The sequence below is a fragment of the Notolabrus celidotus genome, chromosome 2 (assembly GCF_009762535.1).
Source record: "Notolabrus celidotus isolate fNotCel1 chromosome 2, fNotCel1.pri, whole genome shotgun sequence".
NCBI lineage: Eukaryota > Metazoa > Chordata > Actinopteri > Labriformes > Labridae > Notolabrus > Notolabrus celidotus.
This window is the reverse complement of record NC_048273.1, coordinates 37,062,792-37,206,970: the sequence shown is the minus strand read 5'-3', so window position 1 is coordinate 37,206,970 and position 144,179 is coordinate 37,062,792. Positions and strand designations below refer to the sequence as shown.

At 40.6% G+C, this 144,179-nt stretch overlaps 3 protein-coding genes and 1 long non-coding RNA gene across 6 annotated transcripts; 2 read left to right on the top strand and 2 right to left on the bottom strand.

The window, feature by feature from the left end:
• The first annotated feature begins 16,074 nt into the window (after positions 1-16,074).
• On the top strand, positions 16,075-21,212 carry dpt (dermatopontin). Its single transcript, XM_034673260.1, has 4 exons — positions 16,075-16,473; positions 19,636-19,761; positions 20,108-20,215; positions 20,426-21,212. The coding sequence occupies exons 1-4, from the start codon at positions 16,202-16,204 to the stop codon at positions 20,490-20,492; spliced, it is 573 nt and encodes a 190-aa protein (XP_034529151.1). The 5' UTR covers positions 16,075-16,201; the 3' UTR covers positions 20,493-21,212.
• A 1,549-nt stretch (positions 21,213-22,761) lies between these two features.
• On the bottom strand, positions 22,762-26,746 carry LOC117804888. Its single transcript, XR_004629286.1, has 3 exons — positions 26,660-26,746; positions 25,804-25,889; positions 22,762-23,097 (listed from the first exon to the last, which is right to left on the bottom strand). It is a non-coding gene; the product is annotated as an uncharacterized LOC117804888 (long non-coding RNA).
• Positions 26,747-47,129: 20,383 nt separating this feature from the next.
• On the top strand, positions 47,130-68,505 carry zbtb11 (zinc finger and BTB domain containing 11). Its single transcript, XM_034704754.1, has 10 exons — positions 47,130-47,754; positions 50,879-51,120; positions 55,680-55,911; positions 55,993-57,008; positions 59,518-59,835; positions 59,918-60,320; positions 61,580-61,697; positions 61,784-61,942; positions 64,757-64,932; positions 67,744-68,505. Exons 1-10 carry the CDS (start codon positions 47,445-47,447, stop codon positions 68,280-68,282), a joined length of 3,513 nt encoding a protein of 1,170 aa, XP_034560645.1. The 5' UTR covers positions 47,130-47,444; the 3' UTR covers positions 68,283-68,505.
• A 3,741-nt stretch (positions 68,506-72,246) lies between these two features.
• On the bottom strand, positions 72,247-111,645 carry tp63 (tumor protein p63). Of its 3 annotated transcripts, none has more exons than XM_034700914.1 (14): positions 111,593-111,645; positions 105,969-106,103; positions 105,735-105,864; positions 90,680-90,937; positions 81,670-81,856; positions 81,456-81,571; positions 80,783-80,892; positions 80,552-80,688; positions 80,249-80,331; positions 78,571-78,695; positions 74,890-75,035; positions 74,373-74,538; positions 73,768-73,861; positions 72,247-73,668 (listed from the first exon to the last, which is right to left on the bottom strand). In XM_034700914.1, exons 1-14 carry the CDS (start codon positions 111,643-111,645, stop codon positions 73,372-73,374), a joined length of 2,037 nt encoding a protein of 678 aa, XP_034556805.1. In that variant the 3' UTR covers positions 72,247-73,371. The 3 variants fall into 3 exon arrangements, with proteins under 3 accessions (XP_034556805.1, XP_034556813.1, XP_034556820.1); XM_034700922.1 differs by having other exon boundaries at positions 74,373-74,520; positions 80,564-80,688; XM_034700929.1 differs by lacking the exons at positions 105,735-105,864; positions 105,969-106,103; positions 111,593-111,645 and adding an exon at positions 96,472-96,577 and having other exon boundaries at positions 74,373-74,520; positions 80,564-80,688.
• Positions 111,646-144,179: the final 32,534 nt, after the last annotated feature.

Genomic DNA, 144,179 nt, shown 5'->3' with positions numbered 1-144,179 from the left:
CAGTGAGGCTTATCTCTGCCCGCCCGCCTCAGACACATCCTCAGAGTAACCACTGTGCATTGTTCTAATGAGGTTAGAGCCTGAAACAGAGTGATTTGTTTTGTAGACGTTATTCTGGTGGCCTTTTGGCTGGCCCCTTAATTTCATCAGTGAAGCACTATTAAACAGCAAAGGTCTTATAGGAAACTGGAGCATGCTGAGGGACCTTTTGACATCCTTGCGGTCACAGTTGCGTAACCCTGCATACCACAGATACTGGTGTTTTCAGAAGTTAAGTATCATCCCATCCAATCACAATTAGAACTAAAGATGTTGGATGAATAAGTAAAGTTGATTTACTTTGATAAAAAAGATCGCTCCTCAGTCACATCTTATAAAGAATTGTCTTTTCTACGTTTGCGATGAAACCTAAATATTCCGTGTGTTTAAACCAAGCGGCAACCTCCGGTCTAAAAATATGAGTCCAATGCAGAAGTGCTAAAAAGTGCAGTTCATGGAGGATCCGCTTGAGGCTGGCTCCGGAAGTACTGGAAGTCACATACACATGAATGGGAAAAAGCTGATCTTTACAGCAGAAATAAACATGTTTACAGCCTGGTACAAAAGATGAGTGTAGTCTGGATAGCTCATTTCTTTATCAACACACACTGTGCACCGCAGCTGTGTTGGCTAGGAGGCTCAAACTCCACCTCTTTACGTCACACTGGCTCCACAGCAGCAATAGGGCTGCCTCCGCCAATTGGTCTCAAAACAGCTCTTCAGAAACATATGAGTAACGTCACGGATACACGTCCATATTTTATACAGTATATGGTTAAAACCTGTTAATTGACATGCAGTAAGCATTTTAAACAACTCTAATCATTAAGAAATATTGCAATTGACGGCCAATCTTCAAATTGTTTGAAATGTTTAAAGCATGTGTTGTGAAACAAGGATTTTAGTGAACATCAAAAGGATGTTTAAGAAATTTGTACTTCTTTAAATCAAGTTATGACAGTTGCATGTTTATTATTAGTCTAATATTCAGTTAGACTAATCCAGTTACCATTTAATTAAATGTAACAGATTGAAAGGATTAGTATAGCTAATACTTGTATCAGTTTATGGTAATTCCATAGATATGAAGCAATTTAATTTTATTATGAAAACCCTGTTTCAATCAAAATTAAGGTTGAGGTAAATCGAAACAGAACCAGATCATTTGCAAAACATTAAATTCCATTTCAAATGTTTCAAACATGCAATTTTGATTTTTTTGTTCAATTGTTTGCTTATTTTGAATCTGATGCCAGCAACAGAGCTGAAGAAGTTGGAAGAGAGGAAACAAATGATTTGAAAAGTTGTGAAAATTTAACATAAAATAATGGATGAATAAATACAGAAATAAATTAAGAAATAAAGAATAACTGAATAAATGAATACATTAAAAATATAAATAAATAAACAAATAATTACATAGATAAAAATAAAAATAAAGTAAAAATAAAATAAAAAAATCATAAATAAACTCCTAGTGGAATATCTTGCATTGAATTAGGTTGACTGTTAGTTACATGACAGGGTATAAAAAGAGAAACCAACAGTGGCTGAATCTTCCTGAAGCAATGATTGGGAGAAGACTGTACTGAATAATGTACTTCAAACGTAAAATTTCAAATAACCCTACAGTATATCATTTAAATATTTAGAGTATCTGTTGAAATCTCTGTACAAAAGGGACCCTGCCAAAAAACATACCTGGCCCTCAGGTGGCACTGCATTAAAAAAAAAGACATGACCCTGCGGTGGAATCCACTGCATGGGCTCAAAACCACTTCCAAACACCATCGTCTGTGAACACAGTTTGTTGCTGCATCCACAAATGCAGGTTTAAACTGAACAATGCAAAGACGAGACCATGTATACACATGATCCAGACACAATGGAGACTTCTCTGGGCCCGATCCAGTTTCCAGTGGGTTTCAAATTTGGTGTATCGTAACGCAACATATGGTAGCGTATAATACAAACACAAAATAAAAAGTGGTTCCTGATCTGACTCTCGTATGGTTTCATGTTGGTTAAGTTAGATCAGAAGCATGAGTCTATTAAGAGGAAACATGTTGTTAAGAATGTGATTAATCAGCAGTCTTGTGTGTTAAAACAGAGCTGTCTCGTCAACCTCCACCATTCGCCATCTTCCTCTTTGTGGCTCTGAAATGACATCATCAGACTTCCCTCTTTTTCTGCAAACAGACAGAAGTAATCGCTCCCTCAGCAGCTAGAGGGCTACTCTACTTTAAAGGTGACACATCATGCAAAATTGACTTTTTAATGGTTCTCTACCTGAAATATGTGTCCCTGGCATGTCGAATGGAAAAAATCCATTCTGCCCCTGTTCTGATTTCTCCACCTTTCTGTAAATGTGTGTGAAACCAGCCGTTTCAGACTTCCGTGTTTTTGTTATGTAACAACAATATCCGGTCTGTCACGGAGTCAGAGCTCAGAGCTTGTTCAGCCCATAGACTGTATAAAATAATACTGAATCCCTCCTCCGTTTTTCATTACCTGCACAAATGTGTGCTAACAAGGAGCTTAGGAGGGAGGCATGCTAGTTGTAGGCTGTCTTAATAAACACAAAGGTCGGTTTTACTCCCCACGTCTGCAGATTTGAGTGGATGATTTTTATTTATCATGGATAAGTGCTAGCGCTAGTAAGCATAGCTACATAGCTACATGTCGTAGCTGTAGCTGTGTACCAAGAAACACGTCAACATACTGACAAATAAAACAACAAGAAACACTAAATCTGTGACCAATTCTTCAGAAAAGGTCCTGCTGCCTTTCTGGTAGAGGTCGGTTTTACTCCCCACGTCTGCAGATTTGAAGATCTAGTGGATGTTTTTTATTTGTCATGGTTAAGTGCTAGCGCTAATTTGCATAGCCACATAACTACATGTTCATAGCTGTAGCTGTAGCTGTGTACCAAGACACACGTCGACATACTGATAAATAAAACAACAAGAAACACTAAATCTGTGACCAATCCTTCAGAAAGGTCCTTCTACAGGCGCCTCTCCGTCAGGACCAGATTCTGGATCAGATTCAGAGGGTTGAAGTAACGTGATCTCTGAGCAGCCGTGTATATTCAGCCAACATGTAAACATTAGATCAACATGCTGGAGAGCCGAGGCACGTCCACTTCCTGAGGGGGCGTGGTCAGAGAGAAAACAGAGTGTTCTGAGCAGGGCTGAAGAAGAGGGTTTTTCAGGCATGCCAAAATCTGATTTCAAAGTGTTTTTTGAGCATAAACTTTATTATATGTCACCTTTAAAGCAAACTTTCACAAACTGAGGCCAGCCTGATGGTGTCATCAAAAGAGGCCCCATGAAGAAGTATCCCATCAGGCCTCACCACAGCATACCAAGTGAACCTGACATTACCAACATTAAAAAAACATACCTGATGATAGAGCTTTAAAGCTGGTGCAACTGCTGTGATATTATACTCATCCGTCGTTTTGGGAGGCAGTACGTGACACTGAAAGCATGTTGCTGAAATGTTTACCATGATGGTGGACGAAGCAACAGAGCCGCTATGATGACAGTTTCTGCATTCATATAAATGCTACATGTAGACGGATTTGCAGACATCTTGCTGTTCTCCGTCCTCCACCTCTGATGGTTTTATTCCACACTGTTTTACGTTTTGCATGATGCCACCTTCCACTCACATTTAATATCCCCAGCCATATTCTCACCCCAACCTCTTCTGGAAATGTTATGAGGGGTCTATAGGAAAAATTCTGCAAGAAATCAGGGTGGAAATTTAAGCTGTTTGCATTAACAAGGGTAAGTCACTCCAAAACACTCAGGAAGTGTTCAGGAGTTTTGTCCATGTGGGAATGCAGCTTTACAAATCCTTAGTCCCATCTCCTTAAGAGGCAAGAAAAATAAAAGAGAAGCAGAGTGTTCACACCTGTGCTGTCATTTCAAATGGATGTGAGTTGATTATTGTGGCACAGCTGCATCATGTGCTCATTGTTTTTGTTATAGCTTCACACCTGTGCATCCTCGCTCCTTCACAGGCCTCCTCTCTCTTCAAGATGAATTTTAGGAGCTGAGTCACCCTTCAAGGAGGCGCAGTGAGATTTATTTCCACGTCTCAGGCCGGAGGATGGAGCAGGAGGAGGTAAGGAGGCACAGTGTACGAGAACTGGTGTCAACAGATTGATCACGAAGGACTGAGACAAACACAGAGTCCTTTTACCGTGACTGTGATATTAAACAGGGTCTCAAACATGTGTGAACAGCAGTGTTGAACAAGAGGAACAGGGTCATATATGCACCTTAATCTCTCATAAGCTTTATTCACACACGCACAAAACTCCTAAAAACTGCTTAGTCAATAATCAAGAGATCTCAGTGTCTTCTCTCATCCATCAACTAAAGCAGAACACCTCTAGCTACACCTTCATATCACACGTACTGAAGTGCAGGCTGAGTTTGTCTGACAGGTGTTTATGACCTGATTTAAACAGGAAATGTGTGATTTTTTTTAATGAAAGTCTCTCACATTTAAAACCGTTACAGATAAATATTACATCATAAAAAAGAGACCTGTATGAGGTGATAATTAGAAAAAGATTAAAACTCCACACTTGATAATGAACAAGTGAAAGTTAGAACAAGAGTCAGGGATAATTGGAATGTTTTTAATACTGTGTTGTTTCTTTTATTTGGTGCATCGAGTTCATCCAAATAAGAGAAATAATCAAACACAAAACTGAAACCTCAGGTTGTTCTGCTCCTCCTCTGGAAGTCTTTGTAAAAACATTTCTGAATGGGAAACAATATCGACTTAATATCTGCTTATGCCTCCTTATTTTAATTTCACGCCTTAACGCGTCCACTGGGACGATGACAGAGAGCCTCGGAGCTCAGAGAGTAGAGCTGTGTGTATGTGCTGTGTAATAATCAGCATACGTTGATTGAGCTGTTGTATTCCCCAAGATAATGAATATGTTTTTACATTTCAACGCTGCAACGGCCTGAACAACTTCCATTAGAAGAAATGCAAATTGAGGAATGATACTGATTAATGCAGAAGTCTGAAACAACAAGAACAAGAACAAGAACAAGAACAAGAACAAGAACAAGAACAACAACAACAACAACAACAACAACAACAACTGCTCTGTTCACCCCCATCGTTTTCATCACTTCTCCTCTGCTTTTCCATGTTAAACACATACTCTGTATTATAAATGGACGTAGTCTCTGTGACATCATCCATCTGTTTCTGAAGCGTTGTTTTGAAGCCAATTGTCAGCGGCCATATTGGAAATGCTGAACTCAACCAAACTTCTGTCAAGCTAGTGTGAGGTAAAGACCTTTAGCCTTTTTGCTAACAGCTACAGGGTGCCCGCCTGTCAATCAAGTCGGCCATGTGCTTATTTGGGCAAAACTCATAAGTTTAATATTTCCAGAAATCACAAGTTATAAAATTTAATCACCCCCCAGTGTGTGCTGAGAGAGAAATGAGTGATTCAGATTTAAACGTAATTTGAGCCAGGCTATAAACATGTTTGTTTCTGCTGCTAAGATCATCTTTTTCCTAACCTCCTCTTTTTAAGCAAAATTTTAGAGAAAATTGTTTTTATAGACTTTTAGTTCATTTAATCAATAATAACGTTTTAGAGAAATTCCAGTCAGGCTTCAGATCAAACCACACCTCAGAGACTGCCCTCCTTAAAGTCACAAATGACATCAGATTGATTTTAGATGAAAACAATGTGGCAGTACTCATTCTTTTAGACCTCAGTGCCTCGTTTGATACTGTCGACCACCACATTTTAATCAAAAGACTTGAGAAGTGGGCTGGTCTCTCCGAAAATGTTTTACCCTGGTTTATCTCTTATCTTTTTAACAGACAGTTTTTACCAGCCTCTGTGTTTGTGTGTCTCAGACACACGATTTTAACTATGGAATTCCTCAGGGAAGCATTCTTGGGCCTATTTTATTCTCCTTAAACATTTCACCACTCGGACACATTATCTCCAGCCATCATATCAATTAACATTTCTACGCAGACGACACCCAACTGTATATATCTATCTCACCCCATGACCCAAACAATCTTCACTCCCTCACCGCTTGCCTTTCTGACATCAATGTATGCATGAGCAAAAACGTTTTAAAATTAAACGAAGGCAAAACTGAAATTCTTTTAATAGGACCCAAAGCAGCCAGAGAACAACTCCAGACTACTCTGAGAGATTTTAACAGGCAAATTAAAGCTAGGGTTGGTAGTCACGAAAAACTAGCATGAATTTAAATATAGCATTTTTTCAAGACTCCGCCCACTCAGCGGTAAGAAAACACCAACACATTCTCATAGTGAAAGTTAAAAACACAAACAAACATGAAATGTACGCTTTGCAGGAGGCGGGCAGAACGGCAGGACGGGATTTGATTGGTTTCATCATTTGTCTCCTGATGGCAGGGATTGGTTGGTGTTTTCCCAGGTTTACTCCGGCTGTAGATAGCAGCTTTTTTTTACCTCTTTTTTAAGAACACATTATGTATTGATTACCATCAGGACATAAAGATCATTTTAACCAGTATAACAAAAAGTGGATCTAAATCTGACTACCAACCTCAGCTTTAAATCAAAGGTCACAAACCTGGGAGTGGTTTTAGATTCAGATTTTAATTAACTTACAAGGTCGTAAGTACTTTACTTTATCATCTTGGAAACATAAAGTCAGACCTGTTTTATCCCAGAAAGATGCCAACATTTTAACACATGCTTTTATCACAAGCTGCATCGACTACTGCAACTCCCTTTTTACAGGTTTGCCCAAAAAATCTCTAAAGAAACTGCAGCTTGTTCAAAATGCTGCAGCCAGAGTTTTTACAAGGAAAAATAAATCAGATCACATAAAAACTTAAAAACTGCACTGGCTCCCTTTTTCTTTTAGAATTGATTTTAAAGTCCTTTTACTTGTTTTTAAAGCTCTTAACAGCCTTGCTCCTCCATACATCACTGATCTCCTGTCATTTTATGTTCCAGCTCGATCACTGAGGTCCTCGAATGCTTCCCTTTTAAATGTTCCTTGCGTGTCTCACACAAAGAGAGAGAGAGCTTTCTGTTTTTACACCCTTAAACTCTGAACTCTGCCTCTGGACATCAAGACAGTGAGCTCTCTGAGTGTTTTAAGTAAACTTAAGACTTAACTTTTGAATCTAGCTTTTAATTTGGGGTAATTTTTAGACTTGGACTGCATTATTATTTTAATCATTGCTTTAACATTTATTCATCTTATTTATTTATTTTGATTTATATATTTATTTCTTGTATTTATCTGATCTTTTTAAAGCTACCTTATTTTTAACTTTTCTTTCCACTTTTACTTATTTTATTAATTTTACTGTGTTGATTTAATTTAATTTAATTTTTAAGTATTTTATTTATAATCATGCCTTTTTTAATTTTTCCATTGCTGTTGTTTTCTGTCTCTCTGTTATTCTGTGAAGCACTTTGGGCTGCTTATGTTTATATGTATGAAAGGTGCTATATAGATAAAGTTGAGTTGAGTTGAGTTTTTTGAATGGGTGTGTATGTGGTTACAGTGTTTCTGCAGCCAGCTTCAAGTGGAAACTTGATAAACTGCAATTTTTAGCACTTTTGTATGGGCTTCATATTTTAAGACCAGAGGTTGCCGCTTGGTTGAACTGACTGAATTTACTGGACTTCTCTCTGTGGATTAACGTGACCATATATCAGTTCTCCAGTCTGTATATAGAGAAAAATCAGACCTCAGAACTTTCCCAATCAGAAGCATCATTAACTTCCTGTTGTTGTGGTTTTCTTCTGTATCCTCTGCATTTAAAAGAAGCTACACAGCTGACTGGTTAAACATACTGGACTGGATTGGTTGCATCATTTTATAACTTACAAGCTGTTTCACAACAGCACACAGACAAAGCTGTATTCATACATGCACAAAGCTCAAAGCTGAGAATGCAAACAGACGAAATTCACCTCAACTTTCCTCTAGAGCTTTGCCTGCCAGCCCCTGAGGGACATTTCTGCAGGAAGTCAGGGTAAGCTGATGTGAGATCGCAGCATGTATATACATGGTGTGTACCATGCAACTTCTTCAAACGAGAGACACGCCACAGGATGTATGAAATTGTCTGTGGTTAAAGAATCATTCCATGACAAGAAGAGCAAAGACGCCTGCAAATGTAGAGCAAATGTAACTGTCATCATAGCGTGGATCACTGATGCTTCACCTGTCATCATGTTGTAAATATTTCACTGTGACTCTCTGGTCCTGCCTCCTGAGACTCCAGCCCACCATCCCCTCCTCAAAGTAAGACTTGTGTGTCACGTGTGAAGATATAACTTTGGACAATTTGGAGGCATAGCTCCTGAAAATCTCTAGAAATGTTCATACGTGCATTTCTGTGATAGAGGCCAAAGTCTACATCAGTCTTGGCCTTTGAAAGAACCTCGTGTTGTCCTGTAAGTGTTGCCTCCAGGCAGGACTGTGTGAAAGCTGGTGTTTGATTCAATGAAAAGCACATGTGCACTGAAGCTCCCAAATATTTACCCAAGAGAAGACTGGCGTTCACTTGTGCACATCTGACCCAAAGATGTTGTTTATGTGTCATTTTTAGACACTTATTCATCTCAGGGGTGCGTTCAAGACACTTCAGTCTGCAGTCATGTTTTTCTTTCTGTGAGTGATCAATATATTTCTCTTTTAATGCCTACAGCATCTTGTTGTTGTTGGTGTGGAGGTTCCTGTCTTGGTTATGTTGGTATGTACAGAGGTATTATGAGTACAGTCTTCCAGTCGGAGGCCTCTCTGTGGGATCTCTGTCTCTCAGTGTCACAGTCGATCCAAGTGTTGTGAATGAGGCCCTACATTCTCTGAGAGCCAACAGCTCTGCTCTAAATAGAGATTTTTAAATAGACAACAGTGTCTATAAATACCCTCCAGTTCTGCTCCATTTTGACTTTTGTGGAACTCCTCATGCAGAAACTCGCTCACTGTTCCTGAATGCTGTCTGTTATTTATTTTTAGAAGCTTTGAGGGTGATCTTTCACATGGGATCACATTCTCAGGCAAACAGCGATCAGACTGAGTTTAGTCCTCACGTATCAAAGCAAACAAAAGTTTCTAATAAGTTTTCTCAATGGCCACAAAACTTTTTTGAAAGAATGCTTTCATCTCAGTCAGCTGAATATTTAGCATCAGGTTCTATTAATGTAATGTAAAATACTGTAAAGGTGTTCACTGAAACTTTTAAGATGCATTCATGAGCAGGGCGACTGTTTCCCGTTTATTTTAGCACATTTCTGCCTTTATTTAGAGATTCGACAGTGGAAAGAGCAGCAAACTGTGAGAGAGAGGGAGGAATGACATGCAGTAAAAGGGTTGCAGGTTGGAATCCAGCCCTAGCCAAATGCTTCAAGGACTATAGCCTCTGTACATAGGGCATGCAAGTCAACCAGCCCCAATTCTGAGAAATATTAAGGAGATACTGTGTAAAGTTTAAAGAGGTCCCTGAGAAACTTTATCAAAGTTCTTCAAATCAATCAGACAATCGATCTTTGTTTATATAGCGCCGAATCACAACAAACGTTATCTGAAGACTCTTTCAAACAGAGCAGGTCTAGACCATACTGTGTGTTCTATTATTAACAAAGACCCAACATCAAGACAGGATCAGATCCAGTCCCATCTAACAGACAGGACTCAGTGTGATCTCATCTTAATCCACCATGAGCAGAGCACTTTGCAGCATTTAGCAAGTTACAGTGGCAAGGACAAACTTCCTTTAACAGGCAGAAACCTCCAGCAGGACCAGACTCATGTTAGACACACATCTGCCTGGAGGAGTTGGGGTTGGAAAGAAAGATAGAGTAGATGAAGAGAGAGAGAGACAATTCATACCCCTACATCATGTTTAAGAACATTTCGGCAACACAAAAACAATCCTTCCTTTAACAGGCAGAAACCTCGAGCAGAACCAGACTCATGTTCGACACACATCTGCTGAGACCGAGTTGGGTCTGGAAAGAGGAATAGAGGAGAATAAGAGAGAGGGGGAGCGGTGATAGTGATGAGACGAGTAGTAGTAGCTGTTGCCGCTGAGTCCAGCACGGGTGTATCAGCTGGAGTGAAGAACGTCCACAGCAGGAGGACGTATACGGCAGCTCAGAGGAACCTACGAGACAAGGGAGCTCAGGGACTCCAGAAAGGTCTATGGTTAGTAAAGGTTCAAGACCTCACTAAAATAATTCCAGGTCTCCCAGAAACTTTTTGAGACCTCTGGGAATCTTTCAAGACGCAAAGAAACTCTTTTTTGGTAACCAGCAGAACATTTTTCAAGATAGAGAAACTTGTTTGATATCTTTGAGGAACATTTTAGACTTTAAGTTGTAAAAACATATTCATATGACAATAGATTATAATTGCCTGAAAATTGAGACAGTTGACATTTTATTTGCACTAAAACTACACAGCCTAACATAACACAAGGTAATGCAATGCTATAATCCCAACTGTGATCAAGTGTCTTAAGTCACATTACACTACAGCTGTTGTTATCTGTCTTTATGAAAACTAATGGAGTCTTTCTTGTGAAATTTCAAATATATTCTGCTTCAGAATATTTGGCATTACAGTTATTTTATTTTAGTGTTGATATAAACTGTATATTTATGTAAATAACATTTATATAGACGCTCTAAAACAGGGGTGTCCAAAGTACGGCCCGGGGGCCAATTGCGGCCCAAGGTCCATTTATTTATGGCCCCAAGCTTCCATCGTAAAGTGTGTTATTTATAGCATTAATTAATAGCATTAGAAATTAATCACATTCTAAATCATTTGTACATTTGAACTGTTAAAGTTGACAGGTCTTCAAATTAATGATTTTATCATGATGTGAAAATGTTCTTGATGAACACTAAAAGTTCAGAAGACACAAAAGAAGACACAAGACAAAATCAAAATTATGAAATTGTGCAGAAAAGGCAAAATTTGGTGCATAAAAATTGTTCAGAATGCAGGAAAATAATGATTTAGTTCTTAAAATGTTGTCTGCTGGTCAGACAAGTCTTAAAAACACCATGAAAAAGAAGTGTGATGAAATCCAGATCGTGATCCTGCCATAGAAAAATAATGAGACAATATTTTTCCCACACTGTCCGACCATTTTCCTCCAGAAGAAGATAAAGTTTGCTAATGTTTACGTGGCTTGTGGAGAACTGAGGACTACCTAGTTACTGTTTTATTGAGAAAAAAATGTAAAATAATTGTTATTTAATAGAGATTTCATCTATAACTTTTATAATTCCTAAGTCTCGGTAGGAGCCACTGGCTCTAAGGTATTCTGACAAGATCAAATGTGGCCCTCTTTGAAAAAAGTTTGGACACCACTGCTCTAAAAGAACACATTTATGACATTTTATAACTATATGACATTTAAAAATGGCATTTTAGGGCGTTGGTGGCCTACAGCGCCCCACATACAGAGGCTACAGTCCTCAACTCCCAGCTGTATGTATTCCCCCCTCTCTGCTCCCCACATTTCCTGTCTCCCTTTAGCTATCCTATCAATTAAAGGCAATAAGCCCCAAAAAACCCTGACATTTTACATTTTTGTGTATTGAGAATTGCACAGAGCTTGATGTTTGGCTTCTAATGTAATTAAAATAATAAAAAAAAAAAAAATTTGTCAAAGCCCTCTCAGGCTAATTGATCATGATTTTAGGAAACATGAGTGCATTTTTTACTTAAAGGGGACATATCACGTTTTTTTCATCAATATATATTGGTCTAAGAGGTCCCCAAAACATGTCTTTAAAGTTTATGCTCAAAAAAACACTTTGAAATCAGATTTTGGTCTGCCTGAAAAGCCCTCTTCTTCATTCCTCCTCAGAACACTCTGTTTTCTCTCTGACCACGCCCCCTCAGGAAGTGGATGTGCCTCGGCTCTCCAGCACGTTGATCTAATGTTTACATGTTGGCAGAATATACACGGCTGCTCAGAGATCACGTTACTTCAACCCTCTGAATCTGATCCTGACGGAGAGGCGCCTGTAGCAGGACCTTTCTGAAGGATTGGTCACAGATTTAGTGTTTCTTGTTGTTTTATTTATCAGTATGTAGACGTGTGTCTTGGTACACAGCTACGAACATGTAGCTATGTGGCTATGCTAACTAGCGCTAGCACTTATCCATGATAAATAGAAATCATCCACTAGATCTTCAAATCTGCAGACGTGGGGAGTAAAACCGACCTCTACCAGAAAGGCAGCAGGACCTTTTATGAAGGATTGGTCACAGATTTAGTGTTTCTTGTTGTTTTATTTGTCAGTATGTCGACGTGTGTCTTGGTACACAGCTACAGCTACAGCTACAGCTACAGCTACAGCTACAGCTACAGCTACAGCTACAGCTACAGCTACAGCTACAGCTATGAACATATAGCTATGTGGCTATGCTAATTAGCGCTAGCACTTATCCATGACAAATAAAAATCATCCACTATATCTTCAAATCTGCAGACGTGGGGAGTAAAACCGACCTTTGTGTTTAATAAGACAGCCTACAACTAGCATGCCTCCCTCCTAAGCTCCTTGTTAGCACACATTTGTGCAGGTAATGAAAAACGGAGGAGGGATTCAGTATTATTTTATACAGTCTATGGGCTGAACAAGCTCCGAGCTCTGACTCCGTGACAGACCGGATATTGTTGTTACGTAACAAAAACACTGAAAACTGAAACGGCTCGTTTCGCACACATTTACAGAAAGGTGGAGAAATCAGAACAGGGGCAGAATGGATTTTTTTCATTCTTGGGGGGTTTGTAGACATGCCAGGGAAACATATTTCAGGTAAAGAACCATTAAAAAGTCAATTTTGCATGATATGTCACCTTTAAATGTAACTTGCTTTTGAAGTGTTTCTTGTTTTACATTGGTCATAAGCTTTTGGTCAGGAGTGCATTTCCCTCCACATGCTTTATACCAGGAGACAGATTGAACATTTGAATTAGGAACTGTATCAAAGCAAAATATCGATCATTACAAAATCCATAACATTTCAAATCTGCATCGACCACAAAGCTTTCACAGAATGCAAAAATGGACATGTCGTTATCATAGCTAATTCACTACTGTGTGTCACGGAGTGCTGCGGAACACACTAATGAACAAATTACAAATCTAAATCTCATTATTATTCTCCACTGACCCTCTCTGACATCCTCTAAATCTTTCACAAGGACATAAATATGCAAGCATCACCGGAAGCCTCACTTTCACAAACTCCTCAAACACACCACACCCCATAAATAACGTGAACTCATTCTCCAACACAGACTAATCTGTGTACCAAAGATCTTTGTAAAGAGCGTCGCTTCACAGGAACAGGAGAGGCTGTGGAAAAACTAATGGCTCTGTAATCTTGTGATGCAGAGAAGAAAACGCATCAGAGATTCTGAGCTCATCCATTTGTGAGGTTTCTGCAGAATGTAAGGATCATGTTCGCACTTATCAAAATCTGAGCAGGGTGGTTTATGTGTTTGTGTATTATGGTTTGGAAAGGATGGCCCTCGGCTGCTTGAGGTAGAAGCAAAGCAGGATGACAGCTCTTACCTTTTTGTCCAATCAACTTAATGTATGGTTGGGTAATGTATTGATACAATGCGGATGATGATGGAGGACGAGCTATGATAAGGTTGATTAATAACATTCAAATCATGGCTCTGACAGCGTATCCCAAAAAGGCAGGACGACTCTGGGAGAGATGACAGGAGTGCATCAGGCACAGGAAACTAAAACCTCTTTCACACATGAACTCCTGACAACTTTCAGCCATTTTCAGGACAATTAGGCCAGCATTTCCAGTCTTTGGGCTTCATAACACCTCTTCAGAAAGCAATGGATGATGTCATTGAGACTGCTTCCATGTTTTATTCAGCCGGTGTCTTCGATGAGGTCATTAATGCCCCTTGAGGCCTTAAAAGGTAAAGAAAAAAGTACTTAACAAGTGGCATCCACCAATGATGAAAGTAAGGCCAAAGCAGAAGCACAAACAAACTGCAGTTCCTCGAATGCCCACTTGAGGTTGGCAACAAAAGACAGAGAAACGACATTCAGAGGCCAGTTTTACAGGAGAATTAAACATGCTTACAGCCTGGTACAATAAACCATCTTGGTCAGAATCAGAATCAGAATCAGAATCAGCTTTATTGGCCAGGTATGCTTGAACACACAAGGAATTTGACTTAAGTAAACTGTGCTCTCTTTGTACAAGGCATGAGAATGGTCTCTGTGCCTCTCAAATAACAACCACATGGGGTCCATTTTTTTAACTTATCCATTTTGATCATATAAAGGCTAACAGTAGTAGGTATTTAGTTATTTTTTTTAGGTATTTGACTAATGGTGGGCACGTTTAAGCCGTTTGCCCCTCTCTATACCCTTAACTCTACATCTTGCTGGTTTCTAGATGAGCTGGAAGTAAGGTTGCTAGCATTTCCAATATAGCAACCACCATTTTCAGGCTTCATTTGCCTGTGAAAAAGAAACAATAGGTGACGTCCCGGAGTCAATCCATGTTCTATACAGATTTTGTGATATGTTAAGTCATTAGGAGCTCATTACTGCCCCTTGAGGCCATCTAAAGGAAAAAGAACAGTGCTCATTGGTCAGTGGGGACCAAAGTTGTATTGGGTGTATTCTCCTCAAACAGCCACAAGAGGCAACAATGAGCTGATTTCCAGTTAGAAACACACGAGAACAAGTACATTAAACTTAAGATTTTCCTTTGGGCTTTTCCCCTTATTTGATCAGACAGCTTAAAGCTGCTGTTGGTAGTCGTGATATAAACATAAGTTCGGAAAGAGATTTCAAATGTCAACACTACCCAACCCCACCAGATTTCCTCTCACTCACTCACCTCCCCCTCCCCTCTCTGCTCCCATAATCCCGCCCACCAAAGATCGTTCTGCTCGTTCTATGAGGAAGAAGTGGCTTCCCAGCCAATCAGGACAGAGGGTCGGGGGGTAGCTCTGATTGGTCGGTGATAACGGGAACGAGGGGAATAATAACATTGCTTGATACAAAGGCATTGGAAAAAAGAGATTTCGCCATGATCTCACATTACTTCACTTGCAGATGAGTACCGATGGGTATTATGACCTTTTCTCCAAACCCAGTAGAAAAAAAGTAAAGTTTTTACATCATTCCTACCACCAGTAGCTTTAAGAGAGACAGGAAATGTCAGGAGAGTGGGTGTGGAAATACATGCTTTAAAATCTAGCCAAGACCTGTGTCGAGGACTGTAGCCTCTGTACATGGGGCGCCTGCTCTACTAACCGAGCTGAGTTTAAGTTTGATGCATCCTTAAGTGCATCAAACTGTTAAAAAAGCAGAGTTTGGACAAAACTCAACTTCTGGTCCTCTAATGTAAATTCTGGAAATAGCAGGGTATCGTCAGCATAACAATTGAAGTGACCCTGTTTACTGAATATACTTTCATAAATGCCTAGATGTTCTTGTTGTGGTTTTTTATCTCATTTCTGTTTAATAGATTTTGATTCTATTAAAAATGGTCATGGTGGCTTCATATTTCTGTTCTACATAATAACACAGTGTTGAATATTCAAGTCTTGCTCAATAAAACTACAAGATCCAAATTCGTCAAATCGTTCAATCTTTCAAAGAACGTCTCAAAACTGTCAAACATGTCTTTTCTCTGTCTGTTCAGTAAAATGTAATGTAATGCTCCTGATAACATTAAACTGATGTTTTACGATACAATAAACTGTGTTATAGTCCTGAACAGCAAATGATTTTCTCACTGCAAAGTTTACAGCCAGAGAAATTGCATGGTTAACACGTGCGCACATTCTCCAGAGTCAAATAAAGAGTCACATAAATTTTCGAATTGCATATAATTTGAAAGAGCTGTCTTTTAAGGTGACCCCATGTCTGTGGTGAGACTCGGTCGATTCTTTGTCTCCGAGTCCACCTTAAAATGTCAACTGAGGTCCACTTTGGACCTGTCCCATAAGCACCAAATTACACATCACTCCTGGAAACAAAACATCTGGACAACAAAAGGCTCGGAGGAGCTTAAATTGAGGCAGCTGAGAGGAAACACGGCAGACAGACAGATCTCTTCAACATGAATCCTGCTTTGGTGCTGTTTGCGTCTCTGCTGGCTGCAGCTGGGGCTCAGTCTCACGACCACCAAGACATGGGCTGGGTCAATGGATACCGGCAGAGCTTCAACTTCCAGTGTCCCCACGGAGAGGTCCTCGTGGCTGCCAGGAGCTACTACAGCGAGGCGGATGGCATGGACCGTCTGTGGACGTTTGAGTGCCAGCCCACACCTGAGGGTCTTGGGGAGCCGAGTGACTGCTGGTGGGACGACATCAACCGAGCTGGGTTGGAGTGGTGGGTCCTAATTTTCCTGCTGACCTCCTGATTTCTCTGAGTTTTACAGTTTTGAGCAGAGGCAGGCTGTGGGACAATCACATCTGTTCAGGGTTTGAGGTAAAATCAATAAAGTGGATGTTTGCATTCTCTGGAATAAGAGAAGATTTAATTTATGAATTCCACTTACGCTGCACTGATTTGATTTTTGGAGTCAAACTAGTTAAAATTCACCTGTTTTCTTGGTATGCTGTTGCAAAGAGATGCACAGAGTTCATTCTGATGAACTGTATGTTTTTCTTCTGCTAACAATCTCTCTGCACACATCATTATTCAGACCGGCTCAGTCAACAGGGATTTATACGTATAAATAATGCAGAATGCTCTATGACTGCATAACTTAGAAATGCAATGAAAGGAGATGAGTGAATCAATCATTAAGGAACGTCTGAGTTGGATTACATGTGTTTAGTAAATGCTGCAGTAAACCATCTTTTGTAAGTTTCTGCAGCGTCTCTGTTTCTCAGCGTAGCAGCTGCAAACATCTGGGTTGCTTGATTCTGTTAATTTCTTCATCCAGGCCCTGATTACCATCGAGAAGGACATTCATTACACATGTGAAAGCTGTGTAGCTGGCATATCTTATTGTTCCAATCAACAGGAAGAACAGATCAAAGATAAAAGCAGCATAATTATTGGTGTCCCTCCACTTTAGGATGTAATGTGACCAACAACACAGGCTGTGAAATGTCACTATTAGCAGACAACAAAGGCCCATACAAGGCCTGAGTGAAAACTGTTGTATGAACAAAACCACTTTGTTGTTGCTGGGTGTGTGACTTACACTCAAATGGAAAACCTCCAAACCTCACTTAGAGCATTGATAAAGATGCAGCTGCACTCAGAGGATGTCACTGGTCATGCTGTAGCTCTGTGCATGTTCAGATTCAGACTGTTTCTAATATACGCTTCTGACAGTTGTAAATTAACTATGATTAAAACAGCTTGTGCCAGACAAACTGTGCATCTGTGGAAATTAATTGACATCATATAACTCTAGAGTCTCACTGCAGCATAGTTATTGGGCATACACAGTGTGATTTAGAGCAGATTCTGCCCCATGTCTTGAGTCCCACTGGTTTTGAAATGTGGCTGATTTCAGCTTGATCACACATTATTATTATTATTATTATTGTTATTATTGTTATTATTTTTGTTTTGCTGTGCTGTGTACATGGGGGCACGAGGGCCGATCACAGCTGCCTTTGACTAGTTGCATGAAGTTCCGTCATGGTAGAAATTTTTGTCGGCTGCTAGAAGAAAATGTGGGGCTTATTTCCTGATTGTACCAGTGTAAAATTGTAGATAGTAGTAGTGCACCATGATGGCATGCTGCGTAAAATGGAAACCATGCAGCTGCAACATTATGACCACCTGAGCAATCTAAGGAAATACTACACCTTTACCCCAAATTCTACTCTTCAGAGGCCTTTAGATTTTCAGTTATTGTTCACTCACCACAAAGTTGTTGAATGGACTTTTTATGTATTGTTAATGTTGTATTCTGACCACAACTCCCATCTGTGGGAGGTTACATCACATAACTCTCAAGTAACTCCAACATAGCTAACGGAACCAAGCTAGCTAAAGTAACCAAAGTAGCAGCCAGCAGCTTCTTTTTGTAAAGAAAGTTTAAAACATGGAATATCATCAGAATGCACTTCACAATTTGTGTAAGATACCTCAAATTAAGAAATGCTAATGAAACTAGCATGATCAGCTGTGTCCTCTCTCTACCATAAGGACGCCAGCTCCTGTCCCCGTAAACATTCTTTCAGTGTGATGTGAGTTTATAAATGTTAAGAAAGTTAGCAGTTTTTGATTTACTGTGATGTTACCTCAATGTTTTACAAAAGCTGAGTTCCTATAATAACATTTTTAGATAAATGACATTCAAACATTCGTAGGATGAAAAAACACGGCAAGAATGGCAAATGAGATATGACTACGATCCCTAATTCAAACATGACTTCAGACTTTATAACTTCTGCAAGTGTTTCAAAGGTGCAACCCATAGCCTGAAAAACACAACCACTCCTTTCTGCTACAACACAAAATAGTGCAAAACAAGGGGGAAAAAACTCAGATTTTCCACATATGATTCTTTTTTTTTCTTTTCTCACTTTCATATAAACTGATTCGCTGTTCGATGGTTTTCCCATCCCTAGGAAATAAGCCTGTTCTCCTGGGTCTGCATGAATCACCCACTCACTGCAGAGCAGCCATACTTGTGTCCAACTGCCAGATCTTTGGAGCATGACAATCTCTAAAGAAATTCAACAAGATTCATCCAACAACCTGGGTCAATGGCTCCTTAGAGAGATCATATTTTCCTCAGCTATTGCATTGTGTATCTCAATAGCTGGATTTTAAATCAAATATGATGTAACTGTATCTGAATGTCTGTCTGTTCTGCAGGTTTTTGTGAAGGCATCTCGTAAACATGTTTGACTAACGCTCAACATCCTGGAAAGTTTGTTCTGATTAAAGATCTGGAGTTAAACCTTCCTGGAGGGAGAATTGTAGCCAGACGTCTGAGCTGGAATCACACTGATCTCTGACTCAGTTGAATCTGCTTCAGATTACTTTTTCCAAGTTACAGACGTTTGTGCTCTCCAGATATATTTCGTGTTGGGCTCTACTAAACCTTGCTCAAAGACAAACTCTGTTGGCGCTCCATCACGGCCACGCCTGCCTCTTTAACACAGCTGTCTGCTTGAATTTACTGCTGAGGACATTACCCTGCAGGGAAGCTACCCCCATTGGCTAAATGGCTGACGGCTGGGCCCATGTTGCCATGACAAGCGTCCACACATTGTGCAGCTCCTGCTGCTTGGACCTGGTATTCTGGAATCTGTTGTGGCGACAGTGAAGTCTGAGGGCCATAAACAAACTGCACTGTCAACAAACTTGTGCTTACTCAAACAATATAGATGCATTTTTCTTGGTCTTAAAGGTTTTTATTTTACCTCTGCAGACATACCCTCAAACCTTATGTTTTGATGGACAGAGGAGACTGACGTGGAGGAACAAGCACAGTGGCTCCAGGGTCTCTCGAGTTGTTTACTGTTATAATTCATTTACATAGTTTTATAACTGAATGGTTTTTGTGTTTCTTTGCAGGACATCGACATGCACTCGAAACGGGCTGGTGGCAGGAGTACAGAGCAAGTACTTTGAATCTGTTCTGGACCGGGAATGGCAGTTCTACTGCTGCTTCTACAAAAAACGCTGTCCCTACTCCTGCATGTACGTTCTCACAAACTATCAATATGTTCAAGGACTTAATGGGAAAAATACTTATTCCATCTCTTGTTGAAAGATAACCACTGTCATGTCTGTTCAGAGCTGAAGCTTAAGCTAGCAGATTGTACATTTAGTTTAGCATAATGACTGGAAAAAGAGGGAAACAAGAAGCCTGGAACTGTTTAATGACTACTGCCAGATCACTACAACGCTCTACTACCTGGATGTAAACAATCACAGATGACAGATCACATCTTGTAGCATGGCGGTATATTGATCTAGAAAGTAGAGATAAGTTGCATGACTCACCAAACCTTCACAGCTGACATGTTGTTGATGCTTTTTACAGGAAGACCAACGACATTCCTGAATACCACAGAGAGGAGGGGGAGATGGTGGTTCCTAGTTATGGCTACTTCGTCCGGGGTGCCCAGACCACTTTCAGTGGAGTGCTGAGGTTTGTCAACAACATCTGTTTTATTTCTTTATAACTGCATCACATGATGCATCCGTTTTCTTCCAGAAATATTTAAGATCCTCTTCGGGATAAGCTGGAAGAACATTTCTTTGCAGTTTGGCTGACGGGAACTGAATTTATTGCTGGAAAGGATAAATGTGTAATTTACGATTGTTGAACTGACAGGATTTTGTGTTTTGTGTGTTTCAGAGATCGGCAGTGGAAGTACATCCTGTGCAGGTGGACAGACTTTGACTGTGAATTTGAGAATCTATAGATTGTATGCAGCATTTTTTTTAATCCATACATACTTTAAACCTTAACAAAATGTATTTACTCCAACATGTAAACAGAAACTGACGTCATATATGGCTCTAATACTCCATATTTTCATTAATGTACAGTGTATAATGGATCAATAGGTGTGTGTTTAATGCTTGTATAATCAGTTTTTCAGTCTAGCATGGAACAAAATGCTCATATGAATAAAGGTGTAAACATGAACACTCAGGGTCTGCTGGGATTCTGGACGGCTAAAGTGTTTTCAATTAGTTGCGGGAGAAACTGGAAGTCTTTTGGCAGCATGTGAAAGTCTCTTTCCAAAACAAACAATTATTTGATGCTGTGTTCATGCTGGTGGAAAAGGCTGCGTCAGGCTCTGCTCCAAAGTCTTTCATTCGGAGTCACGTGAGGGCGCTGGCTGTGCAGAATGGTCTCACCATTTTCACGGTCATAAAAGCATTCAGTGTTGTGAGGTGTGACTGATGGGGATATTGTCTTGGAGGCAACACTTGGAACAATCGTGTATTTGTTGGAAGTGATGAGAAGCTCTTTAAGAATCACAGACAACACGAGCTATGCATGAATTGAAAAAAAGACTGCACCTGCTTTCAGTTGATTTCACACCCTGCTTTATTAACATGCCTCATTCAGTTATACAGTGTAATGTACTGGAACACATGTAACTACACCATGGGATTAAAAGCCTCATCCCTGATTGACCTCTGTGAGATTATTGATTCAAAGAAATGGCGTCATTCATTCAATGTGATTAAAACAATCTGTTTGCTTGTGTAAGAAAATAACACAAATGATGATATGGGGATTAAAATCAAAGGTCTTAATCTTACAAACCTGAAAAAAAACTAACACTGTCAAGGTAAAAGGTAACACATTAATCTAGCTATGTGAGAGTGTAATGCTTCTAAATGCTACAAAGGATGAACTCAGCTGTGACAATGTCAGCAGCTCCTTTGGGATTAAGTTGGCTGAAGTTAAACTCAATGAAGCTTAATGTTGCCACAACATGCTGCTGGAAGGGTCTGACATCAGGGATTACTATTTCAACAGCTCATCAGTTCTTTTCATTCATGCAACTGAAGGTATAAGAAACACTTTAACCATGTATTTAATGCAACTAATACAAGTTATTCACAATAGTAAATAAATACTTTGAATGTTATAAAAACACATATTCTGAGAGTTAATGAGACACTGTAATGCCACTGCCTTTTTGGTTTAACTCTTCAAAAAGCAGCACTGAAATTTAGGCGGGAATAAAACTTGATCAGTCTGAAAGAAACAAAGTCAGAGCCGCTCTAAAGTGACCAAATAAACATGTTTATCTTCTCTTTTAAATACCAACAAAGCCTTGTATTCTAATGAAAAATGTGGTCTTACATGGGATTATTTGACAGACTCTGTCATGATACGTCTCTCTGAGCGGCAAGCTCTGGTCTTGAGAAGTGCTAAAAACTGCAGTTCCTCAAGTGCCCACTTGAGGCTGGCTACAAAGCCCCGGAAGCTGCCTACACATCCATGTTTAAAACATTTCTTTGAACCATATTTTGACTTTTCAGTTTTGCCCATGTCCCATCTGTTAACACAGAGGAGGCGGGATTTGAAAAAAAAATTCTTCTGTCTATCAGTAGGGTGAGCTCAAAGGTTTTTGGCTCTGTTTTGGGGGGCTTACATGTCACCCATCTTCTGTAGAGTCTATGGTTTCACTATTGGAAAAAGCTAAGCTATCTATTTGGTGTAAGTGTCCATGTGCCTGACAGCAAGACCATGGTGTTAATCACAGTTTGTGAAGTCACCCTACAGCTTAACACAAGCACAACACTCTGAGCAACATCTCATTCAAGCACTATCTTCTTAACTTTACTTTTTAGCTAATTAAGACATTCCTAAAAGTGCTCTGGATGGACTCATAACTCATACTCAGCTTTACAGCCGTTGTTCTTTCTTTACTAAGACATAACTCTCCCTTTTCACCTGGGTTATATGATTGAAACTTTAATAGAAGCTGTAACGTTAGGTCAAATGTGTTTACTTCTATTCTGCTTTCCTACCATTTACTCACATAAATGGTTTATCCTAAGAAGGTGGGAGCTTGTGTAACTAAATGCTCTCCAACTTTGCCACTTCATCACCAGATTTAATGTTCCTGTGAACTTTCCAAAAACCAAATGTGTTTTATTTCCTCCTGAAACGAACAGCATGAGAGCTCACGGTAACCAGTAACAGAGGAAATAAGGGAAAACAAATTGGCAGCCACTTTGTCCTCATTCCTTTTTATTCCGCTTGTTTTGAACAGATCGGACCACATTTCTTTACCGGATCAACTCTCCAAAGTGTTGTTAAAATCTGTTCCAACTTAATGGACCAAGCTGGGCAAAGGTCGGCCATCTTGAATAGAGCTGGGGACTGGGCCAGTAGCTTTCAGTGCTGTTTGTTTATGGCAGCTGCTGCTCCAGGGCACAGGGCCAAGCAGTGCAGCGCGACACAGCTGTCCCCTGAACCAAAGCACGGTGGCGAGCCACACGCCTGCCGGGGCCTCTTGGCCTCAGAGACCTACCGTCCCTGTGGAGGGAGCCTCCTCCCTGAGCAGGAAAAGACAGGGGGTAAATGAAACCTGCTTTATCGTCTCCTCACTCCAACAGGTTTCATTACAGCTGGATGAAACACAATCCTTTCAAAACAGTATTCACACCAGCTGTAATTAGGAGTTTCACAGAGAACCCAAAACGTGATTAAGTCTCCCCACTGCAATCACTTTTTCGGATGTGAAGGTAGCCACCTTATAATCTAGAGCTAAGTATATATTTATGACAACAAAGCCTCAGAGAAGGAAGGGGTTCAACTTTAGATAAAAACATGCTACGGTTGGGTGCAGACTGCATATGATATATACCTGCAACAACAGCATTTTAAAAGCTCATAATGCTGGATCATTTTATGAAAACAAACTGTAAGATCCAGGAGGATTTTATAAACATATACAAAACCTGATGTCTGCATCTGGCCCCACAAATAGTCAAAGACTCATCCCATTCTGCAACCACCTTTTCATTCTGCCACTCCCTGATAGGCTTTACAGGTCCATCGAAATGATCACTCCAACACTTCAGAACCGTTCTTCACCTGGCTGCTGTTAAAGAGTTTAATTCTGATGACTCAACAGCAGATCCAGGGGGTGACCAGGGGTGTGGGCCCCCTTTGAAATCTTACTGGCTCTCTCCTGTGCCACTCCAAAGTCCTATACTGGGATTAACGTTTTGCCTTGTCTGAGGTGGGACTTTTGTAAAAATGAATTATTTAGTCTACAAGTAGCTTTTCATTCCAATGTTGCACAACTTCTTTAAAAACATATTTCTCAGTCCGTACAAAATTAAGATGAGAATATTTCTATCTTGCTACTCTGTTGTGTAACTTCTTTAAAGTTAAAATGTATACACAGGAATATAACATCTTTATGATACCTAAATGAAAAAAATTAAATAGATAAGATTAGTAGAGACAGAGTAAATAGGGGCTTTTCATTCAGTGTGTGTACATGCATTCTTAATGTCACCTCTCCATATGTCAGTGACTCCACTGGGCCACTCAGTCAATGAAGTCTGGCTCTCCCCCCACTAACACAGCAGTAGTAAATAATCTCTTGTTGTATCCCTGTGCAAAAACATCCTTGCAATGCAAATTACAGAAGTAGTGTATATGGAAGTAGAATCAATGTATATGTATCTATTACAGTAGAAGTATTGACAAACTATTCATCTACCTTTTATGTTGTAAGATATAATCTAATACTAATGCTATCTCTGTTTTTATTGATTTGATCATTCATGTTGGAGCATTTTGAGGTTTTTTTTGTTCTATGACAAATTAAATATTTTTTATGAACCAGAAGGCAGCATTGTATTCTATTCAGCTCCACTCTACTTACTCCAATCCATTCCATTAAAGCTGGGGTTGGTAATCAGATTTAGATACACTTTTTGTCATACTGGTTAAAATGATCTTTATGTCCTGATGGCAATCAATACATGATGTGTTCCTAAAAAAGAGGTAAAAAAAACTGCTATCTACAGCCGGAGTAAACCTGGGAAAACACTAACCAATCACAGTTTTTTGGCTCCCCAAATTTTAAACCAATCAAATCCCGTCCAGCTGTTCTGCCCTCCTCCTGTGCGTACATTTCCCCGGCGTGCACTCCTCCGAGTCCCCGTCTCCTGCCTCTGCTTCCCCTGACTCTATTTACTGTCCATCTCGCTCGACCTCGGGCCTGTCCCCTCTGACCTGATGAGGTGTTTTGCTCAGGACTGTAGTCCGGATCAGAGTCTAAAAAGCTCTCACCAACAAGCAGAATAATTAATGACGTTCAGTAAGTCATACAGAAAATATATATTTATTGTAGCGTCCGTCCGGACGCTGTAGTGATGACGAGCCGGTTCGTGATCACGTTGAGTTTTAATAACCAGTCACTGTCAGCCGTGATCACGCCAACCAACAAAACAACAATCAATGTTTGAATGAATGAAGAACTTCTCCTCTTGTCTCTCCTCTCTCCCGCTCACACACTCTACACCTCTCCTGATGCCTTCACTGACTGTCAACACTGTAGGAATTAAGAACATCTACACTGAACACGTTTAACAAACAGTAGAGCTGTTACAGTATTATATATGTGTTATAACTTTTCTCCTGATATCGTGTCACCAGTACAACTGGATAATGCTAGAATGACAGTTGTGAGTACTAACAGCAGCCATGTTTGTTTGTGTTTTTAACTTTCACTATGATAATGTTTTGGTGAGGACCGGTTTTGAATCGGTCACGATCATATGGTCGAGAATCAGCGGCGCTCGTGCATGTGAGCGGGGGGGGCATCGTTTTGGAGGAGCTCCGAGGGAGGAGGGGAGGGGTTAAGACGGAGTCCTGAGGAAGTGCTACATTCAAATTCATGCTGGTTTTCCGAGACTACCAACCCTAGCTTTAAAGTGTAATCTATGCTTTTTCTTCTCTGTTCGGTTCCATTCTATGTCATTCCATTCACCCCATAGCATTCTATTCAACTATATTCCATCCTATTCCATTCCATTCCATTCCGTTCCATTCAAGTCCAATCCATTCTATTCTATTCTTTATGTTCTGTATTAAAAATACAAAATGAATTGTATGGTACAGCCCAAATTATTTCCATTACAGGAAATGCAAATTCAAAACACGTGCAAAAGTAAAAAACAGCTACATTTACAGCAAAAGCACTGCAGTGACATGATGCAATGCAAGGACAAAAACAGACAAACCTGAGCAAGACAAAACACTGCAAATCCACACACCACACGGGAAGTGCTCCAGGCCAAAAGGGGGCGCTCAATGAAACAGCTTATCCCTGAAAGGAGAGAGAGGGAGATGAGGCAATACAAGGAAACGAGTCTGTTTTAAAGGAACGTATTCTCTGTTTGCTGTAAGTTATGGAAAATGACAAAAATGCATCTGGTTTAACATTTTTAAGATGTCAGAGCACTAAGAGAAAAAACAGCCCAAAACAAAGTCGTAATAAACTTTGAAATTCAGTTTGTGATTTGACCTACCAACACCAAAAATGTGTCCTTGTGTGTATTTAATCTAGCAGCTCAAATAAATGCCAGTGCACATTCCTGAAGGGATTCAATGACACAAGCTCCCAAGTTGAGCCTGGTTTAACTTTGGATGACCCTGCCAGGTTTTGGCCCAGTGCCCTGTGCTGGCATCCCCAACCGTTTGACTCCATTCAGATTCATGAGGGGCCAGAGATTTTTACCCCCTTATATAACAGTCAACAAGTACTGTAGTGGCTTCCTCTTTATAAAAGGCACCACTTCAACTTGAAGGTAAGATCAGGTCAGTATCAGACTCCAGGCAGCGTGTCGGGCTTTGAAGTAAATTTTACATAATATACAAATCAGCTGATGATTCTTTTTGGTGCATCTAGTTCTCAGTTTGAAACCTGAGGCTGCTGTGAGAGACTCTGATTTTGTGTCAGTATCGGTGACCTCTCTTGGCAAAATGAATGTCTTATCTCTTTGCTGATCCTGTCAAGTATTTCTGAAACAAACAAAAATCCTCCTTCATTCTTCAAACAGTCGAAACTATCGTGTCTCTCTGTTTCAGTTTAATCACCTGTTCATCGTCTCTTCTGAAAGTAACATTCATTGCAGATTTATTTTTTCATATTGTGGTACCTCAATAGATTAAAGATCATCTTCTGTAAGTGAGAGATAAAAAACACATGAATTATGAAATAATCAGCAGCAAGAACACACTCCATAATTCCTCCATAATGAAGCATTAATCACCTCTGAAACAAACAGAACATGTGATGTTTTTGTGCTCATAGCCAAACCTTGATCCTCCTCTACACTTGGAGCTCCAGAAAGAAAAGTTTATTATCTGGGATCCTCTAAGCCCTCTGAGGAGCCAGGGCTAACAAAGAGACCAATGTCATCTTCTCATATTAAGTGGCTTCTGCTATAACACTAAAAGCCCTGAAGTAAATTAAAGTTAGTTCTCTAAATCAAGCCTGTTTGCCGCTCTGAGAGCATGACTGGGCAAATACATATCAAATCCAGCTCCTTATTTGCTCACTATGCAAGTACACCACTGTTTCTGGACAAATGCATTATATGATTGCCCTAAAAAAAATAAATTGAACAACGTTTAAGTTCATGCAAGTCACAAAGTCAAGCTCGACTCGCAGTACATCAGCTGATTCCACGCATTGAATGGCAAATTGCAAAATGTACTTTCTATTTAAATTCTGCAAACCGCTTTAAAACCCTCCTCCACCCCAGCTCCTCCTTTCTGCTGTGTCTGATTTTACCAGTGTCACAAGTATTGTCACTGATGCTCGCTCTATTCTGTACCCCAGGAATCTTTGCTGCTGCTCTCCCTGCCTTGGCTTTTCATGTATTGCGCATGAAAGAGGGGAGGTGTGTTCTCCCCAGCACAGGCTTTGGTATTCTACGTATGCACATGGAAGTGCAGGGAGCTCGCAGCACAGAGCCATGCCACAAAATATAACTTATGCATGCATAAAGACACAAGACTACTACTATCTGTCTCACCACAATCATCTATCTCTCTCTCTCTCTTCATCTCCCTCTATCTCTCTCTCCAACTCGGTCTCAGCAGATGTGTGTCTAACATGAGTCTGGTCCTGCTGGAGGTTTCTGCCTGTTAAAGGAAGTTTGTCCTTGCCACTGTAACTTGCTAAATGCTGCAAAGTGCTCTGCTCCTGGTGGATTAAGATGAGATCAGACTGAGTCCTGTCTGTAAGATGGGACTGGATCTGATCCTGTCTTGATGTTGGGACTTTGTTAATAAGATAACAGATTTGTATAACTTCATCTGTCTCTGTCAAAAAGCAAACATATGCTGGTTAAAAAACAAACAAGCTAGAAAGCTAGCTCATGTGACCTCACTGGCTGATCTTTATGTCTCAAGGGTCCAGTGTTTTTTGACAGTACAGTATTGGTAAGGGTCCAGTTTGCACTAGAACATTGAGATGTACGTTCAATAAAGTTTGAAGGGCTGATCCAGAGAAACATACGCTGAACTTTTGACCAGGAAAATAAGGAAGTTGCTGAATACATCAAACCTTTCAAAGTTCCTCTTGGTGTGTCTATTCAAGTTGGGCTGGGCAACTTTCGAGATATCATGAGTAATCTAGATCTTGAGAAAAACACTCCCCTTACGCTAATGAACCATCACCCAGGATGCAATGTGGAGGACGCAACCTCGAGTGGTCGTGTGGTCATCATGAACCTTATCGAATTCACCCATCTGCTACAGGATTTTGTTCTCTCATGGTCAGGGCAATTCATTTATTGGCAGCTGTCAACATGTAACGGTAATTTCAACCTTTATAACAAAGTTCCGTCCATCCATCCATCCATCCATCCATCCATCCATCCATCCATCCATCCATGTTCCACTTATCTGGGGTGGGGTCGCGGTGGCAGCAGGCCAAGCAACCCAACCCAGACATTCCTCTCCCCAGCGACGTGTTTATAGCTCCTCCTCTGGGATTCCACGGCGTTCCCAGGCCAATCATGATATATAATCCCTCCAGTGAGCTCTGGGTCAACCCCAGGGTCTCCTTGCAGATGGATCCTCCCAGAAAATCTCTGAAGGGAGACGTCCTAATCAATGTCCAAACCACCCATATGGGCTCCTTTTGATGCAAAGGAAAAAAAGCTCTTGGCTGAGCTTCCTCTGGATGTCCAAGACCTGATCCCCTTTGTTGGAAATGCATTTCAGCTGCTTGTTCCCTCATTCTGTTGATCACTACACAAAACTCATGACCATAGGTGAAGGTATGAACGTTGATCGACTGGTGAATCAAAAGCTTGGCCTTCTGGCTCTGCTCTCTCTTCACCATCATAGTCCAGCACAAATTTGAGGTTCAATTTTTGATTCTAGGTTGATTAACAATCCTATTATTCCAAAGCTACTAGTGCTTGCATCAGTGTTTTGTGCTAATTAGAGCTCTAATGTTGTAGTCAAGGCATCTGTATGATGTTAAAAGGCACTGGGTGGTGTTATTGTACTTTAATTTATAAGAGAATAGAAGCAGTAACAAGACCTAGATATACCAGAGCCAGTGAGGTGCAGAGCGGGGCACTATAGGATGGTGGCAAACCTCATGTGCATTGCACTGTTTTATAAAAACATGACAGGTGGGTGTGCTTCTATAATCCTGGTGCAAATGACTTTGGTGTGCATCCAGCATGCAACCATGGTACACTTAAAATTCTCCAAAATCCTTCTCTGGAAATATGATCGCCCCCTTTGAAGCACTCTGCTCCCAAAAAATCATAACGAGAAGCTGTCATAACTACAGGGTTGTTACAAAGTCATTGAGAAGGATTGCACCAGTCAAAACAGTTAAACACTACCTCAACACCAACATTGGTTTTCTTAGTTTTTCTAATTAATCTGACTCGTTGCATCAAGTTCAGAGATGGAGTTTACAAACTTTTTGTGCTTCTTTTTTACATACATAACATTTTATCTGAAGGAAAAGAAGTCTCTGTTCTGAGCCGGTGAAAGATGTCAGTCGAGGTGTTTGGATGTGGGCAGGGAGACTCTGAGTGAGCAGCACCACACAGTGTGACCCTGACCTGCCCTGCGGCTACACAGAGAGCTTGTTTATTTTAGGGAGCCTCTGCCCGCTCTCACTGCTCTCACTTGAGGACAAAAACAGCTGCCTCGTTTCATGTCAGACAACAAGAGGCTCCGAGCGGGGAAGACCCTCCACAACTCAGTGTGACCACGTTTGTACTGTAGAACTGTACCTCTTTTCTTAGAAAGCTTGATCAGAAATACTTTGAATTAGTTACACAATGGAGAGGACACAACAAAAGGCTTTTTATAAAACGACATTAGATTCAGAGGGTTTTAATGGATTCTAGTGATTGATTGGAGACATGAACCCCCTCCCCCCAAAGAAGTATGTTAGGGTGATAGCAGTGCCAGAGATAGGATAACATTCCCTCCATTAGGGCACAGTTCTGTGTGAAATCTTTAACTGTCTCCTGGTTAGGAAAAGTCTGAGTACTTTGATTTTACTTTTATGCAAGAACAATCCAAATGTTTAGCTGTAGACTCCAAATAATGAGTCAACTGAATTAAGCATCATTATTTCTTCTTCTAAGTTTACATGGGGTCACTTTAACTGAATCCTTAAGGTTGGTTCTAACTATGGATGTAAATTTAGAGTATTTTCTGTGATCGAACTCTGGAAATTTTAACAAAAATGTTAAACACGCTGAATATCAACGTGTGGAGCAGGCGTACAGTCATAAAATTGAAGGCTCAGACTTCAACAAGGGAATTGAACAGAATCATATTTCAGACTCACAGTGTCCAGTTTTCTGTCTACTCGTTCTTATTGAGAAAAGTAAGCATGTGAACGTGGTCAGGTGTCAGCCGGGAGCACAACCGGGTCAGAATCAGTCCGGCGGCGGAGAAAAAAAGCGCTCATGGAGACCTGTCACTCAGCCACACTCAGTTGATACTCGATTAATTGTTGACATCCCTAGTTCTAACCAAGCAGAAACTTTCACCCTCGAGAAATGAAGCCTGTAGGGAAGTGCAAAAAAACGGCAGTTCCTCAAGTGTCCACTAGATGCTGGCTCCAGAGACATCCCATTCACACCCATTCAAAAAAGCAGATCTTTACAGCAAGAATAAACATGTTTACAGCCTGGCTCAGAAAACAATTTGGGTCTGAATAGCTCATTTCTCTAACCGCACACTGTACAAGGGTGCATTTTGGTATTACTCATAATTTACAGAAGATGATAGGCTTCAAACTCTGCTTAAGAAACCAAAAGGTGACATCTGTGAGGCTTTGTCAATGCATCATATATTGTTCTGTACTATATTATGGTTCTGACCAAGCAGCAACCTCTAGTGTTGAGAAATGAAGCAAAGCTGAAGTGCAAAAAAAAAATGCAGTTCCTCAAGCATCAACTTGAGGCAGGCTCAAAAAGCTGAGGAATCCCCATTGACGCCCATGTTACAATGCCCATTTTTAATGCAGAAATAAACTTGCTCACAGCTTCTCTATTCGTACACACAATATAGCAGTTGGATTTTTGTAAATAATTCATCCCTTTTGAAGATATTGAGTCTAGAGTTTTGCATAACTAGGGGCATGGCTAATTTGACTGATAGGTTGGCGTGTTGTAGCTGTTTGCCTGGAGGCTTAAGGCCCACCTCAACTCCACCTCTTGGCCTGTTTCTTGGCTTCATGAAAACACAGGTTGAGTGATCAATTCTTGTATTATAACAGCCATCTTTTTGCTTCATAACGCCTCATCAGAATTCAATGGGTGATGACATTATAACTATGTGTTATACTGTCTATAGTTCTGATCAAACAAGAAGCACATTTTCAACTTAATTCCCCTGATTTTAAACACTGCCACAGCTTTTTGGAAGAGAGAATAACAATTTGTCCCTGACTTTGAATCTGAATGCTGAGAGGCTTTTGCACCACAGGATCCCTTCATTTACATGAAGGTGAAAGTGTGTTGCCCTGCTTCAATGAGTGTATGAAATCAGCTCAGCAGTTAAACAAAACACACCTTAAGGATGACCAGTAACGTGGGATTTCATTACAAATGTCCCTGCGTCACAAAGCCGACAGCTTACCTCAGTTTGACTTGGCTCGCATGTGGCGGCACGTCGGTACACTCTGTACGTTACTCTGCGGTTGACATCGACAAATACAAAAACACAAAAAGAAAAACATGTGTCAACCCGCGGCTTGTTGGGCAGGGCACAGGTTAATAACGTGGGATGTGCCCTCTGCTGTTTTCACTCAGTTCTCCCACATGGAGTCCTATTTAGTCAGAAATGAGGACATGATGTTATGAGTGTTTGTCTGAGGCCCTTCATTAGGTGATGATACTTGACAGAAGAGTCTCAGATAATCAGTTCTCATCCCTCTCTCTAAAGACTCTTCTGCTGATGTACTGTGAATAAACACACTGATTACCCCACCAAAGAGGGGGGTTGTGATTCATGTATAATTCTCACCACCTGTGTGCCCAAATCTGTAGTGGGAGAAATTTGGACAGCAGATGAACAACATGGACCAGGTGACTTCATGTAACTGGTCTTCTATTCATTGCGGTCCAGAGAAATCTCTCTGTGGAGAAGCCAAAAATAATCTTAACTCCTGCACAAGGGAATCAAAAATTTAACGTGCAATAAGTAATACACAAGCTAAGCAGCCAGGGATGCTGAGTGCAGTGTTGACCACCTGCAGTCACGTGTCTACTGTGCAACACTCACTGCAGTGGGCAGTGGAAGTGGGGGTGTTGACATTAGATAAGTATGCATACGTGTTACAGAGGATATTCAATGCAAGATCATTTTTAAGCCATGATTTTGTGTTAAATTATTGATTTCTTAGGTTTTGGTCCATGCAACAACTGCCAACCATACATCACCCCTCACTTAATCTGCTGTAGAACTGTATATTTCAATGTGGCGCCCATTGGGGTTTCTTTGGGTTTTGGAGACAACCTCAAGTGGACGCTCGTGGAACTGCAGTTTTTTGCGTCCCTCTTTAACACCAGAGCTTGCTTCTTGCACTGGATGTCCTGAAATTGTCAGAACTCATGTGTGAAAGGAGCCATGATTTTGTGTTAAATCATTGATTTCTTTGGTTTTGGTCCATGCAACAACTGCCAACCATACATCACCCCTCACTTAATCTGCTGTAGAACTGTATATTTCAATGTGGCACCCATTGGGGTTTCTTTGGGTTTTGGAGACAGCCTCAAGTGGACGCTTGTGGAACTGCAGTTTTTGCATCCCTCTTTAACACCAGAGCTTGCTTCTTGCTCTGGATGTCCTGAAATTGTCAGAACTCATGTGTGAAAGGAGCTCAGATGTTACAGTTCCCAGCCGCTGGCTCTGGGGAGAGATTCTTTGCATCGAGGACTCTGTAGGGAGCTCTGCACTTGTGTTTACACAGTGGACTCGTGTTCGAGCTCATGATGGTGTCAGATAATAGAAGCTGGTTGAGATTTAAAGTCAAGAACAACAGCTTACTTACTCACTTTTTCCCCTCTGGGTCTGTGGAGCAAAAAAAAAGTTTGGGATGTAATGTTGGCAGGAGGCCAAAGCATTGTGGGAACGAGAAGGTGTAAGGCGAGCCCAGTGACCTACTGGTTCCCAGCCTTTCCTTTGGTTTTCTCACTTTCTCTGCTTGCCTTGCACCTTCAGACAAAAGCATCATTATTGCTCCGGGGTTCTTCTCTGGTGAAGCCTCGGTAGAATAAATTAGACGTTTTATGGCCTGTGATGGAGAGAGCTGAATGGATCCATGACGAGGAGGCCTGCATTGAATGTTTCCAACCATTCAGACTCTTAGTGGGAAATCTTACACCACACTATTTCCAATGTCGGTTTTGTGCCTCTCATTAGCTGCGATTAGCTTGTGGCTGCATTTCCTGGAAGGCTGAGAAGTGATGCCACAAAACGTGCCACAGAGAGCACAGTGTTTCTGAAAGGTATGAGGCCTTTTCCTGTGACTCTATTTAATGTCCCTGCAGGTGAAAGGTCAAGGCTGTGAGTGTAAAAGATGTACTGAGGCTTGTCAGTGTGTTAATCCCACCACTGGCAAGAGGCCCAGGCTGAGAGAAGAACGGGGCTCCAACAATATTGTGTTCCAGTAAACAGGCTCTTCTCACACCATCAAGCACGTGTCTCTGTTGAGTTAAGCCCAACGGTGACTCAGAGTTAAGGTTCGCTCCTGGAGCTTCTCAGGGTATAGAAAATATATCACAAGATAGAGAACGGTGCTCAGTGGGTAGAAGCGTGTAAATGTAGACTGAAGGAGTAAAATCTGGCATACACTGCGCTGCATACCGTCGTGGTGCTTTCAGACGATGTCTACCATTTTGCAGGCGCCATCAGGGGAAAAGACAAAGCCCTGAAGTTTGTAGGATCAACTCGTGGTCGTGCTTTCACTGCGCTAAAGTTCGCCGTCTGAGGACCAAAATTTCGAACATGCCAGAAGTTCATCCGACCTGTTGGGAGCAGCTGATCAGGCCTTGATCCGCCCTTGTACCCCCCTGTCCACTGCAGAACAAACAACACACAGTGGAGCTGAAAGTCAGCCCAACTTAAAAATCAGTCACGCAGCTAACGTCAGGATCAGACTTGGCTTCGGTTCACACAGTGTGTCATGGCTGGGGTCATGAAGTTTGAATGACCTGGGGGATAGCATAGCACTAAAGGTTAAATAAATCATGTTTACATCTCAGGGTAATCAACGAATCAAATACTCCCACTAAGAATGACAGAGATGTGGCAGTCAGAGGCATGTTAGAAGTTTGATATCTTAATGAATGAAATGTCTGGCTGGCTTACCTGCCTTTCTAGTCAACTAACTGCCTACCTGTGTGCACTCTGCCTGTGTTTGAGCATAATCTTCAAGAAGCTAAAACTAACAAGGTAGAAATGTGAGTTTAGCTCAAGCGACAACCTCCAGTGCTGAAAAATTAAACCAATGTGGAAGTGGAAAAAACTGCGGTTCCTTGAGTGTCCACTTGAGGGTGTCTCCAAAAGCGATGGAAACCCCTTTAGAGCCCATATTAAAGCACCAATTCTTACAGCCAGTTACAAGAAAACGATTGATCCAGTATAGCTCATTTGCAATGCATGGAGGGGCCAAATTTTGTTATAACTCATCCGCTTTGAAGATATTAAACCTGATAATTCGCATAATTGGGGGCGTGGCTAAGCTGACTGACAGGTGGATGTATTCTGACTGTTTGCCAGCACCTCAACCTTAGCTCTTTGACACTTTCTGGATTGTTAAAGTTAACTGGGGTCAGGATTTCCAAGATGGCGGACGCAATCATTGGGCCTCATAACACCTCAATATAACAGCCTATGCTTTTGGGTTCCTACTTCACCCTGTCTGGGATAGTCTCCCAGGGTTGTGATGTTTCCTGCTCATATTACTATTAATGGGACATCTTTTAAAAGTGCCTGTAAATCTACCATAGCTGATTTGTTTGATAAGCATGTGGCCTATAAAATGAGATTGAATTATGTTAGTTTTAAACATACAAAACTTAAACTTCTGGGCTTAACTGATGTCTCTTTTTGCATCTCAATGATTTGTTTTGCTCCCACAGCTCCCAAACAGGAAATCAAGATTGAAGGAACAGACTCGCTGGCTGTATTAAAATCAGTTTGCTCTAAATACCTGTAAATGTGGGTCACTCTCTTCCTGCCAGACAAAGAACTGAACTGAAGGATAAGCAAAAGTGGTGACCAGAGCAGAGCCGTGAATGAGAGCTCTTACATCACCAACATCCTCCTGTTCAGCCCCGGTGCTGCAATAAAGCTAGTTTCAGTGACAAACACTGCAGACTGGTGAGGACCCCATTCAGGGAAATAATCCAGAGAATCAAGCTCCAGTTATTTTCTAAAGAATCAAGCTGCAGAACGTTTCTCTTGCTGTGTTTGTGGAGACAGCAGTAGAAATGTTCACGTACAGGTGCACCCACATGTTCCCTGCCTGTCTCCAGCTGGCACAGAGACTCTCCTCGGGCAGTGTGTGTAATGGAAAAGTACTCCAGCAGCAGAAGAGACACAAAACGCTCTCTCTTACTATGTCTGGCCTTGGACACAAAGAGAGCAAGACAATGAGAGATATGGCTGTCTCCACTTGCTCTCTCCTCCCGCTGTCTTTGTCCTCAGACAGTCAGACACCTTTATCTCTCACAGGAGTCAGGGTCAGACACCAGATCTTCTCTGGCTGTTTTAAAGCTCTGGTTCAGAGCCATTAGTGAAACATTACAGATAATTGATTACAAATTTAGACCTCAAAGACCAAGATTACAAATCTAATGTAGATGTCAGAAACATAATAGCCTCTTCCTCACATTCTAAAGACACAGTGCACATCATGTCTTAAAGGGATGGGTTTTAAGATACTGTCCAAAGTAATACTAAACCGTGTTGTTTAAGTATAATATTTCTTCTTGTCAGCTTATGTTTGCCTTCTATCTTTTCTGTGCTCAGACTGAGACATAAAAGATGTTTGTGTGAACCCTTTCTTGCAACAAATCATCAAAGTTTTCTTTAATTCAGAGGGATGATGAGTTTTCTCTAAAGCCTCACAGTTGTCAGCTTTGCATCGTGAGTCGCCATCAAAACAGACAAAATTACAACTTTGCAACCAACCTGTGGCACCTATAAATCTGAATGATTTGAAAAGAAGGATTTAAAGTAAATGCTTTGTTGTTTTTCCCGGAAAAAAGGATGTTTAGGAGAGAGTTTGGATTCATCATGTGTGATAAATTTGCATGTTGTCAGGAGAGAATCAAGGCTTGAAGGCTTTTACACACAGCTTTTATACAATTCTTGCTTGATTTTAAAAGTCCAAATATTTGCCAATAAAAAAAATCTCATAAACAATTTGAGAACTTTTTCTTTCTTTTTCACACCATAGATCACAGACCAATTGAATAAGGAAGAAGACAAGTGATGAATGTACAGATTAGTTATGTTTACCTTGTAGCCTTTCCATTTCATGCCAGAGCAACTTTAGGGACTTTATTTTTTCTGTTTAATCACAGCTGTTTGCAAAATAGACTAGCGCTCACATAGTGTTGATATTTATGGCTATACTTGGTCAAAACCTGGCTACCAGAACAGTGAAACATACTTAACTTTGCCTTATTTTGGGGTTACATTTTTTTCCTCACAGTTATTTTGCATGCAGAAATTGTTGCATTTGTTCAGAGGTGCAAGGAGAAGATGTAGGATAAAAGAAATCCTCTGTTTTTCTGAGTTAATGTGATTAGCTATCTCAGAATTACAAGAAAAAGTTTTTATGAAAAACAAAAAATTCTGATTAGTCTGCTGAAACACAGCGCCCCTGTTGCACTCCATGGATATCCAGTATTTTCTGCAATTGCTTGCTTGTCTCTTAAGTCACAATGTAGCCTGAACCATTTCAGATGCATCATCTTATACCAAAGACATTACCATATCGGCTCAACTGATCCTGAGAATTATTTATGTCTGAAAAACTGCAAAGCCCTACTGCACCTATGCAAAATGAACAAAGTAATAACTACACCATCCATGTCCCTTAAAGACACGAGTTTCTCCTGAAGCCTCAAACCCAAACCTCAACAAAGTCTGAGTGTGTTTGCTTCCTCAAGAGACCTAAATAAGAGCTCCCATTGGGATTTTGACGTACTGATATCTCAGAGTTGTTGTTTTTTTAGTGAATGCACAACACCTCTGTACATGTGTGCATGCAGATACTCTTATCCACTGACAGGGATTGAGAGTAACTTCATAAAACACCAATCTGCATGCTGTTGGTTTCATTTGCTCCTTGCAGCATCAGTTTAAAACTGAGACTGTTTCTTTACAGGAACACAGAAATCCTATTGTTGCTTTAAATACTCATTTAAGGAGTCTAAATTACAAATAGAGGTTTTGTTCCTCTTGAACACGCACTGCCTCTGAGATGATCAGCGTCAAACTGGCTTTATCATGAACAGATAAGAATTATATTTTATTCTTGGAAAATTTAGTGTATACAGTCAATACTGACCTGCTTCAAAAGAGAGTTGAAACGATTCAACAGCAAATATACGACCAAACGCAGAATGACCAACCATGCGGGTAATAGGGGCGCTGATCAGTTCTATTTCTCTGCCCTTCAGTGCTGCAGGCTGTGTCTACTCGGGCTCATTTCAAGGTTAAAGACCGAGGAGAATAGTGTCAACTACTTTGTGGGGCCTACGTTAGTGCATCGTGTGCAGTATATTTATAACAGATGTCTGAAACAATGTTTACGACAGTAGCTGTGGTTGTTTATCTGATGATGAGAAACCTGCAGGAAGTTAAAAGCATTGTGACCTTTATAATCTGAGAGAGCATCTTCTCCGTCGTTCACTACAAAAAGGATGCAGGCGGTGATCAGTGTGCATAAAAGTGGATAATGTATTTAGAAAAATGGCTGCCCATAAAAGCATACAAGGATTACGTAGCAGGAATGAATACAAATGCATCCAGAAGGGGAAATCAAACACGATCAAATGAAAAAGAACATCCATCTTGTCAAAGGAAAGCTCTCAGACAAAACGCTGACTGAAAGCTAATTCCAGTCGTATCGCTGCAGACGCCTGTCAGCAAACCTGAGAAAGATAGTGCAACACAAACCGCAGATAAAAAGCAGAAACAAGATGAATACAGGACAGGAGAACGGGATGTGTGAGCTGCATACAAAGACAACTAATTCTGGTCAAGATTCGCCACACACTGTTAGAGGTAAATGTAATAAACATAAAGACGTGTGATGCCGTCATGAGCTGTGATCTGATCTGCAGAGTGGGCCAGCACAGACTACTAAATCAAAGTAAAGGCCCATCAAAAACTGTGGGTCTCCTGTGGCAGCCACAGGTGTCGGCTATATTAACAGGATTAGCTTAACGTACTGAGAAATAAATGTACCCGCTTACTTTGCAAATGTTTTAAATCTGATATGATAAATATGCAACAACAGCATGGCGGGGAAATAAACAAAAGACGAAACGAAAAACAACAACAACAAAAACAAACAAACAAAAAAACCACTGAACTTAAAGGGAACAGAGGGACTTTGATATTATTGATATTATTACCATTATAATTATCATTACTATAATGATTTAGTATTTAATTATAATGTTTTTTATTTATCTGTTGATCTATTTTTATTTTTTATTAAGTTGAACTGATTACTATTATTATCATTATTACTATTAAGATTATTATTATTATTGGTAGTAGTAGTAGTAGTTGTAGTATTATAGCTCTTTATTCATATTAACTCAATTTCTTACTTGCCCACTGAACTGGTTTCCCCTTGTTTTATTTTATTATTATTATTATTATTATTATTATTATTATTATTATTATTATTATTATTATTATTATTGTTATTGTTAATAAGTATTTCATTTGTATGTGATGGTAGTAATAATTCCTGATGATTGTTGTCATTATTATTATTATTCTAATTAATGGAAGAACTAGCCCTGTGATAGGTTGGCGACCTGTCCAGGGTGTACCCTGCCTTCCGCCCGAAGCCAGCTGGGATAGGCTCCAGCCCCCCGTGACCCCTAACAGGATAAGCGGTCAAGATAATGGATGGATGGATGGATGGATGGAAGAACGATTTATATATCTTTCTTTTTCTATTTTTCTTTCTTTTTTATGTATATATCTATTATTATAATTATTTAATGTTTGCTATCTCTATTAATTTAGCCCCTCCCCCAGAATGGTTTTCACTACCTTCTCCCACCCAATTTATCTCAAACTACTGTCCTATTTGCTGCAATTAAACATACAAAGAGACACCCCCCACCACACACACACACACACACACACACACACACAAACACACACGTGAACACATTATTATTATTATCTGGTCTTTCACTGTGTTTTGTATATTGTGTATGGTATTGTCATGTCTCTCACCTGTCTTGTATCATTAAGCAACACTTTAATCAAATAAAAACAACAACAAAAACCCAGCATGGCTAGCTTAGCTTAGCTTAGCATACTAACTAGATACAAGGAGAGATAGTTAAAGGCAGAGTGAGGATATTTGATGTCGTCTTGAATCTGGTGACTCCTTTGGATTGAAGCAGCAGTGTTATTTTGAGATGAAGACTGCATTTCCCATGAGCACCATCACCCAGTGTGGTAAAGATGTGACCTTTTCTAATTTGTTGTGGAAGCAACAAATCAAGCTAACATTTGCAGTATCACAGAATGTTCATTACTGGTTAGTTTTAAACTTTGCTTTTGCAGTTTCAAGTAGATATAAAGCGATTATTTCTTATGGACATTTTCAACCTTTATGCTTAGTTAGTTAGCTTGCTAGCTAGTTAAATAAGATGGCAAATTAAGCCCATTTTCTATCTGATAGTTAGAATGACAAGCAAGCTTAGCAAAATCTCTTAAATCTCTTTAAATCTTTGGATCCTGGACCCTAATCAGGAAGGTTTTTTATTACAAAATACACCTCTGAACACCATGGACACTCTCAGTGCTGTTTTTATCTTACCAGGTATTTCAGTAAGAGTCCTCAAGCCCTTTGAAATAGACAACTGTTAGCATGTTGACCTGTTCAGTCAGAAAGAGCCTGGCTAGGACATAGTTGCAGCTGCAGCCTTGACAGCAACATACTGATTGATTGACACTCGCACATAAGTGGTGAATGTTGACAACTGAGACATTTCGGGATAACAATTTTTTTGGGAGACTCTGAGCTTGAATTCTTGTCGCTGTAAGTTTCCAGTCTTTTTGCTCAACTAATTGAAATCAATGGGTTTAACTAGTGACCATAAAAAGACAGCTCCAGCTCCACTTGTTGTTGGAAAGTGCGGCCAAAATTAACTCAAGTGCTGACAACTTGCTCTAGTGATGTCATTTGAAGCCGTGGTATTGACGTCCCAACCCTTCTGCAAACCAAAACACACATTTAACTCACCAATGAAAGAGCAAAGATCCTTCAAGGTGGTATAGACGAGTATAAGTTGCAGTTCCTATCAATGATCCTCCTGTATTCTGGTAAGAAGGTGCACAAAGCACTGCAGAATATGCAGACAGATGCCAATCATGACACTACACCCATTTTTATAGCATCAAATAACGAATTAAAACCAAACCTCTCAATAAACACACACTGATACACCTATCAGTATGACAAAATTTAACTTTAATGTCAGACACCATGTTTGAGAAAAATGTATTCAATGTTTGTTTTTATTATTGACCCACACTGCAAAAACTCAAAATCTTACCAAGTGAAATTGTCTCATTTTTAGTCAAAATGTCTTCTCCCACTTGATTTAAGATACATTTACTTAACAAGTAACATTTGAGCAAGATAGAGGGACTTGTTTTAAGACATCTTAAATATCTTGTTAAGTCAAACAATCTTGAAATTATCTTGTTTTGAGTTGTAATTTAGAGGAAACAAGGTTTATTTTACATTTCAGACATTTTTCAAGCTGAGATCTTATTTGTAGAAGACGGATAATCTTGATTCAAGACAAACCCTTTACTTGATTTAAGTAAATGCATTTTATTGGAGAATCTATCAGAAAACAGCTCCATTGATAAAAGAAAGAAAGAAAGAAAGAAAGAAAGAAAGAAAGAAAGAAAGAAAGAAAGAAAGAAAGAAAGAAAGAAAAGTTGTGTTTTTTAAGGGTGGGTTTCAGTTTTCAGGCACTGTTTCTTCTAAATCAGATCAAAATATCCATCCTCAAACTACATGCACACAATGAAACACCTACTTTAGAGCATAGCTGGTTTATCCTAGAAAACAACATGACTGAATATTAGTATATCCAGATCACTATGAGAAGACATTATATCTCAAAATGTTCAAATTAAACTTTGTCATCTTATTTCATGTACAAGATGGTCTTAAACCTAGAGAAGTGCAGCAACAATACAACTCAAATTAAGGTGAATATATCTCAAATGAAGAAGTTGACATGAAATGTATTAGTGCAAAAATCTTTTTTTGAGTGAAAAAATACTAATTGTTATCATTCCTGTCTTATTCTGAGACACTAAGCTTTAAAATACTGGTAAAATATTACTTAAAATAAGTTTTCCCCGCTAATTTTAAGATCACAGTTTTCTAAATATTACATCTTATTTTAAGAAATCTTACCAAGCTAATTTTCACTTGTTCTATTGGCAGATTTTTTTTGCTTATTTCAACGGTAAAGTTTTTTTTCTTGCTTTTGGAGGGGCATTTTTTCCAGTGCATGTCCCATCTGTTAACATGAGGAGGCTGATTATTCTTATTATTATGGGTTTTTTTTTTTCTCTTTTTTTCTTCAATTACTTGAGACACACAGCACTTTGTTAATATTGTCACTTATTATACATTTCTTTGCTTTTGACTCTGGTTCTCAATCTTGATCTGTCACTCAGTCTCGGTCTCAGCAGATGTCTGTCTAACATGAGTCTGGTTCTGCTCGAGGTTTCTGCCTGTTAAAGGAAGTTTTTCCTCTCTGCTGTAACTAGCTAAATACTGTGAGGTGCAATGCTCATGGTGGATTAAGGTGGGGTCAGACTGAGTCTTATCCTGTCTTGGTGTTGGGTCTCTGTTCATAATTTAACATAGAGTGGTCTAGACCTGCTCTGTTTGTAAAAGCATCCTGAGATAACGTTTGTTGTGATTTGGCGCTACACTAATAAAGATTGATTGACTGTACATTTGCCATATTTCTCAATAAAAATATTAATTAAAAAACGAAAACAAAACATGAGACTGGCTTTATAACCATTGTTGCAGTTAGCCAGTGGGGGGAGCTCTGAATGTTTTGCCATCATGTTTGGGAAGCTGCCATGTCATCCATCTTTGCCAACAGTCTATTGTTTTAACATCATACTTGTAAGCTATCTTTTAAACTCAGCAAGATTGAGATACATGTTCCCTAAAATGTCAAACTACTCTTCTCATCCTTTCACTTTTATTGCAGCAGGACTGTGATGGCCTTGAATGTCCCTCCTCTCTGTGTACACCTGAAAGCTTTGAGTCATAAGAGCCTGTTTTAATGCTGAGTGTTGTTACTTTAACCCCTGAAACAAAGGCCTAAATAAACCATCGTGTTCTGAGTCATCAAGGCTTTTTCTCTGCACCAGAACGCTTGCATTAGAGCACATGCTCTGTGCAGATTGGAGGAAATGACTAAATGGTGGGTACCTACCTACCTTTAGGAAATGTGACAGAATGTGCAGAGCAGAGACAGCAGAAGAAGAGATAAAATAAAGGCGTCATATATTAAAGATGGGGAGCAAACAAAAGTCCTGTGACACAGAAACACACTGACAAGCTGCAAATAAACTCTTTCCCACCGTTCATAAAACACTAAACGCCACGTGTTGATGTTCCTGCCAACTGCAACTGAGGGTAAACATATTAAATCCCCTCCTCATAGCGGGGGAACCGAATGGATTAAAATGAGCTCTGTATGGGAAGTTAAACAAGGCGGGGATGACAAAGAGCTGACATCTAATAGTCCAAAATTTGTTCTGTTTTTCTCTCCCTACGTGCGCTGAATAGACTCAGGTGTTTATGCAGCTGAGAGAGAAAATTGGGCCTCTGTAGCATCCAGCAAGTTGTTTATGAAGATTAGTTTGGGTCACAAAGACAAAGACAGAAATGAAGAGATGAACCATAAAAGTATTGTATCCAGAGTTGAATTACCACCACCCAAAAGGCAACAAAAATCCTGCAAAGTTATGATAGTGTAATGTTTCTCTGTGTGTGTAGGTCGCTCTCAGTCCAGTCTGTGTGACTCTGCATGCAGGAGTGCAGAGTGAAAACACATTTCTGACCAGCGTTTGATGTCAGGTTTGGTCTGTGACACATGGATGAGCAACAAATGATGTGTTGCCCCCTCCCCCCAGGGTCAGGGGAGTAATTCAGAAAAAACAGAGGAGTACTATTATCTTTCTCTTAAAGACAGTTACACAAAGCAGCGCCACGCGGAGGCCGGTCGGTGCAGTTCAGAGGATGGAGGAAGAAAAGAGGATAACATGCTGTGTGTTTTACTCTCTGTCTGAGACATCTGTGTGTGACTGATGATGATTAAACTTAATGTGAGGGACTGGAAATGTAACCTCAAACTAACAGGGGACATTTTAATCTGCCTGAACAATCTCTTTTCATAAAGCTTTCATTAAGACAGGAAGGTCCTTTTATCTAAACAGCTCAATGTGCTGCAACAAAAAAACAAAGGAAATACAAAGAGGGGAGAAAACTACACAAATTCTAGAAAAATGATAATTAAATGTTTCTATGATGGCTGTTTTCATGGCCTTATACGGGGAAATCCCCGGCACCCACACAGGTATCACTCTCTATCAGTCTGTGCTCTCTGACATTTAGTGGATTACAGACAGAAAGTTTCCTGTTTCAGTATCATAATCTGTGTGTTGGACTCTCTGTGTGAATGTTTTTGTCAACCACTCTTGTATCTCCCATCTTACATATCTCACATAGCTGCTCAGTAGGAATGTTTTTATCTAACGACACAAGTTGATAAGTGACACTTGTCCAATAACTAAAGCTGATGTGACATGTGTTGTGTACAGTAAACACAGATATCGACACTTCTGTCAAGCTGGTGATAAAAAACAAGGACCTAATCTTCTTGATGTTGTGCAATAAAGAGCATATAACGGTACATGCGTGATATAACATTAGCTGCAGGTCTGTCATGTTGTGCTTCTTCCTGTGGAGTGTGTGGAGTGGTTTCATTGAATCTACTTTCAGATGGTATCACAAAAAAGTACTTTCATTTTGAAAGAATATCAAAACCTCCTCTCACTTTTCTCAGAAGAGCGCTTGAAAAATCAGAGAAATGATCACGCTCATAAAATAAAGCAAACTTCATTTGGTGATGCTCGTTGTGAAACAGCAAATTCTTGTGTGGACTAAAAAGTTAATTTAAAAAGAAGTGAGGGGAAAACCAGGCAGGGTGAGATGAAATGTTCCACAGCTGGGGGGCATTAACGGAAAAGGTTTTCTCATCCTTGGATTTGGATTTGAAATTGGACGATGAAGAGGAGATTGTGAGTGAAGGATTTGAGGATGCAGGTGGTGGATTGAGAGCTGAGGGGGTCAGAAATAAAACCTACTGCCTTAAAGCTTTAAACAACTGCCATGGTCTTACGGTCAACGCATAATATTTGGCTAAAAACTGACTCACAGAAACACTGAGAAATATGTGTGTTAAACTCTTACCCTTAAAATCCAAGGCTCCTTCGAGAGGGGGTTATGTCGAAAGATAGTCTCTTTAGTAAACTAATCTGCATCCATTCGTGGTATTGGTATTCAATCAAATTATTAAATGTACTGCTCAAATGTTCAACCAACTGTTGGACAAATTGGTGCTTAAAATGCCTCCAATTGAATCACCATTTAACTACTACAACACCCATCGATATAAAATCCATCTAACAATTGTTCCATACTGACTTCTTTAGTATTGTTCAACTATGAAAGGCAAATTGGCTCCACACTATCACATCAGGTCATTGCAGTTTCCAGTGGTGGACTGTAACAAAGTAAATTTACTTGAGTACTGTACTTAAGGACAGTTTATGAGTATCTGTACTTTACTTGAGTATTCTTTTTTGAGGTACTTTTTACTTTTACTCCATTTAAAGACAAATATCATCCTTTTGACTCCTCTACATTTCTATCAGTGCTCTAGTTACTCACTACTTGATCTTTGAAGTCAGCTGATGAGTTTTATTTTCTGAAATCAGATCCCAAAGACCGTAAACTGTTGGTGTCCTTGTGTTTGGTTTGTCTCAGTGGTGTAGGCGTACCTGGGTTTAGCGGAGATGAAACATTCAGTGCGTTCATTTAGTCGTGGTGATGATGGCTATGACTGAGAAGGATGATGATTCTCTACCTGAGCACCTCGGCCATATTTTAAACCCACCTTTGAGGTTTTTGAAATAAAGAATGATTGTTTGTATTGTTGTAAATCTCTGATCTGTTTACCACACAAACTTCATCACAGCCTCCAAAACATCAGCATCTAACCTGAGAAAGCATGTGGAGGTCTGGAGCTAACACACTGCTTTGATTCTAGATGAACATTGTAAACTTGTCTGTGCTTGTAGTGACTTAGTTTAGATTTCATGGTAGACTTTGTAGATATGAAATCATGTTTTCTAGATAAACAGAACGGAATGTTCACCCATGCATTCTTGACTGCACTCAACCTTTGTGAAAATACATTTAGAGATATTTTAAAAAGTACTTTGAATACTTCAGTATTTTTAAAAGCAAGTACTCCAGGACTTTAACTCAAGCAAGGATTTGATGGAACAACTTTCACTTGTATTGGAGTAATGTTTGACCAAGAGGATCTATACTTTGACTGAAGTAATGAAGACGTGGACTTTGTCCACCACTGGCAGTTTCTGAGAACACAATAACCTGTCCTGCTCAGTAAAGGCTCAAACATCACCTGTAAAGAAACTTGGGCCATTTGCACTTACTTGTTGTGGTTTTATGAGCTTATGTTGAACATATTTACCTAGGGTAACCACCTTGGATTTGTGAAATGAAAGGGGCACTCAACTAATTGTTTGGGGCGGAGGGCCTCGGCCACTATTACCAATTCAAACTGACTAAATGAACATAAAATGCAATGGCTGCCTGTTTTTGTTTGTTTGATTCTACAGCTTGATGCTTTTTTGTTTTTCCGTGGTTTCCAATGCATTTTAACTTTCATATTTTATGGAGGTTTTAGGCGGACACAAAACGCATTCAAACTCTGACAGTGTCGCCCAGTCAGGATTGTAACTAGTATATTGTTTTTTTCGTGCTGGTGGCTTGCATGTCTGTGTGATATACGCATAGATGGGAAGAAAACGCAGCAGAAGCACGGGGGACCTTTCTAAACTACAGAACGGAGGAAATCAAATGAGGGTTTTGCATTTCCCCCCAAAAACGGGACAAATTGTATCCTGGGAGAGATTTTTATTTTCCCGGGACAGCTGGTGAAAAAAACAGAACAATTCTGGGGAAAACGGGTGGCAACTCTATATTTACTGTCTCATCAGTGATAGATTTAGTCAGAGCCTTTATATTGTATTTTTCCTGTAGATACTTTTAGGACATTTGTGTTAAGTGTTGTTACATTTAATTCAAATTAATGTATTTCATCTAAAGTTTGTAGACGTGTTGAAAGAATGTGAACATGGGTAAAGTGTTAATAATTCTGAGAATAAGGTCAGAATTCTGACTTCAATTTCAGAATTCTGACTTTATTCTCAGAATTCTGACTTTAATCTCAGAATTCATACTTCTGAGAAAAAAGTCAGAATTTTGAGATTAATGTCAGAGTTTTTACTTTAATCTCAGAATAATAACTAAAAAAAAAAATTGACCTATTTTTTTTTTTTTCAGTGGCCCCTATCCTCTTCCGTACAAAGATAACATCATAAGTTAAATGTTTTTCTTTAAATGGTTGACATGTTTAAAAACCGTTGGGCTCGTTGGATTAAACCGTTTGAACATGGCGCCCTCTCGTGGTGCAGGATATTCACGAACCGTGTCCGCCATTAGTGACGCAAGTTCCGGTTGTGTAGCAGCCATTTTGTCTGTTCGGGCAAGTCTATCCTGACGGTTACGAACTGCAGTTCCACCTTGGAAAACAATTTAAAATGTTTTATTAGCAGACATATTTCCTGTTAACTAAAAACAGGTCGCTTTATAAAATCTGTACCACAAGTTTAAAGGTGGATGAGGGCCCTCCTCTTCGAGAATAACCCTCCATCCGGCTGTAAAACCTGGTAGAGCTGAGACATGTCGTGTGAGGAGAGCTACTTGGCCATCATACGGTATCTGACTAACGAACGGGAGCCCTACGCGCCGGAGACTCCCAGCAACACCAAGAGGAAGATCCGCAAAGCGGCGACCTGCTACGTGGTGAGGACCGGCACCTTGTTCTACCAGCGCCGACTGAAGGGCCAGGATGAGTTCACCGAGCTGGAGGTGGTGCTGCAGGACGGCCGGAGGAAGGAACTGATCAGCGCGGTGCACATCACCGAGGAGGGGGAACACCTGAACCAGCAGGTCACCTGGGAGAGCATCTCACAGAAGTACTGGTGGAGAGGTATGATGACAAAGCTTTGACTGCAGAGGTGTGTGCACACGTTCACTGTAAGGTGAAACACTCAGCCGGTGCGGATAGAAAGCCTGCAACATATATACAGACTGACTCTCTGGCGCCACCTAGTGGTCATTCACTGCTCTGTAGCTGCACCATGCTGTCTGCTGTTTGAAACCTTCTTTCTAATCTTTGTTTTCTGTGTTGTTAACAGAGCTGATATGGTGCAAACACATGACTCCTTCTGATTAAATCACATCAATCATTTCACAATAATATAACAAATACATGCGTTTGGTAGTCAATATTGAAGCATGATATTGTTTTTGCAGACATCACATGATTTCAACTCAACTCATCTTTATTTATACAGCACCTTTCATACATAAACATGTAGTCCAAAGTGCTTCACAGAATAACAGGGAGACAGAAAACAACAGCAATGGTAAAATTAGAAATGGCATTATTATAAATAAAATACTTTAAAATAAAATAAAATTAATACAGTAAAATTAATAAAATAAGTAAGAGTGGAAAGAAAAGTTAAAAATAAGATATATTTAACAAGATCAGATGAATACAAGAAACGCTTGGATAAATAAATAAATGTTAAAGGCCCTGTGAGGAGTTTTGAACTGGCTGAGAAACAGACTGAAAATGATACTGATGCTTCTTTATGACCTTCAATAGCAAACAAGACCATCAGCAGCAACACTGACACTTTCTCTGTTGTAATTTGTAATGCCTGAAACCGCCCTGAGGGGGTAGGTGTCAGACCAGACGATGGACATCTCACTTCAGAAACAGACTTTATTTGACTGTTTTCATGGAAAATAATCACATTGCCTGATAAAGTTGACTGTTAAAAGACAACAGGCTGAGTTTTTTGTTGAAAACACTACTTTTGCATGTATAGGACAAGAGATAAGAGGTATCACTTTGTCCACAGGGGGCGCCAGAATCAATACAAAAAAAAGTTCCTCACAGCAGCTTTAAAGCAATTATAATAATAATAATAATAATAATAATAATAATAATAATAATAATAATGCACTCCAGGGCTAAAAATAAATTACTTCAAATGAAAAGCTAGATTAAAAAGGTAAGTCTTCAGTTTACTTTTAAACTCACTCAGAGAGCTCACTGTCTTGATATCCAGAGGCAGAGTTCAGAGTTTAAGGGTTTAAAAACAGAAAGCTCTCTCTCTCTTTGTGTGAGACACACAAGGAACATTTAAAAGGGAAGCATTCGAGGACCTCAGTGATCAAGCTGGAACATAAAATGACAGGAGATCAGTGATGTATGGAGGAGCAAGGCTGTTAAGAGCTTTAAAAACAAGTAAAATGACTTTAAAATCAATTCTAAAAGAAATGGGTTACCAGTGCAGTTTTTAAGAGAGGGGTTCTGTTATCAGTTTTATTTTTCCTTGTTAAAACTCTGGCTGCAGCATTTTGGACAAGCTGCAGTTTCTTTAGAGATTTTTTGGGCAAGCCATTAAAAAGGGAGTTGCAGTAATCGATGCAGCTTGTGATAAAAGCATGAATTAAAATTTCAGCATCTTTCTGGGATAAAAAGAAAGATGCTGAAAGATGCTTTCTAACTTCATTAAGCTGATGGCACAGATTTGTTTTTCCTGATATTTAGAAGCTATTAAGTCTTTGTATCTAATCTCATTCAGATATTAAAACAAGGAGGTTTCAAAATCTACATATTCATTGGATAAAATAAAAAACATCACTTAAACTTACTTTAAACATACAATATCTATATTTAGAGAATATTCAAAGTTCATTCCACTACTTTCTAAATAGAGCACCCTTTACAGAGGTACTTCAATCAACCATGTCTCCTAAATGCTGCAGCAGAGATATTAAAAAAATCTTAAAAATGAGATGATCTAATTCTGATTCAGGCCTCCTGCTTCAGCTCCACTTTCATATGTGCATACATTTTAAGATTTAAAAATGTTAAAGTCAACCCTCAAAGCTTTAAAGCTCCTGTGAGGAGTTTGAACAGGTCAGGAAACACAGAGGGGATTGATAGTGATGAGTCTATATGACCTACTAAAGTAAATGACACCATGAGCATAAAGTTTGACTTGGTGTGAAACCTCAACTGAAGCAGAAGAGGTCAGACGTGTTTGTTAAAACTGCACCCTGCAGAAACAGTCTTTATCTAGGGTACAGATTCCTGATTAGTGACACGCTGTTCAATGGGGAAAAAAACTATAGAGGGAAACATAAGCTGAGAGAGAGAAGAGGGATCGCTTTGTTCAAGTGGGACAGCTCATTGCATCAACATCCAAATCCATCTCACGTCCCTGCGTCCCATGCAGACCAACACGGAGCCTCGATCAGCTCCTTTAAACTTTAAGAAGATTTAATGATCATAACAAACGACTCAGACTCAGAGTGAAGAGACAGAGAGCTGTGATCGATAACATACCTGCTGATTGCATCCTTTCCTTGAATCTTCACTCGTCAGTGCTCGTTTCACATCAGAAGAATGAGATACTGTCCCTTGAGAAGTATAGACGTATTCTTTGACCCGCCCTCTGAAGTATATAATCTATGTCTTCATATAATGGACAGCAGAGCAATATTAAATCCTTGATGTATAAGAAGAGAGTGCTCTGTTCCTCCATAGATGCATTCATACCTGCACTCAAAGCTGATTCTCTCATTTCCTTTAAATGTTGTCTTAAGACTTGTTTTGCAAATAAGATCATGTCTCTGTGTGGCCTGAGTTTTAATAGTTATTTTTTAAAACTTAAATGAAGCATGCCATCATTTTTTCTTGCAGGGCAGCACTATTTAAATACATTTTATTCTACATCCTGATTAATCAACTGCAAACGCATCATGACAGCATCGTTATCAGCCGTCCAGATCAGCAAACTGTTCATTTGAAGTGTTTTCTATTTTTAATTTTAGAGCATTTATCGGCCAGTACTCATTGAGTTGTTGTCTTCCTGCATTCCTCATCCTCAATTGAGTATTTTCTCAGTCTGGATTATCACCCAGACGGTACGAGCCATGTGCTCCAGGGTAGATTTTTGATTGTATTTATTTGCTAAGATGAAGCTGTTGTCTCTCTGAGTGACTCATCCTTTTGTTTTGAACCCCCTCAGGTATCCTGAAGAACGTGAAAGACCACATCCGAGAGTGTACCCACTGTCAGATCAGACGAGGACTCGATGACGGCTCGGGAGCTCGTCTGTTCTCCCGGCCGGGGAGACGCAAAGCAAACGCTAATGAAGAAGAGGAGGAAGAGGAGGAGGAAGAAGAGGGAGATGATGGATTGTTTTTCACAGACTCGTCCGGTCAGCTGAGATCCAAGCTGGCCAAAGCGTCCAAGCACGAGCTGGTGTTTGTAGGTTTCCCTATCTTCCTGTTTCAGTCTCTTTAATCACAGAGAGGATGGCCATCTCCTCGCATGTTTGTGTTTTAATCATTCATAGAATGACTTTAATGTGCAACAAGAACTACTCATGTAGAGTTCCTCAAGCTGCAAGCTACAAAACAGACATACAGGCATACACTGTGTGATAAGGAGTGGATGCTGATTCATTAGTTGGGTTGTGCGGCTGATTTTGAAACTCAGTGTCATGTGGTTTGTCGAGTAGGGAGGCAGGATTGCAGCCCGATCAGCTGCTCCTGATCACTCAGGTGAATTGGTGCTGTGTTAGACATTTTGGCTGGCAGACAGCTTGTACAGAGGAAACAGGGCAATGAGTGAGCCCGCACCTTGGTTCTGAGGCCGTCTGGGTCAGTCATGTCTTGTTGTTTGAGGTTGTCTCTGCTGTCGAGTGCTTAAGTTGTTCAGATTGTTTCATTACTTTGTAAAGTCGTATTTTTAAAGCTGGGGTTGGTAGTCTCGGAAAACTAGCATGAATTTGAACGTAGCATGTCCTCAGGACTCGGTCTAACCCCTCCCCTCCTCCCTCGGAGCTCCTCCAAAACGACGCCCCCCCCCCCGCTCACATGCACAAGCGCTGCTGACTTGCGACCATATGATGGTGACTGATTCAAAACCGGTCCTCACCAAAACATTCTCATAGTGAAAGTTAAAAACACAAACAAACATGGCTGCTGTTAGTACTCACAACTGTCATTCTAGCATTATCCAGTTGTACTGGTGACACGATATCAGGAGAAAAGTTATAACACATATATAATACTGTAACAGCTCTACTGTTTGTTAAACGTGTTCAGTGTAGATGTTCTTAATTCCTACAGTGTTGACAGTCAGTGAAGGCATCAGGAGAGGTGTAGAGTGTGCGAGCTGGAGAGAGGAGAGACAAGAGGAGAAGTTCTTCATTCATTCAAACTTTGATTGTTGCTTTGTTGGTTGGCGTGATCACGGCCGACAGTGACCGGTTATTAAAGATCAACGTGTTCACGAACCGGCTCGTCATCCCTACAGCGTCCAGACGGACGCTACAGTACATCTACATTTTCTGTAGGACTTATTGAATGTCATTAATTCTTCTGCTTGTCAGAGCCCCCGTGGTGAGAGCTTTTTAGACTCTGATCCGGACTACAGTCCTGAGTAAAGCACCTCATCAGGTCAGAGGGGACAGGCCCGAGGTCGAGCGAGAGGGGCAGTGAGTACAGTCAGGGGAAGCAGAGGCAGGAGACGGGGAGTGAACGCCGGGGAAATGTATGCACAGGAGGCGGGCAGAACAGCAGGACGGGATTTGAATGGTTTAAAATTTTGGGACCCAAAAAACTTTTTTTTACCTCTTTTTTAGGAACACATTATGTATTGATTACCATCAGGACATAAAGATCATTTTAACCAGTATAACAAAAAGTGGATCTAAATCTGACTACCAACCCCAGCTTTAATGATGCTAGACAGGGCCGTCACAGGGGGGTGCGAGGCCCTGTGCGAATTTGAAATGCGAGGCCCTGCTCTTTGACATGGATGCGCAATTAAGCATGAATAACAGTCACACGGACACAGCTTCTAGGTTCTACTGCACACATTATCCCACTGCATTACGTTTTTATCAATAGAATCACACAGCATTAACATACACATAGTCTCAGCTATGACTTTGTGCTATTTATTTCAAAGGGGAAAAAACCAACTGTGCAACGAGTGGCTTTACATCAAGTCAGCTCAGTTTTAACAGACATTTTAAACAAGTATAATAAACGTCCATCTTCATTACAACTATACACCACTCATTATTTACTGCACTGTAACTCTAACAAGTGAGATGGACTTACCATGCGTAAATTGTGCAGAAATTGATCATGTCAGAGTCACTTTCCTTGCCTTCTTGGATGCAAACTCTGCAATAAGATCTTCATAATCCAATCCAATTGAAAGCAGGGCAAGCCCGCACAGTCTGTCGTGTGGCATGGGGGTGTGCAAATAGTTTTTTATTAGTTTCAACTTTGAAAAGCTTTGCTCGCCCGATGCCACCGTTACTGGAAAAGTCCATAGGATCCTGAGCGCAATCTCACAGTTAGTGAAAGTTCCTTCAGTTTCTTTGAGGTAACAACGTGTTTGAAGTGCTGTAGTTGTTCCCTTTGGGATTATCTCTCCAAGTATCCTCAACTCCTCAAAGAGGTCTGGTGCATTTTTATCCTGAGATTCGGACGTGCTCAGAGCATCACTCAGTCTTGTGCTCTGTCTTTGCAGGTCAGTCTCCTGCATTTCACGCAGTTTGGTCAGATCAAAAAGAAATCCAAACATTTTGCCAAACTCCTGCATTTGTTTAAAACGGGTATGGAGAGCAGTGAGGGCCTGGTCCGCTGGCATATTAAAATAGTCAGTTATATCCGCCTGCTCTGGGTCTGGAGTACATCCGTTTTCTTTTTCATCACGTTAGCTTTTATTTCACGTTCATCACTGTGTTGCCTTTATTACAGGCTCAGTGTCCATATCAGAAGCAATCTCTGTTGTAGTAGCCTTTGCAGACACACATCGTGTCTCTGACTCAGACAAAATCATATATAACTAATGTATTTATTTAAAAACAAAATAAAATAATAATAATGATAATAATGAAAACAGCAGGATTGCAGACGTGAGGCTCTGTGTGGGTGCACAGTTCACACAGCCCATGCAACAGCTCTGATGCTAGATATGAAAAACAAACCCTGGACAGTGTCTGAAAGCATGATGTCGACATCAAAAACACACAGATATAAAACGATCATCCGTGACAGTATGACCAACCGTGCAGGCTGATGTAACATGACACAACAGCTCCACCACAAGCTATACTTAGACAGAGCATCTTCACTTTGTTGACACTACTGTGCATATTGACAATGCTCCTTCTCAATTTCAGAATCAGAATCAGAAATACTTTATTCATCCCAGGGGGAAATTCAGTTGCTCTATACACAATAAGTAAGAATATCAAATAATATTAATAGAAGAAAGTAATTAATAAGATATAAATACAATACAATGAAACTAATGATAATAAAAGTATGTACAGAAGACAGAATAAGCTATGTAGAAAATAAATACATGGTCTGTCTGGAGATCAGGAATTGGGCACTCTGGTGGTCTGTCTGGAGATCAAGAAGAGGGCACTCTGGTGGTCTGTCAGGAAGAGGGCACTCTGATGGTCTGTCTGGAGATCAGGAAGAGGGCACTCTGGTGGTCTGTCTAGAGATCAGGAAGAGGGCACTCTGGTGGTCTGTCCAGAGATCAGGAAGAGGGCACTCTGGTGGTCTGTCTGGAGATCAGGAAGAGGGCACTCTGGTGGTCTGTCTGGAGATCAGGAAGAGGGCACTCTGGTGGTCTGTCTGGAGATCAGGAAGAGGGCACTCTGGTGGTCTGTCTGGAGATCAGGAAGAGGGCACTCTGGTGGTCTGTCTGGAGATCAGGAAGAGGGCACTCTGATGGTCTGTCTAGAGATCAGGAAGAGGGCACTCTGATGGTCTGTCTGGAGATCAGGAAGAGGGCACTCTGGTGGTCTGTCTGGAGATCAGGAAGAGGGCACTCTGGTGGTCTGTCTGGAGTCTGGCTATGGCAGTGTTGAGAACGTTGGACGCCGTAGTCGGGTTGGCAGAGGGGGGATGTAAACAGCTACCAGTATGACATGTCAGATCTCCCTGTGCAGATAATGTGGTCGGTGCTGTCCCGGTCTGCCCGGTCAGTCTGGAAGCCATCAATGGAGACGCTGTGGTCAGGAATATCCTGATGCAGCCATGTTTCCATGAAGCACACCATGCTACATTCCTGAAACCCCTTCTGACTCCTGGCTAGTCCTGTTATTGACACATCTATAATCTCTGGTGCATATCGACAATTGTCAGTGCTCTGTCTTGATTGAACTCATGCTGCGTGAGCGCGTAACTCATGAACGTTTGGTTGAGCGTCGTAAATGATTCATTGGTGCGATGTCTGTTAACATTACTCCATCATGTGATTGGAGCCAGGTTGGACTCACTGGAGGCTGTGGTGGAGAGATGCACACAGAAGAAGCTAGAGGTCATTCTAAATGACACAGATCATCCACTTCAGAACTTCTTTGTGGACCAGAGAAACAGCAGCAGTGGACGGCTCATCTCTCTGCACTGCAGGACTGAGAGATACAGAAAATTATTCATCCCTGCAGACATTAGGCTTCATAATCCTCTAGCCAATGGGAGATGAGCTGACAGACTGCTGAATTACTTGTTTTATGTGATTTTTATAATTTTATCTGTACATTCTATTCTATTCTGTAACGGAAGCCTGGGGCAGAGCAGCGACTTGTGCATCCTGCAGGTTTCAGCTTCTGTTTTCCAGAGAGGGAGGTGCTTTTTCTTTCTGCAACAATCCCAGACGCTTAAAAGATACAAAATACAAGAAAGAAGCACATATAATGGGCATGCCACAAACTTCTAGTATAATTTTGTATGATAAAAGGTAGCACAACAAGCCTTTAACCAGTCTTCCTTGTGTGCTCTTTGCAGGTGGACAGTAAAGGTGAGGTGAATCAGTTCCTGCCCAAACACAGCCAGACCATGTTGGACAAACTGAACCAGCAGCGTCTCAATAATCAGTTCTGTGACATCACTCTGCTGATCGAGGGCGAGGAGTACAGAGCTCACAAAGCCGTGCTGGCGGCGTGCAGCGAGTACTTCAACGAGCTCTTCTTCGAGAAGGGTGCCGCCTCCACGCACGAAGCCGTGGTCGACCTCTCCGGTGAGACTCTGAAGTTGTTTTCTGTTTGGACTTTGTTGGCTCAGTTGCTCAGTTTTAACCTTCCTGCTCCTCCCTCTTCAGGTTTCACCAAAGTCAGCTTCCTCCCTCTGCTGGACTTTGCATACACCTCCATGCTCACCTTTAATTTCTGCATAATGGCGGAAATCGCGAACCTAGCGCGTCACCTGCTCATGACGGAGGTGCTGCAGATCTGTGAGTCTGTTCATAAGCAGGTGGAGGCGCAGAAGTTGACGGTGTATCAAAAAGGAGACGTGCACACGGTGGTGTCGAGCCAACCAGCTCCTCCGGACGAGTCGAAGGACGAGTCTGGATCCTACACGCTCACCATCCAGAGCGACGGCCAGGCGGTGGTCACACAGGCGGGGGTGGCTGTGACAGGAGAGCCTTTAGCCTTTGTGGCAGCTCCTGAGGAGGCCTACATCCAGCAGCCGATAGCCATAGTGACAGAAGCTGTGGATGGAGACTCGGTGCAGCAGGTTGAGGCTGGACAGAGTGAAACAGTGACTCTGATCACTCAAGGCAGAGAGGCCGAGCCAGGAGAGACGGTCACTCTCATCTCCTGCAGAGGGGAGGGAGCCGAGGGGGAGACCATGACCGTGGTCACCCACAGCGGACAGGCTGGAGCCAGTGAGTCCCTCGCTGTGGTGTCGGCCTGCCTCGCCATGGAGCAGCCACAGGTCCCTGAAACAGGAGCCGTAGTTATAAACGTAGACCAAGACAAAGTGATCCCCTCGGAGGCCGTCACACAACCATCTGAAGCAGCGACGCCGTCTCAAGAGAAAGAAGAAGAAGAAGAAGCAGCAGCAGCACCGCCGCCCCAGAAACGCAAGAGAGGGCGTCCAGCCAAGGTGAAGAAAGAGGTGGAGGTAGAGGAGTATGTGCCTCTGGAGGAGGAGGATCCCTCTGCTGATGAAGGCCACGGAGACAAACTGGACTCAGCGTCAGATGAACCAAACAGACGGCAGCTCAGGCAGCGCTCCATGGCTGAAGGCGGGTACGCTCGTTTACACATGGGGCTGGACGAGGACAAGGAGGGGAAGAAAGCATCCACGCCTGTACGGGCTGCAACACCAAAGGTACAGCGTCACATTCAGAGAAGAGACTGATCGTAGCCTTATTATCATTCACCTGACTGCTACAACAATAAAACTCCTGAGGGTTAAACGTATGTAAAGCACAACAAGTAATACAATAATAAAGACTTAAGACCACTTTACAAGGTGATGTTTAAAAGAGAAGCAGAAGTATACGGCACATACAAGGCATATTATTGTTACACATAACTCACAGGTTTAAGAGTCAAAGCAGAGGTAGACCAGAAACTCTAAAAAGGTTCACTAGATCTGACACTGAATATCATAATAAGACTGTTATGGTTACTAGACCAGTGTGTTTCTCTTTTTTACCTCGACATGTTTCAGCTACAAACTTCCTGCAATAATGCATTTGATTTGTTACTCACTTTACATTCTAGTTAAAGGTGACATATCATGCAAAATCGACTTTTTAATGGTTCTCTACCTGAAATATGTTTCCCAGGCATGTCTTCAAACCCCCTGAAAATGAAAAAAATCCATTATGCCCCTGTTCTGATTTCTCCACCTTTCTGTAAATGTGTGCTGAAACCAGCCGTTTCAGTTTTCAGTGTTTTTCATACGTCACAACAATATCCGGTCTGTAACGGAAGTCAGAGCTCGGAGCTTGTTCAGCCCATATACTGTCTACAATACAACTCAACCCCTCCTCCGTTTTTCATTCCCTGCACACGTGTGCTAACAAGGAGCTTAGGAGGGAGGCATGCTAGTTGTAGGCTGTCTTAATAAACACAAAGGTCGGTTTTACTCCCCACGTCTGCAGATTTGAAAATCTAGTGGATGATTTTTATTTATCATGGATAAGTGCCAGCGCTAGTTAGCATAGCCACATAGCTACATGTTGGTAGCTGTGTACCAAGACACACGTCTACATACTGACAAATAAAACAACAAGAAACACTAAATCTGTGACCAATCCTTCAGAAAGGTCCTGCTGCAGGCGCCTCTCCGTCAGGATCAGATTCTGGATCAAATTTAGAGGGTTGAAGTAACGCGGGTCTGTGAGCAGCCAACATGTAAACATTAGATCAATGTGCTGGAGAGCCGAGGGCACATCCACTTCCTGAGGGGGCGTGGTCAGAGAGAAAACAGCCTGTTCTGAGCAGGGCTGAAGAAGAGGGTTTTTCAGGCATGCCAAAATCTGATTTCAAAGTGTTTTTTTGAGCATAAACTTTAAAGACATGTTTTGGGGACCTCTTAGACCAATATATATTGATGAAAAAAGCGTGATATGTCACCTTTAAATTAAACAGATAAAAGCAGCAGGGGAGGTCAGATAAAAATGAGGGAAATGCCCTCCGAAAGAGAGAGGATCCCAGTGTGTCAGTTCCCCCCGGCAGTCTAAGCCTATAGCAACATAACTAAGAGCTGGTCAAAGTCTGAGCCAGCTCTAACTATAAGCTTCCTTGAATTATGGTTCAAATAAAAGTCTTGTGAGTTAGAGGAGAGTTAGTAAAACTTTTTGGGGCCAGATAAAAAGCATCTTATTATAACACAGAAAGGTTTCTCCTTGTAGGATCCTGCACAGCACCATCAGACACTTTGAGCCTCGAGAAGCAGAAATAAGTTAAGGTGTATGCTAGGGATGTACACATTTAATCTATTATCCATTAATTGATTGTTAAGAAATTACTCGAAACATGCATTTTTGTTTTCAATTTTCTATCACATCGAACAAACATCATGTGGTCTCATATTACATGAAGCTATCAGGGAGGTGTTTTCTGTTTAAAGCATGTTTGGATGTGAATCAGCTGACTGAAGGTGTTGCACACATGCAGCAAAGACGCTCAGCTGGCGGCTGTGCGTCTGGTCTCCACTTTTTAAAGAGGATCAATACGCAACTGCTGCCAACAACGACACAGACATGAAGGTTGACAACTTTAAACAGGACATTTTAACCTTTAGATAAAAAGCCGACAGACTGGTGAGAATTGCTAGTGCGCTATGTTTGCAGAGCAGCAACATCAGAGCCGTCTGGGCTTTTCTGCAGCTGGACTGAGTCTGACCCGGTTGCGCTCCCGGCTGACACCTGACCGAATACACGTTTATTTTTCTCAATAAGAACGAGTAGACAGAAAACTGGACTTTGTGAGTCTGAAGTACTTTACTGTTAGTATTATGAGCCTTCACTTTATAAGACTATGTCCATGGAGAATATTTTTATGAGCCTGATCGTTGATAATCAGTGTTAAACATGTACCTGTATTCAATACCGTCAGTTCTATGCATTTTATTGCTGTAGAAAATATTATTTAGGGGGAAAACGTATTTGGCTTTGTTTTTAACATGAGAATAATGTTTTTTTTTATTGATTAGTCGATAATTGATCGTTAACATTTCCAAAAATCAATCATTGAAATTACTTTAAATGTACATCCCTACTGTATGCAGATTTGAAAGGTGTTAATATTTGAAAGGCAACTAGAATTTCATGTTCTTATAAAAAGATAAAGTTGTAGATGGTGAATAATTGTGATCATGTTTTTAGGTTCCACTCAGGACAGGCAAGAGGGGACGACCACCGAAGCAGCCAGTGGAGACGCAAAGTGAAGGACAGTCTGTGTCGGAGTCGGGAGCAGATCCAGAGGCTGACGCTGCAGAGAGTCTGGACACAGTAGAGCTCTGCACAGACGAGACACGGATGGAGGTAGAAGACTTACAGACTGAAGGAAAGGAGGACAAAACTCCAGAGGAGATCACGGACGGAGAACACGCCTGCTCGGAGTGCGGCATGACCTTCCCTCGACGCTACTCGCTCATCATGCACTCGCTGAAACACGAGAAGGCTCGAGGATACAAGTGCACTGTGAGTATGAGTGCTGGCTGCACGTCTCATTGAACTGTTGATGTCATGGATGTTGTGATGACTGTGTTTACTGTTTCTTCAGCTGTGCAGTAAAGAGTTCCAGTACGCCGCCTCCCTGCGTGCTCACCTGGCCCGACACAAGCAGCAGAGCAGCCAGCGCTCCTCCGCCCTCAAATCCGCTGCGGAGGGGAATGCCGAGGGCGATCTGGAAGACAAGACTTTATCTCCTCACACCAAGAGAGAGTTTGTGTGCGACATCTGCGGGAAGACGCTACCGAAGCTGTACTCTCTGAGGATCCACATGTTGAACCACACCGGTGTGCGGCCTCACTCCTGTAAGGTCTGCGGCAAGACGTTCGCCCACAAACACAGCCTGAAGATGCACCGAGCGCTGCACGACGTCACCAAACAGTTCCAGTGTCAGTACTGCAAGAAGTCGTTCGTGAGTAAGCGGAGCATGGAGGAGCACACCAGTGTCCACACAGGTCAGCACAGACTACAAACAAACATGTCTTTATTTTTGGTGGTTCTGCTTTAGTTCATCCAGGTTTTAAAGATGACATATCATGCAAAATCGACTTTTTAATGGTTCTTTACCTGAAATATGTTTCCCTGGCATGTCTACAAACCCCCCGAAAATGAAAAAAAATCCATTCTGCCCCTGTTCTGATTTCTCCACCTTTCTGTAAATGTGTGTGAAACGAGCCGTTTCAGACTTCCGTGTTTTTGTTACGTCACAACAATATCCGGTCTGTCACGGAGTCAGAGCTCGGAGCTTGTTCAGCCCATAGACTGTATAAAATAATACTGAATCCCCTCCTCTGTTTTTCATTCCCTGCACATGTGTGCTAACAAGGAGCTTAGGAGGGAGGCATGCTAGTTGTAGGCTGTCTTAATAAACACAAAGGTCGGTTTGACTCCCCACGTCTGCAGATTTGAAGATCTAGTGGATGATTTTTATTTTTCATGGAAAAGTGCTAATGCTAGTTAGCATAGCCACATAGCTACTTGTTTGTAGCTGTAGCTGTGTACCAAGACACACGTCGACATACTGACAAATAAAACAACAAGAAACACTAAATCTGTGACCAATCCTTCAGAAAGGTCCTGCTGCCTTTCTGGCAGAGGTCAGTTTTACTCTCCACGTCTGCAGATTTGAAGATCTAGTGGATGATTTTTATTTTTCATGGATAAGTGCTAGCGCTAGTTAGCATAGCCACATAGCTACATGTTAGTAGCTGTGTACCAAGACACACGTCGACATGCTGACAAATAAAACAACAAGAAACACTAAATCTGTGACCAATCCTTCAGAAAGGTCCTGCTGCAGGCACCTCTCCGTCAGGATCAGATTCTGGATCAGATTCAGAGGGTTGAAGTAATGGCGTCTGTAAGCAGTCGTGTATATTCAGCCAACATGTAACCATTAGATCAACGTGCTGGTGAACCGAGGCCACATCCACTTCCTGAGGGGGCGTGGTCAGAGAGAAAACAGACCGTTCCGAACAGGGCTGAAGAAGAGTGTTTTTCAGGCATGCCAAAATCTGATTTCACAGTGTTTTTTTGAGCATAAACTTTAAAGACATCATTTGGAGACCTCCTTAGACCAATATATATTGATGAAAAAAGCGTGATATGTCATCTTTAAGACCTGTGTTTTCTCTCCTGCTCAGCTGACCTTTCTTTAAATGTAACTTTACGTTCTCACTTTTTTTCACCATCAAATTATAAATTTCTGCAACAGGTGAATCAAAGTATCTCTGCAACACATGTGGAACAACTTTCCATCGAGCCTCCGCTCTCAGCAAACACCTGAAGAAGCACCTCCCCAGACCTGACGTGCGTCCGTTCGCCTGCGCTCAGTGAGTCTCTCTTCTTCTCTCGTCAGTGATTCCACGCTCTAAGCTTCATTCCTTATTAAAATGTGTTGAACTCGTGTTTCCTGCAGCTGTGATAAGCGGTTCTTTGAAGCCAAAGACCTCCAGCAGCACATGAACAAACACATGGGTCTGAAGCCATTCCAGTGTCAGGTGTGTGGAAAGTGCTACAGCTGGAAGAAAGACTGGTACTCCCACGTCAAGTCCCACAGCGTGGCAGAGCCCTTCAAGTAAGTCCGACAGAGCGGAGGCCTGTACTGTCCTTCTCTTAGTTTCTTTAAGTTTGATGACTCCCAGGACGTCACTCTTTCTGAATTGTAATTTATTTATTATAGGATAGCCCCTTATGATGCAGCATCTCATTTCAAAGGGGTCCCAACAAAATACAAAGCAAATTAATACAACTAAACAGTAAATCAAAACAAACCCAAATACACAAACACAGACAGCTCTCCCTAACCCTTACTCACTCCTGGACCCACCCAGAACCCCGCCATTACACAAAATCATGACAATAGACAGCATCAGCAAACAAAAAGGTATAAATAAAGCACATTAACACACATCACAAACAGGAGCAGCTTGTTTTTAAATGCTAAAACAGATTTGATTTAAAGCAGTGGATGGAGGTGATGGATTTAAGAGAAGGGGGTAGATTTTTCCAATCGGATGGGGCTTTGTATCTGAATGACCTGTGACCAATTTCTTTATGGATTCTGGGGAAAATGAAGAAAGGATGCTGCGTATGTCTGAGGGAATATGAGGATGAATAATGAACCAGGGACTCTTTTAGATAAGGCGGACAGTTAATATGAATACATTTAAAAACAAACTGAAGCCAGTGAAATTGTCTTCTTGTTTTAGGCTGAAGCCAATTAAGTGCTTCAAACATGAGGCAATGGTGTGTTCGGTATAGACACCGTAAAACAAAGCGACAGAGAATTAAAAACAGTGTTGAGACTGAAGGTGCGTGTCTGACGTGCACTGATAGACAACATCAGCATAGTCCAAGATGGGTTATATTATTTGAGATATAATTATTTTCCTTACCTGAAATGAAAAACAGATAACCGAGCTATACAGGGTGCCAAGACAGCCATACACTCTTTTAGTAATATAATTGATATGTGGCTTAAAGGAGAGCTCGGAGTCAAACCAGAGACCTAAATATTTAAACATATTTACTTGCCTAAGAGGAGATCCGTCATCAAAATAAATTAACACAACAGGTGAGCGGGAGAGACGATGTCTTGTGCCAAATAACATGAAACATGATTTAAAATAAGCCTATTACTGGGAAACCAGTTTTGTACCAAATTAAAATTGTACTGTAAAGAAAACTGAATTTGTGATATATGACAGCCAGATAGATGACAGTGTCGTCGGCATATAGATGAATGTGACAGTCTGAACATATTTGAGGTAAATCATTTATAAAAATGGAAAAAATAAATGGGCCTAATGTGGAGCCTTGCGGGACACCGGACTCAACAATAGTACAATTTGAATATGAGCCATTAAATACAGTAAACTGACGTCTGTTGTGAAGGTAGGCATTGCACCAAAGAACAGCATTTTGATTTAAGCCAATGAAATGTAGTTTGTCCAGAAGAAGGTAGTGATCAACCATGTCAAAGACTCTGGTGAGATCTATAAAAATGGCACCAGTAAGCTTGCCTAAATCAACTGCTGAGGCCTTGCAATTTTATACAATCACCGCAACTTTCCCGCAAATTTGACCAATTACTTTAATCTCAGCCCCTGCATGTCATCGGTTTCATCATCAACTGACTTCCTTGGAACATAAACATAAGTCCTCACTTGATCGGCACTTTTCAACAACAAAACACGCACAGAGAACGGGTGAAAAGAGGGGACAGCAGGCAGGACAAGTGACCATGACAACGTTGTTATTTATAGATTGAGGGGCTCAGTGTTAGCTTGGTCTCTACCTGCAGCAGGTGTGCTTTATGAACCAGCTCTCCTCACCTCCATGCATCTGTCTCATCTTCATTGATGATTTTTACCCCCGGTGTGCGTTAGTGACAGAGACACAACCGGGGGACGTCTGTTTACTATTTGATGTTTGACGTTGTTGCCGTGGTTACCGTAAAAAGCTCTGCATCTACAGCTTGATTTAATCCAGTTTGGTGAAACATCAGACACCTTTTGTAAGTTTTGATCAACTCCTCATCATCAAAGATTCAGATTCATTTCAGAGTGCCGTGAACTGACTGACTGTGCCTCTGTCGCTGCGAGGTGCATTTAGGGACCGTCGTAAATGTGCAATACAGCCCTTTCATGGCATTTTTCTGTGAATCAAGAGAATCAAAATACAGTCACAGTGGTCACATCAAGGATGTTTTCTAAAAACTACTGTAATGTAGCGTATTTACTTGCCCCTGAGATGTTATTATGAAAAAAAAAAAAAAAAAAAAATCACAACTTTCGCCGCAATTTTTTCAAAAAGCTGTCGCAAATTCAGGCATTTTGGGCCGCAACAATCACAAAAAAATCCCGAAATCCTGGAGGGACTGATTGGTGAATTTGAGAAGAGTTGTTGTGGTTGAATAATTGGGTCTGAAACCAGAGTGGGATGGGGACAGAATATTAAAGCGATTTCAGTACAGAGATAATTGATTAAAGATAAGTTTCTAAAAGATTTTTGCAATTGTACAGACAATGGAAATAGGCCTGTAATTATTTATATCAGACGGATCTCCACTTTTAAAAAGAGAGGCACATTTCCATATGGATGGTACACCACAGGTGGACAGAGACAGATTAAATAAATCTGCCAGAGGATACATTAATACATGAGCACCAAGTTTAATAAATTTAGCTTCAAGACCATCTGGACCAGTACTGCAGCTCTCCTTTAACTCACTAATGATGCTATAAACATCTTCAGGTAATATTTCATTAAAGGAAAATGAGCTGTTTGGAGGAGAAAGATTGGTGGGATCAGCCCCAGCATAGGAGCTGGGGCTGAGCTTTGAGGAGCTTTCTCTCACATGTTTGCGTTGTGTCCCGTGTCCCCTCAGGTGTAACATCTGTGGAAAGGAGTTCTTCGAGAAGGCTCTGTTCAGGAGACACGTGAAGAAAGCCACACACGGGAAGAAAGGCCGGATGAAGCAGAACCTGGAGAGGGAGTGTGAGCAGTGCGGGAGGAAGTTCACTCACCTCCGAGAGTACAGACGCCACGTCAACAACCACCAGGGTGAGACTCCAAACCACGGCCTGAGTGCAGGATGTGGACGTAGACCTGTTCAGTTTATTCATGTTGCAGCTTTCAGTTTGACTTGTTGGCTGGTGTAGTCTTGCTTTTGTGCAGCCTGTCAGCGCTGTTGATCTGAACTCTGTCCTTGTGTAAAGATTTCACGACCCAGCACAACAGCCCAAAAAGAACCATCCAACCTGACACTAAACTTTACCTGACAGAGATTTTAAGCTAACGCAGCATCAGTGATATCATTCAAATCTACACGTTATAATGAGTCGTTGAGATCGCTACGCTTATAAAAATACGATCAAATGAGATGATTGAAATGAAGCTGCTTCATTTATGACTATAGGACATTTACTTATTCCACACAAAAATGATCCAAGCTGACAACTTTCAGCTGAAGCCTCTGTTTTGTAAAAGACACTAAGTGGAAAAATGTTTTCTCTGCTTCCCTTCTGTTTCTCTCCCTGTTATCATCTCTTTTCTTTTTGATATCTGGATTTTGTTTTCTTGGTGCTGCATCAGGTGCTGCATGCTCTAGACCAAAGTTTGCAGCCCGTGACCCCCAAAATATTGGTGCCGAAAACTTGCGACCCCCACTGTCCCTCAAAGTGATTTAATATGTCTTCACTTAGCTGGTCTGCAGAAAGTTAGCCTACCTATATGAGCATGTGTCTGTGTTTCCTGTGCAGTTATGAATTAACCTGCTGCTACTGATGCTTTTGATAATTCACTGTTCACTAACCTTAAAGCTGGGGTTGGTAGTCAGATTTAGATCCACTTTTTGTTATACTGGTTAAAATAATCTTTATGTCTTGATGGCAATCAATACATAATGTGTTCTTAAAAAAGAGTGAAAAAGAAGCTGCTATCTACAGCTGGAGTAAACCTGGGAAACACCAACCAATCCCTGCCATCAGGTGCCAAATGATGAAACCAATCAAATCCTGTCCTGCCGTTCTGCCCGCCTCCTGTGCATACATTTCCCCGGCGTTCACTCCCCGTCCCCTGCCTCTGCTTGCCCTGACTCTACTGACTGCCCCTCTCGCTCGAGAAACAGAAAATGTAGATGTATTATATGTATTGTAGCGTCCGTCCGGACCCTGTAGGAATGACGATGCGTGAACACGTTTAGTTTTGATAACCGGTCACTGTCGGCCGTGATCACGCCAACCAACAAAGCAACAATCAATGTTTGAATGAATGAAGAACTTCTCCTCTTGTCTCTCCTCTCTCCTGCTCACTGTGAGTTGAGTACTAACAGCAGCCATGTTTGTTTGGGTTTTTATTTTACACAAGGACCGGTTTTGAATCAGTCATGATCATATGGTCATGAATCAGCGGCGCTCGTGCATGTGAGCGGGGGAGAGTTGTTTTGGAGGAGCTCCGAGGGGAGGGGGGAGGGGTTAGACGGAGTCCTGAAGACAGGCTACATTCAAATTAATGCTAGTTTTCCGTGACTACCAACCCCAGCTTTAAACTTAGGAGTCAGCTGGCAAAAAGGAAGGCAGGAAACTCATTATTACATTTTATATTTTCAAGGTTTTATTTAAAGCCTAGATACTACTGTTGATATTTTTTACTATAATGGGTAAAATGTACTATTTTTAGATAACTTTTGTCATTCAACTTTTTTTTATTGCAATTTTTTAGTATTTCTTTGTTCTCCACAAGTTACCAATTTATATATAAGTTATACAAAACCAAATAATAAACAAATACAAAAAACTACAAAATAATAATAACAATAAATAAATAATAATTAACAGTCCAAACAAGAATGAAGACAAACATCAGAAAACAAGGTAAATAAACAAAAATAAATAATAATAATAAATATTTTAGATAAATAAAAAAAACTAACATCTGGAAGACATCTCGCGACCCACACTTTGGGAACCCCTGCTCTAGACTGTGGTTGGATCAATCATTTTCCACTCGTGTGGCTAGGACTAGCTTTCTGCGTATTCTTAAGCCTGGTTTCTAAGTCTGTGTTGACTACTACATAGTGAGCACTACATACTTCTGTGTGTCCACATCGCTGCACTACTCAAACATTGTGCGATTTCTATGCTAGTCATTATTCCAGTGTCTACTTCTGCTGCATTCTCTGATTGTTTCTGCAGGAAACTTCAGCAACTTCAAAAAAATTGTCAAAAGTGTATGATGTTGAAGTTGGAGCTGATGAATGTTGAGCAGCAGTTGATTATACTGCAGTTACTGCAAAGAAGAAAAGAAAGGAAACATCAGAGGTGATATGTGACTGATGTAAGGTGATTCTTGAAATCAGATGCTACCTTGCGGACCAATCACAGGGCCTCCTGTTCTCCACATTTCGATGCATGGTTTCATTTTTGAGGAGGTGCACGTCAGGCTACATGCATACGCTTCTGCGTAGGCCCAGGTTTACGTCCACACAGACATACAAACAAGGCTTGAGGAGTGAGAGGTGCCTCAGAGAGAGACGTCACAGTTTTTCCAGATGAAGGGTTCAGACTTATGTTCATTGAAGTTTTATTAGTTTTGCATCCAACTTCGAATTTCTGGTATTGTTAAAACCATAATCGCAATCGGGGTCACAGATGTATTGTGAAGAAGTTTTATCAAAAGCTCTTGCACTGTTAGACTCCGTTTTGAAACCATTAGAGTTGCCCCTGCTGGTCATTAGAAAGAAATGAGCTTTGCATCACTTTTCAGTCTTGGAGGGTTAATCCACAAGAGTCTGAACTGAAAACCTGATGTATGTAGTCTGGCTCCTTTGTTTCTGAATGCTCATCTCTCTTGTTTGTTTTCTGTCGTTCTCAGGAGTGAAACCTTTCGAGTGTCTGACCTGTGGCGTGGCCTGGGCCGACGCTCGCTCCCTCAAACGTCACGTCCGCACACACACAGGCGAGCGACCGTACGTGTGCCCCATGTGTCAGGAGGCCCACATCGATGCACGCACCCTCCGCAAACACATGGCCAAGTACCACGGAGACAACCTGCCCGGGAAGATCATGCTGGAGAAGGACACGCTGCAGTTCCACAACCAGGGAACGCAAGTGGAGCACGCCGTCAGCATCCTGGCGTCCGAGCTTCCCCCCGAGCTCCGTCCGGCCCAGCAGGCGACCGCGGAGGAGATCGAGACGGTGCTGATCACAGAGGAGACAGTAGAGGCTGTGGAAGCCGTGCAGCCCGCAGCGGAGGCAGACGGCTCGATGGCGACGCTGTCAGATCAGGGCATCATGCAGGTGGTGAATTACGTCCTGGCCCAGCAGGCCCTCACAGGACCCAAACTGGATGAAGCCCCCGAGGTGATCCAGACCATGGAGGTGGAGGTGGCTCACGTGGCCGAGGTGGAGTAACTTAAACCTTTACACACAGACTGATACGTCGCAGTGTTCCTAATGGTGTGTGTGGAATAAACCAGAATGTAAAAAGAGGATTATTTTTCTGAGGATGTAAATAAAGAGATGAGTCGGCTCAGAGCTGTGTGCGGGATGAAATGTGTGCACGCAGTCTTATTTCTATGTTCTCTGTAAATAAGTAGATAAACATCAACTGAAATAAAGGTAGACATTAAGACTGCTCATGTCTCTTCTTTCTTTCATTGCTCTGTTCAAGGTTTATGGTTTCTAAAGCCCCTCTCCTTTGGACTCATCGACCAGTCAGGGTCCGGGAGGCAGACACCCTCTCTACTTTTAAGATTACTTTTTGATAAAGCTTATATTTAAGCTGACACACTGGGATCCTATCTCACTCCTTCCCCCCAACCCCCTCATCACTTTCTTTAACTCTCCCTGTCCCATTAAAGTTACTAACCATAGACCTTTCTGGAGTCCCTGAGCTCCCTTGTCTCGTAGGTTCCTCTGAGCTGTCGTACACATCCTCCTGCTGTGGACATTCCAGACTCCAGCTGATACGGACGTGCTGGACTCCAGCAGCAACAGCTACTACTCGTCTCATCACTATCACCGCTCCCTCTCTCTCTTATTCTCCTCTATCCTTCTTTCCAGACCCAACTCGGTCGAGACAGATGTGTGTCTAACATGAGTCTGGTTCTGCTCGAGGTTTCTGCCTGTTAAAGGAAATTTGTCCTCTCCGCTGTAACTAGCTAAATACTGCAAGGTGCAATGCTCATGGTGGATTAAGGTGGGGTAAGACTGAGTCTTATACTCTAAACAAACAACAACAAGAAGACCTACCGATCCAAAATGGAGACGTATGGGTAAACCACTTCTCCAATCTTTTTGGCCCAATAGAGCAGAATAAAGAACAAAACACACATACAAGAGAAACAACAAAGTCTAGAGTCCACTATTAAAGAATATCAGAACCCCTTGGATTTTCCAATCACACTCAAAGAACTTCAGGACAAAATCCAGTCCCTGAGATCTAAAAAGGCCTGTGGTATTGATGGAATCCACAATGAAATGATAAAGTTTACAGACCTCAAATTTCAATTGGCTATTCTAAAACTCTTTAACGTTGTCCTTAGTTCCAGGATCTTCCCCAATATTTGGAACCAAGGACTAATAACACCTCTTCACAAAAGCGGAGACAAATTTGACCCCAATAACTACCGTGGGATCTGTGTCAACAGCAACCTGGGAAAAATCCTCTGTATGATCATAAACCACAGACTCCTACATTTCCTCACCCAAAATAATGTCCTCAACAAATCACAGATTGGCTTTTTACCAAATTATCATACAACAGACCACGTCTTCACTCTTAGCACCCTAATCCACAACCAAATTAACAAAAAGAAAAGCAAAGTTTTCTCCTGCTTCGTTGACTTTAAAAAAGCTTTCGACTCAATTTGGCACGATGGTCTACTGTACAAACTATTAGAGAGTGGAGTTGGGGGGGAAAATCCTATGAACTCATTAAATCCATGTACACATACAACACGTGCGGTAAAAATTGGCAAAAAACACACAGACTTCTTCCAACAAAGCCGGGGGTGAGACAAGGATGTAGTTTAAGCCCAACCCTCTTTAAGATCTACATCAATGGACTGGCAAAGGCATTAGAAGAGTCTGTGGCACCCGGTCTAACCTTGTTAGACTCTGAAGTTAAATGCCTACTGTACACAGATGACCTGGTGCTCCTATCTCCAACCAAAGAGGGGCTACAACAGCACCTGGACCTTCTGCACAGTTTCTCCCAGACCTGGGCCTTGACAGTCAATCTATCCAAAACCAAGATCATGATTTTCCAAAAAAGAAACAGCCTCCAACACCACACATTGAGATTCTTTCTAGATACTGTTGAAATTGAACACACGAGGAAGTAGACTTACCTAGGCCTTAACATCAGCACCACAGGTAACTGTAACAGCGCTGTGAACGACCTGAGAGACAAGGCCAGAAGGGCTTTCTACGCCATCAGAAGGAACGTCAACTTATATTGTCCAATGCGGAATTGTTAAAAGCTACACTTCTTCTTTCAGAACGTTCAAATAAAATATCATTATCTGTCTACTCTGTAACAATTTAACATTATTTAACTTTATTTACGGAGGCCAACACGGAGGCCAACGCGGAGGTCAACACGGAGGCCAACGCGGAGGCCAACACGGAGGCCAACACAGAGGCCAACACGGGGGCCAACACGGGGGCCAACACGGAGGCCAACGCGGAGGCCAACACGGGGGCCAACACGGAGGCCAACGCGGAGGCCAACTAGGAGGCCAACACGAAGGCCAACACGGAGGCCAACACGGAGGCCAACACGGAGGCCAACTAGGAGGCCAACACGGGGGCCAACACAGAGGCCAACACGGGGGCCAACGGGGGCCAACACGGAGGCCAACTAGGAGGCCAACACGGAGGCCAAAACGGGGACCAACACGGGGGCCAACACGGAGGCCAAAACGGGGGCCAACATGGAGGCCAACACGGAGGCCAACACGGAGGCCAACACGGAGGCCAACACGGAGGTCAACACGGGGGCCAACACGGAGGCCAACACGTAGGCCAACACTGAGGTCAACTTGGAGGCCAACACGGAGGCCAACACGTAGGCCAACACTGAGGCCAACACGGAGGCCAACACGGAGGCCAACACGGGGGCCAACACGGAGGCCAACACGGAGGCCAACACAGGGGCCAACACGGAGGCCAACACGGAGGTCAACACGGGGGCCAACACGTAGGCCAACACGGAGGCCAACAAGGAGGCCAACAAGGAGGCCAACACGGAGGCCAACACGGAGGCCAACACGGAGGCCAACACGGAGGCCAACTAGGAGGCCAACTAGGAGGCCAACTTTGGTGAAGTCCAGGAGAAAATGAGACTTTCTGAAAGTCCTGATGCCCTAACGTGACCTCGGGTCAAACGTCACCTCGTTCTGTTGCCATGACTTCAACTAGGTGTGCACTAGGGAATAAGATTTCATACCTTTTAGAAAGTCTGATGTTTACATTAAATTATCTACATTTTAATATCTGAATATCTATTACGTAACCCTCTGACTGTCACTCAATGCTCCATCACACAACAGCTGACCTGCTGCTTCATTAAGAACTTAAACCTCAGTTACTAACAGTTTTTAAAGTGTTAATAAAAACGGATTTTGATGATTTGCAAATCTATTTTATTGAAAATAGTGAGAAGATAAATATCAAATGTTGGTACTAAAAAAATGTAATTGTTTTATAAATATTTGCTGATTTTAAAGTTGTTGGAGAGCAGTTTCTGGAGTTTTGAAAGTGAAAGGATTTGTTTTTTTACATGAATAAAGTTGCTCTGTCTGCTGGATGGTGGAGGTATCAGCTGTTTGCTCATATTCTTATGATCTGTCTACTTTAGGTAGTATTATGCTTTGTCATAGTTACAGATTTAAACCTCAAAGTAGACCCAGAACTCGGTGGAGGGACTACATATCCCATCTGGCCTGAGAACGCCTCGGGATTCCCCAGGAGGAGCTGGAGGTTGTCCTGGGGAGAGGGATGTCTGGGTCGAGTTCCTCAGACTACTGCCTCCCAATGCTGCGACCCAATCATGGATGGAAGATAAAATGTTGGATGTCAAGACTAAACGTGGGCAAAGTTTGACATTGTGAGGTAACTGTGTGTCGGAGTAATCCCAGGATGAGCCTGCAGGCTGCTCTGAAGTCTCATGAGAATTCACTCATTTGGTGTTTTAAGGAACATGACCCTCAGAATAAAATTCATATCCTAGTTCTGTCATAAACAGGAGAGAGGTTCAGATTTCATACACTGAATGTCATAAAGAGGGTCGGTGGTGTGACAGCAGTGACAGTGACTGTTTAAAGGAGTTGGAGTGAAGCCACACTTGAAATAATCACAACACAAAGGAATATAAACATGCAGTAAAGCAAGTATTGATATTTATTTCAGATTTATATCAAAATAGCCTTGATATATTGGAACATATTTACAACACATTGTACAAAAATATGAAAATGCAGACTGTTTCTGCTTCCTAATAATGCTGGCTACTTGAAACGACATGGGCTGGTGGAGTGTAAGAACACACACGCACACACACACATACACACTGTTAGGTCTCCTTTTAACACAAACATTGTTGGCAGTGGTGAAGCTACCAAACAATATTCACATCACTTTGTCTTGATCCAGGATGAAATCACTCATTTTCTTGAGGGAGACTTTAAAATAAAAGAACTATACAAATTTATATACAATAAATCATCGGTTTTGGCCAGTCATCAAATGAAATAAACCTCTACCAGCACGTAGTTAAGGATACAAAAATACTTGAACAAGGCATCTGCTGCAGAGAAAACACTCTGAGATCAAGCACGAAAAACAAAAAGGACATCAGTCATTATATTTACTGTGAAACACTGGGTCAAGAGCATTCGGCCTATATGTGGCTACATCAAATGAAGAACCATCTGTCACTTTAACACACATACTTCAAACCTGACACAAAACGGTGAAGCGTTGGTCTCACAACAGACATAAAAAAGCAAAAAGTAGAAATTACAACAGAAAACAAGATGAATCTCACTTGACTTAATACTTCTGACAGGAAATGTTTGAAATGTTTACAATCAACGCTGACTTCTGCCTCCAGGGAAAACCAGTGTACTCGACTAGCCAGAAAACTCAGAAGTCTGTTACATAATAAAATACATTTTGTAGCACAAATAAAAGCCCTTATAAGCCCTGTAATGAAAGGTTTGCTTCCAGTCATGCTTTACCGCAGGAATGAATCACGAACACTTAAAAACTCTACATTGAAATCATCAACATTTCTGAAGTGCTCTCAAGAAATCGAACAAAATAAAATGCACCTTTGAACCACAACAAATGAGAATAAGTGCACTTCTATGTAAAATGCGTTTTGTTCTCAGCAGTATTTGCACTAATACCAAGTTTTTTTTTTTTCCAAATGAAATGTTCGTACAGCAGGCGTGAAGTTTGAAACAAGAACGCGTGGGGGAAGACCGCAGTGGTTTCACTCTCCCTCCTCCTTGATGCGCTGCTGTTTGTTGCGACGAGAATCCAGGTCGAAGGAGAAGTCGGACCACTCGTCGCGTGGCGGGAAGGAGATGGTCTGGCGCAGGGTGAAGCGTACGGCGTCAATGACACGCTCGCCTCGCGCCTCGGAGCCGCCCATGCTGACGGCGGACGCCCCGCTGGTGGTGCGCACTATGTGGGGGGGTGGGGAAAAATCCATGGCCTGTCGGTGCTCCATGATGCCCTTCCAGATCATGTGCTGGAACTCCAAGGGGATCTTCAGCCTGGACAGATCCTAATGGTCATTACACAGGAGGGAGCATTAGTTTTGCAGGGGGAGCCAATCTTCTCTCTAACCCATCATATGACTCGTGTTGGATAGGCAAGGGCTCACCTCCATGTTATAGTTCTCAATCTGGTAGATGTTGGTTAGGCCCTGTGCTGTGAAGTAGTCCAAGCAGCCTGCGCAGCCCAGCCGAATAAGGAAGCTGTGAGAGAGCAGAGGAGAGGTTCAGACCTGTGTTCTCTGTTTCATACAGCTGACTTCACAACACAAACTCATTGTTATACAGTTCAGGGCCTGCATGGATTTATCAGTTATATTTTTTGTGTGGAAGCCTGACAAATAACATCATGCCATAGAACTGAAGTAGATATTGAGGCTGACAACATGAGGTAGATACTACAGAGGTTCACATCATAATAACAATAATACGTTTCTTTATAATCCAACTTCTAAAAGTGAATCCACAATCATTTCTGGAGGCAGAGGGACCCCCAGTTGAAGCTCTGAATCTTTAAATCACTCTGATCCTGAAACTTTGCTCTGACATTATTTTGTGCTTTTACTACATTTGTGGTTATCTTATTTACTGCACTAAATTCAGTGTCATTTATATCTTTTACATGCTACTTTTCTGATTTTGTGAATGGAAGTAATGCGTAATTATCGTGGGAAAAGCAAGCTGTAGATGTGTCCCATGTGGATTTGTGAGGTACCTGGAGATGCTGCTGTCCATGGGATATGGAGGAGGGGGGGTACAGTGGGAGGAAGGCACCAGGGGGAGCTGTGGCTGCAGTGCGTGTGTGGGGCTCAGTGAACTCATGTCAGCGTTCATGGGGATGTGAGAACCCATCATAGGAGTCACTGCAGAGACAAAAGCATCTGCTGTGAGCTTTCTCTTACTGCTCTGAGATTTACAGATTACGTAACGTCAACTGAAACACATCAGAGGGAGGGGAGGGGGGGCATGCAGAGGTTACTCTCAACATGACACATGATGCATCACAACAGGTCCTGCAGGACAGTCTCACAGGGATCACATTCTTTCTAAGGAGGAAGCTTTCTGTCAGGGGGGCTGAGAGGTGTTCAGGTCCCACCCTGCCTGCCTGGACACGCTACCTCTGAGAGTCTACAATCAGCCCAGGAGGGACGGGACGACCAGGTGGAGAGAGAGGAGGGGAGGAGGGGGACAGTCTGAGTTAGACAGGAAGAAGAACAAAGGGACACACTTACTGTCAGTCAGGCCTCCAGACATGCCGGACGGGGTGAGTGTGTTTCTCTGCTGGGGGTTCATGAGCTGGCTGACGGAGGGCAGCTTGTTGACTTTTCCATGAGTCGGGGACATTGAGCCGTAGGATGGCTGTGACGGCATCGACGTCCTGGTGTGGGGGAGAGGAGGAGATGGTTAGGTTAATGACAAAAAACTGATCAGGGTTTACCTTCAAGTACAGACATCAAGAAATGATCTGAGGAGCAGAACTGAAAATAGCATTTCAAATATTACAGTAAGTTTTTAAGCCCATAAATAAAGAAGGTTTCCTCTAACAAGACACCCACTGACATAAATGGGCCGACCAACTACATATATATTTTTTAATAAATAAAAATATCAACAATTACAAACTTTATTTGACAGAAATTAAAAAGTAGAAAAACTGTAAAGCAGGACCAGTCTGGGATTTCTGAGACCAGCATCCAACTTAATTTAGAGGGAGAGAAATTCTCTGATCACATACATTAAATAAACTTTTTTAAAGGTGTATTTTGAAACTTTTCAGCCCCGAAATGACTATGCACAGGTACACAGAGGATGCTTCTCTTACACTGTTTCATTCAGAACATTTAATGTTATTTATTGTCAACAAGTTCTAATTCTAGTGCAGACCACTAGATGCTCTGTTACCCGTGCTGCAGGACTAGAGTAAAAGTTTGAAGTTGTACCTCCCTCTGCTGGATAAACTAAGTGAAGACACATTTCTAAATCAAGCGAGGCATAGTTAATAATAATAATAATAATAATAATAATAATAATAATAATAATAATAATAATGATAATGCATTTTATTTAAAGGTCCCTTTCTTAGCACTCAAGGTCACCATACAGAGCAGAGTTTAAAAAAGAACAATATAAAAATTAAGTTAGTTCATGTTGAGTGAAAGTTTTTAATATCAGTGCATTTCAGTACACATATCAGTACACATTTCAGACTTCCTCTCTGTATTTGTGATTAACATACCAAATTGCCTCATAATATCTGAAGACAACACTCAGTGAATTCAGAGTTGAAGTCATTATGTAGTTTTTCCATCAGAAGACTTTAAGTCCACTGATCTGTAATCAGTGATGACTTCCCTTAGAAATCAATATTGGTCCAGCTATCCTACAACATAACACATTTTAATGAGATGGCAAAGCAGTTAATGAAAGGACAGAGTTCAAACAAAGAAAGCCGTTTTATTTATTCATGACAGACGAGAGAGCAGCGCCACAAAAATAACATCATAATCTGTTTCAAACAGACCTGCTCTGATTAAATCACAGAGTGCACATCTGCCGTTCAAACACACAAACTGTCCTGCAGTGACTTTATAAAACATGACCAGCATCAGCAAAACAAATCTCAGTATAGTAATAAAGTCTCTCCATCCCACTGAACACCTTGAAATATAGATTTTATGAGTCCAGCTCTCGTCCAGATGCAAAATGCAGAAACACATTCACTGTAGTGAGCTCTGTTCGCTCTGTGAGGATCATTTAGGCTTGGTTCCTGTCTAAGTTCAGCCGTCAGAAGAGGCTGAACGGGACAAATGTGTAACAGAGTCTAAGCGACAGATTACTAACACAGGCACACACACAAAAAAAAACAACAGGGATCGCTCAAACAAAAGTGAGGCACCCTGCAGGATATCAGAAGAGATAAAACGATGCATGCAAATCAGTCCTGAAAGTTGAGACTCTGATTTAAGTAGAGCTTTTAGAGTAACCATTAAAAACTTCATCCAGCATGTAGGGCTACAGCCTGCATGAGTGATAGTCCATCAAACATAGAAAGTGTCAAGTCCCCTGAATACCAGGAGAGGCAGAAAATCAGTAGATCAGAAAAACCAAAGTGGGTAAAAGGAGACAGAGTGGAGGTCCATGTAGCTCAGGTGGAGGAGGAGGAGGAAGAGGAGGAGGAGGAGGAATGTGTGGCAGAGTTTCAGGAGGAGCTGCAGCGCCGCCTTTGCTCTCCTGCAGGTTCCATGATCTGGCTACCCAGGCGAGTTTTTATCAGACTGTGAGGGAGGAACCAGAGAGAAGAGAGAGCACAAATAAGGGCTCGCTGAAAGAAGAGGAGAGAGGAGAGACCTCGAGGAGGCCCAGAGGTTAAAAACAGAGATGACGTGGGATCTACAGAAAGAAAGAGGAGCACAAAGTTTGTGTTCTTTAGTACACGGAAGGTTTGCAGTACTGTCTTTGCCCAGAAGGTGGCACTCTAGGAACACAGATCAGTACTGGTGTGTTGTCTGCTGTTTCTTTTTTACATTTACAGAGAGGAGGAAGAAAAGGCCTGAAACATTTTCTGTTAACAGAACCTTTTATTTCAAACACTGAGACAGGAACACTGAAGGAGCTGTTAATGACAGAAGAGAGGCTACAAGCATGAAGATGATACAAAGAGAACATGCATGAAAACCACACAGATAGAAAAGAAGTGAAAGAAGCTACCATGACTTGGAAGTGTCATGTCAATCCCTGATAGCCACGCCTTCATGTGTATGCTTCTTTAGCATCTATTTCACTCTAAATGGGACCACGATTTACAACATGAACATCATGCTACAGTGAAGAAGTCTTTAAACTACAGAGAACATAAACCTTTTAGTACGATATCTATTCCTGGGTTCATTTCTCTACAATAGGACTTCTTTTTTGAAACCTGTGGAGCTGCCCCCTGCTGGTCGTTAGAAAGAATGCAGGCTTGGCTTCACTTATATAAACTTTATAACCCAATCATGAAAATATGTTCCTTCAAAAATTCTAAATTTAAGTGTTAACAATAAAAAAGGTTCCACAAATCCCCTGAAACATGTGATGCATCTTGTTTTTTTCAACATGTCCAGAAGAGCTTTATCAGGATTGACCTTATTAAATAGAACTGCTTTGGCCTGACAGCAACAGGTCCGCAGCACCAAACAGGAATAAAGCAGAAAGCAGCGAAAGCAGCGCTATCTCACCGTGCGGCTGCCTGCCAGTCTCTTAATGGGAAACGATAACATAAGCAGTAATTATCATCACAGGGCTGTCAAACTATCATTTACACCCTCTCCTCTTTTCCATAGCTTATAGTGAAATGGGCGTGAACGAGGAAAAGAGTGTGTGAACATGTGTGTCTGAGACACTTTTAATTATGCCTGAGATAAATAGATGAAGCCGAGGCACGGATTTTGTTGGGTGCTGCTGTTGTGCAAACCTCTGGCAAAGCACCCAAAGGTGTTACCACCAATCTTTTGAAAACTTCTCGTTAACAAAGCTTAGGCAAGTACGTTTGTCACGATTCATTGGATCTGGCTCATGTCCCATGAGAAGAGGGGGAAAAAAACAGCTCTACTTGATGCAAGGCTCACCCTCTGATTTGCCAGCACTGAGCAAAGGCTGCTGGGAAAAACTAAACAAGAGCCATTTTTGGGCAATTATGATCAACGCTTACTTGAAGGCTGCAATGCTTCAACGGCTGTAAAAAACAGAATCAAGAAATCTCATGCAAAGCCTTTATCGGTGCAGAAACAAGTCAATCATTTCAAGCTGAATCACTGCAGTCGGAGCGAACAAGCGATTCAACACCATGGAGGTTGATCTGAGGGTGACCCTTGCATGTGCTGGAGGTCTGTCTGAGAACAAACAGCTGTTACTGGATGTAAACATGTACTCACTGTTTCTGTAGGAGATTCTGCTGCTGCTGTCTGTATGACTCTATAGTGTGCTGCGGCAGGAACTGCATGAGCTCCAGAGACTCTTTGATTTTTACCAAAATCTCATAAATTTCACGGCCTTTAATCTGTGAGAGAAAAAGCAAAGACAGAGAAGCAGTTAGCAAACAGATCAGGTACACTTTAGGTTTAAATATTTTTATTGTCACTGCAAATTTTTTAGTTTTTAAAAAAAAAAACTGTTCAACACAAAAAGAAATGAGTAAAAAAGACCATTCAGTATGAACTTTTCTTCTTAGTAGTGTTTTTTTTATTTGTTTAAATGATTTGTGCATTCTTTAATTGAGAAGAAAGTACCTTGAAGGTTTGTTGTGGTTTATGTCTACATATAAACCCATCTTAAACCCTTTCAAAATAACTACCTTATTTTTACAATAAGGACAATTCTTCAAAGGTTCAATATAATGGTTTCCTTAGCTATTTACAAAATGTCCTAGTTGTCTCTTAAGCAAGGTTTTGTATTCAGTTGAATTATCCTTGCAGTGATCAGAGTGGGCAGTGGTGCTATAATAAAGAGGCGCTGACTGGCTGGCTGATGGATGTAGAGGCGGAAAAACACCAAAACAAACATGTCGACCACTCCAGCAGAACCTGTCCCAGTACTCTATTTCATATGGTCTAGAATCTGACCCAGAACTGGGATGGCACCTATTACAGTGCTAAGAGTTACTTAAAAGGCCTACATGTTTATTAATGTAGGCCTGAAATGCCAGACATACACTACCAGTCAAAAGTTTGGACACACCTTCTCATTCAATGGTTTTTATTTATTTTAATTATTTTCAACATTGTAGATTAATACTGAAGACATCAAAACTATGAAATAATCTGGTTTTACCATAATCTGGATTACAACAGTAGTCAAATAGGGCTATCCATTGTGTACTAACCCTACCTCTGAACAACACAACTGATGGTCTCAAACACATTAAGAAGGCAAGTCATTCTACAAATGAACTCTTGACAAGGCTCATGTTCATTAGAAACCATTCCAGGAGACCACTTCATGAAGCAGACTGAGAGAATACCAAGAGTGTGCAAAGCTGCCATGAAGGAAAAAGGGGGCTACTTTACAGAATCTAAAATATAAAACAGATTCTGCTTTGTTTAACACTTTTTGGTTCATTCAATAATTCCATATATGTTCTTTCATAGTTTTGATGTCTTCAGTATGAATCTACAGTGATTACAATAATTAACATAAATACAAACCCTTGAATGAGAAGGTGTTTACAAACTTTTGACTGGTAGTGTATGTTGTGTCTAAGGGACCAGGGCCGCTTCAGAACATGTCTCTCAGTTGTACTTTAACATGTGAGTGTTATTCTTATTATGTGGTTGGCCATGTCAGCAGATCCACAATAGCATATAAGGAAGGCGTGGTTTTGCATGCTTGTTTATGCAAATCACTCCTGTTGTTACATCTCCACAGGAGCCAATTCACATCGCCTTGCAGAAGCCATGTTTCCCAGCAGGAGGGCTGCAGAGACAATGCAGAGGCTTTTTAATGTACTCAGGGTTGCTAGGCTGGAGGAGGACTCGAGTATTTGTGTATAGGCGACTGTGATTCATTATATGGAACCTTAAAAGCAAATCCCTGAAATATTCATGTGATACTCACAGGCAAACAAAAAACCTCCTCATCTGTAGATCTTCTCTTCTTGATGGCGGACATCTGTATGCCGTGGGAGACCTGGCGGAAAGCTGGAAAGACGGAAAAAAAGAGTGTGAGTATTTTTGTTATTTTGTGATCAGTTGGCTTACGATAGAGCAAGAGGTTCAAAGCAAAAAGGAGGAAGGTGGCGGTTGCATTCACTGAGCTGGAGGTGTTAGTGGGTGCGGAGGTTTTAGGGTCCTCAACACTGGCAGCATGTCAGCTAAAACTAAAGCTCATCAGCCCATCACCAGCCCCTGCCCTACTTACGGCGCTTCGTACCCTCACTGCTCTTTGATCCATCTGTTACATGTTGCTTGCGGATGCTGTCCTCATCCGCCTTTCTGTCTCGGCCTGGGCAGGCGCAGATCCTGGCCTCGAAGCAGCGGCGTCCTAGTACTTGGCCACTGGGGAGGGAGACAAAGGAGGTGAGTAACCATCCATAGACAGATAGTTAATGAGGAAGAGGAAGATGTGGTGTGATGCATCTTGTGCTCTTACTCTCTGGTTTCCAGAGTGACGATGATGAGGATCGGGCGTCTGTTCATCCCGCCGACACAGCTTGAGTTGCACATGAAGTTGTACAAGATTGTGGTGAATTCTGTCCCCACCTGAGAGAGAAGGAACACACTGATGGTGAGTAGCACATACAGGACAGACACCACGTTGAAACAGGAGATTGGACCCTGCACAGTTGTACTTTGTTACTGTTAAACTAGTATTTAAAAGCAGCAGATCACTTATTTATATTATCCACAGCTCATTCCAGAGGTATGGAATAAGGCGGCTTAGAAATAAGAGGTCTTCAGGAGCATCTGATGCTGTGAGAAGTCAAATTGTGCAGACAGAGTTAGCTTCTTTCAGTCTTTGTCCTTTTTTAACTGTAAAAAACAAAATTTTGGCTTCCTTTCAGTTTTGAGTTTAACTTCTGTTTGTTTGTTTTATAATTAGCTAACTAAACCTTTAAACTAACAGAAAATAAACAAAGGACTATATCCTTCTGAGGGTCTTTAAGGGACAGCAGTTGCTGCCTGTCAGGACTGAGTGGCTGGACGTGAGAGGCAGGGGTATCAGAGAGTCTGTCACTGCTCTATCAGGCAGTGCAGACAGAGGTGCTGAGGTGTAACTGACAGGGCATTCAGCTCTCCTCGCTCCATGATGACAGACAGCTCACCTGTGGAGGTTCGTAGGGAACTAGTACGCTCTGTCTTCCAGTGATAGAGTCCTCCAGATACTGGGCGTGGTTGTTCCCCTCGACACGAATTAGGTGGCTTGGGGGAGCGATCTGACCTGGAAGCAACATGAGTCTTGTCAATACAACTCCATCGGGAAACAATGATTACAGAAACAACAGAGACTGTTTTTTAAGGAAGTTTTAAAGAACTAACCGTCGTTGAACTCGCGGCTCAGCTCATGGTTTGGGCAGCGTTTCACCACCTCGGTCACGTGTTCGGCTTTTTTATAAACTGGCATGGCTCGGATAACAGCTCCTTGAGGTGGGGTGGTCAGGACTTTGATCTGGATGGGACACGTCTTGGCAATCTGACAGTACAACTTCTTCAGGTCTGTGGAGTACTGGAACAGAGAAAATACAAGACACAGATTATAAAACCATCCAGTGATTCGTCTTCAAGATTGAACAACTTTTAGGGTTAAATTCTAAAAGCACAGATTAATATGTGTAACACCTGTTGCCTGAACTGTGCACTTCTAGTCCCTCCTCAGGCAGAAAGGGGTTACATACAAGACTGTGATTATGACCTACTTAAATAAACACACATATACACACACACACACACCCAAGTTTTGGTGCTGCAAGTGTGTATTGGGCAACCTCAAAGATGTCTCAGAGAGCCTCTGGGACTTCCGAGGAGCGCCATAAAATGGACCCCTCCAGCAGCAATTAAACTGGGCTTGGCTTTCATCTTCAAGGGAGGGGTGTTCTGCCGAACACACTGATGGCCACTCATCCCGCACAGCTTCTGAAGAATGCTGGCAAGCTAACCCTACACAAGGTTGAGTGCCGATTTAAAATGAAAAAGGCTCTGCTTTAGTTCAGAGAGCAGAAATGAAGGCGTAATCACGGCAGGTATAGAAAATCTGGCGCCAAAATGTGATGGTTGCTCTCACAAGCTGGCACACATTCAAGTGTAAAGCCAGGAGTCATGAATAATGGATGTACCTTGATCCCTGGCACTGTAAGGATTGATAACCAGTAAGCATTAAGAAAGACTGAATTGTTACTAATAGGCATAACCCAACTGTGCAAACAAATCATTCAAATCACTGCTGTGTAAGCACAGCTTTAAATCCCTCTCTGTGCAGGAGACGCTGGGTGGATGTAGGAGGGGAAAATTTTCCTGTCAGGTTCATTTCTGAGTGAAGAAAAGTGAACATTGTGAAAACCCGCTCCAGGCTCTGTTGGAGAACAATGCAACATAAAAATTCCACCTCTATTAAACGAGCTTCTAAAAAAGAAGGCGCTCATCCCGATGCCCGTCTGTGCTCACTTTAAATATTACACAAGCTTTTGGCACGGACATTTTCTACCCTGCTCCCCAGGCACAACCTTTCCTTTCATCAGGACGAACCCAAAACACCACCTTCACATCTCTCCCTCTCACAGTCTCACTCACACACTCCACCATGCATTTCACCCAGAGATCCACTATAAAGGGGAGTTAATAATAACCCAAACCCTCAGCTCCTTTCCTCAAGTGACCTCATTATAAACTGTACATGCACATGATGAACTGACACATCGCACTGCTAGTTTTCACTGTTATCATAGTATTAAATGTTAAAGCAGACAGGGAGGTTATAAAAATAAAATGAAGTGTCAAGTGCATAAATACATCTAGTTAACATGACTGGAGAGCACAATTCAAGCTCGCGGAGATGTACGTCAACACCACTGAACTGATTCTTCGCTCCAATCAAAGCAGCTTTCCAGAAAAGAGGGAGATGAATGGTTGTCCCCTCACTCCTAACCTGATACTCCCTGCACGCCTCTGTCAATCAGCTAAATGAGGTGGAGAAGTCGAGCACGGAGACTGATGTAAAAGAGCAAAGTAGCAGGAGAGAGACAAAGATTAGGAGGCACAGAGAAAAGAGAGCTGAGCGGTGTATGGGGTCAGCGTGTTGTGTTTTGAATAATTACAGGCTGCTGGTTTTGTTTAGCTGAAGGCAAAAATCAGAGCAGTAAGATCTAATCAGAGCTGTTTAAGACCGACAACCAAAGTTTGTTTAGATCATATCCACTATCTCAACCTTTCACCAAAACACCAGAGGACCGTCCCAGCCCTCCAGCTACTAACTTTGTGCACACAACTATGTGCTGCTGGAGCCGTGTTTGCTCAGCAGTGAGAGCAGAGGCTGCTGCCGCTGCTGACTGCTGAGAGCAGCGCCCTGCTAAAGCTAACAGTGTTCAGGGTGGAGGACAGCCGGTTGAGTGATGGGATTCAGTGGCTCACACAGGGTGCGGTGCTCAGGTGTTAACATGTAATTATGAGCCTTTCATTGGTCACAGCCAAGTAACACACAGGGAACAATACACCGCTGCTTCATCATGATCATCTGAAACAAAAACGTTTGCAGGAAACTTTTGACACCTTTGCTCTCAATATGAACATGTGGCAGAAAAATAATGGATGACCTTATGAAGCTGTTTACATTCTACTGTGAGTGCTGCTGCAGGCCAGAGGAACACACATTGATCTGCCTGCAGCTTGTTAACGGTGTAATAATAAAAATATGTCCTTATAATAATCTGACTGCATGCAACATACAATTTGTTCAGGTGCTTCCACAGAGCTACATGTGTGCAATTACTTTCAAACACATGCACTACACACACACACAAACCTGAACACATACACTTCCCGTGCAGCGCAGGTTGAGGCAGGCCCATAGCTGTAGCGTTCTTTTCTCCCTGACAGGCGCTGCGGGCGCATGCAGAAGTCAAGTCCTGACAAACATCAGGCCTTAAACAAGCACTGTTTGGCGCCTCTGGTCTTGTCTTCTTCATACCTGACATGTCATGTCATGCCTAGAGCTTCTCCCAAACCTGTTTAATTCAACAATAATGCAAAGGAGGTTTTTTTTCCCTTTTCTCCCTCCAAGATGAAGTGAAACACCTGCTTCTTGGAAGGAAATGTCAGGTTTTAGAGTTCCTTCTCTTTACTTTTTAGATTAAAAAATGATGGTATGTTAGAGTCTTCAGCCTCTTGACTTTACCCCCAAATCTAAGTGATGACACCTGTCCCAAGGCAAACCTGTACACTGTCATGTGGCGCCATGTTTATGTATCCAGCGCTGAAAGACACAGATATCTGTCACTCTTTGGGTTAGCCATTTGAACTTTTGTTTTCTTCAGTGGTTTTCAAACTGTTTTCAAAAATGTTCCCTTTAAAATAATGTTTTCAGTCAAGCCCACTCCTGACCGGCACACACTATGAGTAAGGGAAACAAGCTTATATAAACCTCTACCTCCACCGTCTAATTTACTAATAAACAAACATGATAATGGGAAATGTAACGTTCTGAAGTGTTCAGTTTTTTTGCTGCAACATTTCAACCATGTTGCATTTTTTCTTTCTTGTCTGTCGTGCAAAGTTGACCTGACTTTGTGCACATTTTAAAATCAAACACTGAACCTGAATGTGATGTGTTGCTGCTGATCTAATCTTACTAGCATTACCTTTATATTTCCTCTTATCCCAGTATTATAATTCTTAGAATGACTGTATTATTTTATCAACACTTTCCAATAATCATGATTGCTCTCTGCTGTTCCCTGAGTTACACCAAGGGGAACTAGGACAGAAAGATTGGTTTAAATTGCTGTAACTTAAACTAAAGGTAGGCAATAACAAAGTAAGGTTTGAGATTTAAACATTTATATAAACTTATTTTAGTGATCCAGTCATTTCAAAAACTCATGTTTGATCTAGTCGTCCTCCCAAGAAGTTATAAAGTTGCAAAGATGTTTGAGTTACTCCAAAGTTCAGTCATCACACAGCAGTGTTTTTCTGTGTTAAGAGCTTCCAACAAACTCCGTCAGGATTTGGTAAGTTCTGATCCAAGAAAAACTAATCTTCAACTGATGACAGACTGATGTCTTTCCTTGTTTTTATTCCACTACAACACAACTCTTGTTTCTGTTGAGGTAAATTGTTGCTGCGGGGGTCTTCATGGCATTGTTTGTTAAAAAAAGGATCTTGTCATATAAACTGTAAGAGATTGGGCTTTTCCACGCTGATTATGGAGAAATCCCATCGCCCATATCATAAAAAAACTTTTTCTAGTCTTGCCTTTTTAAAAAAAGTTCCCCTCTACCTTTCCCATCTGTAGCTCTCAGGGCTTGTCTCTCCATGATGGGCAAGTTGTGACAAGCTTCTTGACACAAACAAGTCTCAGCCCCATCTCGTGAGGCGTGGGACGGGCCCGCAGATGTTCCAGGGACAAGCTGCGTCTTGCAGCCTTTCGCTAGAACACTCTTCTCTTTGAGCATTCAGGAGGGCTCTCCTCCTCCTCCTCCTCCTCCTCCGGCGCAATGTGAGATGCAACCATCAAGCTTAACTCTCTCAAAAAGACAGAACCCTCTCCAGAAGCACAGGGTTCAGGAAAGAGGCACACAGTATTTACACAAGTATTATCTACAGGCCCTCAATCCATTACTGTAATCCCCCCTAGCTCTGCAGCGTCCCACTGATAGCCCACACCGTGACATTCCTCTCCTTTTCACTGCTTTACCTGGTGGCAGCTAATACACACGGCAAACACCACCAATCTTCAGCCTCACAATAGTTGCATCAGTTGCCGACAATAGCTGCCTCATTTGCGACACTCCATTAATTTAGCAAAGCAAAGAAGATAAAACATCTCCAACGTGTGTATTAGTTTGACCCCACTGAGTGTTTTTGTTCTTACAACATAATACAAGGGAGAGCACTATGGAGACTGCAGGAGTGCCAACAAGGAAACTGTGTGGGAGCAGTTCTGGGAAATGTTATTTGTGTGTGTGTGTGTGTGTGTGTGTGTGTGTGTGTGTCACAGTCATCCTAGACAGGAAGAGGTTAAGGTGTGGGTTAGGGATTAGGTGTGTCTCCATAAGAACAGTCATCAAAAAGCACAGTACACAGTCCACTAAGTCCCGTGGAAGATCCCGCAGGCCTTCAAAAAGGGGGCGCATTAACAGATCTTTGCACAGAGCAAAGCTGCCGTGGTGACATCTTCAGTGGCTCGCTGCCATCCGTCCGTCAGTCCAGCAGTCGAGCTATTGGGCTGAGATTATGGGAGCTTTGCGAAAGATCTCCTGAGATCAGGCGAGGGAGCGTCCTCGGTGATGGGAACAAAAACTATAATCACAACAGGAGAATGACCCTCTCTCCCTCTCTCTCCCTCTCTCTCCCTCTCTCTCCCTCTCTCTCCCTCTCTCTCCCTCTCTATCCCTCTGAGACATCACAGAAGATCAGCAGGACAAGAAACAAAGTTCAGCGAGGCAGGACTTTTACAAATGACGTTCCAGCATCTGACTTTTGACAGATCATTTAAATGTGATCTTTTTCTTGCACCTAGATAATGTGATCAGTCTCATATGTGACAAGTGAGCCCTCCTTTATTTGGTGTATAAATAACTTTTTTTTTAACACTAATAAAAGTTCTGGTATTATAAACTTAAGCAATAATGTCATTTTCTGTGAGGATACAAGAATACATTAATTTATAAATTCATAAATTATATTAAAAAGTCCATGTTCTTTCATTTTACCTTTTTATTCAAACTTATCTAAAAGTTTTTTTTTCCTCTGTGAATTTTTGTATCTACTTTCATGTTGTAGCAAACCAGATGTGAGCAATTGCCTCTTTACTGGTCCAATAAACCGAAGCAAAGGCTCATGGGATTGTTATTCTTGCTGTTGAAAAAAGTGGTTTACTGCATTTGAATCACTGTGCAGTTATTCTGTTTGTAATCCTTGATAGTTGTGCATGTCTTTATGTCTTTACATTCTTGTAAAGTCAACTTGACACAGTAAGTGTAGGTGCTGTTTCAGATAAAGACCCCTGGACAGTGTTCTGTCTGTGGGGCCAATAAGGTGGGGTCCTGTTCGGCACAGAAGCTACTCTCTGGATGACTGAAACACAGACATTAAATACAAATCAAAGCTGAAATACTAATGTGTTTTTTAATGTTTATGGATTCACTTTTGTGCATGAAAATAAAATATAAGGACTGGTGAGCAAAGTCTCTGTAGCGTGTTGGTTAAACTATTGTAACTTCATTTTTACCAATTTACCTACAAAGTGCAAGTAGTTTAAAATGGTCTAAACCAGAGCAATGTGGACTTCATCTTTTTAACTCCCTCTCCTTTAATAAAGACAGAAATCTGCAAAGAACAACTAAACCAGTAACCTGTTGTATTTGAATGAATTAGTGCAAAGAGTATTCAGCAGTAAATTTGAAGGTGTCTCTGCATTGCTTTAATCCCTTATGTTTGTATAACATTTTCTTCCACTGTTTTTTAAAATAATTTAATTGTTGTAACATTTTCATCTTGCAACGTTTAAGCTATTGTTAAATGTTGAACTCTTTTTTAATCAGTCTTTTGTTTATTCTGAAATATGAACCCCTTTTTGATACCTGTTGATCTTGTTTCTTTGTTATATTCTGTCTGTTTCTTTCAGCCTCAAAGATGCAGTATGTTTAAAGTAGACGTTTAAACAGTTGGTAGTAGCAAACCAGCTGAGCACATCTCTTCCTTTTTGTTTATTTTTAGGTAATTATGACTTAAATTGGTAAACATAAAGTTGAGGCGTCAGGGAGAGATAATAGGTAGCCATCTACTGCTTTTCAACATTAAGTCAGACCAATCAAACCAGTCTTGCGTCATGTGTTATGACTGTCTGTTGCACTACATGTGTGTCTATGATGGGGATGTGTCCTAATGGGGCGTGCCTCTTCCAAACCACACTCTTAACCTCCCCACGGTTGCACAGCAGACAAACACTTTTGTTTTTTGGGACTGTGAAAATGAGAGGGATGAGTGAGGCACTGTGGGAATTGGGTAAATGTCACAGTCCCACAGTCGGCGTGGCCAAGGAACAAGGTGAGAGATGGCCCAGCACTCCCTGAGTTCAGCCTGTAGGAAGGCATGGCGCGTTGAAGTCACCGCGTTAAGCTGGGCAGGTCTCACATCAGGCACATTAGACACATTTTGCAGGAACAGCTTATGAAGACCATTTTAATCAATCTTACTCTTATTGTAAATATTTTAACACCATTTCAATTCCAGAAAAATAACTAATTTTGTAATGTGGGTCCATTATATATGTATATGAGGAGATGAAGTCAGTAAACCTCAGCAAAATCTATTTTTAACAAAACTTTTGTGAATGAACCTTTGCTGATTTTACTTGGTTTAATGTACCTATCAGTCAAAAGTTTGGAAACACCTTCTCATTCAAGGGTTTGTATTTATTGTAATGATTGTAAACACTGTAGATTAATACTGAAGACATCAAAACTATGAAAGAACATATATGGAATTATTCAATGAACAAAAAAGTGTTAAACAAAGCAGAATCTGTTTTATATTTTAGATTCTGTAAAGTAGCCCCCTTTTTCCTTCATGACAGCTTTGCACACTCTTGGTATTCTCTCAGTCTGCTTCATGAAGTGGTCTCCTGAAATGGTTTCTAATGAACATGAGCCTTGTCAAGAGTTCATTTGTAGAATGACTTGCCTTCTTAATGTGTTTGAGACCATCAGTTGTGTTGTTCAGAGGTAGGGTTAGTACACAATGGATAGCCCTATTTGACTACTGTTGTAATCCAGATTATGGTAAAACCAGATTATTTCATAGTTTTGATGTCTTCAGTATTAATCTACAATGTTGAAAATACTTAAAATAAATAAAAACCGTTGAATGAAAATGTGTTTCCAAACTTTTGACTGGTAGTGTAATTTAAACTAAAACCTGTTGTTTTTGTCCCATAGTTTACCTCACTGTATTAGTTCTATTCCCATTGAAACCTGATCATTTCAGTCTGTTATATACAGTATGTTTAAAGCTCATTATAACTCTGATTTTGCAAAGCGCTCTAGAAATCCAGGTTCTTTTCATGCATGGCTGAAGTGAACCTCATAAATGTGACAGCTTGATTATCGGTTATGGATCCCCCTGAATAATGCTCAATATAAACCTGTCACCGGTTTGATGACAGATCTATTTCAGCGGGGACACGTCTGTCACCTGCGATGTCCGCTAGGGAGCATTCATTCACAGAACTTGTGTGGTTTGTGGTTAGAGTGCCAGCACACAGCCGTGCAGATCAGACACATAAACAAGTGAGCAGGTGGGGCTCTGATGCAACAGCTGTCCCTCAGCCCTGTCATGTGTAATGACAGAGCAGGAGGAGCTGGTTGTGTAGGTTTATGCAGAGTCACATGGTCACAGCGAGCCGCTCAGGACATCACCACACCTGGACCAACTGTTAAAGCTGTTTGCCTCTGTCATCAACAAAGTGCTGGTGAACTTTGGCAAAGTTGTGAGTCAGCTGGAGTTTGAACATTATCAACACGTCACCTAGAGTTAAGTGATGGTACATTTGAGGAGCGTATTTGAGTAGTTTTTAATGAGGAATATGTCTGAAAGACATGAAAAATGTAGTTTGAGTGAATTTCTCTCCTGGTGACAGTCTGTGTAGTGAACTCATTCTCTTCAGCTTCACTTCTTTCATCAGGTAATGCCTTTACACAAAGTGCCTGGGGTTTAGTCATGATTTGAAGCTATACATCTCAAGTGACATTCCTCCTTGCCAGATGTAGTTGTGCAACGCAGGGCTTTCAAATAAAGTGCACTTCAATCTGCCTGGAGCACAGATTGTCAGATAAGGAGTTCATGGAAGAAGTTTCTTCTTAACCTCCACTCTGACTTACAGATCACTGATTCATATGATGACCAGTTGTGATGACAGACTCTGCATGGAGGTGTCTACGTGCTCATAAGATACATAATGAAAGAGATGCATGCCTTTTATATGTTGTGATCACAGAATAAAGACAACAGAGATGCAGTGTGCCCATCATGACTGAGGCCAGTGGTCACTCGCTGCTACAGCACCAGGACAATGAAGGAGAGAGACGTGGTGACTGGAGCAAAGTAGCACCATGTAGGAGAAGTTATGTTTTAAATACCAATACCATAAGTCCAATAAGGCCCTCTTGTAGTAAAAGTTGGTCCTAACAAATGTTGCCAAGTCGTTTGGATGTGTTTGCATGGTTGGACCTGGAGCACACTACTGCTGAATAAAGTGAATTGTTTAATTCTTCAGCTGAACTAATAGCAGCCATGACTTAAGACTTTAAACAAACTACTCAATGAATGAATGTCTTACCGTCCAGGTGGCTGACTTCGCTGTACTTGACTGCTGGAAGGACACATCAAAGGTGTGGGGCCCGGCGTAATCTGTATTGGATGGGATGGCCGGTGAGGGAGAGAGGGCATCAAAGGTGGAGCTGGGCTGGGCGTAGGGTGAGGGGGCTGTCACGTTGTTCTGCGCGTGGTCGTTATTGTAGGGGCTGGTGGAGGTTGAGCCGCTATTCTGGATGCTCTGATCCATGCTGTTCAGGAGCCCCAGGTTTGTATACTGTGACTAGAGAAGAGGTGGAGACAGAGGGGGGGTGCAAAGACAGACATTTCATCCGTTAATATTCGAAGAAGAATTTGAAGTTGCAGAAATGAATAAGAATCTTGATTGTGAAAGAGGACTTTTTTTAGTGCTGGATGTCACCTGTTAGATTATTCTACATAAACATTCAGAGCAGGTCAAACTCACTCAATAACTATCAATTTTAAGTATCATTACAACACAGTTGGTAAATTACTATGTAGTCTGAAGTAAAATGACAATCAACCTGTTAAAACAGTAAAATGTCGAAGGTTTTAGTTCAAATCTTTGCCATGAGCTGTGGAAATGTGTTGATAAAATGAATTGACAATGAGAGGACACAAAAACTAATCACAGGTTATTGCATTTCAAGTGACTGCTGGTGTTGAAAGACCAAAACATGTGAAGAAAGCATGCTACAGGAAGAAGGGATCTTGTTTCCCAATAAAAAGAGGTATAGCAGAGTAACATAAACCATGATTCCAGGTGATGTGTTTATGGTCTGGATCCATCCTGAACTCGTTAACACGCCTGAGATCCCTGGCCTCAAAAGTGTGTATATGGTAGGAATAGTCAATGCAAAGTTCTTTAAATAAACCATTGCAAAGTGATCCTTACTTACTTGGATTTATATTCTGCTACAAATGCAACTATCTGTCACAAGTCTAGAGTCACTGGAGTTCGGACTGGAGAAAAGGAGTTATGGTATCCATTCCTCTTTAAACAAGATGGAGAATACACCTGGGTCGAAGCCAGCCCCTTCCTGCCTGCTCTGCTTGTCATTCACCCCATTCCTTTCCATTTATAAATGGCACATTCCTGGACGAGGTGCCATGGCTCTCGCTCTTTAGACAGTCATTAATCTCTCCAGGGCCTCTTGTTTATTCCAAGCACGGCTGACCACAGCTGTCCAGCTCACGCCCAGTGTGCTGCCAGGTGTTAGCAGTGTGCCAGATGACCAACAAAACACAGACTACTTACACCAAGTACCTTTGCACCAAGGTAGTGACTTGTGAAGCAACTTTGCTGCTTTATTACACACACACACACACACACACACACACACACACACACACACACACACACACACACACACACACACAAACATACGGAGACAGACTAACACAGTCAGACAGACACACCTGAAAGAGGTCATCCGAGTCAACCTCAGCATACTTGTGAAACAGTGCCACAGGGTAGCTCGCCATTTGGATGAGGGTCAGTGTGTGTGCCGCGCACGGCTGCTGCTTAACCCCCCCAGAAACAATAACAGCAGGGCTTATAAGAGCTTGTCTGGAGAACAATGATGTTGGGCATGCAGGTGTTAGGAGACAAGTGCTTTGTGAATGGGACACACACACACACGCACACACACACACACACGCACACACACACACACACACACACACTGAAGGAAAAAGAATCTGCACTCTGGTGGGGACCCTCCAGCCTTTAGCAGGGAGAGGCCTCCCCAAACACACTCCTCACAAAGGGCTAATTACACACATTATTAAAAAGGTTTAAACTCAATTGGCTGAAGCCATGACCTGCAAACCTGATCTAATAGGTGGAAAATTGGGTTTGGTTCCAACTGGTGGAGATACTGTTTCTAATACCTGACTTTACAAATCAGATGATGCAGAGTTCACTATTCACAAATGCATAAAGAGCCTAATTAATCCAGTTTGACATTCATCACTGCTAAGAGACATAAAAATATAAATCCAGAAATAAAAAGGATTCAGTATCAAGAGAGTATTTTGAGTATTTTTGAGTATTTTTAAGTTACAACATTTATGTTTTTCTGTGTTTAACTGCAGGGTCTGTTTGCTCTAGAATGATAAACAAGAAGGAAGCATGGCCTAAAAACAAGCAGAGCAAGTGTTCAGCTCAGCCCCTCCAGACATGCTCTCTCTACCTGGGAGCACTGAAGAAACTCAGATGTTTAATATGAAACTAGTTTAATAAGTGAACTATGACAAACATTAAATTGTGTGTACAGCTTTTTGCAGTATCGTAAAGAGTAATTTTCATCAGCTATAAAAAAAACAGCTTCTATCAATGAGTACGAAGAAGAAACCTTGGAGAAAAAAATGCACATTTTTTAAAGGGTCAGGTCTATATTAAATAGATCCATAAACTGGCATACGTGCATATATCCAATCCTGCATAATGTCTGTTATGAGGCATTTATTGTGAGATTATCTAAAAACAGATGCCACAAAAAAAGTTGACCGAAAGTTCATCAGTTCCCAAAGAAGATGAATTTACCCACCACATGAATAAGAAGGGGTATCGGGAAGAAAATATTTAGTATGGTAAAAAAAACGGTTTACACAACTTCCTGTTTAGTCAGTATTTTCCGTAACTGAGGAGTCATCATTATGATATCATACCTATACTTTTTAACTGTTTTGTAATCGGCTGCAGTGTCACTGAGGCGCTCAGACGTTCAGGGATGACACAGCCTGCCTCTGACGCTGACAGCTGCAGAGGTGGATGTGACAGGCACTAATTATCAAAGTGAAATCTTTATTCAAAGAAAAGGTAGATGCTGGCCAGAGACCAAGAAGAGATAAAAGCAGGGACATAAAGCCATGAGCACTTTGAATTAAATACAGGGTCCTGGATAATGCTCCTCGTGGTCTAAATGAGGATAGTGAGGCCCAGATAGTGTGACCTGAACTCATCATGTTTTAATGTTAAATTGCCTGGAAGTTGTACATCAGCCTTGTGTGAGGGTGTTAAGGCCCTTCTCCTCATTTCCTTTCATCAGATCTTATTCCACTATAATACAGCTACCATTTAATAACCACTTTAGCCGCTCTTAAAAATTCCTCCTGTTTATAGCCAAGGCTGTGTTTAGGCCTTTGGGATGTCAGGCAGCTAAGCAGGAACACAGTAAATCAGCAGCCTTGACATCCTCAACAGCCTTTAATAAAGTTTTGGAGAGGTTTCACCGTCTGTTTAAGGCCTTCCAGCCCTTTTCTTTGTCTGACATAAATGCTGGGGTAAGCAGTTCTGGCCAACAGGAAAAGGAGATCGTTGACGTTAAGAGTGATGGGCTGTAGATCGCGTATCATAGATAGTTCAAATGCATATGGCAGCACTCATTTAAAAGTTATGGCTGATGCCAACAGCGTGGCATTTGGAATGACATATTTGAACTTTCAAAATACTTCCTGTGCAAGGAAGGAGAAGGAGGAGGAAATAAATTCATCAGAGCTATCAGGGCTAATCTGGAGGTTTAACAAATCACTGCTGACTTTATATCAAAAATGGGCTTTAAATACATATCACAAATAACTACTTTCTTATTAATGTGTCACCTCAAGCTGTCATTAGCAGCAGTGTCACAAGGAAGCAAAGAATGTGATTTGTGCAGAGTTGCTGCCCTGCTGCAAATATCCATCAACATCAAAAAAAACTGCTGTTGCATAAAGAATAAAAACTGATGCATGATTCATTTCTTGTTTCACATTTTTGTGTCATGCACTTGGAACGAAAATGTTCCTGTTGCATTTTAAGGTTGCTCCTTAATAAAATGTTTTGCCTTTCCTCCAAAGCTTAGAGAATTGAACTCAAGACATCCTCTCTGTTGTTACAAACAGAACAACAGAAGAAGTAAAGAGCTTCATTTCACTTCAACAGAACAACTGTCAGCACAAAGACAAACTCCATAACGTATCTGATCACAGACGTGATGCTGCTGGTGCTACTATGAGTTGGTCACTCAGTGTAAGCGGTGATAAAACCAGAGTCTGTCGACCACCAGATGACAGGAACCAGAGCAGACCCAGCCCGAGGGGGGAATAGCTCCCATTCCAGGCTCTCTGGTGACCTGCTCTGTGTACCCTGGGCTGGGATATAAAAGCATTTGGGGGACTGTGATGAGTGACCACAGGGAAGGGAGGCATTAAAGGCTCAAGAGGGTTTGAGGGGGTTGAGGTGGGGCTGGGTGGGGGTCTATCTACACCTTATACCTGCTGGGGTGGGCAGAGCAGGTGATTGTATCTACATCAACACACCATTAAAGCAATTACGATCCCGGACTACACAGCCGCTGCAGGAGCCACATTCTAATGGCGGCTGCGGCTCCCTGGAGACTGGGGGGACGGGGGAACCTGATACCTCACACACAGGAGGGATTGAGCCGGACACCACTTAAAGACCCCCTGCTCAACAACTTAAAAGACAGTGACCTGACACACCTGCTATCTGCAACCTGCAATCTGACAATCTATCACCGCTCACTTGCTCGGCTCTAAAGCTGAATGCAGGATCTGGATGGGAAAGCTAGAACACAAAACACACGGCTCAATAGTTCACTTAAACAACAAAAACAAATTAAAGCTGTGTTAAGGAGAGAATCACTGTTTTAAAACTGAAGCATATATTCTACACTGATAACATTTACTGATGAAAGACAGATAAGATTTGTTAAACCTAAAGTTCTTTACTCAAACGCTGCTGTGCCCGCCATTTCACCATCATGATGAAACTGACTGCAAGAAAAAATGCATAAAAGTGAATTCCTCGTTGCCAGGCTTAAAGAAGGACCTGAAAGATGCTATATAATTTTGTTCTTCATCTTAAATTCCATTTAAAGCATCTTTTAGAAGTTTATCAAGTTCATCAATCTCTGCAAACACAGATCCATTAATCATGCCGCTTGCACTTTCATTGTGAAAAATGGGAATACAAGCTCTGAATCTTTCCTTTTTAACTTCTGAAGAAGATTAAAGCTTTATTTTATTTCCCCAAGAATGTTGTGTCTCATCTTTGAAGGAAAATAAATTAAACTTAATGTAAGTCTTGGGAAAACAAACGACAATCCCTGATCAGATTTTTCCATCAAATGAAAGACAAATGAAGATAGTTACTGATAATTCAGAAACTTTAAATATGGTGATGATTTTTCTTTTTATTCTGTCTTTACATGTTCCTTATCTTTTACATAGAAAGAACAGAAACGGTGCACGGCGCTAAACCCACTAAAGCCCGTATTAGTGGGGTTCTTTCAGGCAAGACTGGCGTTCAACAACAACCAGAGTCAAACGTAAAACCAAATCATGTGAAAATCTCCAGGCCAGAAAGCAGCCATTTTACAAGGCCCCCAAACAGCAATCTAAAGAGATCCTCCAGGTGTTTACATTCCCCTGCTCTCAGGACCGCTACACATACAGGTGTGCACATAAACACACACACTCGTACACACGCACTGACATATGCAAAACCATCTACACGGCGTTTATTCTTCATTTCCTTGATTAAAACAGACAATTTGTCTTTTCTTTTACTGGTAATAACTTGATAGTATTTAGTATTTAACGCAGGAATTCACATTAATCACAGACTTTGGATCCTTTTGAACCCAAATCCTAAAATCTGAGTCCCAGAACTAAAGGCCTTTTTCACTTCTGTGAAATGTTCAAGGTCCTATGCAGCTCTGTGGATTTGACTTGAGGAATGGGCCTGATGGCTGATGCCCCATTACCACTTTCCTGAGTTGGTCTTACCTCACTGTAAGATGTGGTGGTCCCCGTCTCCAGGTACAACATGTTGGCGCTGAGGTTGAGCAGAGCTGCTGCTGTTTGCTCCACTGGCTCCAGGGTTCCACTAATCTCTTTTTCTCACTCTGAAGGAGTGATGTGGACGACAGACACAAAGTGGACAACAAGAAGCTTCTATAGGAATCTATGGGATGTCATATATACCGGGAAGAGAGGGGAGGGGTCTAAGCTACCTGTCCAAATCCTAAGTCCACACCCATCTGCAGAAGAAGCTACCTCTCCTTACTCTGCCTTTGAAGCTCTGCAGGATTCCTCGGAGGTATGACTTAAGTAGAGAATTACTGTTTTGTGTAGTTAGCGGTGCAACATATCACGCTCAAAAAACATTAGAGAAGCTTAAATCACGCGCGTTGTCTTTTCTCAACTTTCCCTGACTAAACAAGACGTAGAAATCGTCTTAAAGCGACAAAAAAAGCAGAAAAAAACCTTCAACCTACGCCTCAACAACACTTCTCATCCTGGTTTTCTATCGGTAAGATGTTGTCTAAAATAAGATATTCATTCATCCTTGGAAAATGTTATTAAACTCCAAACAGGCAAATTTGATCAAAGTAAAAGATGAAGAGAAACACTAGCAGAGGAAATACACAAGAAAGGCCAGCAAGACCCAGAGTGAGAAGCGGTGTCTGGAGTCAGAGGGTAATCCTACAGTAACTAGTTAGCATAAGAATCACTCCCCTCTGCAGAGCCCACCCAGAACAACAATGTGACTCCTGTAGATTGCTTGTATCTATCAGAGATAACTGATGTCGATCTGTTGTAGAAACATGCATTGGGGCTCAGATGCTGTTAATTGTGCTAGCATTAGCCGACCGGCTCTCTGAGGAGGTGACAGCTCAGAAAATACGACCTCACAAATTTAAGAACAGTTCCAAAACTGACCTTTTGCTGCTTTAAGCCATGTGACTATTTCATATACTTTCATCCACATTTAGAATGAGTTTGGAAAAATGATTGAGACATTTTGACATCACCTGACGGCTGCAAAAAAAAAGGATTTACAAAACCCCAATGTGGTTACTTCACAGTGTGCTAAATGAATGCAGCAGACAGTTAGACTGGAGGGTTCAGGGGAGGGAGCCTTTAGAACAAGCAATGAAATGTATTACTCCTGATGGCAGGCCGTGTTTTCTTCTTCTTTTCACCTCTTACCCACGCCTTAATTTATTATTTGTCATTTGGTATAGACGCTATTCATGTAAAACCATAACAAGCTAACATTCACCTCAGTGGTATTTGTGCAGCTGAAGGAAGAACGCCAAAAATCAAATATGATTTATCTATCCAACATTTATATTTCTATTGCTCCAATCATAGAACATTTCTTTAAACAATCTGTGTCAACCTTTTTTTTTTTTAAACAATCTAGGATACTCCTTTCAGCCCTCCTTCAAGGTACCAACACCCAGTCATGAGGAATATTTGAAAGATTCAACATTGAAAAGTGAAAGTAGATCCAAAATGTAACAACTTTTTCTGCTGCAAATACAGAGTACTCGAGCAGATGTAAACATGAGCCGTGCTGGCAGAAGACTGCTTTGTCAAAGGGGTGCAAATCACTTCTCTTACTACAGAGCCAGAGGGCGAACACTCCTGCCCTGTGGTCAGAATGATTTGAAAGCTGTCTCAAAACTTAAACTATGACCTCAAGTCAGTGTCTCCAATCAGCAGACACACCCTGTTCAGGCCCCGGGGCTACAAGCCTACAGGTCAGCCTGCCACAAAGGCAAATCAACACTTTAAAGAACCCCGATTCAATTGCCTCCCAAGGGACGGAGGCGTCAGAGGAGACCTGGCCAAACCCTGAGCGTGATAATTAGTTCAGCTAAACAAACTTCTAATTATGCTAAAACAACATTGGCATCTGAAAAGGAGTTAGAGTACTCAGTGATAGGGTGAGGCTGTAGTAAAATATAGAGTGAAGCTGGACAGACTGACTATTGGCTTATCAGTGTGTCTGAAAATTAGACTACAATGAACTGCATCACTCCTCTGAATCATTAAATATCTGAAACAATTTAAAAACACATGATCTTCTCACAAAATGCAACAAAGCCCAATTATTACATGCAATCATTTGCTTTGAGTCCCATCATAATGCTAAAAAGAGTTCAAGAAGTCGAAGCAACACTTTCTTAATCCATCCTAACCTCAGAGAGCCCCGTCTTATCTCTGTTAACTTCATCACTTCAGATCCAACAGCAGGGAGAAACTGAGGAGAGAGTCAGACCGGGCAGCAGCTAAAGATCGGCAGATCCAGGGGCTCAGGCAAAAGAAGCTTTACTAAAGTTTTTCCCTTTAAAGGGCCTGTTTCTTAAGTCAGCTAGATTAGTTTAGTATCAGGTGTCAGGCTGCAAGAGCTGAGAGGGCACAGACACCTGCCCTGAGAACAGTAAGAGCTCCCATCTACCCTGACAGACGCAGGAGCTCAATGGGAACAGAGAGAGCATCACCTGGGTGGTAATTGTTAAAACCCTCACAATAAAAAGCCCACAAATCCTAAAATGCTCCTCTTTAAAGAGAATAAGCTGCTTCTGCTAAAATCAATTTACCTACTGGACAATGTGATAATGCTAGTTTACCTTCAAGAATGGGGTTTTAACCCCCCTATTATCCTTGGGGTCAATTGGACCCCATTCAATGTTTAACGTCTCTAAATTAATTACTAACATAATTTTGTTTGGCTTCATATTTCATGACTTTTCATAATTTAATGGGGACAACTGGGAAAACATCAAATTAAAATGTTCATATGTACCAACTTCCTGTAAAAAAAAAAAGTACGCATCAGAGTTCCTTGGGGTAAATTTGACCCCAGGCTGTTTTAGCTGTGCATAACATAAGCAATACCAACATTTTACATACATTTGTTTTGGTTGTTTTGGATGATATTGAGGTCACTATAACCAAGGACACTTCCGCATGTGACTGCAGGAGCTGGGATCAAACCGCCAACCTTTAGAGTGAGATATAATATTTCCAGTCACCATGTCTCTAAAGACATTCAATGATGTATCGATGAGAGCATGACAAACTGGCAGCAGTTTGATGTTCTGTTTTGCAAATAAAGTCCTTCTAAATGCTTTAAATTGTGTTTATGCTTGAAATATATTTTATTTAAAGGGCTAAGTAGGTAGTGAACAAAGAAACATAAAGTACCTGACACTGTTTAAAGTGCTGGGGTCAAATTGACCCCAAGGATAAAAGATGTTAGTAAATTTGAGGGTAACAGGAGGGTTAAGACAAATACACTACCAGTCCAAAGTTTGTTCACACCTTCTCATTCAATGGTTTGTATTTATTTTAATTATTTTCAACATTGTAGATTAATACTGAAGACATCAAAACTATGAAATAATCTGGTTTTGCCATAATCTGGATTACAACAGTAGTCAAATAGGACTATCCATTGTGTACTAACCCTACCTCTGAACAACACAACTGATGGTCTCAAACACATTAAGAAGGCAAGTCATTCTACAAATGAACTCTTGACAAGGCTCATGTTAATTAGAAACCATTCCAGGAGACCACTTCATGAAGCAGACTGAGAGAATACCAAGAGTGTGCAAAGCTGTCATGAAGGAAAAAGGGGGCTACTTTACAGAATCTAAAATATAAAACAGATTCTGCTTTGTTTAACACTTTTTTGTTCATTTAATAATTCCATATATGTTCTTTCATAGTTTTGATGTCTTCAGTATTAATCTACAGTGTTTACAATCATTACAATAAATACAAACCCTTCAATGAGAAGGTGTGTCTAAACTTTTGACTGGTAGTGTATATATTTATCAATTAGTTGTCAAACAGTTCTTTTAATTTGTTCTTGATTCAAGCTTCTTCAATGTGAATATACTCTAGTCTTTTTCCTTCTCTATGACGTTGAACTGAAGTTTGAAATGACTGTTTGATGTTTAAAACCTGAAAACTCATTAATAATCAAAATAACTAACAACAGATTGATGATCATTTTGTTTGGGCTGCTCATCTTTGTTTCAACTTTTGCTTCTTTACTCACGTTGCTGCTGTGGGACATTTAGTATAATTTTCATGTTTAAATGAAGATCTCTTCCAGGACTGTCAAAATAGAAACACTACTAAGAGAAGATTTCTCATTTGAACACTTCATTTGAGTATACACTACCAGTCAAAAGTTTGTAAACACCTTCTCATTCAAGGGTTTGTATTTATTGTAATGATTGTAAACACTGTAGATTAATACTGAAGACATCAAAACTATGAAAGAACATATATGGAATTATTGAATGAACCAAAAAGTGTTAAACAAAGCAGAATATGTTTTATATTTTAGATTCTGTAAAGTAGCCCCCTTTTTCCTTCATGACAGCTTTGCACACTCTTGGTATTCTCTCAGTCTGCTTCATGAAGTGGTCTCCTGGAATGGTTTCTAATGAACATGAGCCTTGTCAAGAGTTCATTTGTAGAATGACTTGCATTCTTAATGTGTTTGAGACCATCAGTTGTGTTGTTCAGAGGTAGGGTTGGTACACAATGGATAGCCCTATTTGACTACTGTTGTAATCCAGATTATGGCAAAACCAGATTATTTCACAGTTTTGATGTCTTCAGTATTAATCTACAATGTTGAAAATAATTAAAATAAATAAAAACCATTAAATGAGAAGGTGTGTCCAAACTTTTGACTGGTAGTGTATGCAAACATATGTGTTCCTCTTCTAGTGTTTCAGTCTCTGCATGTGTGCTGGATCTCTTTACAAACATCAGTTCATTTTTTTGCCTGGTTGAACTTAAAGAAAAAAAGCCCCACAGGTCTTTATATGCAGATAAAAAGCAAATAAAAGCCATATTTAGTTTCTAATTTTCACTCCTGAAACTATTGTATTCTAGTTAAATTATTACTCTAACTAGAGCTTGTCATTGGAGGTGTTTTTCTGTAGTTTAAAGGTTATTTCCTTTATCAAAGTCGAGCATTGTTCTCTCATAAACTGATATTACATGTCTTATTTATTCCTAAAAGAGATATCCAAAAATCTGTCAAGCCAACAACTTCCTCTCTGAAAACCTGAGCTAAAGCTTTTGAGTTTCTTTCCAACTCACTCCACATCAGTGTAGTTGAACTCTCTCGCATGTTAAAAAGGATCAAATTACAATCTGGCATTGTGAAGAAATCAATGAGGATAACTGATGTTTCACTAAAGACATTTATAGGATTACTGCGGAAAGATTTATTCATGCACTCTCTCTCTCAAAGGGTGTGACCTACAAGTTTTTCAGTTGAACCTGGCGGGATATAAAACTGCTGTATGTAAGTACGGCTGAGCTCGTCTGAGCTGAAAGAAAGATGTAAGAAAAATACAAGAGACAGGGTGATAGGGGCTTCTGCTGCGGCAGCCCCACATCCACAGTCAGACGAGGTCTCACACTGACTCACGAACCCAACAGTTATTCAAGCGGACCGTGGCAAGCACTCTTTCCTCGGTGCTACACCTTTAAAAACACTTCCTAACATGCTGGAGGCAAACTGGTGGAGCATGAACACATAAAAGAGGAGCTTAATACGGTTGCTTACTTCAAATTAAAAACAGTACAAGTCCCTGAACAATAAGTCAAGTAAGATGAGATTTAAGTTGTGGTTCTTGTTTCTCAACTAAAAAACAAAAGTAAAACTAGGGTAGTGTGAGAGGAACAGCTACATGAAATGTTTACTCAGACACATAAAGGGTAAGATGGACTGACTGTCAAGATACTTCTTTTATATAAGGTGGATGCAAAGAGTAATGTTGATTTGAAAATGCCAAAAAGGAAACACGATGAAATAACTATGAAAGTAATTTAATCCGATTTGGTAATTTCTGTTGAATTCTTTCAGGCTAGGAAAGAGAGAACTGATCAGATGCTTAGTCATAAAACAGGCGACCATCACACAAGAGACACACGAGCCGCAGTGAAAAAAAGCAGAATCCAAACACAAGCATGTAATCAGATCCCAGGGAAGCCGTGTGTTGATTGAGCTACTCTCTGCTGTAAAGTTATTTCAACTCTTTCCTGTACCTGAAACAACCTGTGTCCCTCTGCTCAACACTGCATCCTCCACGCACAGCTGATCACAGCTTTATCTGGGTGTAAAATCAGCTGTTTGGGGTTGGATATAGCGTTTCTTCTGCCACTATTTCTGCTGCATTCCTCCATGTTATTCTACCCTCTGCTTGCTCCTCTCCTCCTCCCCTGTGCCACCCCCACCTTCAAATAGAAGAGACACGTACTGATAGATGAGAGCTGGGACCTCTGCGAGAGAGGCAGGTGCTGCGTTAAATTGTTGCCCTGCAGCTACAGAAAAAAAAATCCAACAGAAAAAGGAATTTCAGATTAAACATAAACCCTACACAATACAAATAAGTCCCCCAGGGCACTAAACACTGAGCTGCATTCTAATGACTCATGAAGAGGCACACCTCCACATGGGTGGAGTTGGGGGGGGCAGGGTGAGGGTGGTTTTGCCCACCATCTCTTTTCATCTGAACAGACACTTGACTTGGTAATAACGATCAGGGCTTGGTGATTGGCGAGCTGCCACTGCAGCAAAGTTTAAGCCCCACACGGATGCTGCCTGAGTTGCTGGCGTGCCAATCAGCCCACCACGCCTCTCTTTGGTGGAGAGGAAAGTGGGTGGTGGTGGGGGTGGGACCATTAATCACCAGTTCAAGAGAGCGCAGGCCCCCTTGGGGGATGCGCAGGGTAACATTACTCAGCTCCTTGAACGCAATTTTTATTTGCTATTTCTTTCCACTCTGGCTGGACAACAGCATTCCTGTGCAGGGAGGGGAGCGTGCACATCATCCCTCAGCAGCAGCAGAGCTGGCAGAGATACAGATGTCCCTCTCTGCAGGTCAAACTGAAGGGAGTTGACACGGTGTGCTGATTTATGGACATGTATCAACAAAATGTTTTTCCAGTGTTTACTTAACTACACTATAGTTGTCTTCTCTAAATTATTAAGAGAAGCCATACCAGTCTCTTGTAGCATCAAATTAATTTGCATAAAAAGGCACAAATGTTCATTCAATTAAAGACATTATCTGGCATGTGACCATCTGAATCCACATTCTACCATCAACAGACTCTGAGAGCTTCTTGTCTCTCAAGAGGCCACCCAGGTCAAGCACAACTCGGCTGAATGAGATAATATCACATCACCTTACAGACAACATCTCTGAATATAAACAGATAACCCGGCGTCATTCAGCCTGTCGATCTGCTCTGCACAACATTTCTCATCTAACTGTCCTGGGGAAATTCCATTGTCAGCAAGAGAATTGAAAGTTCCCTCCGTGTTATAAAACCTGTGGACTTTACGGCTGGAAGTTCCTTTCACTCAGAGTGAAACTAACCTCAGACGGTGAAATGATGTTTGAGTCACTCAGAAGTTCACAAAAATATCAATCAAACTACAGAGCTTGAGAAATTTCAAGATACTTTATGTTAAATTAGCTTTAAGCTAATGTTGCATCAAGGCAGCATTTATGTTGTATGTCATTATCATTGTAAATTGTATGAAGAATAAGTTATTTTACTGGTATGCACATGCTTTGCTGTTTTATCTGAGCAGTCAGAAACAGTTTTAAGCTACATTTGTACTTTGTTAATGTTGGTTAACAAAATCTTTGAGTCAGTATTTGATCTACTGACGCTGGTTCTGCATTTAAATTTGGGTTTCAAATTGATTTTGCAGACCTGAACATTAGTCTGACAGCTACCCTCTCAGTTTTACAACCTGATCCAAAACCTATTTAATATTTAAACTTTATAAATGATCTATTCTTTTAAGTGTGTGACAGTTCTTTGCTGTTTTTGTGTTTTTAGACAAGTAAATGGGTTTTACATGTTCCTCGCAGGCAAAGTGCAGAGCATAAAACTGAAGAAGCCTTCCAGAGGAGAAGTGAAACTTCTTCAAGAATTTCTACCATGTCCAGTTGCCTTTTCGGATCAAGCTTTGGATTACCATGACCTGGTTGACTGAGAACATTCACAGACATATGCATCAAACGTTTTTTATTTGTCAAACATTTTTTACATAATCAAATTCGAGGGAACTTTGAGCAGTCTAGTCTGCGTGGCATCTTCAAACTGACTGGTAAAGAAAGTATATTCCTCAGTTTCACTATGCATAGTACGCCAATCTATGTTGTTTCAGTCATAACACCAGACGATCTTGTATTAACTGTGCCACTAAGGTCATATTTTCAAAAACAACGGTCTAATGAGTCTTGATGATCTCACATCATTGATTTAACATTTGTACACATGTTTTAATGTGACATACTGTTGTGAAGTTTTGTATTGTTTTTTAGTTGTTTGAATATTGTCTATTTTAGATAGTTTGTATTGTGTGTTCTTAGATCTTCCTGCCCTGGGATCATGGATGTAAATTAGCTCCTTTAGCTAACTCTGGCTCTGCAGTTGTGTTGTGCATGATCCCTGTGAAATAAACTAAACTAAACTAAATAGTTTAACAGTCACTTTAACAATGAAAAATTATGATTTTACCAAGCGGCAACCTCCGGTCTAAAAATATGAGTCCAATGTGGAAGAGCTAAAAACTGCAGTTCCTTGAGGATCCGCTTGAGGCTGGCTCCAGAAGTACCGGAAACCACATACACACCAATTCAAAGAAGATGATCTTTACAGCAGAAATAAACATGTTTACAGCCCGGTACAAAGACGAGTGTAGTCTAGATAGCTCATTTGATCGGCACACGCTGTACAGGGGGTGAATTTTTTCATAATGTGGCAATTTTGAAGATGTTTAGATTACGAGTCTTCCAATGAGAGGCACAGCTGACTTGATTGACAGGCGGGAACACTGTAGCGGTTGGCTAGGAGGCTCAAAGCCCGCCTCTTTACCTCAAAATCACTCGACAGCAGCGATATGGCTCCAGCTGACGATTGTCCTCAAAGCAGTGCTCCAGAGACAGATAGGTGACGTCATGGATACTAAGTCCATATGGTTTTTACCTCAACATTATTGTTTACCTGTCACACCCCATAATACATTTTGACCTGAGCAAAGATTATGTAATAATATGGAAGTAAAGTTGTTTTGAATAAAGTTAATGCATTTTTTTTTTTTATCTCTGTGAGGAGTCAGACTGGTCAGATTATTTCTGTTGCAAAACAACAAAAACTAAAAGAGGTTATTTCCTTGAGCAGCAAACCAACATACTTACAGAACGCATCTCATCTGGCTCATGCATGGTGATGCAGTCCATACTGATCTGGATGGTGTTTCCTGAGGACCTATCAGTTGGGCTCTCTGTGAAGTTAAGCTCAATGGGCTGGACTGAATGAATGGCAGACCTGAAACACATGAGACCAATCATTGTGAAAACTCAAACTCAAGTCTGTTTTGTGTTTGCTTGTTCATTTTTAGGCCAAAGTATTGAACTGTAGTCTTCACTTACTGGTCCAGCATGTCAAACAGTTGGTTAAACACATCCTGGCTGTAGTAGTCAGATGTCTGTGCTGACTGATTCTGTGACATAGCTGTGAGGAATGAGCTCTCTCTCCAGGACAAACGTGATGAGGGATCCCTGAGTCTGCAAGGGAACACAACCAAGAACAATCAGTCATTTTGAAACTTAGATTTCAAGTGAACAATATTTTTTAAAGAAAAAGAAAGCATGAATGTTTTAATAAGCAGTTGTAACAGTTGCAGTGACAGCAAACATTCAACATAGATGTTATGTGCACGGCTGAGATTTGGCCACCCAGCCAGCAGAGGAAAGGCGGAGGAGGAGGAGGAGAAGGAGGAGTCCTGCTGGCAGCCATTCATGAAGGGCACTTCCATTGTGAAGAAGTCAGCCTGCATAATACTGAATATTTGTACTACACATAATGGTGATTATGCACCATTCAGACAGAGGCACTTTGACCTGCTCCCCTGAAACATTACACCTGCTTCAGAGCTCAGCCTGCCATTGTTCCTGCTGAAGTGGCGCACGCAGGAGTCTGAGACAGGCGGAATTCCCCCCACAGACTATATGATAGCACTGCTGCAACTTTTGGTATGTGTACAGCTGGACGGACTTGGGGGGGAAGGTGGTGGAGACGGGGTATAATCTGAAGCTGGCACTATTTTAGGTTTTGGAATTCCCCAGCGCTGTGTGATGAATGATATTAATACCAGACTTACAAACACAGGCATATCTAATGAACCCCCCCACCCCCCCACCCCAAAAAAATTAACTTGCATAGGAGGAAGAGAAGAGGGAGGGTTGAATTGACAGAAAGATTAACTGAGTTTGCAAAACCCAAAAGCCATAAAAAGCAGATTAGGCTTAGAGACCATTTAAAAGTTTTAGCATCAACAGCACTGTGTGGAGGCTTTGACTGCTTAAGAGTAGTAATGCTGTCCAAATACTCAGAATTAACAACCCTACTTATACTTTAATTTGCTTGTACTGATATCTTTATATAGCTACATTATTTAGAAATAGAACACAGAAAAATTACACATTTTAAAGCACAATAAAAACATATAATAAAGTATTCCTGATAAAAGCAGGCACATTATAGCTGCATGAGAGGAGGGGATCAGATAATCAAAGTAACAATATAAAGTACTAGGTGGAGTATAAGGTAGCAGACTGACTTTAAAGCTCATTACTGATTAAGATTGTTTAATTTTCACATCCTCTGTATCAAGTATTTAAAATTGGTCAAATAATCATTATTGTAATTCATTTAAAAAATGTATTTTGACAGGCAGAGCACACTGAAAAAAACACAAATGAGTAAAACAATTTAAAAAACCTGTCAAAGTTATTTTTGGAAACAATAATTGAGGGTGACCAAACTTAATGTAACTGGACATCTCAGCTAGTGGAGCTACTGTCAGAAACTCACAAGCTATCTTACTTTTGAGATTTTAACATCTGACCAATTTGACTTATTTAATTAAAGTAAGAGCTACATATCATTGTGCCATTTGAGACATTAACTATATTGAAAAGCATATTAATCTGTCACCTCCCTTGCATTCAGCTACACTAGCTTCTTAGACTAACGTCCATAATGTCAACATGATGCAACCCAAAAAAATGGTCATTTTAGCTCAGTTGTCTTCAACCAGCTTAACCAGTATTTATGTTATATTTGTGCATTGACATAAAATCTTACACCTTTGACTTTTTGTAAATGAAAAGATTTATACAGCACACAAACTGTCCAAGAAACTCTAGCTATTCATATATTTGACCTTTAACTTTAACAGTTACATCTCCATACCGGTTGACTTCAGCCTGTCAAGGAAGTAGCATCTTAGTTTATTTTAATGTTTTAATCTTTTAGTGTTTTATTATCTTAATTATTTATTTTATTTTGGTTAACTTAATTTCCCTTGTTGAGTTTGAACATTTTATTTTACCTGCAGTGTTTTCTCATTAATATATCATAACAGAGTTTCCTCAGTTCATTCAGCAACTTTTTTTAACTTTTCATTTATTTCTTCTTCTTCTTCTTCTTCTTCTTCTTCTTCTTCTTCTTCTTCTTCTTCTTCTTCTTCTTCTTCTTCTTCTTCTTCTTCTTCTTCTTCTTCTTCTTGCATATATCTTAACCTTAGGATTGTGGCTGGGTTTGGGGTTGGTGCTGGGGTCGGGATTAGGATGGGGGGGTGGTCTTTTTATTTTTTATCTTTCAACTTATTCTATTTGAAGTTGTTTTTATGTACAGCACTTTGTGTTACAATGTCATTGTATGAAAAGTGCTTTATAAATAAAGTCTGATTGATTGATTGATTAAAGTAACAAGAAACGGGGTGAATTAATTTAAGAGACAATTATAATTGTAAAAGACAAGAGCAGATTGCAACAGCATTGAGTTAATGGAGGAGAGGAAGGATTTAGGTGTGACCTTTCTGCTGGCCTATATACTCTAGCCAAACTTTATTTGATTTGGGATTAATTTTCCTTGCAATGAAGCTGTTTGGCCGGTTTAACTGTCACCTCATCAAATTTTTTTTTAGAACACTTCACAGCTATGGCTTAAAGCTTTGTTTGATGACCATTGAGAATACAGAATATAATCACAAAAGTGGTGCATCAGGTTATGCATGTTCTGCAATCCTCCAGGCTGAATTCAATAAGACCACAAGAAATTGGTCTACATCTGCTGCTGTCCTATGCTTTTAGTGAAACATTTTTTATTTAGGACAGTTTCAAAGTTATTTTTCATGTTCAATGCTTCTGTCTTTGTAATGTTTTAGAATAGTGCTTAAACATTTATTTTCATTAAACTAAGAGCAAGGCCTAACAACAAGAAACATGTTTCTAACTACATGCACATTTCAATAAACTGCAGATCACTTTGTTACTCAGACTTAAGAACCATGCAATGAAAAAATATGAATCATGAATAAAGTGAAATACAGTCATCTGAGTTCTTAAAATGTAGCTCTCTAACATCCACATGAATACCCTAGGTGCAAACTCAGCACTTTGTTATGGTGTTCATGAAGCTTTTCACAACATTTAACTGTTTTATATTTTTATAAGCAGCCAAGATAGATGGTTTTATCCCTGTTCGGGTTGTTTGTCTGCTATCTGGTGTCTGGTTACTCAGAGTTTTTTCAGTTAGCCTGAGGCGAAGGCTGTTCAGCATCCACTTAAAGATGGTGCAGCGCCTCCAGACGAGACTGGGGCAAAGGTCAGCACTAAACAGGGGATGGCCATTGTCTCTTGGCAGGTTGGGCACACCGGCCGATGAAAATGCAATCAAAACAAACAACCCAGCCGATCGGGGCCCTTCTCCTGTGTCCTTATTAATCACCTGTTCAAAGGCCTAAGACCTACCCCCCCCCTCATCTGTCAGCCACGGCTGGAAGAGGGACATGACTGCAAAACAATAGAAAGCCCCAAAGTTTGTCCTCCTCTCATCCCCTTACTTTTATAGAAGTGAAACTATCTGAAGGCAAATCCTCTGGGGCAAAACAAAAAGGCACAAATTCCTCTGAGGTTAGGAATGCACAGAAAAACACAGAGGAGGAGAATTAGTGGACCATAAAGACACCGTTATACTTTAAAGAGAAATAAAACCAAAACTGGTACACTAAAGAAAATCAATGTTTGTTAATAGATTCAAGCGTCTCTTGTTGTTTGTGTCAGTGTAGTTATCAAGGTCCATTAAATGGACTATTAGAAGCCAAATAGGATCATTTCTTTGTTAGTTAAAGCAGTGTGCTGGAGGCTTGCTAATTCTTCTGAAAACTTAAATCTCTGTGGCATTTAGTGCCAAAGAGAACATCATACATTATTGCTCTCCACACTATGCAGATACAAGAACAAGGGACAAGAAATTGTTGTAAATAGAGTGTATCATATAACATGACATGAATGCACAGTGAGACGATACAGTAACTCTAACCAGACAGCAGTGAGTGTTGTACTACAATTAGAAGCTGTACATCAAAAGAGGGCGTTCAAAACATGTTTGTTTTAAACCCCATTTAATTTAATGATTATTCTTTTTTAATAAAAACAAACAGGTTTGTGTATCTAATAATCTAATTTACCTCAGATTAAAAATCAGAGCTGCAGAAATGATACAGCAGACTGACCCGATCTACAGCGCTAATGTGTTATGAGTTAACACAGAGCAAACACACTGATATATGTTTATAAGTTTACTCTTCTTTACATACAGATAGATATACTTTTGTAGATAGATAGATAGATAGATAGATAGATAGATAGATAGATAGATAGATAGATAGATAGATAGATAGATAGATAGATAGATAGATAGATAGATAGATAATTTGATTTAAGAAGTTATTCTTTATTATGTGTATATGTATACCTTTTTTTTATACATTGACACATTATATTCATACAGATAGCAGACTTAGGAACAGCTTTTCCACCAGACCGTCAGACTCTTGAATTAATAAAACTTAACAAACTCTAAACCAGCACAATTTACCCTTACTATGCCTTACATTTTCATATTTATTCAATATCTTTTTTGTTTTATTCACTACTGCCTCTAATTTTGTTTCATATAATTTATTCTATTCTATTATTCTTAGTGTTTTTATATTTAGTTGTATCTTTTATACCGGCGCCTCTCAGCTAAAGAGTTTCACATGATTGTACTTATTATAGATAGAGAGATAGATAGATAGATAGATAGATAGATAGATAGATAGATAGATAGATAGATAGATAGATAGATAGATAGATAGATAGATAGATAGATAGATAGATGTTATTTTGCTATATAAGCCTATTTTTTGTGTACATTGCCTTCAGAATCCCATCCCCTGTCTTAGCAGAACATTCTGTTTCAAATCTCAAGTATATCTTATGTTGCATATTGCTTGTGACAATAATTTAACCGAGCTATCTTGAGCTACATATGTGATATAATTTGTAAACAAGCAACACATTGGTCTGACATGATGTTATTATCATGACACTGGAGGAAGAGAAGAAGACTTTTAAGGCCCACTTTTCAGTATTTCTGCATCTGAATGAAACACATTCAGTGTCATGCATAAAGCCTCTGAAAAACAACATGCATGTCCATCCAAAGGCCAAACGTCTTCTACAGTAAGAATCAGAAGACGAAAACCAAGCAATTACGATGTCACGTAATCCGTCTGCCACCTCGACCCTGATGGCCTTTTACACATGCATTGTTGCCATAAGTAAGCAACACTTATAAATACATGAGCACAGAGCAGCAGCTGAGGATCCAGGCAGACACAACTGTTCTCAGGTCACTTTGGACCTCCAGACACTCTCAGTCTGAGTCCAGGTCAAACAGAGAGTAGGGAGATTCCCAGCGCGGTTAATAAGTTCATGGTTCTCAGTATGCTGTGTAAAGAACTTAATCGTATTTGGCTGAATACGGCTGTGTTACTGTACCACATGTTAACTCTACGCAATGTTGCCATCAAGCCAATATTCTGCCTCAAGATTCAGAGTCTTCAAAATGAACAGACATGAAATCTCTTGGTTCAAACACAAAGACATCTAAAGCAACTTTTACAGTAAATCCTCAGTTTATACATGATGCATGTACTTACCGATGAAAGGCAAACTCTGGGTAATACTGCACGGCTGTGTAAGGTGAATTCATGTTGTCATGCCAAACTTCACTGTGCGGAAATCTTCAAAATAACCAGCTGGTCATAAGACACATGTATCAAAGACTGCGCATGAGACTGAATGACAAAAATAAAAAATAAGTCTAAATATAAATAAATAAAGGCCTGGATTAAAGTGCCTGAGGGTACAGTGCAGAGTGGAGGAAGTTTGAGAGATGTTTTGAATTTAGGTATTTTTTCTGAGGCTAGCCTACAAACAGGCGGGGCTTGTGCTTACTCTCTGACCAATCCCCAGCTACAGTTGTACAAGATATCACTCACTCTCAGTTGCTAGGATATAGATATCATACAACTACATTTGACCCTGCGCCTCCCGTCCCACCCACACAACAAACACTGCAAGCTGGCCACTATGCCGAGGAGCTCACCACCGTGTCTCTCTGGCTACTTCTGATATTTCCACCCAGATTCCCCAGTGGGTTTGCTGGTTGAGTGCGCATCTGTTGCATTATGACTGTCAATCAAGGCTTACGAGGCATTCTCAGTAATGCCGGAAATACACCTTGAGTGCCAGGGATGACTGATAAAATGCTGATTCAGCAAAATATTTGGTCAGTGAAACTGCAAAAATCCCCCAGATATCTGATTCAAAAGAAGTGAAACAGCATCTCATAAGTCAAGTGAGATGTTGGTGTTGGTAGGTGATGTAAAACTGGCTGATAATAGAATATAACTTGTCTATATCCTCCGTAAGCCCGTAAGAGAGAGACATAGAGACACACTAGACAGAAAATAACCCTTTGAAAATGCTTTACAGTAGCTCACATAAACTCTCATATCAGCACGCACACATATCGTGCTAACATCTTAGCACATACTTCTAATTCAATATCCGACTCTTCCTCCCATCCAAGCACCATGACACTGTAAACCTATAGGACTTGTGTGGTTTACAGAGATGAACCCAGGATGATTCAGCGGGCTAAAATAAAAGGAGAGGTCGAAGCAGGGGGAATGATAATAAATAGATGTGGTGTATCCAGGGAACACAAACCTCTAAGCTGCTCTCTTGTACTTTTAATAAAGACATACAGCCACTCTCTCTCTCCCCGCTGACTGCCTGTGGTTGCACCCATGAGAGAGAGCGCACTGATACAGCAGACGGGCACACTGTGGGCCAACATGGTGACATGACACTTACAGCCACACAGCTGTTAGTTTGGACAGAAACTCATCACAAGTTCAAGGACCTGACAAGATTTCTTACATCGTCAAACTCCCACAATTATTTAATAACGTATAATGCAATCATACAAAGAACTTCTTATTACAGTTTGATGTGGAATTCAGTCATTTCAGTGGTTTCTTAATTCACAAGCGATCCTGTAAGCTTGTGAAAATCCAAGACAAGACCACCACTCAGTTTCAATTTGTGTTCTTCCTTCCTGTATATTTCTGATGTTTGGACAAATTATTATTAGTCTGAAAAGGCGCCATCTTTGGGTTCGATATCAAGGTCCTACTAGAACATCCATTGGGCATACACGCCTTTGCATAGATGGCAACCGACAGTAAGTTTATTGTTTGTTCCTGTTCATACAACTGTTTTTAAATCTGGGGAATAAAAGCAATATTGAGACTTTGAGAGTCTACTTTAAGGTTGCTGATAACATTCAACCTGGTTGCATTTTATTGTTTAAGCTTACAGGAGTCTGGCACATTCCCTCTCTGCCTGTTGACACTGTGGTAAAAACATAAGTGTGGTCTCAGGCTGGTCTTGGTTGTGGGGAAATAATGACAGTTAGCTGGGCACAGAGGTGAGAGCAGCCTGAGGAGCTTCTGGACCCCAACCATCTCTGAGAGGGAGAAGAGGATCAACATCCTGACCTGTGATCCAGATAACGGCAGAGGAGCTGGTGAGAGCATCTCTAAGCTGCTGATCTCTACAAATCAATCAATCAATCTATAAAGCTTTATCTATAGAGCACCTTTCATTTCAAATCAAATGCAATTGAAAGTGCTTTACAGTGATTAAAATAAATAAATAAATCAAATATATAATGACTAAACATAAAGCAGAAATGGATATAGAAGCACAGACTAAGTAGAGACTTATGAACACCAATTGCAATAAAATGTATATAATTAAACAACAAAAGGAAACAGTTAATAAATAAATAAACGAAAGATAAATCATGACTAGTTAAGACAATAAAAAAGGTAAAGAAAAAAAGTCTAAGAGTCTAAAATTGGAAGTAAAACATACACAAAACAATAGAATATTAAAATAAATATAAAATTACATTAAAATGATAAATTAAAATAAGTTATGAAACATGAAAGCCAGACTAAATAGACAGGTCTTTAATTGACTTTCAAGAGTCTCAATATAAGTCCTTTAAGAGGCAGTGATGATAGCAACAATGTTCACACTTGTGACACAGCTTTTTTGTTATGTAGCTGAAAAAATACATTAGATATATCCAATTTTTGTTTTTTTGTATTTAGCATCTGTAAAGTTTTTAAATGGGTATCACATACATAAGGATTCCAAAGCCTAAAGAACAATATTTTTCTATGAACTGAATCCCAATAAATACCACCGCACTGTAACTGTCAGACTGTCAGACTAACTGTTCCCCAAGGTCACAGCACTCGTTTTGAATCAGCTCGCTCTCTTAGATAAACACCCTGTTGGCAAATAGAGGTCCAACACAGTAACTCACTTATAAAAATTCAGGATGATCTTCATGTTAATGCAGCAATTTCCCACCATTAAACCTTTTCATACACACTGTAGTCTACCTCTCAACATCACAAGGACAAAGTGACCTCAAGATGTCATTAAATCTGATATTTACAACGTTATCCGAGACCCTTACATCATTAATTACTCTAAGGCACAGGCGTTGGGAACCAGTCACCAAACCCTATTACTTCATTTGAGATGTATGTGTGTGTTTATGAGTTGACAGCTACGTCAGTGACATCTCTGGCACTGTCATCAGTAGGAGTGCGCGTATGTCTAATGTGGTTATTATCCTCGCAAGGCTCCCATTTGAGAGCGTTAAGCTAGCTTTAATCTGCTATTGTATCTGCAGTCAAAACCGAAGATAGCAACCAGCCTGCATGATGTACAGCCCGATACCTCCTTAATTCATTCTGGTGTGTTCATGGTCCTGATTCCTGGCGGTATTATGAGGCCCCATTCACACAGCCTTATTAATGTCAAGAGTTTACATACGGGATGCCAGAGAGCAGTTGTTGGAGCAGCTGATGAAGTAGCTCCCACGTTTGCTGCTCCATGAAGAGATGTATTATCAGTGTCAGTCACACACACCTCACTGTGGCCAATCACTCTTGCACAGTGAGGGGGTTATGTGGGCATACTTGTGTGCGTCTGTGTGTATATTCCAGTTGGTGACTAATGCAGGGGAAATCCAGATGAGTCAAAACTACCAGTGTCCGGTGCAGTGTCTGCGAGGTGATAATTTACAGCCTATGCACTAAACTGCCCAGCAACTTGACATTGTTTATTACACCTCGAAAGGGAAACTTTATTTCAACTAACAAGTGAACTTTAATTAGAAGGATTAACAAAATTAATCCAAACTAAACAATCAAAACCTCTCACAAACACTGGAAAAAAACGCTCCTCCCAAAACAAGAAAAACAACTTATTTCAAGGTCCTTTTACCTTGAAATAAGAAAAACAAATCTACCAATAGAGCAAGTAAAAAAAATGCTTGGTAAGATTTCTTAAAATAAGAAGTAATTTAAAAAAAACTGTGATCTTAACCCTCCTATTATGTTGCGGGTCAATTTGACCCATTTTTTTATGTTCAAAAATCTTCAGAAAAATGTTAAAAGTATTTTTTCGGTGTGATCTTAACCCTTCTGTTATGTTGAGGGTCAATTTGACCCATTTCTTAAGTTAAAAAATCTTCAGAAAAATGTTAAAAGTATTTTTTCGATGTGAAACTTCTTCTGCTTGGCTTAATTAGCCCAATCAAGATATAGTATAATTTATCAACATCACTTCATAAAAACAATTAAAATAAAATGCTAAATAAAATTAACAAAAATCTATGTCATGTAAAACTATTGTAATTAAATTTAAGGCTTTCCTATGTAAGTTAAAAACAGTTTTAACATTAATTTTAATGAAAAACGAGTGAGTTATCCTCATTGAACCATGATCTGTGAGAATTATAGAACACTACTGGACTAAATATTGATTTAAATGGTTAGTAATGGAGTTAATAATGAGATTAAAAAATGTTTATTGGGAGTTTTTTGGGTTCTGACACTTTTGGATCATTAAAAATGCCCCCGGTCAAATTGACCCAGGAACACTATGCTGTCCCTAAGAAACAAACATAACAGGAGGGTTAAAATGAGCAGGGAAAACTTATTTTAATCAATACTTGACCAGTATTTTAAAGCTTAGTATCTCAGAATAAGCCAGGAATGGTAACAATTAGTATTTTTTCACTCAAAAAAAGATTTTTGCATTGTTTGACTTAACAAGATATTTAAGATGCAAGTCCCTCTATCTTGCTTAAATGTTACTTGTTAAGTAAATTTATCTTAGATCAAGTGGGAGAAGACATTTTGACTAAAAATGAGATTTCACTTGGTAAGATGTTGAGTTTTTGCAGTGAACTTAAAATTAAAATTCAGTTCCTGAAGCATGGAATATTTTGAGTGTCATACAAACAGTCCTCCACTTTCATAAAGGCGCCAAAGATAAAGTGCCAACCTTTGCTGTCACATGTGACCAGTAAAACCTGAAATGCCATTCACTGATTCACTATTTGCGGTAATATCTATACTCCCAGACAATTATTGAGGCTTTCCCACGCTATGATTCAACTTTGTGTTTGTGTCTTTTGTCACAATGACTTCTACACCTGATATTAGGTCGTTGTCATAGTGGGAAAATCAGCATTGCCTACAGCAACATAAAGGCAGTGAGCCAAAATTGTACAACGCTAGTTTCAGTGGGAACCACATTATGCTTTTGTTATTAGGTGTTCATAAGCTCTCTGACATATTGTGAGAACTCTTTTGTTAAGGAGGAAGTGGTGAATGAAACGTTGCAACTGAAAAGTCAAAAAACTTAAATAAATTACTCAAGAAATTAGAAGTGTTTGTACTTTATCTGGATAGAAGCATGCATTACTTTATTCTTTTATGGTTAGTGGAGGATGGGGGAAAAACTAACTCATGGCGTGAAATTGCTGCTGCTGCACAACCAGCAATAGTTTCACTTGTGTTCTGTAGTATCATTCATTTGCTTTAAACAACCCAGTTTGGGTGTCAAGAGTCATGATAGTATCTTTATATGTCGCAAGTGCTGGATTTTAACACCAGTAAATTGTCTCAGTTTTCACCACAAGCTGCAGTGAAAATGAGCCAATTAGACACAGGCAAGCACTACTAAACATCCTCTCTACACAATTCAAAGAACTTTTGAATAATCATCTCTGCCCAGATGAAAATATAATGTATGCAAAAGCTGAAGCATATTAATAATAACTTTATTTATATGGCACATTTGAAAAAAACACAGTTTACAAAGTGCTTGACAGACAGCAGGGGAAATTAAAACAAAGCAGAAGAACTCAACAGCAGAGAGAGCCTAAACAAAAAATAAAGAAAGAAAAACGAACACAAAGAGACCCAGACAACGATTTGATCTGACGTCACAGGCAACACAAGAACGTAAGAACCCAGGCAACACAAGAGCCCAAGAACCCAGGCAACACAACAGCCCAAGAACCCAGGCAACACAAGAACCCAAGAACCCAGGCAACACAAGAGTCCAAGAACCCAGGCAACACAAGAAGCCAAGAACCCAGGCAACACAAGAACCCAAGAACCCAGGCAACACAAGAGCCCAAGAACCCAGGCAACACAAGAAGCCAAGAACCCAGGCAACACAAGAGCCCAAGAACCCAGGCAACACAAGAGCCCAAGAACCCAGGCAACAGAAGAAGCCAAGAACCCAGGCAACACAAGAGCCCAAAAACCCAGGCAACACAAGAACCCAAGAACCCAGGCAACACAAGAACCCAAGAACCCAACAACATGAACTGAGACCAAAGGAACTAGAAAGTAAGACAGGGAAGAAAGAATAAAAAGAGGCTACAAGCAATAGAAAAAGGAATAAAGCACTAAAAGATGGGTAAAAGCAAAAGCAATAAGGTGAAATAAAAGCAATACAGAGATAAAATCATCATTGTAGATAAAGCATTAAAGGACGAAAGTGATCAAATAAATTAAAACAATAAATGAAAGCTAAGAAGCTAAAAGACAATAACAAGAGGCAACGGCATAAAAGAGATAAAAGCATTATATGCAGATAAAAATAGAAAAGTAAATAAATGAATCAGGATGAATGAAAGCAATAAAAGTAATAAATGAGATATTAGGAAGTCAAAAAATGAAAGGGAAATAAAATGGGTTAAAAAGTCAAATGATAATAAAGGCAGGAAGAAGACGACACATGAAAGCAAGTATATAAAAGTGAGTTTTAAAAGAGATTTAAATGACCGTAGTCTAACAATAAATTCATATCTGTTCCTTTAGTCTCTAAAAGTTTGCCTGCTGTTTGGTTCCACATATGTTGACAGTAGTTTTCTATCAGAGCTTTCTTATCAAAACATCTGCACGTCATGTGTTACAAAGAAAGCTTCAAATTAAAATAAGCTTATGACGGTTTGACAGTTGATGTTTGCCAGTTTCCCTTTTAAAAAAACAAACAGAATGGACAGATAAATAAAATAGTTAAGAGTTGATTCCTATTAGTTGAAATGTTGCTCCGGCTCCAAAGGCACCTGATTTTTATTTAAGTAGTGCAAGCTCTTTGGTTATTACAAGTTAAAATCTGATATTTAAAAAAGAAATAAATAGTCAATCATTTTTATTCCCTAAAATGTAAGAGTTTGTATCGTATATGGGCCACAGAGCATGGTATAACATTAAGGTCAATGTAGGAAAGACTTCATAAAAGGTGGTGAGCATTGCTATCAGAGAACAACATTATAAAGCAGTGTCTCCTCAAACACAATCTTGTGTACAGCACGTAGATTTTGCCAAACGACAGGCCAAGAGGGATACCAAACTAAACAAAGCATGAAACTGCAGATTAAAAACTGCTTTAGTTCAAATGGGTACTACTGGAATCATTTTGTTTTTCTTCCCAAGGGCACAGAAATCCCATCACGGACTAGAGTGGAGCACTTTTAGTAAACGCAATCAAAGCTTCCCACCAACCAGTCCTAGATCTGAGAGTCAGACAACCAGTGAACCACGAACCATCAATCATGGTAATCCAACACTAAACCTGTCTTTGCTGTCTTTTGATGTCAGTCAACATCACTCATGGCGTGGTGTGAGCGTCGCACAGTGTAGTTCAGATTCCCATTGGAGGGAAGGAGTGACGCAGCAGCTAATTATCACACAGCCTAATTATATGCAAATAATGACCTCATGTCCAATGTTTCTAATTGGCACCCTTAAAAAAACAAATTTTCTTTCTTTCTTTCTTTCTTTCTTTCTTTTATCAATGGAGCTGTTTTCTGATAGATTCGCCAATAAAACAGCTCCATTGATAAAAGAAAGAAAGAAAGAAAGAAAGAAAGAAAGAAAGGTTGTGTTTTTAAGGGTGGGTTACAGTTTTCAGGCACTGTTTCTTCTAAATCAGATCAAAATATACATCGTCAAACTACATGCACACAATGAAACACTTCCTTTAGAGCATAGCTGGCTTATCCTAAAAAAAACCATGACTGAACATTAGTATATCCAGCTCATGAGAAGACATTATATCTCAAAATGAGACAATTAAACTTTGTCATCTTATTTCAAGTACAAGATGCTCTTAAACCTAGAGAAGTGCTGCTATAATACAACTCAAATTAAGGTCAATATATCTCAAATGAAGAAGCTCACATGAAATGTATTAGTGCAGAAATCTTTTTATGAGTGTAAAAATACTAATTGTTAGCATTCCTGTCTTATTCTGAGACAATAAGCTTTAAAATACTGGTAAAATATTGCTTAAAATAAGTTTTCCCTGCTAATTTTAAGATCACAGTTTACTAAATATTACGTCTTATTTTTAGAAATCTTACCAAGCAAATTTTCACTTGTTCTATTGGCAGATTTTTTTTGCTTATGTCAAGGTAAAAGTATGGAGGGGCATTTTTTCCAGTGTATACCCTTCCTATTGTGTTAATTAACAAATGTTTGAACTACTTCCTAACTAACATAACTGTGAGCTCATTACTTTTAGCCTTTCATAAATCTTACAACACTTACATTATCAAACTGTGGTGTTAGAACCACTTCCTAGCTGATATTACTGCTAAGTGTTCATGCCATTCCTAAGGTGTTAATTAACTCTATCAAACTTTAATGTTAACATACAACCACTTTGGCTCACATAACTGTTAGCTAAGTTACTTCTTTTTGCCATCCCATCATCAAACACTATTTGACTGTAATGTTAGCAGCTACTTCCTGTCTAAGATGTAATCAGTAGCTAATGGGTTATCAGTGTTCTATCTTGGAATAAAGCCTAACACCCTGCTATCTTTTCACTTTTCAATGTGTTTCAGTTGCTCATGAATCTGGAAGCTGTTTATTGGTAATGATGTGTTATACCCAGTGGTATTACTTGGTCAGTACTCAAGCTTCCTCTGTGTGTGACACCTGGTGGAAAATAGCCACTGTGTGAACATGATCAGAAGTTTCTAGGCAAACGATTTATTTGGATTAGATGGTGATCATCCTCTCAATTGGGGGCAGGCATTAAGGGAGGAAATTGTCTGTACTCAGGAGCAGGGGTGATGATATTTTACACTGGATGAGCAGGTGTTCCTGCTTCAGCACTTCTGTAAGGTAATACAATCTTTCATATTCTAACTTTCAGAAATATAGTCCATGATGTAAAAGTTGTGGACCGGTGTTTAGCAACCACACCAGAGGTATCCAGGCAACAGGTTGACAAGTGTGATTGGTCTGCCCCTCAACCCATTAAAAAGCATGTATGCGTAGGACATAATGATGCCTGGGGGCGGCTCAAAGACACATTACCCCCCCATCCATGAGCTTACACTCGTCCACATGTAATCTAAGCGAGGGGTTGAAGTGTCCTTTGTCACTGGATACGTTTTAAAAATAAAACACCCTGTCGATGTTCTGGGATGCTTGAATGAAAGTGGATATTTCAGAGGCATTTCTCAGAGTCCCTGATGGGTAGGTGGATATAGTTCATCTGTAACATACCAAAGCCGTCTAACAATTACATGTCTAACATGCTCTGCATCGTGATGCCAGAACAAAAAAAATCCCCAAATACCCCAAAACTAGGACACCTTTTTATTTAGACAGAATAAAATATCCTGTGTTCACTTAAGCCATGATTCATGAGAGAGCATGAACAGCAGGAGAATGGGTTTCTTTCATGGAGCTAATTTCACTGTTTAATTCCTATCATGAGTCACATTTAATAAAACAGCACTACCGCCACATTAAACAATGACCTTGATTTTACAAGGCTGGCTGTTTTCTGTTAAGAGGAGGTGTTTGGCAGGCCCTTTTAATATCTAATATGTAGCCTTTTAGTCATGAAGTTCTAGATATTAAGTTTAATTTTATTAATCAGAGTTAAAACTTGATTCAACTTTTAGTGTTGATTCCTATCTAAATCAATCACAAGGTGAGTGTTTAAAAAAACACAGTCTGCTTCACAAATAATATTAAAACGTCATAAAGTGCAAAAAAAAACACAAACAGAGGAAATTTAAAAAACAGCAATACAATAAAGGTAAAAAAATGGCAGAGACAGGTGGTTAAGTTATAATTAAACAATCACAGATACTAATCATTTCAATTTGACCGTCAATGTAAAACTAACTTCTTTTTTAGTTTTGCAACATTCAAAATGCCAAAAATGTAATTGACAAGTACATTTCTAGAAGCAAAAAGTGTTGCATCTATCTGTTCTTATTAATTATATCTTTATTTCAATTATTTGAGAAGGCTGTTTTTCAGAAATGACTAGTTATACGCAGACAAGAGGAAAAAGAAAAGAAAAAAAAAAAAAAAAAAAAAGCCGGAAGGATAAAAAAAAAAAAAAAAAAAAAAAAAAAAGAAATGACTAGTTCCAGTGATCATTTTAGATTTTTACACTTGATTCTACACAACAAATATCAGACATAAAAAAAAAAATCAGAAAGTCCAAATTAAATGATTTATCTATCACCTTGGAATTATTACTTGTAAGAATGTAATTCAAGACATCTAGAATTGCATCTTAGATATCAAAAACTGTATTTCATGTGTCTGTGATATAATTATTGAATTAATGAACAAGTTAAAAAACATATAAACAAATAATTAAGCTCTAACGTTATTAAATGAATAAAAAATACTACTGAAAGTCAGATACATTTTCTCTTGACAGTTGCTTTCTTAACTTGCACAGAGATGTGCCAGTTTCACTGTTAAATTCAGTGTCATTAGATGATTTCAGCTCAGATGTTCAAATGTATAAAGGACCATTATATTGTTGATAAATATTTTTTAAATTACAGATTTCAGAAACAGAAACCCTGTTTATATAAATCCACCCGTCTCGTCAAAATTAAGTTATTGAAATGTTGACTTGTAAGTGCAATTTAGAAAGTAATATAAGTTATCATTTTTTTATTTCAGTTATCAGCGATTTAATATTTTCAACTTAAACAATTTTTGTACAAGCGTTAATGAATTTTAATCTCTGATGTTTCCACTATTTCATATTACCTTCATGAGCCACATTAAACAGCATAACATGACCCTCAGCTGAATCATGACCTTGGTTCTATTACTTTGTTGATCTTTTGCCTGGCCTACTTTAATGTACAGGAGGTGATGTCAGTGGACGCGTAATCCTTTTCGCTAATTTAACGGCTTAAAGAATTTACATTGCGATGACCACATATGAAAGTCGATCCAGCCGAGCAGAAGGCCGCAGGATGGAAATGTTTGCAGTGTCAGGTAGTCCAGGTTCCAACTGGATCACGTCACACGTCAATCTCTGTTAACGATGTGTGATTGTGCATCTGTTTGCGACTATGGTGGCTGTGTGAGCTTGTGTGAAAAACACACCACTCTGCCTCACATGAAGGCCAGCTCCGCTCTTCTCATTTTACTCTTACTTTAGCAGTTCATCATGTCTCTATCTGCTGCCACATCATGTCCGGGGCTGCAAAAGGCCTCAGGAGACAGATGAAGAACTTTTATTTGAGTGTCTGTTTGTGCAGGGACAAAATATTGGAAAAGCAAACCTGAACTGGCTGGAAGCAAATTTGCATCTGATTTGTGCTGACCTAAAGGCAAAGATTGAGAATGATGTTTAACACTGCAAATCTTCCTGAGTCTCTTGAGCTTTGTCTGTCAGGAATTCAACTTCCTGACTACTACAGTTTGACCAGAGGCTGCATTTCTCAACCATTGTACCAAGACATCCAAATAAGATTCTCCACTCTCACCAGCTCCATCAGGATAGACCAGACAGCCTTTTGGAGGAAGAGTAGCCAGATTACTAAACATTTACAACATCTGGCATGCAACAGAGAGAGAAGAAGCTGTCCAAATGTAGGTAACTATATTCCAATCAGGAGAGTTAAATATGAGTGAACAATGTCTGGTTATTAGACCCCATAATGATGTCTTTATATACTCACAGGGATAGTAACGCCCAGAGTAGATCCCCCATCAATGGAGTCTGGACACCATGAATTAATAAATGCATGACAATGAATCAGTCCTCCTGATTGAGCCTCAATGAGCTTAATCAAAAGTGAATATTACAGCAATGATGAACATATGACTTTTTATCTAGCAGTCGGATTTGTTTATACAGTAAGTTCACATTCTTCAGTTACACCCACCTAGGACCACTACTAATGGACAAATGGGAAAAATCTTAGGGAGACATCTGGGCCCGTATGCATGTCCAGCCATTAGCGATGAAAACGGGCTGTTTGTACTAATGGTGGGAAAAAAATTGATTAGCGGTATGCATAAGCCAGGTTAATGCCCCAACAAAGCATTACATTTACAGTGGTAGACCCCACCATATACAGTTTCTTGAAATAAGAATAATGTCTTAATTTAAGCAACTCAACAAGTCAAAATGTTCTTAATCAATTGGCAGATTTTGACGTATACTATTGTCCAGAGTATCGATCCCCCGATAAGGACTAAACTAAGGGAGACCTGGGAGCATGATCTTGGAATAATAATTCCTGAGGATGTCTGGGCAAATTGCATCTCTGCTGTACACACCTCCTCCATTTGTATACGACACGGGTTAATTCACTTCAAGGTTTTACATAGAATTCATTACTCCAACGACAGGTTAGCCAAAATATATCCGACTGTTAACCCCAACTGTCCTAGGTGCAATAACCCAGTCTCGTTGGGCCATATGTTCTGGTCTTGTCCCTCCTTGGTCAATTTGTGGTCCTCGGTTTTTGACTGCCTCTCTGCTTTGTGTGATACGCCTCTTAAGCCCAACCAACCCACAGCCATTTTTGGGGTGATACCTAGAAACTCATGCCACAAATGCACAGAAGAAAGCAGTAGCATTTAGTAGCCTCATTGCACGCAGACTCATTCTGATGAATTGGAAGTCTAATAAACCCCCTCCCTTTAGAAGATGGGTACATGAGTTGCTATCTCTGCTCCAACTCAAGAAAATGAGACATACACTGAGAGGTTTCCCTGACTAATTTACTAAAGTATGGTCCCCATGTGTTGAGTTTGTAAAGGAGTTGACTCTGATGCCTGCTGACTAATGCCCACTTGGTTGGCCTGTTTGCTTCTGTTAATGATGCTTATGTGTTGGATCTTTATTTGTTTATTTATTTGTTTGTTTGTCTTTTTTTTGTTTTTTTTATTATTATTGTTATTATTTTTTATTACCATCTGTTGCCTTGTCATCTTGTTTATTTCTGTTTATTCCTCTTCCTGAATCTCCTTTGTTGCTCTGTATCTAGGATGTGCTCTTGGTCGGGGGGGTGGTTGGGGTTAATCTGAGTATTGTCTGTACGAGTTGAGTCTGTCGATATGTGTATGTTCATATTTATATGTTGTATAAACCCAAAACTTAATAAACAAAGTTAGAGAAAAAAAAAAAAAAAAAAATCAATTGGCAGATTTGTGTTACTCATTACAAACGATTCAGGTCTTATTTTTGGCTGGTAATATCTAGAAACAAGACACTTTTCTGGACTTGTCAGGTGTTGGTGACTTATATTCAGTCCAATCAGATGTTTTTTAGAATAAGATTTAGACAAAAAAACTCTTGCTTAGTTATGAGTTTTTTCCAGAAATAATCAAAGAACTTTATATTGACTGATAATGTTTTTTTTGTGAGGCTAAGTAAGAGTTTTTTCAGCACAATACAATCCCCTTCTATTGACTAAAGGACTCTTCATCTTTGGTACGGTTGTGTTTGATACAGAAAAGGATACTTGTCATACTTAATGAAGTTTGCAGAGCATGTGCAGAAGCTGTAGTACATCTGCAGCTGCTCAGGTTCAACCATGACTGACAAAAAAAAAGAAGACCCACAAACATCAAAAAAGAAAAGGGAGAATATAGTACCAGTATCTGGGTTTATAATATCAGGTGTCACTGATGTGAGGACCTGGACAATATTTAAAATGCAACATTTAATCAGATCCTTTTTTCCCTCTGTTAAATATCCAGAAATGTTTGGCTTGCATTGAGGGTCCAGCATGATTACACTGCCATCTGCCTCTGTTAAGTTCATAAACGTTGGTGCCAGCTTCAACCTCACATCACCTTCACGTCACACAGCTAAAGTAGAGTGTGAGTCACTTGGCAGTCTGTCTGAGTGACACCTGGATCAGCATTGACACAGAGTTCAAACACCATCATCATTAACCCCTTCAGTTGACAAGCCTGACTACAAACCACAGATATTACAGCTCTCTTGAGTTAAGATATTTTTCAGTGCGTTGTTTTCTCTCACCAAGACCTATCATTGATTATATTTCTGTTAACACTCAACAAAGCGTGGATTACTGTAATGCACCAGTTACACTGACAATAAGGGCAGCTTAAATATAGGATGAAAAAAATTAATTCAAGGTGACAATTTCTTAAAACTAGTGAAATGACCTGTCCATACAGCAAGTTAATTTTGCTTGATAAGAAATCTTAAAATGAGATTGTTAAATCTAGAAATAAACAGGCTCTGAAAAGTATTAAAAAGGGTTGAAATAAGTAGAATATGCTGATTTTCAGCTCAAACTACTTGAAAACAAACTTCCTAGAGCACAGTTAGAAGTGAAATATACTGAATATAAGCAAAGACAATCTCATGTATTTATTTTGTAAACTTAATTTGAGCAAATGAAGGCCTGGGGACAAGAAAAACAACACCAATTTAAGTAAAAAATGACTCACTATTAGAAAACTATGATTACGTTGCTTCTTGATATAAGCTGGCTCATCTTAAAATAAACCCTAATCCATCTTAAACTAAAACTAAAATATTTAAACCAGGTCTTATTCTTAGAATATACCTCTTAAATGTTTCTACAGAAACCACAACAGCAAGCTGGATTACTGGCAACATTTAATACATGTCAGGATTAACAACATATAACATCAAGAACACTTTAATAGTGTCTCAGGGTTGATGCATACTTCAAGACATTTCAAACAGTCTACAGTGGCTTGCTTTCACCAATCAAAACAAAACCCTAAAAGCCACAGAGGGGCTGGAGAGGGGCAGGACTCAGTTGACGTGTGTCCTCTTCTGCAGGATGAATGAATGACGGTCCAAACTCTGTGCATTGACATCAAACGGGTTTATTTACATCGACACAATTATGCTCCAACACCAAGACAGGGTAAGACTCAGTCTGACCCCACCTTAATCCACCATGAGCATTGCACCTCGCAGTATTTAGCTAGTTACAGCGGAGAGGAAAAACTTCCTTTAACAGGCAGAAACCTCGAGCAGAACCAGACTCATGTTAGACACACATCTGCTGAGACCGAGTTGGGTCTGGAAAGAGGGATAGAGGAGAATAAGAGAGAGAGGGAGCGGTGATAGTGATGAGATGAGTAGTAGAAGCTGTTGCCGCTGGAGTCCAGCACATCCGTATCAGCTGGAGTCTGGAACGTCCACAGCAGGAGGACGTCTATGACAGCTCAGAGGAACCTACGAGACAAGGGAGCTCAGGGACTCCAGAAAGGTCTATGGTTAGTAACTTTAATGGGACAGGGAGAGTTAAAGTAAGTGATGAGGGGGTTGGGGGGAAGGGGGTGAGATAGGATCCCAGTGTGTCAGTCTAAGCCTATAGCAGCATAACTAAGAGCTGGTCCAAGCCTGATCCAGCTCTAACTATAAGCTTTATCAAAAAGGAAAGTTTGAAGCCTACTCTTAAAAGTAAAGAGGGTGTCTGCCTCCCGGACCCTGACTGGTAGATGATTCCAAAGGAGAGGGGCCTGATAACTGAAGGTTCTACCTCCCATACTACTTTTAGAGACTTTAGATACGACCAGCAGGCCTGAATGTCGGGAGCGTAGAGTTCTAGAGGGGTAATAGGGCACTATGAGCTCTTTAAGATATGAAGGTGTCAGATCATTAAAAGCTTTGTCGGTCAGAAGAAGGATTTTAAATTCTATTCTACATTTTATTGGGAGCCAGTGTAGAGAAGCTAACACTGGAGAAATGTGCTCCCTCTTCCTAGTTTTAGTCAATACTCGAGCTGCTGCATTTTGAACTAGCTGAAGAGTCTTTAGAGACTTATTAGGGCAGCCTGATAAGAGGGAGTTACAGTAATCTAACCTGGAGGTAACAAATGCATGGACTAGTTTTTCTGCGTCGCTCTGAGATAGGATGTGTTTAATTTTAGAAATATTGCGCAAGTGAAAATAGGCTGACCTTGAGATTTGCTGAATTTGGGAGTTGAAGGACAAATCTTGATCAAATAGGACTCCTAGATTCCTAGCAGAGGTGCTGGTTGCCAGACTGATGCCATCTAAGGTACTTATCTTATTAGTATAGGTCTCTCTGAGGTGTTTGGGGCCAATAACAATCACTTCAGTGTTTTCTGAGTTTAGCAGTAAGACATGTCTGGTCATCCAGGCCTTTATATCTTTAAGACAAGCTTCTAATTTAGATAACTGATTGGTTTCTTCTGGTGTAGTATTGATTGAGAGCCAGAAACAAGTAAGCTAGCTTTGCTTCGATTAGCTTAAAGACTGTAGGCAGGGGGAAAAATCTTACCTTAGTGAATAGAGGTGTCGTTTCAATTAACCTTTCAAATACTGTATAGGACAGAACCAGGCTAGGCGTTTCTCCCTACCATGCCAGGCTAAGCTAACTGTCTGCTAGCTCTAGTTCAGTATACATACTGTACACTGTACAAAAGGAAGAGGAAACCACACATATCACTTACATGCTTGGTTTCATGCTTCCAGAAAAGGGCATTGACAGAAAATTAGAGATATCTGTTTTGCTAAAAGCTTTGTTAATCATTTATTTCAGCATGTAGTCCACATTCCTCTAAATGTTTAAGTGTTAGTGCGATGATTAAACTCTTGGCAAGCAAGTCCATCTGCATGTTTTACAAAATATCACAATTTTTTTGAAGCAGTAGTGTAATAAACATCCTAACATGATGAGATTCGTTTTTCAGCTCCACTGTGAAACAGGCTCCAAGATGCTTTGATTTGTTTACTTTTTATTATTATGATGATGATGATGATGATGATGATGATGATGATGATGATGATGATGATGATGATGGTGATAACCACTGTGAAACTAAAACTGTGTGCATGAAGATGAACCATGCAAAATCACAAAAACAAAAGGCTACCAGCATTAGCACATGAGATCAACGTCATTTTTTTGAGATGCATGCTATTGTGTCTCTTTTGGCACACTTCAGTTAAGCTGCAACAGACATGTGGATGAAACTAAAAGGAAGAAGTAAACAGCTCTTGTTAAATAAGTGGCAACTGATTGCAGGTCAGTCAACACTGTGGAGGACTCAGATCTAGGGACGTCCTCAAGCTGGCATGTTGTGAGCACACATGTGCCCAAACTGAAACTCCTGAAAAGTGCAAATGAAGGTGCTTTATCTGGGGATCATTGGACGTCAGTGAGTAATCAAACTGATCTCAAATAACTGCACACCAGATTGACACTGGTTTGAATCCTTTGCTTGATTAAAGCTGGGGTTGGTAGTCAGATTTAGATACACATTTTGTTATACTGGTTAAAATGATCTTTATGTCCTGATGGTAATCAATATATAATGTGTTCTTAAAAAAGAGGTTAAAAAAAAGCTGCTATCTACAGCCGGAGTAAACCTGGGAAAACACCAACCAATCCCTGCCATCAGGAGACAAATGATGAAATCAATCAAATCCTGTCCTGTCGTTCTGCCCGCCTCCTGCAGAGCGTACATTTCATGTTTGTTTGTGTTTTTAACTTTCACTATGAGAATGTTTTGGTGTTTTCTTACCGCTGAGTGAGACATGAGTTGACGTAGTGCAAAACACAAACCATGTGCTGAGGACCGGTTTTGAATCAGTCACCATCATATGGTCCCGAATCAGCGGCGCTCATGCATGTGAGCGGGGGCGTCGTTTTGGAGGGGTTAGACGGAGTCTTGAGGAAATGCTACATTCAAATTCATGCTAGTTTTCCATGACTACCAACCCTAGCTATAAGTAGATAATTTGTTAACTGGTTTAAAACAGACCTTTAGCAGCCACTTGTTAAAATGACGGCAGGTTTATTCGTAGATGAGATCTGCAAGAAAGCAAAACACATGAGAAAGATGAGAATAAAAACACAAACTATATAAAGCAAAGACTTTCAATCAAATGGAGCATTTGAAATAAAAAAAACTGTGTGCTGTCCTGCAGGAAAAAATAAACCAAAGGGAGGCGGACCAGAGAAGTTAGATACTGCCAAGTCACTCCTGAAATTCCTGGGAAAATTTTAATCTCACATGTGATCTCATGATAAATCATAAAGTCGCAGAAAGCATAAAAAATCAAAGCTTATCAGTTTAACATTGGACAGAAAGACGTTGCTAAGCCTGTGTGACACATACTGTTGTTGCATTTAGTGTTTGTTTTTGCTTTGTAATACAAGGAGTCAGCTTTAACCAAGCAGGAAAATAACAGGGCTGAAAAACAAATCTGTTCTTAAGGCTCCAGCAGGCGGGCTGAGAAGGTTGCAGGACAGGTTTGTTGAGCCTCAGGGGCCCAAGGATCCAAATCTGCTCCTGCACTCTCTTCACTTTGCTCCTGCAGTGCAGCTCTTTACCTCCAAACAAGTAACACAAACCATAGGAAGTATGTGTGATCCTGACAGACACTCATATGCTCCCTAAAGTATCTCAGAGCAATGCCGCTCTCGCCCAGCTGAAAAAAAACACACCTGATGACAAATCTATGAACTTTCACTTCTACAGCAAACACATCAAGCTGACAGTGAGTTTAAACGTTTAGCTAACAGGTGAAGTGTGATGTGCTTTGTTAAACTCTAAGGATTAATTATTCCCTTGGTTTTGTTTTGGAGAACACATGGAAGAGTGGAAAATGTGATGAATATGTCATCAGTCAGCTTTTCCAGGTAATCTACAGACGTAAAATTGCTCCTTTTCAGCCCCACCCTATCCCAGCACAGCCAAGAGGTTGGTTGCAACACACACAAACACACACAGACACACGCACACACATACAGTACACACATAGACATACCAGCAAGCTGCTCACACACCCTCAGGTGGTCTGCACTGGAGCGCAGGATGGGAAAGAGATCAACTGTGGGGTGAACTCGGACAAAGAGTTCAAGTGCCAAATTTACTGTAAGGTGATTCTGCTAAGGCATTGCTGTTGAATGCCACACACACAAATACACACACGCGCACACAAGGAGTGCCACACACACAAATTCACATGGACAGACAGACATACACACTGAGGCGTCATCACACCTCTTCTACTTCTGTCAGTATTAGTCACTGAGAGTCATCGCACAAAGAAAAGAGGCTTATCTTTCACCATGCGAGGCCTTTCAAAACACCACACTATCCCACTTATCAAAACAATTTCTAAAAGGGTTGAATGGATTTCAGCGATGTCAGGAAGCGCAGAGATGTAACTCAAGTCTTTTCAGGCTCAGTTCAAATCACACAGAAGTGACCGGCGAGCGTCTGTGACAAATCTGCACTCTGAGCCAGAGTCAGAGCTGTAAGCGCTGCAGCACAGCAGGAAATGCCACAGCCATGTCAGTGGCACCTTGTGTCTCATGGCATCGCTGCTGGAATGTAAACCGTCCTCACACAGAGACTTCACACCCGTCAGCGCCGTCTGACCAGCAGCAAGGCATCACAGTGACACCAGCTGGTTCTAAAACAAAAGGCAGAAAATATGTGCATTGGCAACAACAGGCTTTTTTCAGTTGTAACCTCAGGCTGTGTAAGACGCTGACATTGCCTCTGGGCATGAAAAACCAAGCATATGCAAAGTGCTGCGAGCCTGCATTCTTTAAAATAACCAGCAGGGGGCAACTCCAGTGGTTGGAATAAGAAAACTATTTGTATTCCAGCCGAGATCCTTAGGGTCTGAAAAACTGAGCCAATGCAGTTGTGCAAAAAACTGCAGTTCCTCAAATGTCCACTTGAGGCTGAATGCAAAAGCAAAGGAGATCCCATTAGATCACATGTTAACATGCCAAGCCTTACAGAAGAAATGAACATGTTTACAGCCTGCTAGAGAACATATTTTGGAATCTCTTCCTTTATTTGTGCACGTGTCCCAAAAGACAATACATAGACCTTGGAGTTCTGCATACATTTGCATATAAGAGTGCAGAACTCACAGAAGGTGTGGCGTTGTAGCTGTTGCTCGACAGCTTAAACCCTGCTTCACCTCCACCTTTATAGCTGTTTTTAGGTTGACCCAAATAGGGTGAGTCAGGGACTGACTGGGACTGTGTCCATGTTTTATAGAGTTCATGTTGGACTACAAATATTAAAGAAATGAGCCTACTTCTAAGTCTTTACTACTTTTAAGTCTTCTTCATTACAGCTGATGTTCTTTTTGTAAATTAGGGTACTATTTAAAATTGAATAAGATGAAAAGTAGGAAATGCTACAGGGTGAGGCACAGTTTGGTTATACTAAATGACACCCAGAGGACACCCAGTTTGGACAGTTTGTCTCAAACCTGAAACTTAAACATTTCAATGAATCAAAACCAAATTAATAGGAAATTTTTGACACCAATGTTGCTATGCATTTTATGATATAGTTTACAACTATGCAGATATGGTGGCAGATTTTCCAGCTGCAATAACAATAGATCTTTATTGCATTAATTTTGCACCGACATGTCTTTGCAGAGGTATTCTGAAGACTGCTTTCTCAAACACAATAACTGTTCATTAAGCACTGCCGATCAACTCTGGTGCAGAACACTGTTAACTCTGCTGTAAGTCTTGTAAATGCTGATGTTGGAGCACTCTCTTCTTAATCGATTAAAAGCGATGACACAATCTCTACATTTTTTTTCTGCATTGTATGTCCTGTAAAAATATTTCTGCATCAGCACATTTAAAAAAATCAATGAGCTGCTTCGATAATATCCAATCCAATCCACTTTATTTATATAGCACATTTAAAAGAACAATCAAGTTTAGCAAAGTGCTGCACAGTGAGGTAAAATGAGTTAAAACACACAGAACATAAAACGCTGTCAGAGAATAAAATTAAATTATCATAATTAAACACATAAAACATTTCAAAAAAATAAAGACACTTCAAGAGAAAATAAAAATCCAATAAAAGAACAGACAGAGACAGAGACCACACAACCTTCATGCTGGGTTAAAAGCCAAGGAGTAAAAATATGTTTTAAGGTGGGATTTAAAAGTCGGTAATGTTGGGGACAGTCTAACATGGGGGGGGGGGGGGGGGGGGGGGCAGCTCCCCAATGTGAGGGGGCCACTGCCGAGAAAGCACAGCCACCCCTTGTTTTCAGCCTGGTCTTATGGACCACAAGAAGTTGCTGAGCAGCAGACCTTAAAGACCTTGCAGGAGTGTAGCTTTGCAGGAGGTCGGCAATGTACTGTGGAGATACTCCATTTAACGATTTAAAAACAATAAAATGTAACACTTTACAATAAGGGTCCCTTAATTAGCGTTAGTTAATGCATTATTAAGCATTAATTAACAGTTTAATAATAGTTTAATAATCGTTATAATGTATTACCTAACATTAACTAACACATTAATTAATGCATTAATAAGCAGTTATTTAATGTCCACTGCTCAGAGTTAATTAATACATTATTAAGCATTAATAAAAGTTACAAAACTGAATTAGTTAACCATTAGTGAATGCTTTCTGGACCCTTATTGTAAAGTGTAACACATGCATCACTTAAGTAACACATTATAAATGCTAAACTGCCTCATAAGCATTACTTGACCATAATTAAGCATTAGTGAATGCTTTTTGGACCCTTATTGTAAAGTGTAACACATGTATCCCTTAGGTAACACATACGCTGAAGCAAAATGAGTTGAAATGTAGTTGAAGCAACACATATAAAGAATTTAACACATTTTACTTAGAATAAAACAGATAATCACAGATAACATCTCAACTGACACAGAGAAGTACGGTGGCCCTGAGAGCTCACAGCACTGCAACTTAAGAAAACACATGCAAAAAGACAAAACACAAGCAAATTAAGAAAACATCTTCATCAATTTGACAATGCGCAGCATTTAGAAAACGCGGTGCAAAGACCACAACACAATACATTAGAAAAACGTGCTGCAAATAGACAGCAACACAACAGAAGTGTTTCCAGAGGACACTTAAAAGTGATGCACACGCTTATGCTTATGCAGATGCTTATGAGGCAGTTTAGCATTTATAATGTGCTACTTAAGTGATGCATGTGTTACACTTTACAATAAGGGTCCAGAAAGCATGGTTAACTAATTAAGTTTTGTAACTTTTATTAATGCTTGATAATGTATTAATTAACTCTGAGCAGTGGACATTAATTAACTGCTTATTAATGCACTAACTACTGTGTTAGTTAATGTTAGGTAATACATTATAACGATTATTAAACTATTATTAAACTGTTAATTAATGCTTAATAATGCATTAACTAACGCTAATTAAGGGACCCTTATTGTAAAGTGTTACCCAATAAAATCTTAAAATTAATCCTGAAATGAACAGGGAGCCAGTGGAGGGAGGAGAGGATGGGGGTAATGTGCTCTCGTTTATGGGTGCCAGTTAAAAGTGGAGCAGCAGCATTTTGAACTAGCTGTGGTGTGACAGGGAGGCCTGGTTAACGCCTACATAAAGTGCGTTACAGTCGTCCAGACGAGTCGAAATAAAAGCATGAATAACTTTCTCAAAATCATTAAAAGATCAAACCGATTTAATCTTAGATAAAAGCCTCAAATGATAAAACAAAAAAACAAGATCGGACTACAGAATTGATCTGTTTATCTAATTTAATATCAACAGGCATTATATTTGAAAGTCTGCACAACTGACATCAAAGCTACTGTAAAATGTTGATGCACCTTGCTAGCTAATTTAGCTCTAGCATTAGCAGATCACTTCTTGTGGTTTCCAAAATGTCAAACTGGAGGCTTCGAAATGTTGCTCCAGTAACTGATGGGTGATAGATACCACGGTGGCTACACCCACGTGTTATATAAAGTCTATAGGAGGAACATATCCTGGATCATCCAATGAGCAGTTACAGCACGTAGACAGACTCTCATTTCTCAGCGACCGTCTGTCATTGCTCCAGCTGTGTTTCTCTTTAAGTAAATCTAAGGCTGCATCTCATTGGTGCGTGTCTCCTGATCTTATAAATCAGGCCCCTGAAGGCCCCGGCCATACGAGCCGTGACAAACAAATTCTGGTTTGCGCCTTGTACGAGCTTCGTGTTGAGAAAATATTTACTGTGCATGTAAAGGACGTCCAGGGGGCTGCCAGCTCACGTCTACTGAAGGCTAGCAACCGTGGACATCTGGTGAAACTGTAGCCCACAGCTGTCGCCAGCCTGACATCTCCTTGCTCTCAAATTTATCTCTTGCCACTGGGACATGTGCGTATGACATGCCAGCCATATCAAGGACATATTTTCAAACTGTGGCGAGGTTGCTGGGGACACGGTGGCTGACACAAGAAGCCCTCGGGGGGCGCAATGCTGGGCGGAGGGGGTCAGAGGGAACGGAGAGCAGGGGGCGCTCACTTAGCGTCAAGCCTTCACATTCCTCCCTCCTGTGCCGGAGGTCAGGCTGGGGGACAGTTAGAGGAGCCTTTAACCAGAGCTCACAGTGACATCTTAACCTCACTCATAAACTGCTCCACTTGCTGAGGAAACAGGCCCTTGAGGCAGAAATGGCCACCGCTCAGACCAGTGTGATTAACATTCTTAGAGGATAATAACACTATTTTGACATATGGCTCATGTGTGGTATGTTTTCACAGTGGTACACTGTTGTTTGGCATGATTTGTTTTGTTTGAGACTTCAGGTTTTCATTTTATAGACTGACAGAACAAAATGGACTGTAGAAATAACACAAGCTTCCAGATCACACCAATGAAAGCAGCAGATCCACGCTGTACAACAACTTATTACAGTGATCCAATAGCTTGTTTGCATATGACATAATTTCCGTTGCGTGGCAGTGGCGCGAAAAGCAGATGGGGGTCAGGAAGTTATTTACAGCAGTCGGCGCAGAAACATAAACACAAGAAAAATGCCTAAGGTTTGCGTTTTTCTACAGTTTCCCTAACTGATCAAACAGAGAGAAGTCAACAAGTTTTTATAGTGTCCCAAAGGTTGTGGTTCTCAAGGGGGAAAATGCGAAACACTCTCTGAAAAACGAAGAAACAGTGGATAGCAAACCTTTGTTTATGGTCTGGAGGAGCAGAGTCGGATCATGCCCGTGTGTGTGGTGACCACTGTGTCCAGGGTGAGTTAAATTAATATATGTATGCTGTATAGATGTCTATTTTTAAGGAGCTAACTCCTTCCATACTTTGTAATGGTATGTTTTTCCCATCTTTGTTCTGCTGGAGTTTTTAACCATTAACAACAACAAAAAAAGTTAGTAATTGGTAACACTGGCCAGAGAGCTGAGTTAAGTTATTATTTTACTTGCTGCAAACTCCCGTTGACTGGAGCGTTTAAAGTGGTTAACCTGCGCTAAGTAAACAAACGTTAGTGTTGATAGCATCGTGGCTTGGAGGACGATTCATATGGAAATCAATTGAAAAATACTCACCCTGGAGAAAACCTACCAACAATTGTTGTTGAGCACCTTGATACCCAGGTCGTGGACCCAACCACTCACATCAATGGTGAGCCTGGAGGCTTTTGAACGCCTTCATTTGCTCGGTGGTGTAATATGAAGTCTGGAGGAAGAGGTAGTTAGTGATGTCAACAGCAGACACATTCAGAAATAAGCTTGGGTCAGTTTAAAAATCTGAAATCCTCATGAGAGGAGGATCTCTTCAGACATAATCCAGAACTTTTTCAGTACCTCTGTCTTATTACGGTGTCTAGAGCAGCACAGTACAGGCTTTCCTCGGTTGCGTCCATTCTGAAATTTACTTCCTGACCCCCATTTGAATTCCACTCGTCACTGCAAACAACCTATACAGGTTATATTAAAATATTATAATTCTACAAAACGCACCTAAAGATTAAAAAGTGAAAATACCTGAGCAAAATGCTATCAGTGTCTTTTGGATCAATATATTATACCTATAATACATGATCATGTTAGTGCTTATTTACTGCTGTAAAAGTCTAAAAGTGGCGTGTACTTTAGCTCACATACTTTATTTACAGCTGGGTCACAATTTATAGCAAGACCTTTTAATTTTTGCATGACAAACTTTTGAAGTTACCAACAACAGCTGTAGCATAAAGGTAGCAGAAATGTATGTGGCACATTTCCTTTTCAAATGTTGTTGAGAATAATGATAAAGCAGCATTAAAAGAAAATCACAGATTGCTCAATCCGCACTTAAGTTAGTTTCTCAAACCAAACCGCAGGCTTAGGAGAAAAACATTAAATAGCAAATGATTGGAGATTAGCTAAACCAGCATCCCTGCTCTTATTTTTCCATCCATCCATCCATCCATCCATCCATCCATCCATCCATCCATCCATCCATCCATCCATCCATCCATCCATTATCTTGATCACTAATCCCTTTCGGGGTTGTGGGGGCTGGAGCCTATCCCAGTTGACATCAGGCGAGAGGCAGGGTACACCATGGACAGGTCGCCAACCTATCACAGAGCAAACATGGAGAGACAGACAACCATTCACACACACACTCACACCTATGCTGACCATCCCATTGACTCCACACACCATAAGAACAAAGCTGTTGAATGTATTATTTGTCATCCTCTGGGGCGTCTCTCACATTTTCAACATCTGTCAAGATTCTACTTTTTTTTAAAATTTGTGCCAGTCTTTAGCCCTTAAAGCATTGGCCCCATGTAGAGAGGCTGAAATCCTCGTTGCAGCCCCTGGTTTGACTCTCAGCCCCGACCCTTTTCTGCATGTCACCCCTCCCTCTACTCCCTGTATTTATGTTTCTTTCTTCAGCTGTCCTATCCTATATCCTACATCCTATGTCATATATCCTATATCCTAAAGGCAAAAAAGCCAGAAAAATAACTAGAGGAATATGTTTCTAAAAGTGACATGCAAAGACATTCTGGCGAGTCTGATGCAAAAACTGTAGAACATAAATTTAACTGAAAGACTGCTTTAATCTCAGATAACCAAAACATATTAAAATATATGCTGATTTCTTGTTTCCTATGGATGCATATGTTGTCTTTAAGCTGATGGTATGTTGGCAAGGTTGAATGCTAAATGCTAAACTCTAAACTTAAGTAAATGGAATTCATAGTTGATTTAAGTTATGATCTGTTAGTTTTAAAACCTAACTCAGACATAAATCAATCAGACATTTTCTACTTGTAGCAATAAAATATCCCGAGGAGCATCAGATTGCAGACAGCTATGATGTGTATGTGTATATGGTAATATGGATGTGGTATCAGCATGTGTGTCTGTGTCTGCGGACTCAACTCCTCCTCAGCTGCAGCCTTTCCAGCAGCTTGTCATCAGTGCTTAGTCTCCCCGCCGCTGACCGTCTGCCCAGCGTCTGATGGCAGCATCCGAAAGCAAGGAGCTGGATGAGTGACATGAAAACACAGATTCACTCTCATTTACTCCATCTGACATGTGAAATATGGCAGCCAGTGCAACCACTATCGAGGCACTGAAGGATCTGTCTAATGTTGAATACATGCCAGTGTGGTGATTCTCAGTTACACGAGCAGCGTGTACAGACTGGAAGCACGCTCTCATGTTTTCTAATCAAACTGGTGCACTCTGGGGAGGTTAGGTTAAGTTTAAGAGCCTTGAAACTAAGAGCAATAAACTCTATCAACTATACGTGTATGTTAACAAGTCATTTAAACAGTAACATACACTGACTCTTCTTCTGTCAGGGCTTTAGATGTTGATTGAGATAAGTGGCTGCTGTGAGAACCCTTCTAAAAAATGAATTGTTAACACCAACCGTCTTAATCTAGCCACCATCCCCAAGGGCTTAACACAAGCAATTTGCAAATGAGCCCTCACATTTGGCCCTGCAGCAGCTTTGCAGCCTAATAATATCATATTACACAACCTTATTTGTTTCTTAGCTAAATGTCTACAAGCATCTCTCTTGAATACAGAGCTCTGCCTGAGTCAGTCTAGTTGTATTTTAGATGTTGGGACACATGCTAATTTGTCCTCTTGTTAAAACAGAGGCCTTTACTTTCTTTTAGCTGTCACTCTCTAGTAATGGTAAAACGTTACTAAATAAAACTAAGCTGATAACCCACTAGTATTTAAAATATGTTACTGCTCCTGCATGACACACTGCAAATACTGAAATCTAAGTAAGATTGAATATCTCAGATAAGGTGAAATGTTCTTATTTGTTGCCTGATAAGATCTTTTTTCTCACTAAGCAGTTTTTATGTTTGAGTGTTTCACTTGTTTTGAGTGTTTTGGTCCTAAATGATCTCAGTAAGATATCACAGCTTGTTACTGAGATTTGATGACCTATATTGAGTAATACATGCTTAAAAGTAGAATATTAACTGTTACAAAGCTGTTTCATCAACATTCACAAGTATAAAACTGCTTTTTCAAAGTCATCATTTATTATTTCAAGCACGAAATAAGAAATCATGACTCTGACACAAATATATCTCTTCACACAATTAAAACAAATGAAAGCCAAATGTAATCCACTGTTTTATTTTCAATGAAACAATAGAAAATATGTACTACTATATATCAGTACAGTTGGCACAGTACTGTAAACTGACACTTAATATTTAAATATTTAACATTTCAGACCGTTTCAAACAGAAATAATTGCATTCAGATAAGTTCTTCCACATTATAGGCATTAATATGATTTATGAATTCCACAGCTTTTGGCTCATTAAAGAATTTTAAGAAAATGATCCTACATAAGAAAGAAGAAGAAGAAGAGAAATAGATTCTTAACTTTTGTCTTTCTATCAAGAAAAGTAAATTCGTTTTTAGTGTACATTACTTTGCTGGTTTCAAGAAATGTAATGCCTAGTGCATGTCATTATGTCAAGATAATGGCACTAGCATTTACTTCATTTAAGAATATTTTTCAACATATTGAGAAAAGAAGTCTCATATTTTTGTATTCCTATCAAGAAAAATGCACCTGTAATTAGTAAAAATACACTCATTTTAAGGTATTTCTGGGTTCATTGAGGTTAGGTATTTTTACTTCTATTGGAAAGTCTTGACAAGCCAAATTGTCTTGTTCTGTTGGCAGATCATTTTGCTTAGTTTAAGTAATATACCCCAATTTTTGTATATTTTGTCTTGTTTTTGAAGGCTGGATTTTTGCAGTGCATAAAGCTCTCAAAACTCTTTATGCTAAGCTAAGCTAAGCTAACCAGCTTCAGGCTGTATGTTTACAGCAACGATGAACACTGTGTTTCCAGGCTCCCCTCATTATGAGATGTGAGGCCAAAATACCGCCAGGATGGGTGCTGACATGTTGCACTGGTGGAGCCGCGGGTCTAACGTCACACCTTTTCTGTAAACCAAAACACAGATTTAGCTTACCAATAAAACGTCAAAAGATCCCTCAGGTGGGTACAGTGCTCATCAGAACAGATTGTTGTAGCACTTTCAACTCTCTCTCTCTCTCTCTCTCTCTCTCTCTCTCTCTCTCTCTCTCTCTCTCTCTCTCTCTCTCTCTCTATCCTTCTCTCCAACACCGTCTCAGCAGATGTGTGTCTAACATGAGTCTGGTCCTGCTGGAGGTTTCTGCCTGTTAAAGGAAGTTTGTCCTTGCCACTGTAACTTGCTAAATGCTGCAAAGTCCTCTGCTCATGGTGGATTAAGATGAGATCAGGCTGAGTCCTGTCTGTAAGATGAGACTGGATCTGATCCGGTCTTGATGTTGGGTCTTTGTTAATAATAGAACATAGAGTACGGTCTAGACTTGCTCTAGTTGTAAAAGCATCTTGAGATAACATTTGTCGTGATATATAAATAAAGATTGATTGATTGATTGTGTTGGTTTGAAGCAAACATAGTTATGAAAGTTCAATGACTCTTTGATATGTTTTCTATCACCATTCCCCTTCTACTCTGCAGCCCCTGTTTATCAACCGAGCTGTCAATCATGAGATCAAGCTTCCTCCTTCTAACATCAAATAAGTTCAAACTAAACATCTTAGAAAAATGAACACTTGCACATAAATCAGCATGATACAAACTAACTGTTACAACAGAAAACATGTTTGAGCACAATTTATTTCACGTATATTTAAATTCTGTAGTTCAACCCATGTTCCATCTGTTCACATGAAGGAGGCGGGGTTTATGACCTATACTGCAGCCAGTCATCAGGTGGAGCTATCAAGTTTTTGCTTCATGTCAGGGGAGCTGCTGTTCTGTCCATGGTTTTAGACAGTCAATGGTACAGATGAGAAAATAGGCCAAAGTGGAGGTCCCAAAAACTGCAGTTCCTTGAATGGCCACTAGAGGCCAGCTCCAAAGACAAGGAGACCCCATCAGAACCCATATTTAATCGACATTTTGGCAGAGTTAGAAATGTTTGCAGCCTGGTACAATAAATGTATATTCTCTACAGCTCACTTCTTACAGAGAGGGGAGTCATTATCTACTATTCATTTTATTGTATTTGATTTATTACTCACCATAACTCACGTTTTTATTATATAGAGGTTAAAAGGTGTACATAATTATGTATAATCCGGGGGCGAGGCATGTGTGACTGACAGGTAGGCGTGTTGTAGCTGCAGCAATTTACAACACACCTACCTGTCACCACCTCAACTCCACCTCTTTGCTGGTTTGGAGAATGGTCGGAAATTAGTTGGAGTCAGCATTTCCAACATGGCGACTGCCTACTATGAGCTCCTTAAATGCCACTTCAGAGACCTATTGGTGACATCACTGAGACCGCATCCCTGTTTCACCGTATACAGTCTGGGGTTATCCACTTTTAGGTCCAAGTGCCTAAGTTAAAAAAGCAAAGTATAAAGAAAGTTATGCTCTTTTGTAAACTCAGATTTATTACCATTAGCTGGGTTGCAAAAAGTGAGCAGATGCACCAGTTTAATGTTACCTGTCACAGCCCCGGTGTCATATTGTGAGCTCTGGTGTCCTAACAAATGTCTGATTAAGTTAAACATGCACTCAACTTCACTCTGTAGTCCTCGAAGAGCAGTGAAGCATTCATACGCCGACATAACATTAAAACCTGTTCATAGACGTTTAGCTCTTTTAGCTAGCAGAGCCCTGGTTATAGAGTTTCTCTGTCTGAAACTTCAACAGACTCGTACGTCTGTTTGATAATCCTGCTCCAGTATCAGACATAAGGACTAAACATTGAGACGTTAAGAATAGCTCCTCCTGCTTGATAACTTAAATACTTTATTGTGTCAATGTTATATATACATGATATACATTTCTTACAGGTTCGAACATTTTTGACACAACACTTTATTTATTTTTTTTTTTGACATTGTGACCTTCCACCCATACAAAATTGGAAAGTAAATTATATATAAATGAAAAATAAATAGAAAGGGTTATCTAAAGATAATCAAAACACAAAAATTAAAAATACATAAATTCATATAGATGAAGGCGTGGATGAGCCAAAATTGCCTTCAATTAAACTGCTCCAAATCCGAAGCCATACTTATTGGCACCCCCCACCAGGTCCAATCATCCCCCATAACCACCATCACCTTTTCTGGACAATCTATCCCCATTTCATCTGCTGTCACCAACCTCGGTGTGAGACTGGGCCCTCACCTAACATTCCACAACCACATCAAACACCTGTCCAAATCCTGCTTTTTTCACTTAAGGAACATTGCCAAACTCCGCCCCTCCCTCACCGTATCTGACGCTGAAAAGCTCGTCCACGCCTTCATCTCCTCCAGGCTCGATTACTGCAATGCCCTCCTCATCGGGACCCCCATCAAAAATCTCCACAAACTCCAACTAATTCAGAACACCGCAGCCAGGATCCTACTCAGAGTCAGAAAACACGAACACATCACCCGCGTACTCCGCTCACTTCACTGGCTTCCCGTCACCGCAAGAATCAACTACAAAATCGCACTCATCACCCATCAGTGCATCTATGGAAACGCCCCACTCTACCTAAAAGAACTCCTCACCCAGCAAACCCCAACCCGGAACTCACGCACTCCACATCAGAACCTCCTCCACCCTCCCAGAACCAAGCTCCGGACCATGGGAGATCGGGCCTTTTGTGCTGCTGCACCACGTCTGTGGAATTCCCTGCCCAGCCACCTCAGAACCCCACAGACTGTGGATGCTTTTAAAAAACATTTAAAGACCTTCCTCTTTAAAGAGGCTTTTAACCGATTTTAAGTACTGCTTTTAAAAGTTTGTTTTTACTGTGTGCCTGTAGCACTTTGAGATTTCTGGAAATGAAAAGTGCGTTATAAATAAAATGTATTAAATAACCCAATAGAATACAATAAATATACATATATATATACATATACACACATGCTTGATAACTTACTTCTCACTGACAAACTTCCCCAGCAGAGCTCTGAACAGAGACACTTCAGGGTGAGGGATGGATATCACACTCTACCTGAACACAGGAACTAAACTTAAGTTTAAAAAACATAACCAATCTTATCACTGATAATGTAATTTTACTCTGTAGATCATGAAGAGGCATCAGTATAAGAGTGACACTATTTCAACACCAGTTAAAAACTCCTCACAGTGTCTTTAATACAAAACCAAAACAGATAATTATCCTATTAGTTGCTGCTTTTCTTTCTCTGTAAACAAACATTATGAACATGGAGGAGTCAAATAAAGGTTGCACATTTCCTGAATGTCCGCTTTGTTCTCCATACTCAGAAACTGGGGTGTGTACTGGGCTCTCACATTCTGCATAGTTGGAAAGGATAGTGGATTTGACAGTTCTCCAAGTGTCCCATCGCCCAGAGTTCAGCAAACTCGCTGCAGACACAACAGTGACAGCTGGGGGATGGATAAATAAAAACAGTGTCTCTATCTCCATTACAAGACAGCGATCCAGACAACAACCCAGTAGCCTGTGTGTGTGCGTGCTAACATATCCACACACAGGCTCGCACATGCACGCTTTTCCTCGCACATTCACTGCCTCACACTTACTGTATTCACTGCTGCGAGGGCAACAGATGGAAAAAGCAGAGAGGCGAGAAGAGGGGGAAAGCGTCCACAGGATAGAATAAATGCTGTTGGACTTGGCCCGTTAGCAACCAGCATTCCTCTGACAGGTGTAACATGTTTACCAAACAAACAAGCAACACACATGCCAGAGAAATGAAAATGGTGACTGGAGGTTGCATGACCTGTGAAAAGAAGCTGGTATCTGAGCTGGCACATCTATGAGGGCTTTGAAGGTATTTCAGTGAGACGAGAAGACTGCGTGCCACACCAGGATTGCAAAAGTGTCTCGCAGAATTTGTCTTATGTTACTTGCCCCGAGCATCCCAGGCAGCTCTGGTTGTTAGCCGGGGCCGTGCGGGGTCACGGGCGCTGATGGGCAGTTTTTAAGCCTCTCACTTTCCCGATCACATTCCACTGCAGGGCAAAATCATCTCACATCACAATCAAGCAAAATAAGCACTTGGACCTGTCGAGTCGGACATGGAGGAGACTTCCGATGGGACTTTCTGTGACCTTGACCGCAAAGAAAACTTGTGCAAGGATCTTTCCTCAACGGGCCTCACATTAATACTGTCTTCATATACAGCATGATAGTTCTTGTCCATAAGGGAGTGAAAAAGCT

Bases quoted from the DNA above. Each gene is read 5' to 3' on its own strand.
- dpt (XM_034673260.1), top strand. From the start codon at position 16,202: ATGAATCCTGCTTTGGTGCTGTTTGCGTCTCTGCTGGCTGCAGCTGGG. The intron at 16,474-19,635 runs GTGGGTCCTAAT...GTTTCTTTGCAG, and splicing joins AACCGAGCTGGGTTGGAGTG to GACATCGACATGCACTCGAA. The intron at 19,762-20,107 runs GTACGTTCTCAC...TGCTTTTTACAG, and splicing joins CGCTGTCCCTACTCCTGCAT to GAAGACCAACGACATTCCTG.
- zbtb11 (XM_034704754.1), top strand. From the start codon at position 47,445: ATGTCGTGTGAGGAGAGCTACTTGGCCATCATACGGTATCTGACTAAC. The intron at 61,698-61,783 runs GTGAGTCTCTCT...TGTTTCCTGCAG, and splicing joins CGTCCGTTCGCCTGCGCTCA to CTGTGATAAGCGGTTCTTTG. The intron at 61,943-64,756 runs GTAAGTCCGACA...GTGTCCCCTCAG, and splicing joins AGCGTGGCAGAGCCCTTCAA to GTGTAACATCTGTGGAAAGG.
- tp63 (XM_034700914.1), bottom strand. From the start codon at position 111,645: ATGAATTCACCTTACACAGCCGTGCAGTATTACCCAGAGTTTGCCTTT. The intron at 81,857-90,679 runs GTAAGACATTCA...TCTCTGTTCCAG, and splicing joins CGAAGTCAGCCACCTGGACG to TACTCCACAGACCTGAAGAA. The intron at 80,689-80,782 runs GTAAGAGCACAA...CTCCCTCCCCAG, and splicing joins GTCACTCTGGAAACCAGAGA to TGGCCAAGTACTAGGACGCC.